Source organism: Mytilus californianus, unplaced genomic scaffold (assembly GCF_021869535.1).
Source record: "Mytilus californianus isolate M0D057914Y unplaced genomic scaffold, xbMytCali1.0.p SCAF_24, whole genome shotgun sequence".
Classification (NCBI taxonomy): Eukaryota; Metazoa; Mollusca; class Bivalvia; order Mytilida; family Mytilidae; genus Mytilus; species Mytilus californianus.
Window position 1 is genome coordinate 185,374 of NW_026262673.1, and position 144,179 is coordinate 329,552.

The following is a 144,179-nucleotide window of genomic DNA, read 5'->3' on the forward strand; positions in this document are numbered from 1 at the left end:
AGACAAAGTTACCGATTCAAGGTCACATCTGATACAATTACCTTTCAAAAGAGACTGATTAAAGGTAACATCTAGTACAATTATCTATTAAAAAAGGTCGAAACTATTGTAAAATGATCAATACAGAAAGCAACCAATTTTAAGTAACATGTAATATAATTATCTTTAAAAAGTAGTAGAATATATATTCTAAAATAAAGTAAAATTATCAATGCAAAAAGTGACCGATTTTAGGTTATATCTTATATGATGATCTAAAAAAGTGACCGATTTAATGTCACACCCAACACAATAAACTGAAAAAGGAGGTCGAATTGAAAAAAAAAGATAGTTACAATGAATATAAGAGGAAGTGGCCGATTTTAAATAAACACAGAATTAAATTATGAATAAAAGAATTACCGATTAAAGGTAAAATCTTATTCAATTGTCACTAGAAAAGCAGTGGCTGAATATAGGGTAAACTACAGGAAAATTATCAATAAGACAGTTTCTTATGAAAATATTTAACAATACAAATAATTATATAAAAAAACTGAGTAATTTGAATATACATTTAATACAATTATCTTTTATAAGGTGACCGATTTAAGGTTTCGCCTCATACAAATATTCATATAAAAATCAAATTCAATGTAAAATTATTGAAATATCAATAGAAAAGTAGCTGATTAAAGGTTATAATTATACAATTTTCAATCTAAAAGTGACTGAATTTACGGTAAAATAAATGTTAAATTATCACAAAAGAAAGTTACCGATTTAAGGTTACATCTGTCACAATTATCTATAAAATATAACCGAAATAATGGTAAAATTTAGTGAACGTATCACTAAAGAAAGTGACAGATTTAAGGTAAATTATAGTAAATGTATAAAAAGCGTTGATTTAAGCTTACGTTTAAATGCAATTATTAAACAGCGGCCAAATTAAGGTTATGTCTCAATACGATTATCTACTTAACACAATGGCCAAATTAATGGTTAGAGTTTTAAAAATATTAAAAAAGAAAGTGACCGATTGAGGTTTTTTTTATGAAACTATTATAAAAAGTGACCGATTGAAGTAACGTTAAATAAAATCATCATTAACAAAATCTATTAAGGGTACAAAATTTTAAAATTATCAGTTTAACACAATAACATAATAAAAGAGGGTAAGTTTAGGGTAACAGATAGTTACAATGAACACAGAAGTGGCGGATTTGAAATAACACACTTATACATTATGAATATAAGAGTGGCCGGATAATTTCAAAATTAAAATCGTCGAGTTTGTCATAGATTCTGGTACTGAGATTTTTATCTGGTAAATGTTTATCAGAATTACAAAAAGTCAAAAAAGACAATGTATGTACTAGTTGTATCAGCATTTCCGGTATATTTCAGACTAGTCACAATCGTATTACATGAATATACCACCTTTACCGCCAAAGACATCCGAGGGTCATATGACCAAGACCCAGTGTAAATTAAATGCAACTGTTTAAGGTGATTTTTTAATATAAAAATGCAAGAAGATGAGGTATGACTGCTCAGAAACAACGTGTATCCACCAAAGTTTGAATAAAGTGGGTGTAAGCAATTATAAGCGACCGTAAGACCGTCACCAATGAGAAAAACCCAATATTGTAAAGTCGACTTTAAAAAGCCCCTACTTGAAAAAATTAAATAATATTTTGTCTGTTTGATTTCATGTTAAATTTGAAACATCGATAAATCATTATTTTACCCGTTTGATAAATATTTTTTGTTAGCAGAGACAACTGGCACTTTTTGTTGCTCCCTTCTTTCTTTTTCAATGTTGACATTCAATTTTATTTATTTATCTATTTTCTTAATTGTAATAAAAACGTACATTATTGCAAGTCCTAAATGTACATTAAAATGACAGTACAAAGGTTGAGAAGGAATGATGTTTTTATTATTTTGATGTTGAAAACATTATGAACAGAATTATCTCATCTGAAAAATTGAACGATGACATTTGTGCCAATCAGTCCATTAAACGGAGAAATTTCTGAAGTTTGTCATTCCCATCACCGCTATTCAGTGTAATACAGTCACTTACCATAGGTTCCATAATTTACAGGATTGAAAACTTTATAATATTTTCAGCAGACAGAAAGATACTAATTGGAAAGATTCACAGCTTTTGTTTTGATAGTGGAAAGAATGTTGTTGTAAATGTGAAACTATATCTGAGGGGATTAAAAGTTAGAAATCATTATTCTTATCCTTTCATAACATCGAAAAAAGATCAGATTTTTCTGACAGATGTTATAGATACTGTTGCAAAAGAACACATAATTAAAAAGATAATCTGTCCATCAGAAATCAGTGGGATGAATTTTTTATCTAGACATGAACAACAAAACTTTAGACTCGATCAGTGATGCAATTCCTTGGTGCGAAGATTATTTCTTCCAAAAAGATGTACCAAAACCTGATATTCCAAAAGGTAAAGTTATATACAATTTGTATGTGCCGCTGTCAATGCAGAGGGAATTAGGTGTTGACATTTATACCTATTATATATAAACAAGAGTGCACACGCTGAAATATCTCGCCTTCCTTACTAACCATTGATAATATGTTGATAGTCCTAAATTAAAAACTTTACCACAACTATCACATAAACTTAGCATGCTTCAAGAAAATGAGGTCAAGGTCATATAAACCAAACAAAAAATACATGTACACCTTACAATCATTCAATACACTAAATATAGTTGTTATTGTAACTCTTATTCAATGTTATGACTTTCGGCCTCATTTATTCTTCTCATTCCACTTTAATTAATAATGATTTTACGAAATGGAAAGACAACATTATACAATAATCCTTTAAGGATATTCACTTGCTCTAAAAACCTGATTCCAAATATTAATTCAACCGCCGTCAATCGAAATTCCCCATCTCAATTAAGCACTTTTTTATAATTGTGTCAAAGGTGGCAATGCTGCTGCAGCCAGATTATTCAATACAAATGCACGTGGATATCCAGAAATTTTTCCGTGCAATGCCAGAAATGACAAACCTGATCTAGATTATCTTCTGACAATACTGGAAGGTCAACAGTGAACGGGAGAGCTTTTTCCTCTTCCTGTGACATTACATGAAAAACCCAAAGCCTCATTTATCTGGTTACATGAACAAAGCCAAAGTGTGGTATACAATATGTAGGACAAACAGGACGGGAGTTTTTTAAACGAACACAGGAACATCTATACCGCTTCCGAAAACCTAAGAAATTCAAAAGTATAATTTATCAACATTTAGGTAAACACAAACACAATATTAAATTTATTAGATTTCAACCGCTCGAAACGATCAAGAAACAACAAGGGCAATCGCATAAACAATTTGAAGTTTCCCGTAAAATTATCAAACTGTCTTGGATTAAACGAATTCAAACAGCTTATCCCCTGGGTCTAAATGACAATATACTTGGACAAGGGAACATATCTACAACTTCTATTGATATCATAAATATTAGGGATAAAAGACAACGAAATAATAGGTTTCATGGCAAACGTATCAATCGAAATCAACGAATGAAACATCGTATAAATTATACACTTGGTAATCTCCTATCTATATTTAAAAACAATGGTAGGCATCAATGATTATGTAAACTGGGTCAAATACCAATTAGTAAATTACATGATATTTTCAAGGAGTGTGACACCATCTCTTTCTTCAGCCCGCTGTATGAATATTCGCGTATAATTACAGCTTTTTGCCACCATAGGCTGTTCCCGCGTATCCACAAACCTGAAGATCATAAACGTCATTTTCTAAAAAATAAATATATTAGCAGAGGTATTGATTTTATCATCTTATCTAGTATATTTAATGACTCTACCGTTCAAAACTTCATACCTCCCTATTTTGATAACACAGAACCACCTATTATTTCATACACATACAGAAAACCCAGCAGAAGTTTAATTTTTAATTATACGCCGGTAACATCAGACGTCAATGTAGAAGATAATACTCCTTTAACTTAAAACTGTGAATCGTCGAAGTTTAGATATGTTCCCTATGGCCATGTTATTACGGGGGACCTCAATATCGTCCAGGACAGAGAGGTTAAAAACGTTTTGAAAAAAGGACCAAAATATCGTCCTCCATCTAAAATAGATTGGAAACAGTGTCGTCAGGTCACCAAAGATGCTCTTTCCTCGTTTTGTAAAAATGGGTGTAAACGGGAAAAATCTGATAAAAAATCTCTTGATTCTTATTTGAATAAATGTATGAATGTGGTAGATAATAGAATATCACATTTTGAAAATAATTTAGAAGTAAATAATAGTACATAATACGCCTATTTCCAGAATAAGAAATAAACTTCAAAAACTTTCAAAGCGGTTTGTGTTTGTACCGGCCGACAAAGCAGCCAACAATGTGGTTGTGGTATGCCGTAAATACTACGCGGACGTTCTTTAGAATGAAATTTTAAATTCATCTACATTCATTTCCATGCGCCCCACAGAGAGTCATATAGTTAACAAAAATATCATAACCACATCACAGCTTAAGGCTTCTTCTGAACATTTGAAGGTCCCTACTATGTATTGGTTACCTATCCTACTAAAAAAACCAGTAAAATATCGTTTCATCTCGGCCTCTAGTAAGTGTTCTACAACTAATCTTTCAGTGCTTTTAACAAGTTCCTTAACTACTATCAAAGAGCTTATCATAAACCATTGTAATAAAATAATAGTATATGAAAATAGTGGAATTAACTATTTTTGGAGTGTAAAAAATTCTTTGGATGTTTTAGATAAATTACGTGCTTTTGATGGTCCTTTTAATTCTGTTGACAGTTTTGACTTTTCTACTCTTTACACTACTCTTCTACGCAATCTTATCAAACAAAAATTTTACTATTTAATTAAATGGTCGTTTGGTAAATCTGAATGCAAAAATATTTGCTGCAACTCATTTAAAGCCTTCTTCTCTAATGAGAAAGGTAAATATGCTAGATATACTTACTGGAGGTGTGATGAGATGATTGAAGATGTTAATTTTCTCCTTGATATTATTTATGTACGTTTCGGCACCAAAGTGTATCGACAGGTTGAAGGTATTCCTTTGGGCACTAATTGCGCCCCTTTAATAGCAGACTTGTTTTTGTACTGTTTTGAATCACAATGTATGACCAAACTCAGAAAAGACCCGTCTAAATTGTATTTATTGATAAATTCAACAACACTTACCATTATCTTGATGATATTTTTTCGTTAAATAATCAAGAATTTTCTCAATATACTGCCGAAATTTACACAAAGAAACTTACTTTTAATAAATCAAATTTAAACGGTAACAACTGTCCTTTCCTAGATTTAGATATTTCGGTTTTACACGGAAAACTCCACACTAATATTTACGACAAAACGGACGATTTTTCGTTTCCTATTGTTAATTTTCCCTTTTTGGATGGTGATGTTCCTTTGGCACCATCTTACGGTGTTTATATTTCACAACTCGTTCGCTATGCCCATGTCTGTTGTGACGTTTTTTATTTTAACGAACGTAATCTATGTATTACTGGTAAATTATTAAGCAAGGGATTTCGTTACCAGAAATTACTTAAAACCTTTACTAAATTCTTCCACAGATATAAAGATTTGGTTTTGAAGTTTTGTTGTACCTGTAGAAAACTTATTTCAAACGGGATTGCACATCCTCATTTTTACGGCAATATTGTTTATCGTGCCCGTAAATCAAATTTAGAAACGATCCTGGTAAACTTATCGATCCTTTTGATAAACTTATTCTAAAATGTTACCAATTCAACACTGTAATTAGATTATTAAATATTGTTTTTATTGGTACTGATATCGATTTTGTTATCAGTAAATTAAAAGCAAACTAAATATTACTGTTATATACATATACACATTCATGGATCTTCAATCTGTCGATTCCTGTATCTTGGCATTGCACAAGGTCAAGTTTTTCTCTGACTGTTTATGACGTCTTTACACTAAATCCATTGGATGTTGGATGTGTACGGATTGATAATTTAGTCTTAGATGCATGATTTTTTTATTAGTTGTTAGTGGCTTTGAACTAGCTGTCAGTAACTGCGAGTACTCTCAGATCTGTACTTAGTGTCTTTTTGTTGTTTGGATGTACAAATATCCGGCCACGTCCACTTGTATTTGTAGTATTTGTATTTTTATCCATCTGATGAATTAAGCCTCTTTCAACTGATTTTTATAGTTCGTTCTTATGTTGTACTGTTATACCACTGTCCCAGCTTAGGGGGAGGGTTGGGATCCCGCTAACATGTTTAACCCCGCCACATTCTGTATGTGCCTGCCCCAAGTCAGGAGCCTGTAATTCAGTGGTTGTCGTTTGTTTATGTTTGACATATTTGTTTTTCGTTCATTTTTTGTACATAATTTAGGCCGTTAGTTTTCTGGTTTGAATTGTTTTACATTGTCATTTCGGGGCCTTTTATAGCTGATTGTGCGGTATGGGCTTTGCTCATTGTTGAAGGCCGTACGGTGACCTATAGTTGTTAATTTCTGTGTCATTTGGTCTCTTCTGGAGAGTTGTCTTATTGGCAATCATACCACATCTTCTTTTTTATATTTATTGCTTATAGTTTCTAAGAAACAGACTTAACCAAGAAAACTAAACATTGACCAATGAACCATGAAAATTAAGTCAAGGTCAGATGAACCATTTCATGCAGACATGTACAGCTTACAATCCTTCCATAGAACAAATACAGTTGACCTAATGCTTATACTTTTAAGAAAACATAAAAACTTAACACTGAGAAATGAACCGTGAAAATGACGTCAAGGTCAAATAAAACCTGCGAGACTGACATGTACATCATAAAATATTTATATATAGTATTAGAAAAAGAGAGCAAAACTCAAAAACTTAACTCTTAACACTGAACCATAAAAATGTGGCCGATTTAAGGAAACATCTAACAAAATTATCCAAAAAAGTGACCGATTTAGGGTTAAATCTAATTCAATTATCTTTAAGATGTTGTCGAATTTATTGTAAATTATAACAAAAAATAACAATAAAGAAGTTAACAAATTAAGGTTACATCTTTACTATTATCTATAAATATTCGAATTTATTGTGAAATGTAGTAAAATATCAATACAGAAAGCGGCCGATTTAAGGTAACTTCTAATAAAATTATAAGAAAAGTGACCGATATAATACAATTATTTGATACAAGTAGTTGAATTAATTGTAAATTATTACAAAAATTAACAAACAAGTGAACAAACAAGAGTTGCATCTAATACAATTATCTATAAATAAATGTTCGAATTTAAAGTAGAATGTAGTAAAATTATCAATACAAAAGTGGCCAATTAAAGGTCACGTGTAAGGAAATTTTCCAGAAAAAGTTACCAATTTAAGGTTACATATAATACAATTTTTTTATACAAGTAGTCAAATTTATTGTAAATTATAACAAAAATAACAATAAAGAAGTGCACAATTTCAGGTTACATCGTATACCAATATCTATAATTTAATGTTCGAATTTAATGTAGAATGTAATAAAATTATCAATACAAAAAGTGGCCGATTAAGGGTCACGCGTAAGGAAATTTTCCGGAAAAAGTGACCAATTTAAGGTTCCATGTAATACAATTATCTTTTACAAGTGGTTGAAATTATTGTAAAATATGTCAAAATAAACAATTAAGAAGTGAACAATTTAAGGTTACATCTTATACTTTTATCTACAAAAAAATTGTTCGAATTTATTGTAAAATATAGTAAAAATTATCAAAAAAGAAAGTAACCGATTTAAGGTGACATCTTATAAAATTATCTAAAAATGTGACAGATTTAAAGTTACATCTAATACAATTATCAAGAAAATATGACCGATTTAAAGTTACAAAAATCAATTATCTTATACAGGTGGTGGAATTTATTGTAAATTATAATGAAATTAATAATTAAGAAGTGAACAATCTATGGTTACATCTAACACTATTATCTATAAAAAAAATTTCAAATTTATTGTAAATTATAACAAAAAATAACAATTAAGAAGTGAACAATTTAAGGTTACATCGTATACTATTATCTATAAATAAATGTTCGAATTTAATGTAAATTGTACTAAACTTATCAATACAGAAAATGAACGATTTAAGGTAACAATTAATAAAACTGTCAAAAAAGTGACCGATTAAAGGTTACATCTAATACAGTTATCTTTTACAAGTTGTGAAATTTATTGTAAATTATATTGAAATAGACAATCAAGAGGTAAACAATTTAGGGCTACATCTATTACTATTATCTATAAATATATGTTCGAATTTTATGTGAAATGTAGTAAAAATATCAATACACAGAAATTGGCCCATTTAAGGTAACATCTAATAAAATTATCGAAAAAAGTGACCGATTTAAGGTGAAATCTAATTCAATTATCTTTTAGAAGAAGTCGAATTTATTGTAAATTATAACAAAAAAAAATAACAATTAAGAAGATAACAAATTAAGGTTACATCTATACTATTATCTATAAATATTTGAATTTATTGTGAAATGTAGAAAAATGTCAATACAGAAAGCGGCCGATTTAAGGTAACTTCTAATAAAATTATCAAAAAAGTGACAGATATAATACAATTATTTGATACAAGTAGTTGAATTAATTGTAAATTATTACAAAAATTAACAATTATGTGAACAATCTAGAGTTACATCTAATACAATTATCTATAAATAAATGTTCGAATTTAATGTAGAATGTAGTAAAATTATCAATACAGAAAGTGGCCAATTAAGGGTCACGTGTAAGGTTTTTTTTCTAGAAAAAGTGACCAATTTAAGGTTACATCTAATACAACTATCTTATACCAGTAGTGGAATTAATTGTAGGTTATAACAAAAAATAACAATTAAGAAGTGAATAATTCAAGGTTACATCGTATACTATTATCTATAAATTAATGTTCGAATCTAATGTAAATTGTACTAAACTTATCAATACAGAAAGTGGCCGATTTTAGGTAACATTTAATAAAACTGTCAAAAATGTGACCGATTAAAGGTTACATATAATACAATTATCTTATACCAGTAGTGGAATTTATTGTAAATTATTACAAAAAGTAAAAAAATTAAAAAGTGAACAGTTTAAGGTTACATCGTATACTATTATCCATAAATAAATGTTCGAATCTAATGTGAATTGTACTACACTTATCAATGCAGAAAGTGGCCGATTTAAGGTAACATTTAAGAAAACTGTCAAACATGTGACCGATTAAAGGTTACATCTAATACAATTATCTTTTAAAAGGTGTGAAATCTATTGTAAATTATATTGAAATTAACAATAAAGCAGTGAACAATTTAAGGTTACATCTTTTACTTTTATCTACAAAAAATTGTTCGAATTTATTGTAAAATATAGTAAAATTATCAAAAAAGAAAGTAACCGATTTAAGGTGACATCTTATAAAATTATCTAGAAATGTGACCGATTTAAAGTTACATCTAATACAATTATCAAGAAAATATGACCGATTTAAAGTTACAAAAATCAATTATCTTATACAGGTGGTGGAATTTATTGTAAATTATAATGAAATTAATAATTAAGAAGTGAACAATCTATGGTTACATCTAACACTATTATCTATAAAAAAAAATCGAATTTAATGTAAATTGTACTAAACTTATCAATACAGAAAGTGGTCGATTTAAGGTAACATCTAATAAAACTATCAAAAAAGTGACCGATTAAAGGTTACATCTAATACAATTATCTTATACCAGGAGTGGAATTTATTGTAAATTATAACAAAAAATAACAATTAAGAAGTGAACAATTTAAGGTTACATCGTATACTATTTTCTATAAATAAATGTTCGGATTTAATGTAAATTGTACTAAACTTATCAATACAGAAAGTGGCTGATTTAAGGTAACATCTAATAAAACTGTTAAAAAAGTGACCGATAAAAGGTTACATCTAATACATATATCTTTTACAAGTTGTGAAATTTATTGTTAATTATATTGAAATTAACAATCAAGAAGTAAACAATTTAGGGCTACATCTTATACTATTAAACCCCAAGGGTGACTGGGGTATAGAAGTATGGTCACCATTGGTCTTCCTCCGACCGGCAGTAAAACCCTTGCTAAAGTGGGGCGTCCGTTTGGCTGTGCGGGATGTACAAGTACGCAGCCACTTCCGGTCAGAATGGGGACGTTAAATCCGATGCCTCGTGTTAAGAGAGTGCCACGCTCTTTGCACGTTAAGAACCCTTGCAACAACTCTTTGAGGGGTCCGTAGGTGACCTGTTGCAAGGCTAAATTTCTGCCCCTATCCAATATTCCCTCAGTTCCCGTGGTAGTCTAAATTTCTCCGACCTTAATCCCGGAAGCCCCTATTATAGAACCTACCTATTGTATTTATTGTTAATTTGTTCTCGTCCTGAATATGCATGAAATATTTGCCACTGGACGTTAAGCAACCAACAATCAATCAATCTTATACTATTATCTATAAATATATGTTCGACTTTTATGTGAAATGTAGTAAGACTATCAATACAGAAAATGGCCGATTTAAGGTAACGTTTAATAAAACTGTCAAAAATGTGACCGATTAAAGGTTACATATGATACAATTATCTTATACCAGTAGTGGAATTTATTGTAAATTATAACAAAAAGTAAAAAAAGTAAAAAGTGAGCAATTTAAGGTTACATCTTATACTTTTATCTACAAAAAATTCTTCGAATTTATTGTAAAATATAGTAAAATTATCAAAAAAGAAAGTAACCGATTTCAGGTGACATCTTATAAAATTATCTAGAAATGTGACAGATTTAAAGTTACACCTAATACAATTATCAAGAAAATATGACCAATTTAAAGTTATAAAAATCAATTATCTTATACAGGTGGTGGAATTTATTGTAAATTATAATGAAATTAATAATTAAGAAGTGAACAATCTATAGTTACATCTTACACTATTATCTATAAAAAAAATTTCAAATTTATTGTAAATTATAACAAAAAATAACAGTTAAGAAGTGAACAATTTAAGGTTACATCGTATACTATTATCTATAAATAAATGTGCGAATTTAATGTAAATTGTACTTAACTTATCAATACAGAAAGTGACCGATTAAAGGTTACATCTAATACAATTATCTTATACCAGTAGTAAAATTTATTGTAAATTATAACAAAAAATAACAATTAAGAAGTGAACAATTTAAGGTTACATCGTATACTATTATCTATAAATAAATGTTTGAATTTTATGTAAATTGTACTAAACTTATCAATACAGAAAGCGGCCGATTTAGGGTTACATATTATACAATTATTTTATACAAGTAGTCAAATTTATTGTAAATTATAACAAAAATAACAATAAAGAAGTGAACAATTTCAGGTTACATCGTATACCAATATCTATAATTAAATGTTCGAATTTAATGTAGAATGTAGTAAAATTATCAATACAAAAAGTGGCCGATTAAGGGTCACGCGTAAGGAAATTTTCCGGAAAAATTGACCAATTTAAGGTTACATCTAATACAATAATCTTTTACAAGTGGTTGAAATTATTGTAAAATATGTCAAAATAAACAATTAAGAAGTGAACAATTTAAGGTTACATCTTATACTTTTATCTACAAAAAATTGTTCGAATTTATTGTAAAATATAGTAAAATTATCAAAAAAGAAAATAACCGATTTAAGGTGACATCTTATGAAATTATCTAGAAATATTACAGATTTAAAGTTTCATCTAATACAATTATCAAGAAATTATGACCGATTTAAAGTTACAAAAATCAATTATCTTATACAGGTGGTGGAATTTATTGTAAATTATTATGAAACTAATAATTAAGAAGTGAACAATCTATGGTTACATCTAACACTATTATCTATAAAAAAAAATTCGAATTTAATGTAAATTGTACTAAACTTATCAATACAGAAAGTGGCTGATTTAAGGTAACAACCTAATAAAACTGTTAAAAAAGTGACCGATGAAAGGTTACATCTAATACATATATCTTTTACAAGTTGTGAAATTTATTGTAAATTATATTGAAATTAACAATCAAGAAGTAAACAATTTAGGGCTACATCTTATACTATTAAACCCCAAGGGTGACTGGGGTATAGAAGTATGGTCACCATTGGTCTTCCTCCGACCGGCAGTAAAACCCTTGCTAAAGTGGGGCGTCCTTTTGGCTGTGCGGGATGTACAAGTACGCAGCCACGTCCGGTCAGAATGGGGACGTTAAATCCGATGCCTCGTGTTGAGAGAGTGCCACGCTCTTTGCACGTTAAGAACCCTTGCAACAACTCTTTGAGGGGTCCGTAGGTGACCTGTTGCAAGGCTAAATTTCTGCCCCTATCCAATATTCCCTCAGTTCCCGTGGTAGTCTAAATTTCTCCGACCTTAATCCCGGAAGCCCATATTATAGAACCTACCTATTGTATTTATTGTTAATTTGTTCTCGTCCTGAATATGCATGAAATATTTGCCACTGGACGTTAAGCAACCAACAATCAATTAATCTTATACTATTATCTATAAATATATGTTCGAATTTTATGTGAAATGTAGTAAGACTATCAATACAGAAAATGGCCGATTTAAGGTAACATTTAATAAAACTGTCAAAAATGTGACCGATTAAAGGTTACATATGATACAATTATCTTATACCAGTAGTGGAATTTATTGTAAATCATAACAAAAAGTAAAAAAAGTAAAAAGTGAGCAATTTATGGTTACATCGTATACTATTATCCATAAATAAATGTTCGAATCTAATGTAAATTGTACTAAACTTATCAATGCAGAAAGTGGCCGAATTAAGGTAACATTTAAGAAAACTGTCAAACATGTGACCGATTAAAGGTTATATCTAATACAATTATCTTTTAAAATTTGTGAAATCTATTGTAAATCATATTGAAATTAACAATAAAGCAGTGAACAATTTAAGGTTACATCTTATACTTTTATCTACAAAAAAATGTTCGAATTTATTGTAAAATATAGTAAAATTATCAAAAAAGAAAGTAAATGATTTAAGGTGACATCTTATAAAATTATCTAGAAATGTGACCGATTTAAAGTTACATCTAATACAATTATCAAGAAAATATGACCGATTTAAAGGTTCAAAAATCAATTATCTTATACAGGTGTTGGAATATATTGTAAATTATAATGAAATTAATAATTAAGAAGTGAACAATCTATGGTTACATCTAACACTATTATCTCTAACAAAAAAAAATCGAATTTAATGTAAATTGTACTTAACTTATCAATACAGAAAGTGGCCGTTTTAAGGTAACATCTAATAAAATTATAAAAAAGTGGCCGATTTAAGGTTACATAATATACAATTATTTTATACAAGTTGTCAAATTTATTGTAAATTATAACAAAAATAACAATAAAGAAGTGAACAATTTCAGGTTATATCGTATACCAATATCTATAATTAAATGTTCTAATTTAATGTAGAATGTAGTAAAATTATCAATACAAAAAGTGGCCGATTAAGGGTCACGCGTAAGGAAATTTTCCGGAAAAAGTGACCAATTTAAGGTTACATGTAATACAATTATCTTTTACAAGTGGTTGAAATTATTGTAAAATATGTCAAAATAAACAATTAAGAAGTGAACAATTTAAGGTTACATCTTATACTTTTATCTACAAAAAATTGTTCGAATTTATTGTAAAATATAGTAAAATTATCAAAAAAGAAAGTAACCGATTTAAGGTGACATCTTCTAAAATTATCTAGAAATGTGACAGATTTAAAGTTACACCTAATACAATTATCAAGAAAATATGACCGATTTAAAGTTACAAAAATCAATTATCTTATACAGGTGGTAGAATTTATTGTAAATTATAATGAAATTAATAATTAAGAAGTGAACAATCTATAGTTACATCTAACACTATTATCTATAAAAAAAATTTCGAATTTAATGTAAATTGTACTAAAATTATCAATACAGAAAGTGGTTGATTTAAGGCAACATCTAATAAAACTATCAAAAAAGTGACCGATTAAAGGTTACATCTAATACAATTATCTTATACCAGTAGTGGAATTTATTGTAAATTATAACAAAAAATAACAATTAAGAAGTGAACAATTTAAGGTTACATCGTATTCTATTTTTTATAAATAAATGTTCGGATTTAATGTAAATTGTACTAAACTTATCAATACAGAAAGTGGCTGATTTAAGGTAACATCTAATAAAATTGTTAAAAAAGTTACCGATAAAGGGTTACATCTAATACATATATCTTTTACAAGTTGTGAAATTTATTGTAAATTATATTGAAATTAACAATCAAGAAGTAAACAATTTAGGGCTACATCTTATACTATTATCTATAAATATATGTTCGAATTTTATGTGAAATGTAGTAAGACTATCAATACAGAAAATGGCTGATTTGAGGTAACATCTAATAAAATTATTAAAAGGTGGCCGATTTAAGGTTACATCTTATACAATTATCTTATACAAGTAGTCAAATTTATTGTAAATTATAACAAAAATAACAATAAAGAAGTGAACAATTTCAGGTGACATCGTATACCAATATCTATAATTAAATATTCTAATTTATTGTGAAATGTAGTACAATATCAATACAGAAAGCGGCCGATTTAAGGAAACTTCATAAAAATTATCAAAAAAGTAACTGATGTAATACAATTATTTGATACAAGTAGTTGAATTAATTGTAAATTATTACACAAATTGACAATTAAGTGAACAATCTAGAGTTACATCTAATACAATTATCTATAAATAAATGTTCGAATTTAATGAAGGATGTAGTAAAATTATCAATATAAAAAGTGGCCGATTAAGGGTCACGTGTATTGAAATTTTCAAGAAAAAGTGACCAATTTAAAGTTCCATCTAATACAATTATCTTTTACAAGTGGTTGAATTTATTGTAAAATATATCAAAATAAACAATTAAGAAGGTTACATCTTATACTTTTATCAACAAAAAATTGTTCGAATTTATTGTAAAATATAGAAAAATTATCAAAAAAGAAAGTAACGGATTTAAGGTGACATCTTATAAAATTATCTAGAAATGTGACCGATTTAAGGTTACATCTAATACAATTATCAAGAAATTATGACCGATTTAAAGTTAAAAAAAAAAATTATCTTTTACAGGTGTTGGAATTTATTGTAAATTATAATGAAATTAATAATTTAGAAGTGAACAATCTATTGTTACATCTAACACTATTATCTATAAAAAAAGGTTCGAATTTTATGTAAATTGTAATAAACTTATCAATACAGAAAGTGACCGATTTCAGGTAACCACTTATACATCTATCAAAAAAGTGACCGATTAAAGGTTACATCTAATACAATTATCTTATACCAGTAGTAAAATTTATTGTAAATTATAACAAAAAATAACAATTAAGAAGTGAACAATTTAAGGTTACATCGTATACTATTATCTATAAATAAATGTTCGAATTTAATGTAGGATGTAGTAAAATTATCAATACAAAAAGTGGCCAATTAAGGGTCACGTGTAAGGAAATTTCCGAAAAAAGTGACCAATCTAAGGTTACATCTAATACAATTATCTTATACCAGTAGTGGAATTTATTGTAAATTATAACAAAAAATAACAATTAAGAAGTGAACAATTTAAGGTTACATCGTATACTATTATCTATAAATAAATGTTCGAATTTTATGTAAGTTGTACTAAACTAATCAATACAGAAAGTGGCCGATTTAATGTAACATTTAATAAAACTGTCAAAAAAAGTGACCGATTAGATGTTACATCTAATACAATTATCTTTTACAAGTGGTGAAATTTATTGTAAATTATATTGAAATTATCAATCAAGAAGTAAACAATTTAGGGCTACATCTATAACTATTATCTATAAATATATGTTCGAGTTTTATGTGAAATGTAGTAAAAATATCAATACACAGAAATTGGCCCATTTAAGGTAACATCTAATAAAATTATTCAAAAAAGTGACCGATTTAAGGTTAAATTTAATTCAATTATCAATTAGAAGTAGTCGAATTTATTGGAAATTATAACAAAAAATAACAGGTAAGAAGTTAACAAATTAAGGTTACATCTATACTTTTATCTATAAATATTCGAATTTAGTGTGAAATGTAGTAAAATATCAATACAGAAAGCGGCCGATTTAAGGTAACTTCTAATAAAATTAACCAAAAAAGTGACCGATTTAAGGTTACATCGTATACTATTATCTATAAATAAATGTTCGAATTTAAATTGTACTAAACTGATCAATACAGAAAGTGGCCGATTAAAGGTTACATCTTATACAATTATCTATTACAGGTGGTTGAATTTTATTGTAAAATATATCAAAATAAACAATTAAGGAGTGAACAATTTAAGATTACATCTTATACTTTTATCTACAAAAAATTGTTCGAATTTATTGTAAAATATAGTAAAATTATCAAAAAAGAAAGTAACGGATTTAAGGTGACATCTTATAAAATTATATAGAAATGTGACCGATTTAAAGTTACATCTAATACAATTATCAAGAAAATATGACCGATTTAAAGTTACAAAAATCAATTAACTTATAAAGGTGGTGGAATTTATTGTAAATTATAATAAAATTAATAATTAAGAAGTGAACAATCTATGGTTACATTTAAAACTATTATCTATAAAAAAATTTCGAATTTAATGTAAATTGTACTAAACTTATCATTACAGAAAGTGGCCGATTTAAGGTAAAATCTAATAAAACTATCAAAAAAGTGACCGATTAAAGGTTACATCTAATACAATTATCTATAAATAAATGTTCGAATTTAATGTAGGATGTAGTAAAATTATATACAAAAAGGGGCCGATTAAGGGTCACGTGTAAGGAAATTTTCCAGAAAAAGTGACCAATTTAAGGTGACATCTAATACAATTATTTTATACCAGTAGTGGAATTTATTGTAAATTATAACAAAAAATAACAGTTAAGAAGTTAACAAATTAAGGTTACATCTATACTTTTATCTATAAATATTCGAATTTAGTGTGAAATGTAGTAAAATATCAATACAGAAAGCGGCCGATTTAAGGTAACTTCTAATAAAATTAACCAAAAAAGTGACCGATTTAAGGTTACATCGTATACTATTATCTATAAATAAATGTTCGAATTTAAATTGTACTAAACTGATCAATACAGAAAGTGGCCGATTAAAGGTTACATCTTATACAATTATCTATTACAGGTGGTTGAATTTTATTGTAAAATATATCAAAATAAACAATTAAGGAGTGAACAATTTAAGGTTACATCTTATACTTTTATCTACAAAAAATTGTTCGAATTTATTGTAAAATATAGTAAAATTATCAAAAAAGAAAGTAACGGATTTAAGGTGACATCTTATAAAATTATATAGAAATGTGACCGATTTAAAGTTACATCTAATACAATTATCAAGAAAATATGACCGATTTAAAGTTACAAAAATCAATTAACTTATAAAGGTGGTGGAATTTATTGTAAATTATAATAAAATTAATAATTAAGAAGTGAACAATCTATGGTTACATTTAAAACTATTATCTATAAAAAAATTTCGAATTTAATGTAAATTGTACTAAACTTATCATTACAGAAAGTGGCCGATTTAAGGTAAAATCTAATAAAACTATCAAAAAAGTGACCGATTAAAGGTTACATCTAATACAATTATCTATAAATAAATGTTCGAATTTAATGTAGGATGTAGTAAAATTATATACAAAAAGGGGCCGATTAAGGGTCACGTGTAAGGAAATTTTCCAGAAAAAGTGACCAATTTAAGGTGACATCTAATACAATTATTTTATACCAGTAGTGGAATTTATTGTAAATTATAACAAAAAAAAACAATTAAGAAGTGAACAATTTAAGGTTACATCGTATACTATTATCTATAAATAAATGTTCAAATTTAATGTAAATTGTACTAAACTTATCAATACAGAAAGGGGCCGATTTAAAGTAACATTTAATAAAACTGTCAAAAAAGTGACCGATTAAAGGTTACATCTAATACAATTATCTTTCACAAGTTGTGAAATTTATTGTAAATTTTAATTGAAATCGACAATCAAGAGGTAAACAATTTAGGGCTACATCTATTACTATTATTTATAAATATATGTTCGAATTTTATGTGAAATGTATTAAAAATATCATTACACAGAAATTGGCCGATTTAAGGTAACATCTAATAAAATTATCCAAAAAAGTGACCGATTTAAGTTTAAATTTAATTCAATTATCAATTAGAAGTAGTCGAATTTATTGTAAATTAAAACAAAATATTAACAATTAAGAAATTAACAAATTAAGGTTACATCTATACTATTATCTATAAATATTCGAATTTATTGTGAAATGTAGTAAAATATCAATACAGAAAGCGGCCGATTTAAGGTAACTTCTAATAAAATTATTAAAAAAGAAACCGATGTAATACAGTTATTTGATACAAGTAGTTGAATTAATTGTAAAACATTACAAAAATTAAAAATTAAGTGAACAATCTAGAGCCACATCTAATACAATTATCTATAAATAAATGTTCGAATTTAATGTAGGATGTAGTAAAATTATATACAAAAAGGGGCCGATTAAGTGTCACGTGTAAGAAAATTTTCCAGAAAAATTGACCAATTTAAGGTTACATCTAATACAATTATTAAGAAAATATGACCGATTTTAAGTTACAAAAATCAATTAACTTATACAGGTGGTGGAATTTATTGTAAATTATAATGAAATTAATAATTAAAAAGTGAACAATCTATGGTTACATTTGACACTATTATCTATAAATACATGTTTGAATCTAATGTAAATTGTACTAAACTTATCGATACAGAAAGTGGCCGATTTAAGGTTACATCTAATAGAACTATCAAAAAAGTGACCGATTAAAGGTTACATCTAATACAATTATCTATAAATAAATGTTCGAATTTAATGTAGGATGTAGTAAAATTATATACAAAAAGGGGCCGATTAAGGGTCACGTGTAAGGAAATTTTCCAGAAAAAGTGACCAATTTAAGGTTACATCTAATACAATTATTTTATACCAGTAGTGGAATTTATTGTAAATTATAACAAAAAATAACAATTAAGAAGTGAACAATTTAAGGTTACATCGTAAACTATTATCTATAAATAAATGTTCGAATTTAATGTAGAATGAAGTAAAATTATCAATACAGAAAGTGGTCAATTAAGGGTCACGTGTAAGGAAATTTTCCAGAAAAAATGACCAATTTAAGGTTACATCTAATACAATTATCTTATTCCAGTAGTGGAATTTATTGTAAATTATAACAAAAAATAACAATTAAGAAGTAAAAATTTAAGGTTACATCGTATACTATTATCTATAAATAAATGTTCAAATTTAATGTAAATTGTACTAAACTTATCAATACAGAAAGTGGCCGATTTAATGTAACATTTAATAAAACTGTGAAAAAAGTGACCGATTAAAGGTTACATCTAATACAATTATCTTTTACAAGTTGTGAAATTTAATGTTAATTATATTGAAATCGACAATCAAAGGGTAAACAATTTAGGGCTACATCTATTACTATTATTTATAAATATATGTTCGAATTTTATGTGAATTGTAGTAAAAATATGATTACACAGAAATTGGCCGATTTAAGGTAACATCGAATAAAAATATCCAAAAAAGTGACCGATTTAAGTTTAAATCTAATCCAATTATCTTTTAGAAGTAGTCGAATTTATTGTAAATTATAACAAAAAAATTACAATTAAGAAGTTAACAAATTAAGGTTACATCTATACTATTATCTATCAATATTCGAATTTATTGTGAAATGTAGTAAAATATCAATACAGAAAGCGGCCGATTTAAGGTAACTTCTAATAAAATTATTAAAAAAGCAACCGATGTAATACAGTTATTTGATACAAGTAGTTAAATTAATTGTAAATTATTACAAAAATTAACAATTAAGTGAACAATCTAGAGTCAATTTAATACAATTATCTATAAATAAATGTTCGAATTTAATGTAGGATGTAGTAAAATTATATACAAAAAGGGGCCGATTAAGTGTCACGTGTAAGGAAATTTTCCAGAAAAAGTGACCAATTTAAGGTTACATCTAATACAATTATTTTATACCAGTAGTGGACTTTATTGTAAATTAAAACAAAATATAACAATTAAGAAGTGAACAATTTAAGGTTACATCGTATACTATTATCTATAAATAAATGTTCGAATTTTATGTAAATTGTACTAAACTTATCAATACAGAAAGTGGCCGATTTAAGGTAACATCTATTAAAACTATCAAAAAAGTGACCGATTAAAGGTTACATCTAATACAATTATCTATAAATAAATGTTCGAATTTAATGTAGAATGAAGTAAAGTTATCAATACAGAAAGTGGCCAATTAAGGGTCACGTGTAAGGAAAGTTTCTAGAAAAAATGACCAATTTAAGGTTACATCTTATACAATTATTTTATACCAGTAGTGGAATTTATTGTAAATTATAACAAAAAATAACAATTAAGAAGTGAACAATTTAAGGTTACATCGTATACTATTATCTATAAATAAATGTTCGAATTTTATGTAAAATGTACTAAACTTATCAATACAGAAAGTGGCCGATTTAAGGTATCATTTAATAAAACTGTCAAAAAAGTGACCGAATAAATGTTACATCTAATACAATTATCTTTTAGAAGTTGTGAAATTTATTGTAAATTATATTGAAATTAACAATCAAGAAGTAAACAATTTAGGGCTACATCTATTACCATTATCTATAAATATATGTTCCAATTTTATGTGAAATGTATTAAAAATATCAGTACACATAAATTGGCCGATTTACGGTAACATCCAATAAATTATCAAAAAAAGTGACCGATTTAAGGTTAAATTTAATTCAATTATCAATTAGAAATAGTCGAATTTATTGTAAATTATAACAAAAAATAACAATTGAGAAGTTAACCAATTAAGGTTACATCTATATTATTATCTATAAATATTCGAATCTAGTGTGAAATGTAGTAAAATATCAATAAAGAAAACGGCCGATTTCATGTAACTTCTAATAAAATTATCCAAAAAAGTGACCGATTTAAGGTTACATCGTATACTATGATCTATAAATAATGTTCGAATTTAATGTAAATTGTACTAAAGTTATCAATACAGAAAGTGGCCGATTTAAGGTAACATATAAAAAACTGTCAAAAAAGTGACCGATTAAAGGTTACATCTAATACAATTATCTTTTAGAAGTTGTGAAATTTATTGTAAATTATATTGAAATTAACAATCAAGAAGTAAACAATTTAGGGCTACATCTATTATTATTTTCTATAAATATATGTTCGAATTTTATGTGAAATGTATTAAAAATATCAATACACAGAAATTGGCCGATTTAAGGCAACATCTAATAAAATTATCCAAAAAAGTGACCGATTCAAGTTTAAATTTAATTCAATTATCAATTAGAAATAGTCGAATCTATTGTAAATTAAAACAAAATATTAACAATTAAGAAGTTAACAAATTAAGGTTACATCTATACTATTATCTATAAATATTCGAATTTATTATGAAATGTAGTAAAATATCAATACAGAAAGCGGCCGATTTAAGGTAACTTCTAATAAAATTATCAAAAAAGTAACTGATGTTATACAATTATTTGATACAAGTAGTTGAATTAATTGTAAATTATTACAAAAATTAACAATTAAATGAACAATTTAGAGTTACATTTAATACAATTATCTATAAATAAATGTTCGAATTTAATGTAGGATATAGTAAAAATATCAATACAAAAAGTGGCCAATTAAGGGTCACGTGTAAGGAAATTTACCAGAAAAAGTGACCAATTTAAGGTTACATCTAAAAAATTATCTTATACCAGCAATGGAATTAATTGTAAATTATAACAAAAAATAACAATTAAGAAGTGAATAATTCAAGGTTACATCGTATATTATTATCTATAAATAAATGTTCGAATTTAATGTAAATTGTACTAAAGTTATCAATACAGAAAGTGGCCGATTTAAGGTAACATATAAAAAACTGTCAAAAAAGTGACCGATTAAAGGTTACATCTAATACAATTATCTTTTAGAAGTTGTGAAATTTATTGTAAATTATATTGAAATTAACAATCAAGAAGTAAACAATTTAGGGCTGCATCTATTATTATTTTCTATAAATATATGTTCGAATTTTATGTGAAATGTATTAAAAATATCAATACACAGAAATTGGCCGATTTAAGGCAACATCTAATAAAATTCTCCAAAAAAGTGACCGATTTAAGTTTAAATTTAATTCAATTATCAATAAGAAATAGTCGAATCTATTGTAAATTAAAACAAAATATTAACAATTAAGAAGTTAACAAATTAAGGTTACATCTATACTATTATCTATAAATATTCGAATTTATTATGAAATGTAGTAAAATATCAATACAGAAAGCGGCCGATTTAAGGTAACTTCTAATAAAATTATCAAAAAAGTAACCGATGTTATACAATTATTTGATACAAGTAGTTCAATTAATTGTAAATTATTACAAAAATTAACAATTAAGTGAACAATTTAGAGTTACATTTAATACAATTATCTATAAATAAATGTTCGAATTTAATATAGGATATAGTAAAAATATCAATACAAAAAGTGGCCAATTAAGGGTCACGTGTAAGGAAATTTACCAGAAAAAGTGACCAATTTAAGGTGACATCTAATAAAATTATCTTATACCAGCAATGGAATTAATTGTAAATTATGACAAAAAATAACAATTAAGAAGTGAATAATTCAAGGTTACATCGTATATTATTATCTATAAATAAATGTTCAATTTAATGTAAATTGTACTAAACTTATCAATACAGAAAGTGGCCGATTTAAGGTAACATCTAATAAAACTGTCAAAAAGTGACTGATTAAAGGTCACATCTAATACAATTATCTTTTCAAGTTGTGAAATTTATTGTAAATTATATTGAAATTAACAATCAAGAAGTAAACACTTTAGGGCTACATCTATTACTATTATCTTTAGATATATGTTCGAATTTTATGTGAAATGTATTAAAACTATCAATACAGAAAGTGGCTGATTTAAGGTAACATCTAATAAATTATCCAAAAAAAGTGACCGATTTAAGGTTAAATCTAATACAATTATCTTTTACAAGTAGTCGAATTTATTGTAAATTATAACAAAAAATTAAGAATTAAGAAGTTAACAAATTAAGGTTACATGTATACTATTATATATAAATATTCGAATTTATTGTGAAATGTAGTACAATATCAATACAGAAAGCGGCCGATTAAAGGTAACATCTAAAACAATTATCAAAAAAGTAACCGATTTAATCCAATTATTTGATACAAGTAGTTGAATTAATTGTAAATTATTACAAAAATTAACAATTAAGTGAAAAATTTAGGGTTACATCTAATACAATTATCTATAAATAAATGTTCGAATTTAATGTAAATTGTAGTAAACTTATCAATACAGAAAGTGGCCGATTAAGGGTGACGTGTAAGACAATTTTCCAGAAATAAGTGACCGATTTAAGGTTACATCTAATACAATTATCTTTTACAAGTGGTCGAATTTTCAAGGCCTAAAAACTTTTCCAACTGCACAGGTTTGTCTGTACTCAGAGTAAATTTCGAGACGTAAACACAGCCACTGTTGCCTATTTGTTATGATGAACCGTAATTGCTTAAATAAGTGATTCTGACAGGTGGTCCAAGGACACAGTTATCGTCCTTTGGTTTTCGTTGTCTACACATATAGTCCCTAGTGTGAACAGTGTATAACTTGCATTTTTTTTGATACACTTTCCCAATTTATTTCTTGATATTTTATGCATGAAATATTAAGTAAGGGGATGAAATTACATGTTAAAAAAATTTGGGTGCTGAATCTTTATGTTAAGTAGTGATTTGGTCCAGTTAAAAAAGGTCAAAAATTAGAATGTCTGAAGCTGTCAAACTGAATTTTAGCCCCCCTTAACACAGAATTGTCAATATTTTGAGTTAGAGCTGGTAGAAGTTTCTATAATTTTGATATTATTTGTATCAATAGTAGTACACTACACTGTAAAAATCTTTTTGAGATAGAGCAGGTGCGATTTTTTTAATTTGAATTTATTGTCTAAAAGAAATGCACTACGAAATAACTGTGTTCTCGGGCCTAAGAGATGAATTCCGTAAATGTAGATTCTGTACTTTGGCAACTTTCCTGAATGGTTTGCTGGTTTCAATTTGTCAAACTCAATAAAAGTAAAGGATTTACATCTTTGTTTGACAGAAATTCTGTTAAAATGTCCCATTTTGGCATTATACGGCTAAAATAGGCATTTTAAAGCAGTTTCCATTTTATGCCTAAGAGCCATGCTGACTTTCTATCTGACAGCTTTTTATGTTCCTGATATTTGTGTTTCTATGCTTAAATCAAATTTAATTAACCATTTGTGAACTCGGAATCTAGAGAAAAGTAGATTATCACAGAAAAAATGTGCAGAATATTTGTATTTATGTCCCTGGTTAAACGGCCTGTTTGATGTATGTGAAATGTGAAGAGCTTTGTACATAAAATCTGTAGTCCATCACAAATATTTCACTAAATCTGTAAAAAAAAACACTTTACAATGATCAGTACACCCTATTCATTTCATATGCTATCATAATTTTCTTCTTTAGGATAGTAAGTGGTTCAAATATATGCCAAATGAGACTAAAACTACATGCAAGTTTTCCATTGAAAAGTGAAAAACTGGTCATCAGACCATACTGTCTGCAAAAAAAAGTTGAATTCAAGAGTCCTTTTGCAATTAGACTTCTTGTATCATGACATCTTAGCATAGAAATGAGCAAAAAGTAACAAATTTCAATTTCTTATAGCCTCTGTGTGCATTTTTATATGTAAATATGGGCTACGGCCTAAATCGACTCTAAATAATTCTCAGTCTTACATGGCCTAAGACCATTTTATACTCATGTGGTATGCTTTTTGTAACTTTTCTTTACATTTAAAGTACATTTAATATATATGGAAGAATAATGTATGGTTAAAAAACTTCAAAAACTTCAAATTGGTTGAAAAAAAATGCATGTTTATGTAAGGCTTCCCTTAATTCAAAAATCTCTATTTTCAGGCACAGGCTCATATAAATTTGACTTTTGAATAACTGTAATAAATCTGATAAATCAAATGAGTGTTCCGTTGCTTTTAATACTTATTATATTAAATTCAAGAGTATTTTAAAAGCAAATTTTTGCAATATTTAAATTTTTTAGGCCAAAATCTTGACAGTTGAAAATATTTGATTTAAACGTCAAAAATAAACCACCAAATTTCAATATTAAAATGGCCCTAGTTTCTATAATATATATCCTATGGCCATGAAACTTGGCCAACTATCTTATTATTGCCTAAGCTTAGGTCATGCAAAGTTTTATTAAAATTGGTCAAGTCTTTCTATCCTATTAGGTCCAAGGACACAGTTATCGTCCTTTGGTTTTCGTTGTCTACAAATATAGTCCCTAGTGTGAACAGTGTATAACTTGCATTTTTTTTTGATACACTTTCCCAATTTATTTCTTGATATTTTATGCATGAAAAATTAAGTAAGGGGATGAAATTACATGTTAAAAAAATTTGGGTGCTGAATCTTTATGTTAAGTAGTGATTTGGTCCAGTTAAAAAAGGTCAAAAATTAGAATGTCTGAAGCTGTCAAACTGAATTTTAGCCCCCCTTAACACAGAATTGTCAATATTTTGAGTTAGAGCTGGTAGAAGTTTCTATAATTTTGATATTATTTGTATCAATAGTAGTACACTACACTGTAAAAATCTTTTTGAGATAGAGCAGGTGCGATTTTTTTAATCTGAATTTATTGTCTAAAAGAAATGCACTACGAAATAACTGTGTTCTCGGGCCAGGTCGAAATCAGCTATGCACCCTTCCCCCTCAGAATCAAATGGTTATGCTCTTATACGTGTATCTAGTTTGAAATTATATCGTAATCTTCTATCATTTTCTGTGGCAAGTAATTATTAGATCTATCATTTTTCAAAATAAAACTTCCGACTTCTGTCGCCCTGTTGCTAATGCTTCCGACATATCTCTTGTTACGATTCGCGTGATTGGTCGAAAAACAGGAAAATTGCAAAATTGCATTGATATGAAATTTCAGCCTCCGAAAGCCCAAAGATGATTGGTTCTTACAAAGAAATTGCAAAGTGCGCCAAATTCGAAGAGAAGATGTCGCAGAAGAAATGTTCGCTTTAATTCAATGGTCTGATCTTTATACAAGCATCATCAATTTGGCCAACGTGCGTAGTCCGAAAAAAGAAAAAAGTACGAGGAAGGGGAATACATCGAGACAAAGTTCAAAGGAAAGATGTACAGGGCGGTGGTCTCATTTTTTTTACAGAAGCAATTCTCGCAATTTTGCTGACCGTAAGCTTATTTTTCCATCAAAATTGACACGGATTAGCTCATTAGAAAGACCATCGTGTCTTCTTTCCATAGCAAGTTTTCTTTCTTATTTATTGGTTTCCAATTTTTCACACAAGATGTCCAAAAATCGGGTGGCGAGATTTACTCCTTGACCAGTAAATGTTTTAAGGGGATGGGGTCACATTCTCCCCTAACTGTACTTAATTTATTACGTAAGGCATAAGCTGCAAAATTGTAGCCTTTATGGTTTTTGTCTCCCCTGCGACGAAAAGTCACAGAAGGCGAGACAAATGGATCGCTTATCTGGCGGCAGCGTCGTGCACAATTGAAAGAGTGTTTGCCCATATTAATTTTTAGCTGAATTTCACCGAAGTGAAATCGGCTTAGAGTATGGTGAAGGGCAGGCGGGAAAAATCTTGTGTAGCCAACTCCTCCTACACTAATAGTTTTTGACGCAGAGCTTTAAACTTTATAGGATGTTTATATATTTATTGAAGATGTGCATCTCCTATTTTGGAAGCGTTTCGACAATTTTTTACGGATAGTTAACTTAAATTGAACATTACGAAATTCTGCTTTTTCTGTCTTTGACCCATTTTTCAATAACTAATGTGTCCATGTCCATACTCAGGCTAGACTTTACTGTGTCGACTTTTGTTATTGTACGGTTGCCATATCACAAAAATAACCAAAAAACATAAAGGCAACCATTTCACAGCTACATGTAGCAAGGCATGGCCCATTGACCAGTCAGAGATTAATTCTTACAGCAGCTACTGTATGTTTTTTTTCAAGGGGAATAGTGTAAAAAAAATCCAAAGTTAGTTGTTATTCGGTAAATATGATATCCTGAGTTGAATGGCGACATTGAACATTATTTACAGACGGCCATTTTCAAAATAGCCACCAATTTGAGAACCTTGTTGTACCTACCTTTAGTTAGGGGACGACCATTATATTCTGAGGGGTCTGGCAGTTTTGTTTGGGACAGAATATTTATGTGCGAATCAGAAAATTTATTTTCAAATGCTATACGGCTAGATTATCTTCATTATACTCAGTGTACAGTAGAATCTGGAGGCCAGAATATTTATTTTCAAAATATTCGAGGCCAAGATATTTATTTTAATACAAAAACTGCCAGCTCCTCTCAGAATCAAATGGTCCTTCCCTTATACCTTCAGTTTAAGTTTTTCTCACCATAACAAACAGTAGTTGATACTTGTATCTGTAGTCCTTTAAAGTTTTCCAAGGCTTTAGGCTAGTGGCTGCCAGTATGGCAAGCACTAGTTTCAGTACAACTTTGTTATTCATCGTGGTATATATGATGGGCTAGTTTCCGATACCTTGATAATACAGCATTTTGTTACATATGTCACCTTTTAAATTGATTTTTGTCCCACGCCACTGTCGCCACAACACAGAAGTCTTAGAAGAAGAAATAGAAATACCAGTGTATGTCCGTCACACTCAACATTTTGGACACAACTCATCAGAGACCCCTCAACGGATTTGTTGTAGGATTGTCAGTCACCATATGCGCAGCAATCTTTTATTTTGTTCACATGTACTTAAGGATTGATCGTAATTTTTGCGGTTACGCAAAGTGTGTGCAACGTGATTTATGTTATTTCGAATGAACCAAACAAATAATTTCGATCAATTCTTATAAATTAATTCAATTTTAATTAATAATTAAGAAATCATTAAAAAACGTTTGAAAGCTCTTAAAGATAGATTGTAATAGTTTTAAAAGAACGACTCTCCAGGCCTCTTTAGAGTGACGTGACGTGATCACAGCCGAAGTTGGGTTTATTGAAAACGAACGTCATGTTTTAACCAATCAAATACAGGAAATTATCACAATTAATCTATTTGCTTATATTTTTTATTATCACTGAAAGAAGAATTTATTTTCAGATGATAAAAAGAAACTCAAAGGTCTGTCCCTTCAGTTAACCTTCAAAAAGCGTAAATCTTGTAAGTTTTTCAGCTGTACATGTCTACAGAGTATATACTTGTACACATTATACATAGACCATAGTTATTACAGACATATATTAAAGAATGAAAAATGGGGGAGCTCTGCATATACTTGTACATTTGTTTTGTAAAATAAAATAACTCTTGGCATGCTAATCACGAACATTGTTGCACCGATATCCAGAGTCCATGCTATGGATAGGGTCTAATGGCAATTGTATATCAAAAACAAAAATTGTAATATGTTATTGTGTCGTTGTTGTCCGTGGAAAGTTGGTTTCCGTGTTGTTTCAATGTTTGGTAATTATGAAATTCTGATCGACAATGTGTAAAGTAGTCTATACAGTTTAGACGACTTCTCCTGTCACACGACATTGCTCCTCAGCTAAATTAAATACCAATGTTGTGTTATATAAAAAAATTGCTATTTTCTATAAACTTTGAAGTTATTAATACCCTATTAACTGCTTTTGGGCCGTTTATGCTTTACAAAGAAGGCAAAACATAAATTGCATCAGAATCAATTAATTTGATATGTACAGCCTAAGGAAGTAAATTATTTAATACAAACAAAACAAAACATAGCCGCTTTATATTTGACACTAATAGGTGCATATATTTTCAGATGATCAAAGTAACTCAGATGTAACCAGCTCAACAAAAGAAGCTAAACAATATTCCTGCAATTTATATACTGCTTATTATAGACAGCAACTATGAACTCGGAGTACACTGGGTGAGAGAGTGACACACAGTTCGCTCTCTGTGATAAAATTTAAAAATCAAAGTTATTCTATTTAATACTTTAGAATGCCAATATCCTTTCAGTGAAATTTATGTGAACCAACTTAAACAATAGAAGAAACTGACATACCGATCCAGACACAGTATCCCCCTCCCCAGTCCCTACTCCTGAGGTGCAGGGCATTACAGTTTTCAATAACGAGACTAAAACATCTTTTGAAGTTTAATCGGTTTTTGGCTTCCTATAATAATAAATTGAGTTTTCCACAGTAAAACCTTCATGTACATGTGCAATTTACCAGTTTCACATTATTAGTTATTTTATATTTCAGAGGATGATGCAATGACTCAAAGAGAAATGAGGATGGAGATATTGAGGAGTCCAAGTCAAGAAAATGAGTAAGTTCATTAAAATCTATTCACATCAAAACAGATAAAAAAAAAAGATTAAAGCATGGATTAGAATTTTTAGAATGGGACATTTTCTATTAACTACAGAATTTCAATGGGCCATTCTTTTGTAAATATTTCTGATTTTTATGGGACATTTTCAAGTATGAATGTGACAAATGGCGCATGGCCCCCTCTTATGCTATATATATTGTTAAAGTATACTTTTAAATCCAAATCTAACACTGGTCTCAATATTCGATCATGCTGATGAAGCCTGTAAAATACTCAAACAAATTCTGTCAGTCTTTAATTGTTCAATGTCTGCTGTAAATCCAGTATCACCATTCAAATTCCCAGCCATAGGTCTGCGCCCAAATTTTGTAAAGTTGAGACCCAATGGGCCTGATCAAAAGTAACACACTAGTGCCATAATTAAAAAAAAACATCATTGTTTCCCCTAACCACTACCCAGATTTTTGCCTTTGGGTAGGTAGGTAGGCGATTGTTTTTTTTTATATTTTTGAAATTGTATTTTTATATTCCAAGTTACAACAAGCAAGTACTTATAAACATGTAATAAAAAATAGGTTTGTTTCCCCTAACCCCTACCGACTCAGTTGACAAATAAACATGCATTGAAGCTTCATTACTTTTTATCACATGAATTGTAATTCATTAATTATGTTAGTGTGGCACTTCGTTAGAACATTTACAGATGTTAGACAGATATGATTTTAAGTTTACAGTGACATCACTTCATAAACCAAATGTAAAATGAGTATTCAGGTTTTCAAAAGTAGTTTCTTGCATCAATGCATGAAGGGGAAGCTTCCTTCATTTTCACCAGAATTCTCTACCTCATGATTTTACCACAATAGAAGTGTGGCATTCATCACTCAATGAAGAAACGTATATATGTAAATGAATGATATCTAATAATTTTTCTACACCCCCCCCCCCCCCCCCCCCCAAGATAAATATAATCATATGCTTTACACTATTTGATTTCTTCGATCAATTAATGACACATCCATGGCTTCAAAGACATATAAAATATATTTGTTTCTATATATATAAAGATACAAATAGTACAATGGCCATCAATGAAAATCCGTATCTACATGTTTAATTCGGCAATCTAATCATCTAGTCATAACTTAACAATATGAATTATTGTTACTTTTTCAAAATCATTATTTCAAGATATACCAAAGATGGATCTGCAATAGATAATTTTAACAAAAGCGATTTGATTTTGATTTTTGGTGTTTTAACGCCACTTTTAAGCACCGCTTTTGGGCTATTTCGTGGCGGCCAGTTTTTAATTGGTGGAGGAAGCCGGAGTGCCCGGAGAAAATCAACGACCTTCGATAGGAAAACTGACAATCCTAGTCAATTAAGATTCGAGTCGAGTAATGGCACGAGCGGGGTTCGAACTCACAACCTCAGTGTTAACTGGCTAGTGATTACAGTAGTAACTACTTAGACCACTCGGCCACCGAGGCCCCTTAACAAAAACGAGAAAGAGGATATCAATCAGACAAACTTTATTGCAGATTACAATAGAAAGGTAACCGCACAAGCTCATTAAAACACAACACACTCTCGTTATTTCTTTTTATAATTTATTCATAATTCATTCATAATTCATTCATTCTTGATTATAATTCATCATAAATCATTACAGGAATTAGAAATGCAAGTTAAATGCTCAAACTAAATTGGGCATCATTCCCTGAAATCCTTCTAGTCTCCACTTTTTATCACATTGTCTAAGATGCTGATTTGCATATTATGAGTGGTACACCTTATCTTCTTTAGAGGGCCTATCTCCATTCGGCATATTTTTCACTTTCATTTCTTTCATCAAGGAAAATATTTCAATGGCAACATGGTTAGAATTAGTTTTCAGACCCATGTGACAGGCTAGATTTCTATGTTTATTTCCTTTTGAACCTTGAATTGGTTAACGTTGTGTTTAAAAGTGTGCCTGACATTTTAAAATTATATAATTTTTAAAAAGTTTTTACTTTAGCTGGAATATAACGTTGCAAATTAGATTGATATTACGCTTAATGCCAGTCTTCCGTAGGGAAACTTCCACAAAATTCAGAAATTAAAAAAAAAATCAACAGTAAGCTGAACTATGTCCTCGTCCATCGCTCATTTTTTGCTGTTAACTTTATGTTGGTAGCAAATGTATCATTAGTAAGAAATATACGGAGCCTACAGTCAAAATTTAAGAAAGCTTTGAACTGTATTTCCTTATAAAAAAGCGACAAAAATTTCATTCATGTGTAAGAATAATTTTATTCATAAGTGAGAACGTACCACATGAAAAAGAAAACATGCCGACATGAAGCCAGCTGCCAAGTTTCAGGAAGCTTTCATTTGCAGATCCTGAAAAATGCGGATACTATTTTATGAGAAAGAAATGTGTTAGACAGATTACATTGACGGGACGGACGAAAGTAAACCCTCCTTCAGATGCAGTATAAGGTGTCATCTAGATGTGCTTCTATAATTCCCCAAAATTTTTAGACTTGACCAAATCCTGGGTTAGACACAATTGCTTCTATAATGACAGATTTAAACATTTTAAATTCTTTTAAGTTCAATGGCAGCGTCACTTCGAAAGTACAAGTTGATACACTAGGGTTGCGTTTTTCCTCTGTAAATCCTAGAATAAACCTGGCATCAAAACCCCCTGATGGCACTTTACTACATCCTGTTACAAATTTGAGAACATCTTCTATCGTCACCTTCCCATCAGTATAGCAGTTTTTGCCATCTGTAATTAAGATAATAATACAATAATCATAAAAAAAAGTGTTTGCATTAACACTATTTTGCAAAGAAAGTGCAACGAAAAGCAGTATCTAAATGAAAACCTGATTTATATAATTAATTGTAATTTACACATGTGAGTCATATATATGGTTCACTTTAATCTAGATCTCATGATGAGTTTTAAGATCTAAATGATTCCATTGGAGAGGTTTTATCATTTAAATCACTGTTTACAACCACTTTATTAATGACTAAAAACAGGAAAGAACCATTTCTTTTGATTTAATATTTTCTTACATTGCTTAACATGTGAACATTCTAAACTCTGAAGAGTTCAATATGAAATGAGATAATTTATTTGTTAACACAGTCTGGCTTAGTGGAGATGACAGCGTCTGGCATGGCAGATTTTTTATGTCTTTTTGTGTGTTTGTTGAAATTGCTTTTATTAGATGTTGAATAACAACATGTCTCACAGCTATATTGCGTTTTAAAGCATTCTTCAACTGGTGTCACGTCAAATGATACGTCCAAATCTGTATCTGACATCTGAAAAGGCAAAAGTAAAATTCATTCTCAACTTATATCATTTTTTTTATCAAATGAGTCATTTCGTTAAGAAACACCACTTATGCATATAAAACAAAAAGATATGATATGCTTGCCAATGAGAAAACTTTTCAACACAGACCATATGAAATACAGTTAACAACTTTAACTTTCACTGTAAGGCCTGTATCAAAGAGCAAAATCCATACCACATGAGTAAGCTATAAAAGTGACAAATGAAAAAAATTTCAAAAGACAAAACAAACAGCCTGATTTTTGTACAAAGCAATAAACGAAAACAAAGATGATGTTGCTGCTCACAAGGAAATCCCCTTTGCAAATTTTACGGACGCCGTCATGAGTTGGTTGACCGTTATGGAATATACGTTTCACAGATGATATATCCCCAAGGGTGACTGGGGAAAAGAAATATGGTCACCATTGGTCTTCCTCCGACCGGCGGTAAAACCCTCGCTGAAGTGGGGCGTCCGTTTGGCTGTGCGGGATGTACAAGTTCGCAGTCACGTCCGGTCAGAATGGGGACGTTAAATCCGATGCCTCGTGTAAAGAGAGTGCCACGTTCTTTGCATGTTAAGAACCCTTGCAACAACTCTTTGAGGGGTCCGTAGGTGGCCTGTTGTAAGGCTAAATTTCTGTCCTTATCCAATTTTCCCTCATTTCCCGTGGCAGTCCAAATTTCCCCGACCTTCATCCCGGACGGCCTCTATTACAGGACCTACCTATTGTATTTATTGTTAACTTGTTCTCGTCCTGAATACGCATGAAATATTTGCCACTGGACGTTAAGCAACCAACAATCAATCAATCAATCACAGATGATATCGGATATGTTCCTTATGTCGTAACTACAATCCCGTTCGATTTTCACGAATGTGACCTACCGAATTAGACTATTTACTGGGTTTGTAATAACACGAGCAACACGACGGGTGCCACATGTGGAGCAGGATCTTCCTCCCCTTTCGCAGCACCTGAGATCACCCCCAGTTTCTGGGTGGGTTCGTGTTGCTTAGTCCTTAGTTGTCAATGTTGTGTATTGTGTTCTATTATTTTTTTTTATTAACATCAAAAGTAAAATGTCAAAATATCCGAACTCCAAGGAAATTCAAAACGATAAGTCCCTTATTAAATGGAAAAGTTAAAAGCTATAACACATAAAACCAAGGGAAAACAATACCGGACTTGGTACAGGAATTTCCTTATGTAGATAAAGGTCGATTACACATGGTTTTATAGCTATCTTGCTTGTATGACAGTCGCATACACTTCCATTATATTCAAAACAATGTGTGAACAAAACAAACCGACATTTTTTTTTCTTAAATTAGGCCGTTAGTTTTCACTTTTGAATTGTTTCCCATTCATTTCGGGGCCTTTTTGAGCTGACTGTGCGGTATGGGCTTTGCTCATTGTTGAAGGCCGTACGGTGACCTATAGTTGGTTATTTCTGTGTCATTTGTTTTTGATGTGGTTCGTGTTGCTTAGTCTTTAGTTTTCTATGTTATGTCTTGTGTTCTATTTTTGTCTGTTTGTATTTTATTTTAGCTATGGCATTGTCAGTTTATCTTTGATCTATGAGTTTGACTGTCCCTCTGGTATTTGTCGCCCCTCTTATATAGTAAACGACAACCATCCATCGAATTACAGACTCGTGGCTTGTTTATTGGCGCCAACTTCTTCCCTTAACCTTAGACCGTAGAATTACAGTATACAACACACAAACAAACTATAAAAATCAGTAAAAAAGGGTTTAACTCATCAGGTCTGAGACTACTCGTAGTTAATAAAGGTTACTTTGAAGCAAATAACAACTAACTAAAAATCATGTATCTATTAAATTGCGTGTCTCTGTTTCCAGTTTATCATCCATCCATGTACATTGAATTTGCAAAACTGTATCTGTTAACGTATTAAGCGTACATGCATTCGATATGCAAGAACGATAATGGACCACTGACTTTAAAAATGTACATAAAACAAAAACAAGAACATGAAGCAAGAGTGTACACTGAATGGCATTGTCTTCTTTACTGATTGGGTTTGAATTCATGTTGAAAGTCTTAAAGATACTGGTTAAGGTTTAATTACAAGTACTTGTATCACTTACACTTAACATCACCACTGATCCGTGCATGTAAGCATGTAAAATAGGCCAAGATCAGATGAAAACCGACGGACAGATATGTTCACCTTACAATCATTCCATACACCAAAAATAGTTGACTTATTGCATGTAGTATTCTAGAAACAGTTGAAAACCTCGAAAAATTAAAATTGTCCGATGAACCATGAAAAAGAGGTCACGGTAAGATGAAATTTGCAACACCTACATTTACATCTTGATATCATTCCATACAACACATTGTTGAACTGCTGCTGAAAGTATCTTTGAAACAGACTAAACACGGAAATAAAACATTGACCAATGAACCATGAAAACAAGGTCACGGTCAGATGAAAGTTGCCTGAAAGATATGTAAATATTACAATCTTTCCTTACAACAAAGATAGCTGACCGATTGCTTATAATTCTGAAAAACATTTGTAGGTGTATATTGTATATGGTTTTCGTTTATTGTTTTGGTATAAATCATGTTGTTAGTTTTCTCCTTTGGAATGAGACATTGACATTGACACCACCTATCATGGTTATTAATAGATGGTGTAGCGAATTAAGCGTCAAAAAGAAAAACTGTTTTGCCCTTGAGGTAATTACAAGTGTTTCATTTTGAAACATCTGTTTGCCCTTATTATTGAGTGACTCAGGGATTTTTACTTTAGATTTATTTGGGCTTATTCATTTTGCATATTGATGTATATACACTTTTGAATCCGGTGATTCCCCTTGTTGAGGACGTCTTGGGTCAATTTTTCTTTTATTATAAGTCGTTTTGTTCTTGTTAATAAATTTTTTTTATTTTTTATTCTTTTTTCTTTACTTTTAATTTATTAGGGTTTTTTTAAGCTGTTCATGGTCAATAGAATGTGTCTTCCTGTTTTGAGTGTTGCTAACATCTTCTTTTTTTCCTCTTCGCTTTGGTCTCTACCATCTTGCGTCTGTCCTTCTTTAATCATGTCTTTGGCCGATGTTACCCTCTTCAACCCTTTAATTTGATTTTTTAGAATCTGGCGGTCAACCAAATAAATAGTAATCGTGCATTAAAACAAAATGTTGTTGTTAAAATAATCCGGATATGAGGTCCTTGAGTGTCATGTAATATGAATATGGACATTATTTTTACTATTCCGTAAACGTCTATGCCACATCTTTTTTTTTTATTTATTTTTTCGTTGGAGTACTGTTTCATCGACATTTATGACACATCTTTTTATTATTTGTGTCTCTGCAGTTCTGTTTCCTCGACGTATACATCTTTGGTTTTAGATATATAAGTCGTAAGGATACTGGCTCATTCACAAATATGCCAGCTCTGTTCTTTATTATGGATGTCGTACTGTACTGTATTCTTGTCGGATATTCCTCATCTTGTTTACTATTTGTGTAGTTGAAGTACTGTGTCATTGATGTATAAGGTGTTTTAATACTGCAGTTTTGTTCTCCAGAAACAGTCCGCTCTTCTCCAACGTTAGTAAAATCCATTGGATATATGTTATAGTCAGTTCTAATTAGATCCACCGTTAATAAAAAGCACAACTTGAATTGAAAATTATAACCTGTGCGCCAAATCGCACTGATATTCCAACAATTATCCTCATTACGAATATATCAAACTTTGTGTGCGGCTATCCCACCTCTTCCACTATATGTAGCGTGTCGTTTTGTATGGATTCTTGTTCGTCAATGTGTTTTATTAGGTAGTGTCAGTTACGTAAAATTCATGTTAAAATGGAACAAAGAAAACAAAGCACAACACAAAGTCTTGAATAATTCACAGTGGATTATTATGAATAGAAAATCAGTTAAACATAATAAAAGTAGTATAATACTTTCCCAGACGACAGTTGCATGATTACATTTGTCGTTCGGTTACTGTCTCGGTGCTATATGATACACCTTATATTTTATTCATATAAGTGCTCTTGATAAAAAAAGATCAAGCTTAATCAACCCATCTATATTTCAAATAATAGATGAAATGATAGTCTCATGTTTCCTATGTAATAACATTTTGCTGATAATGAAGAAAACTGAACGTTAAATTAGTAGCAACCTTCGAAAAAACATTTAAAGAACTTATCTCGTTCCATGTTGAACTGGTTTTTGATTTAGAGTTTTAAACATATTGTTGCATATTATACAAGTTAAAGCGGATCTCACAGCTTCAAAAGAGGGACGAAAGATATCAGAGGGACAGTCAAACTCATAGATCGAAAACAAACTGACAACGCCATGGCCAAAAATAAAAAGACAAACAGACAAACTTTGCCTGTCGGCACACCATATCTTTTGCTGGATTGGACTTGAGTGAAAAGTCCACTGATTGCGCTACCAATGTCTTCTAACTGTTTTGTTTTCTCTAATATCGATAAGACGTTGTCATCAGTTTCCACTTACTTCTCGGATAAACCGTCAACACTACTGGCAGTTATTGTCTTTCTATAAAAGTAATCATTTCATGTTTGATGTTTTACAGTATGAATATTGTGTTTATGCAGTTTCTAGATTATTGGCAATACAAACATATGAATTACTGTTGATGTACAGTCATCAGTGATGAGATTTTTAGTAAGTGTGACAGATGAATCAAGTAAATGTTCCTCTGTTTGTTTTCGTTTATTGATTGTATAGTCAATACGATATCCGACATTAAGATAATGAATCTATTTGGATCTCTACTGGGACAACCACTTTAAAACTTCCAGACAGGTACGACTGTATATCAGAAAATATGCTTCACTGTATACCTTTGAGTTTTTTTTTTTTTTTTTGTCATTAAAGGTATCCCCCCGGTGGATCGATATCCTTGCCGTGGTCGGGGGACTTGCGTGTCTCAGTGACCCCAAGAGCTATGCCAGTTGGAGCTTCGTCTCCTGGTAGGGTTACCAATGCTGGACAGGTCGAAGGGTAGAGACCAGACTAAAGTGATCCGAACATCGTACGAGTTGCCCGATGTTTTGAATAAAATAGGCTCTCCAACCCGTTGGCCGTGGGTTGCTACCCGTGTCGGTGGTTGACGAGATCCTTACGGATGAGGGCTGTAGCCAGACTCCTTACGGTCAGAAAATACCCGGACGGACAAGACTATAGTTCAATAAGCTGCTTTGGCTCCAATATCATCTAAACGGGAGGTCGGATGGACCCGGTTCGATCAATCGGCTGGTCATGTCGAGCCCTTCAGTTAATCCTCAACAATAAGCTTTCTTGTAACAATTTTCATGATATACACATGTGTTTTAAATAAAGCTATTTATATTTCGGATAACTGAAGAAGGCGATGGCTCATGGGTCAATCAAGTGGTACGCTTTCTATTTCGCTTGATGGATACGCTCTGCTTGAGTATACCATTCTTGGAACATCTGGTGCTTTCCGCAGTGGATCTTGGGTGCTAATTTTGGGGACCAGCTACGTTATACATGTTATACTTGGAGCTCGTTTTCAGCATTAGCACTTGACCCCGGCTCGCCACGGAAACACAGCATCGCCCTTGTAGGCACTCCGAGGTGGGTGGATGACAAGAATGGTGAATCTTTCTCATTTCCTATGGCACAACAAAACCAACTCTCTAAATCAGCTTTAATACATAAAAAAAGAAAATGTGATGATTCAGTGCCCTGTCAGGAAGATGACAGTTGGCCCAGATTTATTGTAATAAAAGGAACAGATGAAAAACCAATTTCCAAAATATCTCCCTTTGTGATTCACAAACAAATTCAAAGCGTTGCTGGTACTGTAAAAAAAGTTTCAAAAATGAGATCAGGCAATTTGTTGGTTGAATGTTCCAACAAAAGTCAATCAACAAATTTGCTTACACTGACAACAATTACAAACTTTCCTGTTTCTGCCTCTCCTCACAACAGTTTGAACAGCTGTAAGGGGATCATTCGAGACAGAAGTCAATACCTTGGTGACCTTACCGTGGAAGAAATCTGTGAGGAACTTTCAAGCCAAGGTGTAACTGATGTTGTTAGATTTCAAATAAAAAAGAATGGAAATATAATCAAATTAAATACATATCTTTTGACATTTAGAACTCCAACTCCTCCTCCATCTATTACTTTAGGTTGCTTCGGAATCAGAGTTGACAGGTTTATCCCTAACCCAATTCGATGCTTCACTTGTCAAAAGTTTGGTCATGGAAGCAAACAATGTCGTGGTACGCAGAGATGCTTCAAGTGTTCTGACGAAGGACACGAGGGAACAACCTGTAGCTCTGAATCTTCTAAATGCGTAAACTGTGGTGAATCCCATTTTTCATCATCTAGGGACTGCCCTGTTTACCTTAAAGAAAAAAATATTATCAAAATTAAAACAGAAAGAAACATCAGTTACCCAGAAGCTAAACAGATAGCTTCTGTTTCGAATGATCTCCTTGTTTCGAACAGACCATCGTACGCCAGCAAAGTTGTCCGCTCATTCAGTCACGAGCATACACAAACTCGCATGACCTGGCCAATTGATGCTGAGACATTTACAATGCTGCCTGTTGAAACAGAACCTAACGATAAAATATTAATTCCAAGAAAACCAACACCTTCTAAAACCAGTACTCAGTCAACTCAATCTTCCTTACAGAGCTCAATGTCATCATCTAAAAAAAATGAAAAAAAGAAATCAAATAAAAAAGATGCATTTAAATCAGACAGTTGGGGCGGTGAATCTGTCTGGGATCTTCCCAGTGACATTGATGATTCTTCCATCTCCAATAGTCCTCCTTCATCTGCATCTAATAAAACTAGTTTATCTTCTGCATCTAGTACAAAGTCTTCTAAAGCCCCGTCTCCTCTTCGTTCTCCAGAACAGAAGGATGTCCTAAAGAAGCCAGCAAATACATCCTCTCAGAAGTCTTCTGATTCGAGGTCGCGGGGTAGGGGTCGAGGCGGAGTAAAACCAGCTGCGCATGGTCCTGGAGATCGACGACTCTCCTCACACAACAGATTTTCAACACTTAACGACGAATCAGAAATGGAAATCGAAAGTGTTCCGCCACCCGAAAGATTACAATCTCAGGGTGAGCGAAATAAGAATGCTGGCAAACTCGATAGCATTCGCCCGTCTATTAACAAAACATGACTAATATCATCCAATGGAATAGCCGAGGTCTTAAAATAAATCTTCTCGAGTTAACGCTTCTAGTTCAGTCTTTTTTACCTACTGCATTTTGTCTTCAAGAAACTCATTTAAAAGAAAGTGACAATGTATCTTTAAAAGGATACAACATGTATAGCACATTTTCTAAGGTAGATGAACGTGCTGCAGGCGGATCATCCATTTTTGTGAAGGACAACATCATTCATAGCACAGTCCAACTCACCACGGATCTGCAGGCAGTTGCAATTCGTTTATCATTAGATAAAACAATTACATTATGTTCTATATATATTCCACCCAATTCAATTATCGATAAAGCTAAACTCAAAAACCTCACTGATCAATTACCCTCACCATTTATACTTATGGGCGACTTCAATGCACACAACCCCTTGTGGGGAAGCAAGTCTCATAATATCAAAGGTAAGATCATTGAGGACTTTGTCTCTCAAGAAGGATTATGCATTTTTAATGATGGATCTAATACTTATCTTCATCCTGGAAACGGGTCTTATTCTGCTATTGATATCACTATTTGCGATCCCTCTCTTCTTCTGGATTATTCATGGCGTGTTCATGATGATCTATGTGGAAGTGATCACTTTCCAATAGTACTTGAACATCTTTTTACTTCTGCCCAACAGAGAGTACCACGTTGGAAACTTTACAAGGCGGACTGGTCCTTGTTTGAGAATCTCTGTCAAGCGGAACTTCAGTCAAAGATGTTTGAGACTGTACAAGATCCAATTTTAACTTTTAATACAGTTTTAACGTCAATTGCTGACAGAACTATTCCTAAGACCTCGGCAAATCCGAAACATCCCAGCAAACCATGGTTTGATGATGCTTGTGATCAAGCAATAGGTGACCGTAAAAAATCTGAAAGACGGTTCAATCAACAACCAACGACGGAAAACTTGAGTAATTTCCGTGTTTTTCGCGCTAAGGCACGGCGGACTTGCAGGCAAGCACGACGAACGTCTTGGAAGAAATTTGTCTCGGAGATAACATCTCGCACTCCGATGACAAAAGTATGGAACATGATACAAAAGATAAAAGGTAAAAATTCTAAAGCCACAGTTAAACATTTAAAAAATGGCAATGATTTATTAACATCTGAAAAGGATATTGCCAACAAGCTTGGTGAAACTTCTGCGAAATCTTCTTCTTCTAACAACTACAGGGAAGATTTTAAAAAAGTTAAAAAACAAATAGAAAAAATTAAATTAAACTTTAAATCAAAAAATGGTGAAAATTATAATAAACTCTTTTCTCTTGAAGAACTTAAAACATCTCTGTCAAAAGCCCATGATACAGCTTGTGGGCCTGATAATATTCACTACCAACTGTTAAAACACTTGCCAAAAGCCCATGATACAGCTTGTGGGCCTGATAATATTCACTACCAACTGTTAAAACACTTGCCAGATTCCTCGCGGGAAGCTCTTTTGCAGCTTATGAATAACATCTGGGAATCTGGTGATTTACCATCAATCTGGAAGCTTGCAACCGTCGTGCCTATTCCAAAACCAAGTAAAGATCACACGGATCCTGTTAATTATCGGCCAATTGCTCTTACCAGTTGTGTCTGTAAAACACTAGAACGGATGGTCAATGATCTCCTTGTTTGGTTCCTGGAATCCAATGGGCTTTTAGCCAATATCCAGTGTGGATTCCGCCAAGGTCGTAGTACTCTTGACCATCTTGTTCGATTCGAATCATTTGTCCGTAATGGTTTTGCGAAAAATGAACATGTAGTGTCGGTCTTTTTCGATCTAGAAAAAGCCTATGATACTACATGGAAGTATGGTATTTTAAAAGATCTGTTTGATATGGGGTTGAAAGGCAATATGCCAAATTTTATTTCGAATTTTCTATCTAACAGACAATTTAATGTTAGAGTAAATTCAACCATGTCTGATCTGTATGATCAAGAGATGGGTGTCCCTCAGGGCAGTATTTTATCTGTTACATTATTTAGTCTTAAAATCAACAGCCTTGTTGAAGTTTTAAAAAGTAATATTGAAGGCTCATTGTATGTTGATGACTTTTTAATATGTTATAGAGGCAAAAATATGAATAACATAGAAAGACAATTACAGTTATGTCTTGGAAGAATTGAAAATTGGGCCTCGGAAAATGGGTTTAAATTTTCCACTTCAAAAACGGTCGGGATGCATTTTTGTAACAAAAGGCAATTGCATCTTGATCCAGAACTCACTTTGTACGGCAACCCAATTAAAATGGTTGATGAAACCAAATTTCTTGGGTTAATTTTCGATAAAAAGTTAACCTTTCTACCCCATATCAAAATGTTAAAATCGAAATGTTTAAAAGCATTAGATATTTTAAAAGTTGTCGGCAGCACCGACTGGGGTGCTGATCGCAACATTTTACTTAATTTATATATATCTCTAGTTAGATCTAAACTAGATTATGGCTCTATAGTGTATGGCTCTGCAAGGAAGTCCTACATACAGATTCTCGATGCTGTGCATCATCAGGGTTTGCGTCTCTGTCTTGGCGCATTTAAAACCTCACCAGTTGAGAGTCTGTATGTAGAGGCTGATGAGCACTCACTCTCTAACAGACGTTTGAAGCTTGGACTTCAATATGCTGTCAAACTAAAAGCCTACAGCTGTGTTTTTAATCCAATTTATGAAGATATTTTTGCAAAACATGAAAATAAAATTCCTCCGTTAGGTATACGTTTAAAATCACATTTAGCTTCTTTTGATTTAAAATCTGTTGCTCAGGTTGAAACTTGCAAATGTCCTCCATGGGAACTTCCCAAACCAAAAATGATATTTGATCTCCGTGAACACAATAAAAATAAAACAAATCCTCTTTTAATTCAGCAACACTATGCTGAAATCAAAGCCAATTATTCAGATTTTTCAACTGTCTATACTGATGGATCAAAAGATGGTGACAGAGTTGCATCTGCTGCTGTCTTCAGGGACAGAGCTGCAACTCTCCGTTTGCCATCTGATGCATCGATCTTTACTGCTGAAGCAGAAGCAATAATTTTGGCTTTGAAATTTATTGCTTCTTCAGATAAATCCAAATTTATTATATGTTCAGATTCACTTTCATGCTTACAAGCTATACAAAATACTAAAATTAAAAACCCAACAATTCTCAAAATTTTATATGTAATGAGGAATTTAAAAATTCTTCTTAAAGAAATATTATTTCTATGGGTGCCGAGTCATGTTGGAATCCTTGGAAACACAGCTGTAGACCTTGAGGCAAAGAATGCCCTGCGTGACCCTTTATCTAACTGTGATATACCATATACCGATTTTAAATCTAATATTAGAGAATATGTTTTTAATATATTGAAAAATGAATGGAGTAAAAAAGATGGTAATAAATTACATGAAATTAAACCTAATTTATGTAAACCTTTCAATAATTTTATGTGCAGAAAAGATCAGTGTGTTATTTCTAGATGTCGTATTGGTCATACTAGAATAACACACGAATATCTTTTAAAAAATGAAGTAGAACCACAATGTATACCTTGTAACTGCAAGTATACTATTAAACATGTTTTAATCAATTGTATTGACTTTGCTGATATTCGGAAGAAGCATTTCAATGTCAATAATATGTATGATTTATTTAATAATATTCCATTTACAAATATTGTGTCATTCTTAAAAGAAATTGGAATATATTATAATATATAAAAATGTTGTTATATTTAAAACGATTTTAATTTTTATCACGTTATCTTAGTGTTGATTTTTATTTGTAAATAATCAATTTGCTTTAGTCTAGAATTTTAGTTTATTGAAAGACCTTTTGTCTGATTTTAAAAATATACCTTAAATTGTTATAATATTCGAATTAGCTCTCGCCGCGATATAGCCTTTCTGTGCTAATGCGGCGTAAAGCAAACAACAATCAATCAATCAATCATTAAAGGTATTAACCGTATAATCTGGATGGCTGCGTTTAGCCAACAGTTGAGAAGATTGTTGTTTGATCCCGTTGCATTTAACTGTGTAATAAAATTGTTGAATAGGGCTCTGCAAATGTTTCTGTTCAAGATTGATTAGGACTTTGTTCTGCACATATACAGGGTTTTAGGAGGACTGAAGTACTTAGGCATAGATGTCTTTCTTTCCTGTCTGTTCCAATGTTCTTTTTCAGGATCAGGATATCTGCAGGTTTTATTCCTTTTCCGATTAGATGGTACATGTTTTTTGATACCGGCTCTAAATTCATTTAGTCTACCTTTCAAAGTCTTATTCTGCTTTCTTACAAAGAAACCTGGTCTTTGGTCTTTTCTCTTTTTGCAGAGTACCAAAATACCTGTCCATAAAGGCAGCAAATGCATGTAATTATTCAAAATAAATTCATATGCTCGGGGATTGTGATAGGAATTCCCTGTAATCCCATTATCATACAACGCAAAATGTCTTTGATTCGCCTTTTGGTAGAATAGTGATGTGTTCCTCATCGGTCTTTCGTCTGTTACATGATACATCCCGCACAGCTAAACGGACGCCCCCACTTTGCCAAGGGTTTAACTGCTGGTCGAAAGAAGACCTATAGTGACCATATTTCTATTCCCCAGTCACCCTTGGGGAAACTACCACTTTTACATAAAAAATGGACGCACAAAGAAGGAAAAGAAAGCAGACGGCAAATAAAAAAGAAATTAATAAAAGGAGGGTTTCTTTAAAGAAAAAAAAAACAATAAGCGCTGTTAAAGATAATGTTCCTCAGATTCCCCAACATATTTAAATATCTGATTCAGATAGAAAGTTTTCCTTGACTTAAAAACTACTGGCTTAGGTAGGAATTGTGACATAACTCAGATTGCAGCTAAAGTAGATGAGAATGTATTTCAGAAGTATGTAATTCCAAGTGTTGATATAAAATTAAGTCAAGCAGGGTTACTAGCATTACCTATAGTCACAGATCCAACATTATGTATTCAGGGAGAAAAAATGGAACCTATTTCTAAACAGAAAGCACTGTTAAGACCATTTTAGAATTTTCATCTGTTTTAGAAGAACCTATTTTAATACGTCACAATATTTATAATTTTGATATATTCTTTTTAATTTAGGAAATTTATACACAACGTATTGCAAACTAATAAAGGGGCTTGTTGATACTTATTTTCGACTTGTGATTTTGAATGTCCCTTTGGTATCCTTCATCTCTGTTTTATCAGACAGTGATGTATTTGACTATGTTCACGAAACACTCTATCATTTTCCACTGCATTAATAGTGTTGATCTTTATCGGCGCTCGTGCTTACCTGGTAGATACTTCAGTGAGAAGTTACATTTTTGTAACCGCAATAACATCCTTGTAGTCGTGGCAGAGCACACCCTAGAGATTTTCTCACGATCATCTCCATTTCTAAGTTCTTTTAATAGTTTTACATAAAATGATCAATTTGTTATTTCAACTTTGCTATAGAAATATTTTTTATTTGTGGAATGGATGAACAAACTTTATCAAAGCGTCATAATGGTGAGAAAAGATGGAAATGTCCTGTGAAAGATTGCAAAATTATCTTGTCAAGGAAGCAGACTTCTTTAAAAACCCACCTGAAATTATCAAGTATTATAATCCAAATAAAAACAATAGTAGTAAATTTTTGGCTAAAAATAAGAACGGTTTGACATGATAATTTCAAGCATGTCTTATTGATAAAGGAACATCAGGGCATGATTACTTGCATGTCTGTTCTTTTCCTTTTTGGTCATCTGGTTTCAAAAGTCATTAAGGACCCTGTATAACTAATGCAATGTGAGCAAAACCTCTTTTGAAGTCAATAAGATAATTTATAATTGCAGACAAAAGTCACATCATTTGTCCAATATCATTAGTCAACGCAGGGCAAATTTAAAAAGATAATCTACCCATTGAACCCAACGAATTCATGTAAGAGGCTGTCGCTATGCAACTTGAGTTGAATACAAATGGTATGAGGAACATAAAAAAGCCAAATAAACAAGAAAGGTATTTATTATTTATTCCTTAATGTTTTCTTTCCTGTCAGTCAGCAAAGATGGCCACACCATGGCAAAAAATAAACGAACGATAACATTTATATTTTCTTTATTATTTGAATACCAATGAGACAGGACGTGTTTTATATTTTGTAGCTATTGCCCTCTAATGAAATTTCCCCCATTTTTTGCCTATTTATTTAAAAAATCAGCAATAGATAGATACAAACTATAAATAGCACAAATGATCAGCAAGACAAAGATCTATAAATAAGCCATATGGCTGAAATATTCAGTCGACTCGTTGTTGGAGTTATTGCCCTTTATATACATTTGATATGCATTGATTGCCTATTTAAACATTCAATTTTTAAAAGGATGTTATTGCTGCTGAAAATAACTCTTTTTAAGCTCACCTGGACTAGATTTTTTCAATTGTGGCTGCGTTTTGCTGTCATGAAAACTATAGGAGCTAGTAAAAGTAGGTTAAATGCAAATATGATTAGTATGATAAGATCTATGGTCTCATAAAATGTGACGACGTATTTATTTACATTTGTAGCCCCTGAAATGTTGATTTTTACTGTTCATTTGCAGTGTCTGCTATATTCTAAAATACTAGAGGAGCTAGGTTAAACATGTAAAGTGCAAACATGTAGATCTAAGGTGTGAAGTCATGCACCGTTGAATTGACAGCTCTCGGAAGAAAAAGTTATAAATTCGAATTTAACAATTTTTACTTTGTGTATATTATTAATTAAAAAATTGTGTTACCATATTCCTTAACATTTATACCATATATTATTACACCAGGGTTTTCGATATCATAAACTAGTCAAAACATTTACTAAATTTTATCATCGGTATAAGGACATCATTCGTAAATATAACTCAACATGCAGACATCTTATACGTTCGGGTATTTCACATCTGATCTTTTATGGTAATATTCTTTACAAAGCACAAAAATGTCAGTATTCACCTCAAAAGCTAACAAAACCTTTAAACAGACTTATTAAGAAGGGATATAGTTACGATACTGTTGTCAGGTCATTAAAGATTGCATATTTTGGCTTTAATATTGATTCACTTATAGGGTCTTTGCATCGGAATTAAACATATTTATTCTAAAACCAGTTGTTGGCATGACACGGGTTATGTTCTTCTCATATATTTTATGATGGTATAATACTAAACCCCTAACAGGAGGGATTGTGCCTAATATTCATATGATGAAGACATAATCTTTCAATCAGTTTAATTGAGGTCTGGAGCTGGCATGTCAGTAACTGCTAGTAGTCTGTTGTTATTTATGTATTATTGTCATTTTGTTTATTTTCTTTTGTTTCCTATTCTGACATCGGACTCGGACTTCTCTTAAACTGAGTTTTACTGTGCGTACTGTTGTGCGTTTGTTTTTTCTACATTGGCTAGAGGTATAGGAGGAGGGTTGAGATCTCAAAATACATGTTTAACCCCGCCGCATTTTTGCGCCTTTTCCTGGCCTTCGTTAGTCTTGAATCATTTTTAATTTTAGTTTCTTGTGTATAATTTGGAGTTTAGTATGACGTCCATTATCACTGAACTAGTATATATATTTGTTTAGGGACCAGCGGAAGGACGCCTCTGGGTGCGGGAGTTTCTCGCTGCATTGAAGACCCATTGGTGGCCTTCGGCTGTTGTCTGCTCTATGGTCGGGTTGTTGTCTCTTTGACACATTACCCATTTCCATTCTCAATTTCATATAATACACTTTACCTTTAAGTTAATTTCTCTACAGCACCAATACCCCCAAGGGTGACTGGAGAAAAGAAGTATGGTCACCATTGGTCTTCCTCCGACCGGCAGCAAAACCCTTGCCATAGTGGGGCGTCCGATTGGCTGTGCGGGATATACAAAGGAGTAGGGCCACGAAGGGTTAAAAACAGCCGTCTCAGAAGTTGACGAAATTACTGCAGAAGGATCACTAACTAGTGTAGTTCATAAAACGATAACCATTAGACTTGTAGCTGTGTTTGTATGATTTTCCGGGGCGTCAGAAAAGACCAAGGTACAATGGTATTTTAGCCATTTGCGCGTAACCTTAAAATTGTTTTCTTTAACGTTCTAGTAACTTTATAATCATTTTACAACAAGAAATTTGTTACAAAACATTTCTTGAATCTCGTCCATATATCTTGTTTTTATTAACTATATTAACAGAAACTTACTAATATCAAGGTTTAAGCTGCACATAAGCGCTCCAATTAAATTTTGTATAAGTGGCCCGAATACTCGTTTTCTGTATTGATATTCACGAAATAGAAATTGCAGAGACTATGTAAACAAACACAATGCATAGACTAAATTAAAAGTCATAAAGGATTTTAAAACATAAGCAATGAATGTCTTCTATTGGGCAGAAGGAATTTAGATTGAAAGCTGTAAAATATCTTGGCGAGCGAAGTACAGGCGTAAAAAAGTATGAGGATAGTTGATCACACCACATTATCTTATTTGTATATAGAAAGAAAACCGTGATTCACTTAAACACAGAAAAGTTTATTTTCTAATAAAGAAGTAAAAGATGACAACACAGATAAAGATGAAAATTGTGTATAGACAGTATATAGCATTACATGTACTTCAATATTCATAGAACACATTATAATTGTACAAAAGTCATCAGACACCAGAACCACACGTGCACTCATAAACATCATTCTCATTCCGGAGGATTACATGCTTACTCTCAAAGCAACATTCAGAATTAAACACTTGAATAAACATTAGTTTCATATAATACTGCCATTCATACGTCACTGACCACATTACATAGTACTGCTATTTCAAATTGTACCTAAAGCGCATGAAATATGTAGTCATCTGTAAATATTGAAATATAATTCTTTTTCAAATGGTTCAATGGATCCTTTTTATATTTTCCCAGAACTTTTAACTAGACAAAGTCATAGTTTAAAGTCCCCAAGGGGGACTGGGGAATAGAAGTATGGTCACCATTGGTCTTCCACCGACCGGCAGTAAAACCCTTGCTAAAGTGGGGCGTCCGTTTGGCTGTGCGGGATGTACAAATTTGCAGCCACGTCCGGTCAGAATGGGGACGTTAAATCCGATGCCTCGTGTAAAGAGAGTGCCACGCTCTTTGCACGTTAAGAACCCTTGCAACAACTCTTTGAGGGGTCCGTAGGTGACCTGTTGCAAGGCTATATTTCTGTCCCTATCCAATATACCCTCATTTCCCGTGGCAGTCTAAATTTCTCCGACCTTAATCCCGGACGCCCCTATTACAGAACCTACCTATTGTAGTTATTGTTAATTTGTTCTCGTCCTGAATATGCATGAAATATTTGCCACTGGACGTTAAGCAACCAACAATCAATCAATCATAGTTTAAAGGCAGTAAATTGAAAATATGCTACTTTGCCAACTCTCGGAAGGCGGAAGCCAGCATGCCAGTAAAATTGATTGATTGTAGGTTGCTTAACGTCCAGTGGCAAATAATTGAAATGAAGGAAATTTTATTAAATTTTTATGTTGACACCCATATCCATCTGCTGGATGTAGAATTTTACGGAAAAAAACTACGGCTCTAATTTAAACTGTCATTTCTTTTTTGCAGAGCACAAACCGGGCTAATGATTACAAAATAACGTGGAAATGAAATTTAAAATAATTTGCAAATTCATAATTTTCATTTCCACCAATTTGTCTTGTTTTCTAATAAAAACAGTTATGAGGACGTATATATCCGTGTTTAAAACCCTAGCCAGATCGGCGGTTAACGAAGCTTCGCTAAAACAAAGACTTGTTATTCAATTTTTTTCTTTTTGTTTGTTATAAATAAGAAAATAATAAATTATAGAACTTATTCTATTTTTAGCAATTGTACAAGTTCTTGGTATAGTTATTTCGTCACAGAATCTATCGTACCTCGGAAATGGCGGCGTTAGCAAAAGTTGAATTTTCGATGTGGCCACAGGCCTCGACCACGCTAAATATTGTTGCAAACTGAGTCAAAGTGTCAAACAATCAAAATAAGAGTAAAATTACTTTGGTTGAGGCCTGTGGCCAATGCGAAATTTAACCAGGAAATGTGAAATTCTTAAAGAATTTGGACATTTTGAGCGTTCCGGTTTGATTCTGGGTATTACGTCACATTAATGACGTCACAAAAATATGATTTTATACAATAATAACAAATAACGATATACGTAGATATGTTTAAGCTATAAAGGAACCACCTTATTTCTCTCTTTTCTTTTTTTTTGTAACCTCACAGGGCCAATATCGGCACTTCGTGGCCATACTCCTTTGCAGCCACGCTCGGTCAGAGTAGGGACGTTCTATCCGATGCCTCGTGTAAAGAGAGTGCCACGCTCTTCGCACGGTAAGAACCCTTGCAACAACTCTTTGAGGGTCCGTAGGTGAACAGTGGCAGGGCTTAATTTTCGTCCCTATCCAATAAACCCTTATTTCCCGTGGCAGTCTTAATTTTTCCAACCTTAAGGGTTGAGATCTCACAAAACATGTTTAACCCCGCCGCATTTTTTGCGCCTGTCCCAAGTCAGGAGCCTCTGGCCTTTGTTAGTCTTGTATGTTTTTTTAATTTTAGTTCCTTTATATGTTTTGGGTTTAGTGTGACGTCCATTTTCACTGAACCAGTACACAATTTTATTTAGGGGCCAGCTGAGGACCACCTCCGGGTGCGAGATTTTCTCGCTGCGTTGAAGATCCATTGGTGGCCTTCGGCTGTTATCTACTCTTTGGTCGGGTTGTTGTCTCTTTGACATTTTCCCCATTTCCATTCTCAGTTTTATTAATCCCGTTATTTATTACAGAACCTACCTATTGTATTGTTAACGTGTCCTCGTCCTGAATATGCATGAGATATTTGCCACTGGACGTTAAGCAACCAACAATCAATCAATACTGCACAAATGTCTGTCACTATTATCACTACCACTTTATTACCCATATATGTCAACACATTAATGAGTATGAAAGGCATATCATACTTCATGGTGTTGTAAGTGCTATCCATCAGTACTATTTCTTGGCTATGCTTATTCAGAAGTCTGCTCTGGAATTTTGTCTCAAGGACAAATAGGAACATTTGAAAAAATGTGTTACAATCTTACGGTGTTTCTGACTTAGAGAAAATGCTACTATGGTCATATGACAAATTTGACCTTCCTACGAACAGCTAGATCTTCTGTACATTCTGCAAGATTCCCCACAATAACAGTTCAGGTCAGGAACCAGTAACCCCTAAGCTCTCACCCATTTGTAAACGGTCTCATTATTAGACAAAAAGAGATATCTGAAAGTCCATATATTTACAACCTCTTTAAATCCTATGTTTTCAACATTTGTCTTCTTATTATCAAAACTTCCCTCCCCATATTTTCGGTACGTACTGTCCCTGTTGCCTTATTCATACATGTATTTTGAATGAAATACTTTCCATACTTGACAGTGGCTCACTTAATTTTTTTAAGTTTTCAAGGAACATCACTTTTGATTAAAGTAAAGTTTCCCAGACTAATCCAAACTTGAACTGTCTGTTGATATAATATGTCAATCACGCGGGTAGGTTAAGGAACTTTGAAACGTAAAGTTTTGAACACGTTTCTGAGTGTTACATATATATAAATGATGTTCCAAATTTATTCTCAGGAAATGATTGTCAACCGCAAACTTTAGAAAGTTCTGTTATTGGAAGTTTAATGTTTGCAAATGATTTATTAATAATGTCAGAATCAAAAGAAAGTCGTCAAGAAAGCTTAGATAAATTTTCTTCTTGCTGTGATAAATGGCAACTCACTGTTAATTGTAAAAAGACTAAGACTATGGTTATTGATCATCATCATTAAATAACGCAAAATATATAATTTAATTACAAGCACACTGTTTTAGAATCAATAAATGAATTTAGGTTCTTAGGCAACTTGCTCTCACAAAATGGAAACTTATTTTCATATGCTGAAGCACTTTCGAAAAAAGCTTAAAGTTATGTACTCTATCAAAAGCTATACAAGTGGTCTGAACGAATTACCTGCAAATTTATCTGTTCATTTATTTGATTCTTTAGTTCGTCCTATTCTTATATATAGTTGTGAAATTTGGTATATGGATGTGTACAAATTTTACTATAATGCAATTGCTAGAGCCAGAAAAAATAATTCTCCTTTGAATAAATTCAGTTATATAGATAAGAGTCCTCCTGAAAAATTCACAATAAGTTTTGTAAATTTACACTTGGAGTAAAGAAATGTGCTAGTAATGTTGCCTCTAGATCTGAATTAGGAAGATTCCCTCTTTATTGTTTCATTGCCCATAGTCACTTTTGTATGAAGACCGAATTTTGAGTGAAAATCATCTGATTTACTTAGAGAGTGTTACTCTCTTTCAAAGTCACTTCATGATGAAAGTATATACTCATGGTACTCATATGTAAATCATATTAGGTCCGACAATAATATTAGCAAACCCAAAGATGAAACTAAAAACAAAAACAGAGACTGTAAGAATTTCAGTAAAAAATACTATAAAAATGAATTTCAGCAAAGATATAAAGAAATATATGACAATAAGATATCATCTCTCGACCAAAATAGCAAACTTCTTTTGTTTAAGCAAATTAAAACTGAATATTAACAATAATTTTATTTGAAATACCCGCTAATGCGGCGTAAAGCAACCCACAATCAATCAATCAATTTGAAATACCCTAATATTGATGCAAGAAAAACTTATATGCAAATTTAGAATTAGTGATCATTCCCTGGCTTTTGAAACTGGAAGATATAAAATTATTCCACGCCCTCAAAGACTTTGTAATAAGTGCAAAGTTCTGGATGATGAATCCCATTTCTTTTTATTATGTAAAATAAATGATGAATTAAGACATGTCTTTTTTAACGATTTAAAAACTCAATATAAAGATTTTTCTGATAATAAACTGAAATATATCCTAAATGCAACCACTAGTCAGCTAGTGAAATCGTTAGGCTCCTTTATTAAACATTCTACGGAACTGAGGACAGGGGCACTTGAGGTCATTTGTTGTGTTATGTGTTTAATATTTTGTTTTGTTTTATTTTATTTTCATGTAAATGTCATCATTATATTGTTGTTATTACATGTAATTGTTATGCCTTTGACCCTTTTATGGGTGTAATTTGTGCTTAATAAAGAATTATAATATTCCTTCTTAAGGACCACGGTACAATTTTAGATATCAAAAACTTTTAACTTTAAAAACTAACTTGCAAGAAGTCATTCATTTAACAAGTGCTCTCATATTGTTATGATTTAAAATAAGGTACATGTATTCCTTTAGGGACCAGACACAGTTTTTTTTTTTTACGGAGTTGAGTCTGAAACCAGATAAAGTTAAATGCAGTCATTTCGAATGCCGTCTTTAATGAACATTCAGAACTAAGTCCACATAAAGTGATTTTGCATTAGAAAGTATTTTTTTTCTTTTCAACTCCATGGATGAAACAGAATGTCTTAACCCCTCAGCAATGGTCCTTAGGTGGTCCTCTTTCAGATCCGTATTACATAACCTGATCCATCATCCGAGCTGGCTACCACTGTTAAAACATTGCTAATTAAAAGGCACACAGATTGGGTGTCAAAGTATGGGTTCCTGATGAATCAGTCATTGGATATTCACACCAGTAGGAAATTTACAAGAGCAAATCAAATTCACCTCGTCATCCTGATGTGTCTGCCTTCCCCAACTGTTTGTAAACTGCTGTCTGCTGTACATGCTCTTACTGAATGCGACACAACTTCGTCTCTGAAAACAGCCTACAAGACTTTGAAGGACACGCACGACTATTTCAGTGGTTTGCAGAGCTTTGGGAGTACTGACGAAGATGAAACTTTTGTGTGTGCAAGACAGTTATTTTCAAAGCTTTATGATCAGGAAAATCTCTTTAAATCATTCCATCATCATATAAATAAAATGCGCGTCAAGCTTGCCACCAATAAAGATGTAAATCTAGTCAGGTTACCTCCCTGTGAAGCGGCACTGAAACAGCATGTTTTACGTGCTTCTATTCCAACTACAGTTCAGACCGCATCACACATTGCTAAACCCCTTATTCCGTCACCTTTAGAATACGGTTGGCGAGAGGCAAATCATTCATTACACCCCGTGTATTTTTAAGGACATATGTCAGCAGAATTCTTGCAGGATCTTGTGTGTTCATGTTAGAAAAAATCTCCATGTGAAAAGTCGTGTGTTTGTCTTACATGCACGGAGCTTTGCTCCTATTCCTATTAAGGGTCCGAATTATGCAGAAATTCCCGATCATGTTCCTTGACAGATGAGCAAGAAGAAACTCCTGGCAGAGTTCTGTTGCGTGGATTTCTTCGATTGTATTGTCTAAATTAATTGTAACCGTTTGCGAGGTATTTGGTGGTTTTCGTTTTGATGAATTGCATGCATGAGCTTGTGCCAAATACGCGTTCAGGGTAGTAGGCATGAAGTAAAAACAATATTTATCGTTTATTGCTTAGGATGAATGTCACCAGGCAAGGTAACTACTGTAACTTTAACTGAATTGATCGATAATTGCTTTACGCCGCATCAGCACAAAAAGGCTATATCGCGGCGAGCTTTAACTGAATATGTGTTGATCTAGTATAATAGAACAAGTGTTTGAAAAACGCAAATTTTCAGAAAAAAATCGAGGCCTTAATTCTTTGTTTTACATTCTTGAGATATCTCATTGTTAATTGATTTGAAAATATGTCTGTATCTAAAATTTAACATAAGTTGCTTCATATATCTGTAAATTTTAAAAATATAGAAGGAAAAAAATGAAAACAGTATTTGATCTTTGATCTTATTTTATGCAAAACTGTTACCACATTTTTTTTTGACGACATCGATATTTCAAAAGTACTTATGTTAACGAATCCAATGATATATAATATAGCCATATAGTATGTTTGCCAATTAAATCTAAAAAATATTGTGTCAGGTCACCGTACTGTATGTCTCATGATGTTAAAAAACACTACAATAATTTAATGCAATACCTTGTTTACAAGGAATCTTAGATGACACATATTTGAAACACTTGGCCTATTTAAGTCAAGATTTACATTTATTGTTGGGAGAATGATTTGAAGAAAGCGGAATCCTGTTTGGATACTTTTATGAGCAATTCGCTGACCTTTATGGTAAAGGAAGCACTGGTCTAAATGTGCACAACATAGGAGCTCACATGGTGTTTTATGTTCAACTGTGGGGACCACTCTGGTCATGGAGCTGTTTTCCTTTCGAAGATTTAAACTATGTAATATTGCGTTCAGTGCACGGCAAAGGTGATGTAACCAAACAGTGTTTACGTCTACGGGAGATTGAACTGAAGTTGAATAAGATAGATCTCAAGTTGTATTCAGGAATCACAACTACGGGAACATCTTTGCAAATCAAAAACGCAAGCTAAATTGTGGTCATGTGGTAAATCTTTTGGGAATGTTTTTGTAGCTGGTCGTTTGACATCATCCTCAGATCTTCCAGAAGATGCTAAGGAATTAATTCCTGAATCCACTGATGCTCAATCAATGGAAAATGTCAAAATTGGACTGCGAATTAAATTTTAGGTTAGAGAAATTTTACTCTCAAGAATATAAGAGAGTGAAAAAACGCATTTGTAATGTAGTCCGAACTGAAAATGGAGAATTCAGGAAGATACTTTATTTTGTTGTTGATGTAGAATGTATTGTTGATAAACTTTTCTTGATGCAGATTGAAGGAAGGTCTTATATTTTTATGAAACAAAGCAGGACCAGCTCCTAGATGAAAGAGACTAAGATTGTATGTAATCGAAAAGCTCTTTTAATTTTTTAGCATCCACATCTGATTCATGCCACCTCTAGAATAGGTAGTTTCACAAATAGTCGCGCGCCGTGAAAAAATTACTTAAAATAGTCGAAAATCGGGCACTTACCACAGCGGTTTCAAAAAATCCTGTGGAGAACATTATATCAAGACAAACTTCAAATTTTTTACACACCCGCTTCATTATTTTCTTCATTCAATTCCACATTTTACTGGAGGGAGTGCAGTGTGATATGATTGAAATGCAAATGTACGAGTTTTGGAAGCAGTAAATCGACCTGTTACTGAAACTGAAACTCGACGATAGCCAAAACCAATGCCTACACGAGACGTACTAACTTGGTGTCTGTGTAATAATTGCAGGGAAATGCCAAGTGAAGTGGGAAAACAATGCTGCCCTATACTACATGTAAGTAACATTCCTTGTTTGAGTAGGCTGGGTTGTTGTCTTATCTTATATACTAATATCTTCTAATACCTTCATGTTTAACTAGAGACTTGCTTAGAATTCTCATTGTATTCAGATAACTATATGGCGGCGTCCTCTAAGTGTGTCTTTTTTAATCCTGCTAGTGATTTCTCTTATTTAAAAGATTGATTGATTGTTCGTTGCGTAATGTCCAGTGGCAAACATTTCATGCATGTTTCGAACGAGAACAAATTCACAATAAATACAATAGGTAGGTCTGGTAATAGAATTCAACTGGTTTGTAGGGCGGCGAAATTTGGACTGCATTGCAACAGGACACCTACGGACCCCTCAAAAGAGTTGTTGCAAGGATTATTAACGTACAGAGAGCGTGACACTTTCTCTACACAAGTCATCGGATTAAATGTCCCCATTCTGACCGGACGTGGCTGCGTATTAGATACATCCCGTACAGCCAAACGGACGCGTCCACTATGGCAAGGGTTTTACTGCCGGTCGGAGGAAGACCTATAGTGACCATATGTCTATTCCCCAGTCACCCTTGGGGATGAAACACTACTGAATAATAGGTCAATGGTGTTATATTTAAATGTGTTCTAACGATTCAAATGTTGACTTTAATATATAGCGACAATTTGCAACAGGCAAACCTATCTCTGTGTTAACAGTTTGTTTTATTTTGCTGAGCAATAGGTTTTGATAAGTGTTGTACACATGTTAGGTGTTGAATTTGAATGGACAACAACAAGAGTGGCTTACAAACCATCTTGGACATTCGATGGAAATCCATAAAATTCATTATAGACAACCTTCGAGAGTGATTGAAAGAGAGGACATGGCAAAATTAATGGTAATGCAGGAGTTAAATATTACAGCAAAGTATTCCGGGAGAAAACTTGACGATATTCAAAATGGAAGGTCCCTGAACAAATGGCAAAATCAAAAGCTGAAACACATCAAACGAATGGATAACAACTGTCATATTCCTGACTTGGTACAGGCATTTTCTGATGTAGAATTGTGGATTGAACCTGGTTTTATAGCTAACTAAACCTCTCAATTGTATTACAGTCGCTTTAAATTCCATTAGTATATTGAGGAACAATGAATGAACAAAACAAACAGACATAATATGTGCAAATGTAAAATATGGGGGTACAGCAGTCGGCATTGTGTTATAATCTTAATCACTATAAATGTTAAAACAAACAAATATGTCAAAAAAGAAATACAAAAAGGCATATTGACAGGGCACATGAGCAAAAATGAAAGATTGATTGTTGGTTGCTTAACGTCCAGTGGCAAACATTTCATGCATGTTTCGAACGAGAACAAATTTACAATAAATACAATAGGTAGGTCTGGTAAAAGAATTCAACTGGTTTGTAGGGCGGAGAAATTTGGACTGCATTGCAACAGGACACCTACGGACCCCTCAAAAGAGTTGTTGCAAGGGTTATTAACGTACAGAGAGCGTGACACTTTCTCTACACAAGTCATCGGATTTCATGTCCCCATTCTGACCGGACGTGGCTGCGTATTAGATACATCCCGCACAGCCAAACGGACGCGTCCACTTTGGCAAGGGTTTTACTGCCGGTCGGAGGAAGACCTATAGTGACCATATGTCTATTCCCCAGTCACCCTTGGGGATGAAACACTACTGAATAATAGGTCAATGGTGTTATATTTAAATTTGTTCTAACGATTCAAATGTTGACTTTAATATATAGCGATAATTTGCAACAGGCAAACCTATCTCTGTGTTAACAAGTTTATTTTATTTTGCTGAGCAATAGGTTTTGATAAGTGTTGTACACATGCTAGGTGTTGAATTTGAATGGACAACAACACGAGTGGCTTACAAACCATCTTGGACATTCGATGGAAATCCATAAAATTCATTATAGACAACCTTCGAGAGTGATTGAAAGAGAGGACATGGCAAAATTAATGGTAATGCAGGAGTTAAATATTACAGCAAAGTATTCTGGGAGAAAACTTGACGATATTCAAAACGGAAGGTCCCTGAACAAATGGCAAAATCAAAAGCTGAAACGCATCAAACGAAGGAATAACAACTGTCATATTCCTGACTTGGTACAGGCATTTTCTGATGTAGAAAATAGTGGATTGAACCTGGTTTTATAGCTAGCTGAACCTCTCAATTATATGACAGTCGCTTTAAATTCCATTAGTACATTGAGGAACAATGAATGAACAAAACAAACAGACATAACATGTGCAAATGTAAAATATGGGGGTACAGCAGTCGACATTGTGTTATAATCTTTAATCACTATAAATGTTTAAAACAAACAAATATGTCAACAAAGATATACAAAAAGGCATATTGACAGGGCACATGAGCAAAAATGAAAGACAAGAATGCAAAAATGAAAGACAAGAATACAAAAATGAAAGACAAGAATACAAAAATTACCATAGCACAAGAACACAATGACAGGATGTATGTATAAGTAGCGAGCCATGTAAAATGGATATTACAAAAAATAAACTAAACAGTAAAAGTGATAATTTACAAAGACAAATAAAAAACACGTAATTAATTAATTAAAAATATTGTAGATACTTGGCGGTAGTATATTTCAGACCATGCCTCCAAAAAGAAAAGCATCATTTAGTGACAGGCGCTTTTAACAAAATGAAGAATGCTGGCCAAAGGAGGAAAATACACACAGCTAGCCCGTATAGGCCTTCCAAGCCACCCAATACCCTCGCGACTATGTCTCCAGATGACATGGAGGATCTGACCAACACAGAAAGAGTCGGATGGAAAAGAAAATAGATGACATTTTAAATAAAATGACTTCCAAAAGAAATACTGGCAATTCCCGTGTTTAGGAGGCTGAAATTCAGCAGCATGTTGACTCCCTAAACAGAAACATTCTAGGCAATGATTGATTGATTGATTGTTGGTTGCTTAACGTCCAGTGGCAAATATTTCATGCATATTTAGGACGAGAACAAGTTAACAATAAATACAATAGGTAGGTTCTGTAATAGGGGCTTCCGGGATTAAGGTCGGAGAAATTTAGACTGCCACGGGAATTAAGGGTATATTGGATAGGGACAGAAATTTAGCCTTGCAACAGGTCACCTACGGACCCCTCAAAGAGTTGTTGCAAGGGTTCTTAACGTGCATAGAGCGTGGCACTCTCTATACACGAGGCATCGGATTTAACGTCCCCATTCTGACCGGACGTGGCTGCAAATTTGTACATCCCGCACAGCCAAACGGACGCCCCACTTTAGCAAGGGTTCTACTGCCGGTCGGAGGAAGACCAATGGTGACCATACTTCTTTTCCCCAGTCACCCTTGGGGGGTTCTAGGCAATGAAGATCAAAATCATGAAGCTGTCAGCCCAGATTTTCTGGCTGTACAACCAACAGTTTAGAAAGAAATTTTTGGAGGGAAATCAGCATTTGCTAAATATGATTAACAAAATGCTTCAAGAAGCTTAAATCTTTATCTGCAAAACTGCTCCTCTGATATTCTTGATAATTAAAAAAAACAATAGATTTTTGCAGCAATTTGTAAAAAATGTTTGTATTCATGACGTGTTAAGACTTGACAGGTTCGCATCTTAATATTATCGAGGTTAAAAAAAATCCCAAATATAAAAAAGAAGATGTGGTATGATTGCCAATAAGCACATTAATGGATTGAAAAAGGAAACCAACAAGAGCAGAAACATCGCCTAAAACTGAAGAAACACCACTGAATTTTTCACAAATAAACCTTTGATCGCGATGCTTTTCTCAAGAAGTTCAGTCAAAAGAACCCGGGTCTATTGTCATCTGGTCACGATTAGCTTTATTACTATTGTGCATTGTCTTAATGTTTATTTGGCATTTTGATATAACAGCTTTAACTTTTCTTACAGGCAAGTGTTGAAACTTGTGATAGAGGGAATAAGAAACACAAATATCAATACATCAATGCATGGGGAAGTGATAAAGGCATTATGGAATTTGTTTGAACGTCTTTTACCAAAAGGGTATGTTATAAATTATCGAGAACATGGTTAACAAGGAGATACAGATATTGCATAATAATTTTAACACCATAAGAGATTGTCATTTCTCGCACATCTGTAGTAGATTTAAAATCGATGGTCATACACTATTTGGCTTGTCAAACAGTTTTCCCCTCTCTACGTAGGTCCGAAGTACAAGCTACGCCATATACAGTTAACCCTGCACAAAAGTTTGAGAAAACATATAAGCAAGGTCAACAACTACATAATTTTCCGTATCAGGTAACTATTTCAATTAATGTATGTAAACTTGCAGAAAATTTATTATCTCATCCTGACAAAAAAATGTAAATTATTTATGCAATGGCTTAGAGAAAGGTTTTGATACTTTGGTAGCAACAACAGATTTACCTCAGATAATGTAGGAATTGTTTATGTGCTACAACACAACCAGAAGTGGTTTCTGAGTTGATAGAAGATTATAAAGGTTTCTTGTATGGGCCTTTTAAGGACCCTCCGTTTGAAAAATATAGGGTTACCGTAAGCCCAATTGGCATTGCAAAAGGGAAATACCCTTCTTTATGTATTAAAGGAATATTTCTGGGACTACTACATATCATACCATTGAGATTAGCCAAGCATATTTTAAAATATGTCCTCAAGAAAATTAGGAGTGACACTATCGAAAGACTCGTACCATTTGGGAGATAGCCTTGGAAATGACTAACATGACTTCTTCAAACACTTTAAAAGAAGACGAGGGAAAGATTGGCACGTTATGGTTTCTCATTACTGTTTAACTGACCAGATCACTGTAGGCCTCACGCCATGAAACAAGATGAAAACGGTGTAAAAGAAAAAACAACTATTTAAGAACAGCCATATGTAACAAAATAGAAACAGGACATCAACTGTTATTAGGTTATCAACTGCACATTACATAATACAAGATTTCCACAAAATCCTGCTCTTACGCAAATGGGAAGATAGGAAGCACCAATATTGAATAATGAACAATATTAGTCAGATTAATACAGTCGTCTTGCATATAACGTTAGTCCAAATAATTATGAATTCTTGAAATGCTATTTTAATATTTTTTCTGTGACGCCTCCCTACGACGTCATAACGCTGAAGGCATTTTTTCCGTCGTAGGAAAGCGCCTTTCAAGACGTCATAATTATTTGGACTAATGTAACGTATTTCGAAAAATTGTCCTTTTTCAGGTCGAGATTCTTGTACAACATATCAACTGAGCAGGGAAATATTGATGCAACCCCTGTAAGTGCAATATTTTCAGCAGAAAGATGTTAAAATGCTGTGAATAAAAACGACAACATGATACTTAAGGCAGTATCTGGAATTATATAAAATGATTGCCAACAGCAATACAAATTATATTGAGATAGTAATATTGACTTTTGTTCATCTTTGAGCTTTCTTCAATAAAATATTTCGTATTTCGTATTCATATCAGGGTTGAATATATCAAATACAATCACTGACCAAAAAAAAAAGACAAACGACGCCGCGTCACACAGGTAAATGTAAAATAAATTTGTCGTTTACAGATGTTTTTTTGGACATAGACCGGCACACACAGATTGTAGCAGGGTTAAACTAGATTGAAGGCGCAAACCCTCGTTAACCTGGGAGAGGGTTTACTTCAATAAAACAAAAGCTGGATGACATGTAACTACAACACAGACCAGACGTGGCACGGTACTTATACATCCCCTTATATTACATTATGTCATCGTCTATATCATTTGATGTGTTCCATTTGTTCGTACATTGTAAGCAGCTATAAAGTGCAAAATTTACAAGGCAACGTTGATATTCTTTCCTACTCCTTAGAGGACAAAAAATGAATTTGACAAAGTATATCTAATACATCTTTTTAATGATACTTTTACACTGGGGATATACTATAATATATCTTACCGCATGTGTTTTAACCACTGAACTGATACCAGCTTGTTCTACTAGACATTTTGTTACCTGTAGATGTCAATCCTCAGCAGCCAGTTGTTAAGCGGTTCTTCCAACTTTCTATACTAATACATGTAAATTTATGGACAATGGCTTGTTTTAACATCAAAAAAGAGGGGCAAAGGATACCAAAGTGACATTCAAACCCAGAAGTCGAAAATAAACTGGCCAAGCCATTGCTAAAAGAGAAAAAGACACACAACAGTACACAAATAACATAGAAAACCAAAGACTGAGCAACACGAACCCCATAAAAAACTTGGGGTGAACTCAGGTAGTCTGGAAGGGTATGCATCTTCTGCTCCGCATGTTGCACGCGTCGTGTTGTTCATGTAAGTGCAAAACCAGTGATATGTCTAATCCGGTAGGTCACATTCGGAGGAAAAGGGACGAGATAGTAAAACAAAGTACATGCTCCCCTAAATCAAAAGTGATTGGAGAAATAAATCGAAGTGCCTTTTTTTTTTGTCTGTTCTTCCTTTATATATCTCCTAATGTTGATACAGAATGATTTCTTTCTCGCCAATTTTATTTTATTTACATTATATCTGACCATTAATGATGAATGGTTAACGTTCTTTTAAACCTTAGGAGGGGAGATCACAAATAAGATTAAACCCCAGGACACCTCTCTTGTCAACTTTAGTTATACCTATGCTTATTGAATCACAATATAAGTCTTTTCTCTTTTAAGACAAGTTTTTTTTTCTGACAGGTGAAGCTTTATATTTAAATTTGACTGTTTGTATGTATTTTTACGATACACAGAAAATGTGTTTTATACCATTTAGATAGGTACAAGAAGCATCTCAGTTTTGCCAGCAACTTTTATCTTCTTTCAGCTGAAGTGCAATTTGAAACAGTGCACAGAAGATACATTCAATGACATAAGCCTTTTAGCCCAGCATGTGATATTGGTTATTAATCATGGGACTCTGTGCCGGTGGAAAGATTGTGTATTCATTTGTGCAGAAGAACAATTGGAATCTCACGTGTTACAACATCTATACTTGGTGGAAATTTGCTGCACCCACATAAACCACAAATTACACAGAACATATATTTTGAAACAACATTAATTTTATCTAAAAGTTCAATTATTTTTGTTCATTAATATAAAAATAAGATGTGGTATGATGCAAATTTCTGTCCCTATCAAACATCGTATTGGCAGGATAATTTGTCATTAGTGAATAAATTATTAAACTAATTCAATTCAATTCAATTCAAATATTTATTGTCATATAAACTCTTATAACAATAAGTTTGTGACAAATTATATAAACATACACAAAATACATTTCACAAACAAAACCATAGGAAAACATAAAACATAAAAAGTACAAAAAGCAAAACAATCTATCTATATCTATTTATATAAATAAATCAAGAGTCCTCTGTCCTCAGTTCCAATGCCTGTTTAAAAAAGGACCCTAAGTTTTCTACTTTTGAGGTTGATCGGCAAAGAAGATATTTAATTTTTCATTTTCTTGCCAGGACATATAATCTGGCATACGTTTAACTACATTTCCTGTAAAGTTATCTCTTAGTTTAGATTTTTTTCTACAATATAAAAGAAAATAAGCTACATGATCCAATGTATTACAGACTGTGTATATTCTTTTTTCTCTAGGTATTTTTAAATGTCTTCCTTTTTCTATCATTAAATTGTGGTCGCTAATTCTAATTTTTGTTATATTACTTCTCTTTTCAAAAGACTTATAGTTTAAGTAATTTTCCATTTCTAAAATTTGCTTCAAACTTAAATAAATATAATTTACTTTTTTCGTCTACTTTTTTCAAATTTTGGTTCAAATATATTTTTGTAGAAATTTAAAAATTGGTGTTTTAAGGGTTTTATTAACAACTTTGAGTAATTTTTTCTTGTGTTTCCCTCAATAATGGATACTTCCATGTTTACCTCTTTCAAAATATTTTTAACATATGTAAACCAGGTATAGCAACCTGATTAATCCAGACTTTTAGAAAGTAAAAAGGATTCATATAATAATGGATTAATTTCAGAATTTAGAAATCTTGATAAGTAAGGTATACTCTGAGTTTTTATATGCATCTCTAGTGGGTATCTCCCTAGCTCTGTTCTCACAGCTATGTTTGATGAACATAACATCAGCTGATAGACCGCCTTTGTCTTGCGGACTGTTCCATATGCAGCAGTGTTATAATTATCAAACAAATCTTGGAACATTTTATGGGAAGAAGAAAAAATGGCGACAAACACATGGTATCCCTGCCCAACAATACTAGCCCCCACTATACATGTCCTACAGCATATGCACCCAACTGGCCTTGTAGTCTACTAGTTTTCCCTGTAAATACATTTGTATAGCATAGTATATTTATCCTATCTGGGAATCTGTCAATGCCCATAACTTTTTACCCCATTCAGTTAGTTTGGCTAGCATATACTGTAAAAATTTGATCCTCCCTTTGAAGGGGACCATACATTCGTCTATTGAGACCCTCCAAAATCAAAGAAAGAAATTCATCTGAACAAAGATTGGAAATAAAGTTTTTATCACGAATCCATTTTATTGAATAATATTTAGAATCCAAAACAGGCACACTAGTTCCTTGTTGAATAAATTCACCAATGTAAAGTGAAATAGTAGTTGATGCAGCTGGTGAATACTGTAAACCGTACGAAACTCATTAGTATTACTGGAATTAGAAGATTCTACATCAATCACACTAGCTAACTTTGGCATAATGTTCAAACTGTTTCCATGGAGGCTATTAATAAAAAAAAGAAAGAAATTAAACTAGATTTACCATTGCAAGCAAATGCGGATGTCACCCTTCCGTCCGGGACTACTGCCACACGTAGGAGCCTCTCAAATTACTTATGATAATTCCGTTAAATAATACTACTTATTCACTTTATTGACCCCCCAATGGTGACTGGGGCATAGAAGTATGGTCACCATTGGTCTTCCTCCGACCGGCAGTAAAACCCGTACTAAAATGGGGCGTCCGTTTGGCTGTGCGGGATGTACAAATTTGCAGCCACGTCCGGTCAGAATGGGGACGTTAAATCCGATGCCTCGTGTAAAGAAAGTGCCACGTTCTTTGCACGTTAAGAACCCTTGCAACAACTCTTTGAGGGGTCCGTAGGTGACCTGTTACAAGGCTAAATTTCTGTCCCTATCCAATATACCCTCATTTCCCGTGGCAGTCTAAATTTCTCCGACCTTAATCCCTTAATCTATTACAGAACCTACCTATTGTATTTATTGTGAACTTGTTCTCGTCCTGAATATGCATGAAATATTTGCCACTGGACGTTAAGCAACCAACAATCAATCAATCCAATATACCCTCATTTCCCGTGGCAGTCTAAATTTCTCCGACCTTAATCCCTTAATCTATTACAGAACCTACCTATTGTATTTATTGTGAATTTGTTCTCGTCTTGAATATGCATGAAATATTTGCCACTGGACGTTAAGCAATCAATCAAGCAATCACTTTAAGAAATTGGACTTATATTTAAGGGACAGTTTGTCGCCTGATGATAAAGCTGGCGACAGTATGGTAATTAACACGTGGTTGTCCGTTAACATTCTGCGACTTAATTCTAAGTTAATACAATTATTTATTTATTGAATTATAACTTACCTAATGAAAATGATCAAACTAGCCATCGACAATCACTTGTCTGCCAAAAAAAAAAAGACAAAAATGTGCACGTTTATACATGAAAATTCCCTTCTGAAGAAATACCAGACAGGTGCTCGACTCATTCATACTGCAAGCATATTTACGACCCCGAGAATATTTTGATTGGTCGTTTAATAAAAGTAGGTGGGGCCTAATCCGCGACAACAAAAAAACGGCTAAATTTTAAAAACTTTACGTAAATCTTTTAATATGATGTTAAATGACAGTCACTATGATATAAGTGCATCATATTTAAATACTTTTATAAACAATTGGGCATCTAAATAAGTGCTACTAACAAATGTAGCCTTGCGACGCCGATAATTCATTTGATGACGTCATGAATAATAATGAGGAAAATAGAGTTATCTTCGCTTGGTAAAAACTCCGGGAAAAAAATGCAAAAACTCCCTTGACGTACCCGCGTAGCAGTTTTACAAACACTAATTTTGATTATTGAGAAGCTTAATATTTCCTGTAAAATAGAAAGTGATTAAAACTTTTAATTAATTTTACAGAGTTAACTTTTTTGACGTGGTATTTTTTGTGAATTGTACTTGTTAATGTTTACTGCGATTTCTTACGTATTCTCATTCTGTTATTATTGTTTCCAGGTTTCATCTTATCAAAATCTTCAAACACTGATTTGAGCACAGGAATACAAATCTTGGTAACAGGCCTGAGTCAATTTTGTCCTCTTGCAAAATTTTCATAGCCTTTTTGGACTGTGGTAATCCTCCCACAATGTTCTCTTCAAATCAAAGCTTGTACTTGAAGCTGAAAAAATGTTTAAGATTATATGTACATTTTTTGCAGGCGTATTGAGTAAATAGTGTGTGCATTTTAATTTGACAAAGTGAAACGATGTTTGTATTTAAAAAAGGATTGTTATACTAATAAAACTATATGCCATGTTATAGTTGCATCTCACATGTTAATGATTTTTTTTTAAATAGAAATGTTAGGTTTTATTAAACATTGAATTTATTGGCTTGATGGGTTACAAAGATTTTTTTTCGATATTATCAGAATTTGTAATTTTTTTTTTTAATATTCACCAGTTTCATGCTTCCAACGAGAACCATTGTACATTTGCAACAAAACAATGTCTTCTTTTGTTATTTGCCTGACTTTGCAATATATTCCTAACTGTTGGAATAAAATGTCCCCCTCGACCAAGAACCAAACTTGTTTGCCGTAATTTTCCTGTAGTATTCTACTTAATTTCTCGATAGTGCATTCTTGCACTGTGAAACTTCTTTTATCCTTGAAGTACATTACAATATCATTAAATACACTAATTATTTTTTTTACTTCAAAAATGTCAAAACAAGAGTGTGTTTAACTCTGATCCATTGCAAGTTCTGCTTTGGTAAGAGTCTTCCATTATACTTAAACGAACACATGTTTTTGTCGTATTTGATGTCAGCTTTCATTTGCTGTAGATGATATCTATTAAACAACAGCAGTGCTACATATTCATTTCCATTTCTTCCTATTCTATCGACCTCCTGAATCAAGTATATGACGGAAGAAGGTGCACCATACAAAATACATGAATAAAAACTACAAATGTCAATTCCCATTCCCAATGCAGATGTAGCCACACTCAAAAAATAATTTACTTAAAATTACTAAAAATAAAAACAATTATTACTTATTTAAAGTAATATTTTAGTAAAAAAGTTTGTTACACCAGTGATCACATTAAGTAACAAATAATTCTAAGTAATTTAAAGTAAATCATAATTACTTATAGCGATTACTTGTGTTATCAATTACTGAGTAAAAGTAAGTGAATCAATCAGTAAAAGCATTACTAAGTAATTGAATCTTTAAGTAAGATTTTTACTAATAAAACATGGTAATTCATTTACTAAGTAAATATTTCTGTGGTAAAAATTACAAACAGTTTGTTTACTTAGTAAAATTAATTGTCACACTAGTGATCATGATAAGTAAATTATAGTAATTTTAAGTAATTTGTTTACTTATTTTAAGTAAACAGTTTAGTAATTGAAAGTAATTATTTTAGTAATTTTAAGTAATCAGTTAATAATAAGTAATTCTAAGTAATAAATTTACTTTTCTTTTACTTAGAAATATCATTACTAAGAACTGAAATTAGGTAATTTATTTTATTACTGAATCTTTTACTTAGTATTATCAAGTAATTAATTGATTGAGATTACTTATCTTTGAGATTACTTATCTTCATCAATGTTTATCAGTAGTATAAATAACTTACTAATTCAATTGCTAAAATATAAATATGAAAAAGGACACAATAAATATACATGTATATGTAATACATGAAGTAAGACACTTTTTGAAAATTGAAACAATTTACAACTATAACACAAACATATTTCCCCCCCAAGGGTGACTGGGGAATAGAAGTATGGTCACCATTGGTCTTCCTCCGACCGGCAGTAAAACCCGTGCTAAAGTGGGGCGTCCGTTTGGCTGTGCGGGATGTACAAATTTGCAGCCACGTCCGGTCAGAATGGGGACGTTAAATCCGATGCCTCGTGTAAAGAGAGTGCCACGCTCTTTGCACGTTAAGAACCCTTGCAACAACTCATTGAGGGGTCCGTAGGTGACCTGTTGCAAGGCTAAATTTCTGTCCCTATCCAATATACCCTCATTTCCCGTGGCAGTCTAAATTTCTCCGACCTTAATCCCTTAATCTTTTACAGAACCTACCTGTTGTATTTATTGTGAACTTGTTCTCGTCCTGAATATGCATGAAATATTTGCCACTGGACGTTAAGCAACCAACAATCAATCAATCAATCAAACATATTTCCAATCTTTTTATTTACGCTACTACTTTTTACAAGTTTCAAACTGTTTTTAATAAAACACTCAAGTATTCACTTTTCTACAATAAATGGACTCATTCAAAATGATGACATGCAGATTAATATAATACAAAAACATTATAATTGAGAAGGATTTTACTTTAAAGGACATATTTATCAACTTATTTCTGCCTATATATGTTGTATTTACCATGTGCATGGATGAACTAGTCTGTATTTTATTAAACTATATTTCATATTTATAAATTAACAGTGAATACAAATTTAGTTTACAATTCTATGCCCATCTGTAGATAGTCATCAACTTATTTATATCTTTTATAGCCTGTCATTATAGCAATGAATGCTATCCAGGAATAACATCAAAAAATAATTTCATGGAAACCTGTCACTTGTGAAATCTAAATGACAAAACCACAAAAATGTAAAATATGTGTACATATATATATAAATTTCAAAATTTCAGTTTCAATCAAATTTCAAAGTCAATAAGTATGCATGCATGTATAATTTGACTGTGATAATACATGATCAATACAAGTTAGAATATACACCTAAAGATACCATTCAAAAAGTACATGGTCCCATTGAAATTTACCATGCTATACATTTGTATATTATAAACAAGCACAAGACTCATATCTTATGACAATATTTTTTTCAACAAGAAAAATCAAAACAACAGTATATGTTAAAGGATTTGCACATGTTACTATACTATCACCTACATGCATGCAAACATGACATATATACTTTTTACTTATTTTCCCAAGAAAGAACTGCAGCATGGACATTTCTATGCAAAATATTTGAAGGAGGAAGACTAATTGATGTGAACTGAATTTGTTAAAAAAACAAACCAAAATGTGTTCTATAAAATAAACTTTATGGAACTGAAATAAAGGCATAAATACATGAAATATGAAGCACAAATCATCTGTTTATTTTTTATCTCTCGCTTACAAAAATATACCTCTTTTCTTTTCTTTAAAACAAAGAGACTTGCTCTCACAATATTATTTTTGAGAAGAAAAAAAAAATCTCTCATCGCTCCTCTTTATCAAGAGTAGGTGTCTGAAAAACAAAGAATGTATTTGGTATAGCCCTTGAAAATACTCTTTGTATCTTGTACATAAAACCCTTGCCTAATCAAATTGCAACTCAATGCAACATTTAAAAATGTTCATAATACGAAGTCAACACAAAAAGTTGCAGCCTAACATTATACAAAAACAAGAATGTTTCCAAAGTATCCACAGATGCCACATCAGCACTATCAATTTCTATGTTCAGTGGACCGTGAAAATGTGGTAAAACTCTAATTTGCCATTAAAATTAGAAAGATCATATCATATATAGGGAACAGGTGTACTAAGTTTTATAAGTTGATTGGACTTCAACTTTATCAAAAACTACCTCAACTAAAACTTTAACCTGAAGCGGGACAGCTATAACAGTCAGACACATAGACCAGAAAACATAATGCCCATAAATGGGCATAAACAAAAATAACAAATGGTATTTGCAACTTATAAAATATAAATTCAATATCAAATAAAACCATTCTAATACAGGTAAAACTATGATTAAATTTTACATATGTTTATAACATACAGAATAAAATCTGATTGTAAATGCTATCTATTTAAATTTACTTTGATATAAGGTTATATGGTGGTTTGCAGCCTAAAAGGAGGTCATTTTGATATATAAAATTGGGTCTTGTCTAAAATAAGTACAAATGCAGATGCATTTTTACAAGCCAATGCCAAAAGTACATTGTATTATTAATTGTTACTTTTGCATGCCCAGCACTTTTTAAAATCTGGATATTTTTTTATAGTATGTTATAAATAAAAATAATAATTTGGGTCAAATCTATTTACATGAATTTAACAGCTCATGTATAGTAGTAATAAAAAATATATATTTTTACATGCTTCAAGCAGAAAAGAAAATGAAAAATTGAATTATGTTGCATGAAAGTAAGTTATTTGGATAATCAACATTTACAGACCTGCTTAATTGTTTATTTAAGAATTATATTTTCAAGATCACAAATGCAACTGATTATTTGGAGATTTTAATTTTAATAACGCAAAAGACAGTGTGTTACTATTTCTGTATCTTTTAAATATTATGAACAAATTAATAAATCTGTTATCCCAAAATATGAAAAATTGTGTGGTACACCCACAAATAAAACAAGTCAGTCTCATAGTTAAACATCAATGTTCATTTCATGCAAATAAATCAACTTCTTTCAAAACGAAGTTTTCGAAAATTTCCTTTGCCTTGTTAAATACACCTTTGTCTTTGCTGTGAACTTCATCCAGAAGGACTTGTCCTTGTATGTACAGCAGAGCCGCGCTGCAATTTGAAGGGTATGGCAACATTGCCATGTAACATATACCCATCAATGCCAGCACTGCATTAACTGCTGATGAGGCCTTTTTAATTATAGACTGTTTAATCATAACGGTTATGATTTCTTGGTCTCCATGTCGTTGGTACATTATCCATGGTGATGTGGAGTTCTTATGCTTAGCAGCTATTTCTTGCCACATCTCGTCTTTCTGGAAAAGAAAGTGTAAATTATTCTTCAGTCATCTTTCGTAAGAACTTAATGATAATTTGGTACAGAAATTCTTATCAGTTTATAAATATCAATGAAGTTGAGTTAAAGTCTTAAAGGATTGTATGTATACTTTTTTAAATCACCTCGCACTTTCATGACTGGACTCTAGTACCCTACAACAGATTGGTATATCTTCTGACCAGTTCAATGTACAGTTTGGTTTGATACAACAAATTGCAATTAGGTCAAATTTTTTTTAATAAACTGCATTACCTGGAGAGCAACACTTACAACCAAGTCACAGTAACATAAAATATTCAAACTATCTAATTAAGACATGCAGGTTCAAAAATAATAATAACATTGCAAAGTGTTTTGTATTGTTATCATTGAATCATAATATAATCATAAGGTTTGATGTTCTTTGGTCATTCAAATGAAATGTTTGCTAACAAATATGAATTGTGTAACTAGATGCCTTTAAGAGAGTGTGCCCTTCAAGTTCTGCAAAATACACTCACTCTAGCAGGAAATAAAAACAAAACAATGAACAAATAAAAAATACAAATTCTGTGCAAACCTTAACAATGTGTACTAATTGTGGTACTGGCACAGTTTTCCCCTTTTCTCTCTTGTCGAGAATCAACGGCAGTTGGGCCATTGCCACAAGTATTTGCTGGTCTATTCAAACAAACAAAAAACGAGTATAAACATCATACATGTGATTTTTTTTATCAGTAACGTTTGTGTGAGTCGGCTCCCAACCTCCAGATCTTTTTTTGTGTAATTGAAGTGAAACCAGAAATACATATGTATTTTTATTTTGCTTAAGCATTTAAATGCAATGACTTTCCATAGCATAAAAATTATCATGACTATTCACCTGACAAACACAAGGGTGCATGCACACACAAGCATGTGGTGCTTTAAAACTGAAGCACACTGAAAAAATTGAAGATATTTGTGTCAAAATATGAATTGATATGTAATTTTGGGCAGTTCTAAAAACTGAAAATTAACCAAAAGCTATGCATTTTTTCACTTAAATGATGTGAAGGTTCTTATTCATGCATGTCTTAGCTCTATATCTATTGTGATGAATAACCTAATCTACAAAATACATAATAAAAGTCTTAAATTAGAAGTTCTAATTAAAAATTGTTTAAAAAAAAGAAGTACAAAATGGTTCTAAATTGAACCCATCTTTTATTATTTAATAAAGATATATAATACCTTCTGATTTCAGTGCTGATCTAGGAACAGTGTTGAGGTTTTTTTGAATACACCAAGTCCAATATCTCTGTAGACATTCCCCCCAAGGGTGACTGGGGAATAGAAGTATGGTCACCATTGGTCTTCCTCCGACCGGCAGTAAAACCCGTGTTAAAGTGGGGCGTCCGTTTGGCTGTGCGGGATGTACAAATTTGCAGCCACGTCCGGTCAGAATGGGGACGTTAAATCCGATGCCTCGTGTAAAGAGAGTGCCACGCTCTTTGCACGTTAAGAACCCTTGCAGCAACTCTTTGAGGGGTCCGTAGGTGACCTGTTGCAAGGCTAAAGTTCTGTCCCTATCCAATATACCCTCATTTCCCGTGGCAGTCTAAATTTCTCCGACCATAATCCCTTAATCTATTACAGAACCTACCTATTGTATTTATTGTGAACTTGTTCTCGTCCTGAATATGCATGAAATATTTGCCACTGGACGTTAAGCAACTAACAATCAATCAATCAATCTGTAGACATTCTTTTCAAATTTTTTTCAAAGAGTTTATGAGAAATTATATTTTCCTCCAAATTGATGGTTGCAAGAAGGTTGGTGATGAGCTACAAAGAAATTAAATAACAAAATAATGTAATTTATATCGTTTAAATACAGGAACACATGCAACATTATTTAAATAAAACAAGGTACAATCAGAACTGACCTTTGGTACTTCTTGTACAAGTCATTTTCATTTAATTGAAGAAGTAAATAATATATTTATCTCAGTAAATTTGTCTCATAAAGTTTGAATAACCTCCCCTTAATCTGCTCCTAAAAATTACTTGTAAAAGTATATATATTTTTTTTACAATCCTTAAAATTCTCAAGTTTTTGAATGTAAACAAATGCCTAAGACAATTTTTCACTATAGTTAGCTCATAATTTTTATTTCAGCTTTATGTTTCATCTCATTAATTCAACAAAAAAACTCATTGTGCAAAGATCTTAAGTAATTTAATTGTATAAGGAAGGTGTAAATGGTTTAACATTAAATTGTTTGACCACTGTGTTTTATAATTTAATTATCATATTAAAGCAATCCTATAATAGATGTATGGTGTATTATATATGTGTATTCTGATATTACTCGAGTTGTAATAATTTGTAGTGCTATTTCAAATTGAAATTATAGATAGACATACAGAAAACTTACTATGTCAGTACTCTTAAATACTGGATATGTCCCTATCATATCCTCTACTCTACTATGCTTTGGTAAAGTTGTGGCATAAGAGCATCTATATTCTACTCTCAATCTAAGAAGTTGCTCAACTTTTTCACTGTTGTTTTTGGTGAACATCTCCTGAGTTCTTTGTCAAGAGACTTGGCACTTCTATCTTCTGTAATATCAAAATTGCAATGAAATATCAGAGTTCGCGAAAACGTTTTTTGATCCGTTGGTTATATTTGTTATCTCCACCGAAGGGTTCAATCGCCCATTGTTTGGGCTACATGAGCAAATTTAGCAGGCCACGTGTAGATCGCCACTTTGGTTTCAGTTTGTTTATAATAAGAAACCAGTACCGGAAAATTAGCAGTTGGTACATCTGATGACCGATGGAAACACGTACTGGAATTAGTTGCAGTAAAACTAATTACCGATAAAAAGGCACTGCAACAGCCATTTTTACATCGGTCATCAGGACTGGCACTAGCTTCCTAAATACTGGTCCGAGCCTCATTTTGACCAACAGGACCAACCATTTTCGCGAACTCTGAAATATTTTGAAAAGAGAGTATATATTTTTCTTAAATCAACTTGTATATGTCATGAGTTCTCTGGTAGAGTTTTATCATCGGCAATCATACCATATATTCTTATATTTATATAACAGCATGAATAAATGCAAAAATAAATATGGTCAGATGGTTGAGACTGCAGATGTTGTTGGCTAGTTTATATCAGTATCATGTTGTGAAAAAACATTAGACTGCAAAGTTCTATGCAAGGTCAAACATTGATACTTTAGTTCTTACCTATATACTCCTGTTCTAGAACCTTTTCAATTTTCCCCCCTCTTGTCCCATCATCAAGCTCTATTTCCGATTCTTCCGGTATTTTATCAGGTTTTCTTAAGAGCTCCCTATTTTCAGCTCTTGTTTTTACACCTTTCTTCGACGTATCTGTTGTTTTCAAGACTCTTGCCTCTGTAATTATTTTCTCAGTCATGTCAGTACTATCTGCTCCTGTGGGAATAATGATGGCATCATTGTGCACACTTTCTGCCACTTCCAGTGGTACTTCAGCTGTTTCTTGTATCTACCTCTTCTTTCGTCGTTTCTGTCAGTTTTAAAGGCAAACCTTTTTCTTTTGTCAACCCTTGATCCTTTTGATGTACATGTTCTTAAATTAAAAATATAAATATTTTAAAAAAACTGTTATCATAATGATATGTCTAGCCTTTTTGTAATTCTGAGTATGCAAATGTTGAAATTAAAATATCATGCAATACTTTAAAATGTGACATAAGTTATGCAAATATTCAATTTGAATAGTCAATGAACAATGACTGACAGTACATGGCTAAACAATCTCCATGTAAATGAGATGTGCTGATGCCAATACAACTGCATACCAAATACCATTGACGTAGAAGTTGTTATCTTTAAACAAACCTAAACACAAACATATAGTAACTATGTAAAAGTTTCAAAGTCAATGACCCAGGAAGAGGAAGTGGGGCTTATTATAAACTCCATGGAAACCATACTTGTAAATGCCAATGAATATGCATACTAAATATAATTGACTTAGCATTAACAGTTCATCTTAAACTGATTTAATTACAAACATATGTTTGTAAACTTAATAAACCATTACTGCATGAGGGAGGCATACTGATAACAAATATATATACCATTATTTTCATTATTTTTTCTTTTCCTTCCCCTGTTGGTCCATGCAGGAGTGATGTTGTACATCCTCCTCTACAAGAATTTTTTAACAGCACGCTGAAAAATAATGTGAAATTCTTTTAAAATGCCAAAAAAGTAAAATTTATATTTGAGTTAACATCTGTAATAAGAATGGTTCAATGTATTCTTCACAAAGTGAACAAAAAGATACAATTTTACAAATGTATGGAAGATTGGCTTAATATACTTAAAGGAATCTACAAATCACTAGGTTACAATCATGATATCAAACTTTAACCAACAAATAACCAATTAAATTCTATTTGGATCTACACTTGGCCAAAAAATGTCTAAAATTAAGAAAAGCTGTTTCAGCGTCACATTTATGACATTTTGACATTTAAATGGTTTTTATTCAGCAACATCTTCGCTAGCCAAGGGTTACGATCCACTCCCGTTCTCTCCACCTTTGGCAGATTAAGCCAACATTTGTGATAACAATGTTGCGCCATCTATCGGGAGATTAAAGTCAGGCCCATTCCGAATACATTATTCTTGACCAATGGTAGCACTTGAACTCTTCAATTTGGAGGTAAAAACACGATAGCGTCTAGATTCTACACACTTGGTAAAGCCGGAAACGAAAATATATGTCAACATTTATGCATATGTGCATGAAACATACACAGGAACTTCTATTAGTTGATTAAAAACATTCAAATTGTCACTAAATATAGTCGTATGTTTAGGGATGTAAAGACTTGTTGCACAATAAACATGTGGCAATTGTTTACACTTTCTACATTTACACGTGATCATAGGCACGCAACCAATAAAAATCCTGACCTTGTGTCTCCGAAATTTTATCTCAATCCGCCAAGGGTGGAGAGAACGGGAGTGGATCGTAACCCTTGGATAGCGAAGATGATTCAGCAACTGCAGATTGCTGAATTCTAAATTTTAAGTACATGTACATGTTTTATGCATATCATTGTACTTAAGTTTTTTCTTTGACTGTTAATTAATTAAAACATTCAACTTTATTGGAGTGTGGATATTTCTGATTTGATGTGGGCACTTGTCTAAATTGGTTAACTTAACTAACTGTTAATTTTACTAGAAGAAAGTTCTTGGTTCTGAATTTGCAAATGATTCCTCAATAAAGAATGTAACAGTTAACTTTTTTGAAATGTAACAAAAATGGCATTTATGTAATTTAGTTTGCTGATGAATTTCCACATCCCTGTAAATATATCAGTATTAACAGGAAACCAGTCTGTCATTTGAACATGCAATGCTAATTAAATTTAACATTAATTGTTTGTTTCCCCATACGAAAGATAAATTAAATATTTTAGAAGAAATCATAAGATAATTAAACCATTATAATCAATAAATTGCCTACATTAGTCTTCACCTTTTTTTTTCATCTGTTAAAAAATAAATTTACCCAATACTGGGGAGTTTAACTAACCCGGTAGAGTTTGAGGAAACCAACAATCTTTTTTACTTGGCCTAAAGTTCTGTTAATTAAAAAAAAACATGCCTATTTTTGTTAGTGTTAAATTTATAGTTTAGAAAAACAAATTAAATGACAAAGTTATCAACAGTATGTGCCATGGATGCAGACAAAGTTAAGACAATATGTGAATATAGAAAATGTCAACATATATCAATCCTGAATCATTAATGCCCTGTTAAACATTGTTGTATGTATGGATTAAGTGAAATTGGCCATGTTACTAATATGATGTACATGTAATGTACATGTACTTCAGTTTCAGAAGACTTAGAGAGTCACCTCACAATACATGCACTACATCTTTAAAAATAAAAATAACTATTCAAATTATGAAATAAATATAAGCTATCAAATCATGAAACTGTTAAATCATTATATAATTATATTTCATGTCTGAGACTTCTGTTAAACAATGGACAAGCATCAAATGATCTTATATTTAGCTATGATGTATTTAGAATTTTGTTGTTAATATACAAAGTTGCACACCCAAGTTAAAAATACATAATCCATTCTTTGCTCACAAGGACCTGACAACACTACACACGACTTTCTGTTTAATTTAAAGATCTTTGGATATTGTCGTATACGTAATGTCTCTGAAATTGGAGGATGCAATTTTATTGGCTGATATGAAAAATATCATAACAGAAATGAGAACCAAGTGTTTTCAGAGCTTGTAGGTGAAAGCATGGAACCAGGATCTGTATTTCAAAATAAATGTTCAGTTCACAGCTGAAATAAAGAAGGTAGGATGTTTCATCTAATAGGTCAGAACAGTTTTCCTTAAAATCCTCCTATTTAGACATGCTTTCATCTTTTGCGATTAACACCTTAATATAAAGCCAGTTCATTGCCTGTTTGAAAAATATTTACATTAACCATTTAAAAAAACCAAGTGTGACCCCCCATATTATATAGAACATAGCCTTAGTAGCTATGCACAAACTATTCTAAATATGTTATTACATGCTTACATGCACATGATGCAGCTGTATTGGTTCTTACAGAACCCAATCCATAAAATTACATAATTGTTCCCTGCTGGTTTTGTCGAGTCATCCCGTAGGATACTATACTGTGATGCTAGTGATCTTGCCAAATGAATGGTGTCTAGTTCATTTGGTCTATCGCCACACAAGCTTATAAGTGAATCCATACACAGGCGAATCATTTTTACTCGGGCTGTATCCATCTCTTTCTCTGTGTGCTCAGTAGGGTTGGCTAGAATACCACACAGAGGAATATTAACAGTATGGACATCTTCATCCGAGGTCCTCAAAGTGGAATTACATTTGGTCAACACTCTGAGTAGTGGTGAATTTCTGCTACTACTTGTGCTGGCAGGTGATTCAGCGTTTCTACAAGCAGGTGGTGTTACACAGGTAACAGTTTCTATAGTCTTTATCTTTTTCGGTGGTGGTGTGCTAAAATTGGCATCTTCTACTTCTATGTTTTGCTGTTTTTTCTGCTAAAAAATGAGATAATCAACAAAATTATGGTAAGCAAATTAACTAGAGGCTCTCAAGAGACCGTGTCGCTCACCTGTATTTACTGATGCTTTGGAAATCATGTAAAATAAGGTTAAAATCATAATTAATAGTATTAGATATTAGATATTATAATGATATCTAAGATAATAACAAAAAACTGCAAAATGTTTGTAAAATTACTAACTCAGGGGCAGCAACCCAACAACGGGTTGTCGGATTCGTCTGAAAATTTCAGGGCAGATAAATGTAAATCTGATGAACATTTTTGCCACCTGTCAGATTTGCTCTAAATGCTTTAGTTTCAGAGATATAAACCCAAAACTGCATTTTACCCCTATGTTCTATTTTTAACCAAGTCGGCCATGATGGTTGGAAGGCGGGGTCATCGGACATATTTTTTAAACTAGATACCCTAATAATGATTATGGCCAAGTATGGTTAAATTTGTCTCAGTAGTTTCAGAGAAGAAGATTTTTGTAAAAGATTACAAAAATTTACAAAAAATTGTTAAAATTGACTATTAAGGGCAATAACTCCTAAAGGGGTCGACTGACAATTTTGGTCAACTTATTTGTAGATCTTACTTTGCTGAACATTATTGCTGTTTACAGTTTATCTCTATCTATAATAATATTCAAGATAATAACCAAAAAAACTGCAAAATTTCCATAAAATTACCAATTCAGGGGCTGCAACTCAACAACAGGTTGTCAGATTTGTCTGAAAATTTCAGGGCAGATAGATCTTGACCTGATAATCAGTTTTACCTTAAGTCAGATTTACTCTAAATGGTTTGGTTTCAGAGCTATAAGCCAAAATCTACATTTTACCCCTATGTTCTATTTTTAGCCATGGCAGCCATCTTGGTTGGTTGGCGGGGTCATCGGACACATTTTATAAACTAGATACCCTAATGATGATTGTGGCCAAGTTTGGTTAAATTTGGCCCTGTGGTTTCAGAGGAGAAGATTTTTGTAAAAAGCTAACGACGACGACGCCGACGACGAACGACGGACGCCAAGTGATGAGAAAAGCTCACTTGGCCCTTCGGGCCAGGTGAGCTAAAAATGTATCTATCAAATGTACGATTAAAACTGTTTCAATATAGATGCAAAGATAATAATCGTATTATTTATTTCTTCTTGAACATGCATGAAATACATGTATTTGTCACTTGACATAAAGCAAGCAACATTCAATCGATTGATCGTGTCTTGAATATGCATGAAGTACATTTTTTGCCACTTGACATTAAGTAAGCAACAATCCCTTGGTTTAGAAAAATGCAGATATGGTTTCCATACATGTGGGCCAGTGAAATAAAATACATTTTTTTAACCCCTTTTGTTAGTTTTGGCCATAACATTTTCCCCCTTTCTGATAAAATTTAAAACTAAAAACAAAGTAATCGACTACTGTCATTCCAATTCTATTTCACAAAATAACAATCTTTTTAAAAGACTCTATTAAATAAATAATATATATAATTATCAGAACTGTAAAAGCAGAGGAAAATGAAGGATCCATGTCCTTCTTTTCCAGATAAAAGCCATAGACCATTTGGTGGGAAAGGACTTTCTCTAGATTTTCCATATAGTCAACATTGGCACCTTCAACTTTTGTCTTTTAACAACAATGAAAAAATACAATTTTCAAATATGGCTTTTAAAACAATATGTAATAAAATTCTGAATAGAAAAGTAGGGGTAAGTGGACAAAATTTTCAATGGCACTACATCGATGGATAAAAAAAAAGTATTCTGAATACCCCGACAAAAAGTCAAAATCACAACTAATTCGTGTCTTAAATAAAATTGTTTATTTGCTGTCTGCCCTCCTGGGGCCCTAATTTGGTGAATAAAAATATTCTATTCTGTACTTTTGTTGAAAAAAAAGCTTGATATAAGGGAATAGTGTCTGGAACACATAATGGCCCTCTGCTTTAGTAGGAAATTAAACTGTATTCAGTACATGGAATATAATATAAAAAAATTAAACACCCATCAACAAGAAATAATATAATACATATACCTGTTCTGTAATTTGAAGATCTCTGATCTTTTTCTTATCATGAATTCTGGAAACAAGTCTTTTAAATCCCTGTCTGTAAGGGACATGAAGATATGTCCATTAATTTTGTTTTCTGAAAGGAAATCATTTATATATGTATATGAAGCTAATAAAATTGGTGTCAAATGCAAGGCATACATTTTTTATGTGCTGTTCCTCGGTTTATTATTTGAAAACATCATATTAACACTAAATACTGTAGATAGGTTCTATTATCATTATCCGGAATTAAGGATTGGGTATACATTTTTACGGTTACTAACAGAATTAACACTAGTTGGATTTAAATATAAAACAAGAATGTGTCCATAGTACAGGAATGCCCCACTGGCATTATCGTTTCGAATTCTATGTTCAATGGACCGTGAAATTGGGGTCAAAAATCTATTCTGACAAAAAGTAGAACAAGAGTGCACACGCTGAAATGTCTCGCCTTCTTTACTAATCATTGATATTATGTTGATAGTCCTAAATATAAAGCTTTATTACAATTTATTACAACTGTCACATAAACTTAACATTAACCAAGTAAACTAAACATTGACCAATGAACCATGAAAATGAGGTCAAGGTCAGATGAACCATGCTAGGCAGGCATGTACAGCTAACAATTCTTCCATACAACAAATATAGTTGACCTATTGCTTATAGTTTAAGAAAAACAGACGAAAACACAAAAACTTAACACTGAGCAATGAACCATGAAAATGAGGTCAAGGTCAGATGACACCTGCCAGTTGGACATGTACACCTTACAGTCCTTCCATACACCGAATATACTAGACCTATTGCTTATAGTATCTGAGATATGGACTTGACCACGAAAACTTAACCTTGTTCACTGATCCATGAAATGAGGTCGAGTTCAAGTGAAAACTGTCTGACGGGCATGAGGACCTTGCAAGGTACGCACATACCAAATATAGTTATCCTATTACTTATAATAAGAGAGAATTTAACATTACAAAAAATCTGAACTTTTTTTTCAAGTAGTCACTGAACCATGAAAATGAGGTCAAGGATATTGGACATGTGACTGACGGAAACTTCGTAACATGAGGCATCCATATACAAAGTATGAAGCATCCAGGTCTTCCATCTTCTAAAATATAAAGCTTTTAAGAAGTTAGCTAACGCCGCCGCCGCCGGATCGCTATCCCTATGTCGAGCTTTCTGCGACAAAAGTCGCAGGCTCGACAAAAACCATATCATAGGGAACATGTGTACTACATTTTTAAGTTTCAAGTTAATCAGACTTTAACTTCATCAAAAATGGGACATGTTTCTGAATGTTACATTTATATATGATTCATTTTTATTAACAGTCAATTAAAATAAAAATTCTAGTCAGTCAATTTATGCAGTATAATATTAAAATAAATGAGGGTATATTGGATATGGACAGACATTTTGACTTGCAACAGGCCAACTATGGACCCTTCAAAGAGTTGTAACAAGGGTTCTTAACGTGCAGAGAGCGTGGCACATTCTTTACACGGGGCATCGGATTTAACGTGCCAATTCTGACCGGACGTAGCTGCAAACTTTTACCTCCCGTACAGCCAAACGGACGCTCCACTTTGGCAAGCGATTTACTGCCGGTCGGAAGAAGACCATGTGACAATACTTCTATTCCCCAGTCACCCTTTGGTTTTTTTTTTCGTTTTAGACGAGTCAAATCCACTTTGTTGTTACATGTACATGTATGTTTTTACTATTTGCAGTAGTTCGAACAGAGGAACCAGCGTCTCATGAGCAAAGGGGGTAAAAGCATTAAAAGTCCCAATTCCCAGAACACTTAAAAGTAAAAATGGAAAAAGCACTGTGGTTTGAAAATTCTTACGGTTTGCACCCAACGGCTGCCAAACTATAAAATTCCAACAATTCTTTACCATTCTAACCATGGAACTACATCTGAAATTAAAGACATTTACCAGAGCACATTGAAACCAAATTATTACGGAGTGAAACATCTGCTTTTGATGTCAATAGAAGCCGCTCATGTAATTCCAGATGAACTCCACCTTTTCATGAGAATATTTGACGTTCTAATGAGGAATTTTATCGACGACATAATTTAAAAAGATGATGGAAGTGAACTGAGAGGGGAGAACCTTGGCTCCCTTGTTAAAAACACACGGGACTGTGGTGTAAATTTTAGTTTGTGGTTGAGTCAAGTCCACGATTTTGCTATTGATGCAATGAAAATACAGAACCATCTTAAACTAACTGTTAATTCCGGAAGATCCAAAAGAAATTACTGCAAAACAGACGACAAGATTTTGGGTAAATGGAAAACAAGATATTCAAGTTCGCAACAGGATGCAAATTCTACAAGAAATCAAGGGCAAACATAATTTACAATAAACAAACTTTCCAGACTTGCACAACATGACTGACGGTTGAATAAATACTAGAGTTCGAAAGCGCGAAAAGCTGATTGAAATGTCGAAGAATGTTCTTTCAAGTGATTGTTCATACGCCATGTTACTAGGCCATGGATTGAGTTGATAGACCCACCATACATATAGTTGTCATTATTTTGAACGATTTCATTAAGTACTTATCATGTTATATATTTTATCATTTATCGACAACGTGTCTGTCTATGTCCAATGAAATTTTCGTCGGATTTAGTTGGGTGTCATAAGGGAACAGTAGATCACAGATTCACTTGTTTGTTATGTTTGCAAAGACCTGCAACACAGCAATTGACTCATGTATCCCTGTAATTATTTGCAAAATGGTAATATATTTCATAATTTGGGTGGTTTTGACTCAGGCAAAATATGATAATGCATGAATGATTGAAATGAAGTTCATTAAAGTTAAGCAAAAAGGGAAATCACATTTTTCATTCATTTTTATGAACATGACTGGTATATACATTATAACCTATATTTCTTGTAAGTCATGTACATGTATGGTATGTATTAATTCATGATGTTGTAATGATATTCTATAGATTTCAAACTTTTGTATTTATTTTTCAGTGCTTTGATCATGTTCATCAAGAAAGTGAATATGCATATGGATACCAATTGAGAGAACGTCATATCGAGAAATTTGATTTCATTAATTTACAGGAAAAAGGTGGCTACAGTTACTATAATAGAGTATTAACGAAACAAGTCCTCATTGACTGGTTGACAAAACAATGTAGGATTGTGTGAAATCATCTGAAGACTCAATTACAATGCTATTTATATCCAGTAATGAGTTAACTCACAGTTCTAGTTTTAGTTTATCCTTTTTGCAGGAGTTGTTGAACTTTGACCATATTTCTTGCATCAATGACATCTTATTGTACGTAATTTATTCATCTACATTTAAATAGTTACTTTCCTTGCTTACAGCACACTCTTGATATTTCTCTGACTATGAAAATATGAAGATTTGTTCAACAATGAAATTCATATTTGAAATATGACTCTAGTGTGAAGACATCTTCATGTCTCCAATGGACAAATGAAATGAATGTTTTATTCCACTGCTATAATTTTTTCGGGGAAAGAATTCAAATCCATTTATCAAAACGTTACAGAAACAGTAATTAACAGTGCATAAAATTGAAAGAGCAGAATATGAGTTTTTATTTATATACGAACGTATCAAACATTGCTGCAAAAATTTGTCTCCAATGGTAAAAGAACAAATCGATATCATCGATGTCTTCTCCAGTTTGTGTTTATGTGTATACCAAATAACCAATGTTTGAACTGCATCTTTCCTCTAATATGTTTCGGCAAAAGTTAACTTTTGGTAACTGAGATAAATACTTTCAATCATTGGAATGTAGGTTTGATGTAGGTGAAAGTGAACTCTAATGTTAATTTTTTAGTACACATGGATATTGAATGTACTCAAACTTAACCTAAAAAGAAGTAAAATTTAAAACGGAAAGTCCCTTATCAAATGGCAAAATGTAAAGCTCAACCACAACAAACAAATGGACAACAACTGTCATATTTCTGACTTGGAACAGGCTTTTTCTTAAGTTTAAAATTTTAAAGTGATTTTATAGCTAGCTTAACCTCTCACTTGTATGACAGTTGAATACAATTCCATTATATTGACAACGGTGTGTGAACTAAACAAACATGTCAAAAAATAGGGGTACAGCATTTAACATTGAGTTATTATCTTAATCACTATAAAAAAAAAAAATATGCAAACAAACATTTACCACGGCACAATAACACAATGACGGGATGTATGCAAAGCCTCGTCATATGTAACAAAGAAACACAAAAAAGCATATAGACAAAGCATATTAGCAGAAATGAAAGTTAAGAATACAAAAATTATTATATAATGGGATGTATAAGTACAGAGCCATGTCATATGTAACAAAGAAACACAAAACGGCATATAGACAAAGAATATTAGCAAAAATAAGAGACAAGAATACTAAAATTATCATAGAGCAATAACACAATGACGGGATGTATAAGTACAGAACATTTTAGACCAAGCAAATAAACGTTGAACATATTAAATGGTAAATCAAGTCCGTTAAGATAACAGTTACGTTCTAATATATCTTCCATGAAGGACAGTACCATTCGCTATTATAAACGTAAAGCAGATGAATCTGTAGATTCTTTACTGAATATTATTGCTCCAGGGCAATCAAAAGAGGTGAAAAAAAACTTGTGATGTCAGAACCAAAAAAGCCTCCCGACAGATGATGAGCTCTCTAATAACATTTTTACATTGTGTGAAGAAACAGCAGACCAATAAACTTCAAACGCAAATTCTTTTATTTGTTTCAAAAAATGACAAAAGGTGAAATTATGCAGCGTCTACATCTCTTATGTATCTCAAAACCGACTATAAACTTCATATTCAACAATCAGATACGTGTGCAAACTGGAGTTTAATTGACCCCAAGGATGAACTTTTTCAAAAAACTTGTGATCACATTCATTGCTTGTTATAATGGTGATATTTTGATTGGAAATTTTGTGAGTTTAATCCTTGGTGTTCATAATTGGTATAGAAAGAGAAATTTGATTGACAGTGAATCGTTTGTTAACAAGTTCATTTATCTGTAATTCTTTATTAATGGATTCACCAATTTATAGATTGATTATTTTTTAAATGGTCACATCTAACAGATAGAATGCTTTTACAAAGGCAAGCCGAAGCAAACATTAATTATACATATTTCTTAAAATAGATTTTGAAGAAAAAAACAGAGGTTTCTTTTATCTTATTAAATGGTTCTATAAAATACCATGAAAAAAAAATAATCTGGAGTTAAATTATGTTATTTTAAAATTATGTTTTATATTACAAGTTTTTCAGAGACTGAAATAGGTCCACTGAAGTCCAGCAGAAATTCAGGGTTTTGTTGCCGATTTGGCGCAAGACAAAAGGAAATTTTGTATTTTAGTCAAATGTAATATGTTGAATAATTCCAGGCAGTGCTTCACAGGCAACGATACAAATTGAAGCTTCGGATTGATTGATTGATTGTTGGTTCCTTAACGTCCAGTGGCAAAAATTTCATGCATATTCAGAACGAGAACAAATTAACAATAAATACAATAGGTTGGTTCTGTAATAGAGGCGTCCGGGATTAAGGTCAGAGAAATTTGGACTGCCACGGGAAATGAGGGTATATTGGATAGGGACAGAAATTTAGCCTTGCAACAGGTCACCTACGGACCCCTCAAAGAGTTGTTGCAAGGGTTCTTAGCGTGCAAAGAGCGCGGCACTCTCTTTACACGAGGCATCGGATTTAACGTCCCCATTCTGACCGGACGTGACTGCAAATTTGTACATCCCGCACAGCCAAACGGACGCCCCACTTTGGCAAGGGATGCTCGTTTTTCAGAGGAGGTAAAAGTTGACCTTAAAGGTGTGTTTTATGAGAGCAAAATTATGGCAACAAAGCCAACCCGGTTGATGTTTCTAGGAACATGAGTTTGCCATGAGATATGAGAATTTTAGTCAAATCGGTGACCATGAATTTGACAGCTAGTGTCCCTTTAAGGTTATATATATAATACTTGACATTATTAAAGGAACTTTTTATTTTCAAGACTAAATAACCTCATTAAGCCTCAATAATACTATAATATGCACAATAGTGTATGCAACATCTTGTCAATATTCAAACTCATTGAATGATGATAGAATTGCATGTTTTTATTATGATATGAAAATGAAAGGCAAAGACAATGATCATGATGATAGCTCAAATGTTAAATACTAGTACTCAGTTCGACAGTAGTTAGTCCAATAAATTTGGTTCTAGCTTTGACGAATGCGACAACAGTGATGGCTTTTTGGTAATTTATGAAAGTGAATTTTCACATAGGAAGTCAACTTGAGAACGTAAGAAGGACATAACCAAGAACGCCAACCATAGTAATTATAGAACTTCACTCAACAACATATCACAAAGTTTATATAAATTATGAAGGGACTGTTTTACCTCAAGATATAGAACCTCCGTATTCTACTTGTTTTCCAAAATCAGCTTTGAACACTCTACATTTATTTATGAAAATTTTTTATGGTTTAAACATAGGAAAATACCAAAGAGAGTGCTGACTTTACGAAAGAAATTTAAAACTGACGGTAAGATGTTTGATATGTGTAACACCCTTTGGTGTATTTCTAGGATGGATTTATGAAAATCATAATTTGTTGACGATTGTAAAAAAAACATGGCCACAAATTAAGGGACGATTCTTGATTCTTACTGGTCGAAATTTCAATTTTTTGTCCCCAGTAACAACATTTAAATATCTTTTCAAACTTAACAAGAAGGATAATGTTAATGATAATGAAACCATATGGCTAGTATTGGAAAAACCTTATATGAATAAATCGTTTGTTTTACAGCCGTTTTACAAAGCCATCGTAAGTTAAGATGATCGTAAATAATACGTAAATCCTGGCTTAACTTACTACAGCTATCTCGATCGTAGTTTTCCCGCGAATACGAATTAAACCATATTTAAGAAGGCTGCAGCGTTTTTTATTCTCGATCAAGGTGTAATCTCCTTAAAATTTTCAGGTGGCTAAATTGAGTGCAGTGACTGTTAATACTGCTACTTATTAAATCAATTTACTGTATTATTTCAGATGGATCCCGAAACATTTTTAGCGATGTCAAATGAAGAGTTACATACGTATATACCAGCATATGGGGAAGTTTATGCTGCCAGGAGATACTTTAAAGATCGTATGCACAGCAACAGAAGTGAAAAACTTCGGGGCAATACAAACGAAAAAAAGGCAGTCAGAACAATTGATTAAAAAAGGCTGGTTTGATTATGAATATGCTGACAATGCTTATAACCAAGTGAAAAGCCCAAATGGGGGACGATCCAGAGATGTACATGTTCCAACATCTTGGCTTTCAAATGATATTATGGAACATGAAAAGAAATTTTGTTTTTTTAGAATTGGGAAGTCCAATAGGGTTAACAGAGTTTGATTTTGAAATACAAAATTTCTATCTGTATCTATTTGGAGTCTGTTTGGAGAATTAATTCGTCTTTAATTTTGGCGTCACGAATGCAGTTTGCTTTGTTATTGCATGCATTAAATATGACAAATTATTAAGTAGTTGCACTGCCAAGATATTATGATGCATGTGAAAATGCCTGATTATGTAAAAATGTTAATCAATCAGGCGTTTCATGTTCTGGTTATGATTGCAAAGGGAAAGGGGACTGGATGATTGAAATCGAATTTACATGTGAAAATTTAATCGTTGTAATACTGTGTGAATGCACAAAAAAGCTTATCTTAGTTTACACAGATATGACATTTCTTATGTGTTCATTAGAACATCAACGTAAGAACTACGCTGATCTTAATTATAGAATTTTTGATAAAATTTAATTTGAATCGTTATTTTTTTTAGGATTGATCCTACGTGGACTGACCAATTACTCGTTGTTCAATGCTTGGTAGATAGTGTTTAATCGGACATTTTTCATTGCACAAAAATACTCTTCCTTCTCTGATTCGATAATATTTTCCTCTGAAGTATATAATTGAATTGGGCTTTTCGATATAAATTATATAAGGCAAGAAATTAACGAAACACAAAAGAATGCTAATAAAGCTGAAAAATGTAATTTTCACTCTGGATTATAAATGAGTGATGTTTTTAAACATGACTGCAAATGTTTCTGAAAGATTAGTACTGTTATGATTTGCTACTTCTTTAAAATGACACTTTAATTTAAGCTTTGAAAAAAGTGTGAACAAAATCAACATTATACATTGACACATTAAAGAGGTAATATCTGCACTTTGCAGTTACAATTTAATCAGAACGATATATGAATAAACTTACTATTCGTTCCAGTCCCTTCTGTAGATTTTACATTTGACCCTATAATATAAAGAAATGGAATGCTTTGTCAGAGTTTGAGTAGAATTCAAAAATATGTCAACTGGTTTATGAATTACAAAGCATATGTTATATTTTGCTCATATGAAAATCAAATAAAAAATATCACACTTATTACATCTTTAGTTTTAATGGAAAAACATCAAGACTCAAGCAATATATAGTTTTAAACTAAAAAACAGTAAAAATTTACTTTTCGAACGAACACAAAAATAATTTTTAGAAGGTCATAATAGTCCACTTTGCTCATAGTTCTTCCTTTTTGTGACCAAATTAGTACGTAATCAGATAGGTGAGCGAGGCATGGCAAACTTTAAATTAATGCAGGTATTCGTATACTCAGCATTTAAATAATAAAAAAATATTTAACCTATATATGTATATATTCAATAAAATAAAGTGCCTTCCAACTCGCCTCCCCCAAGGGTGACTGGGGAATAGAAGTATGGTCACCATTGGTCTTCCTCCGACCGGCAGTAAAACCCTTGTTAGAGTGGGGCGTCCGTTTCGCTGTGCAGGATGTACAAATTTGTAGCCACGTCCGGTCAGAATGGGGACGTTAAATCCGATGCCTCGTGTAAAGAGAGTGTCACGCTCTTTGCACGTTAAGAACCCTTGCAACAACTCTTTGAGGGGTCCGTAGGTGACCTGTTGCAAGGCTAAATTTCTGTCCCTATCCAATATACCCCCATTTCCCGTGGAAGTCTAAATTTCTCCGACCTTAATCCTGGACGCCTCTATTACAGAACCTACCTATTGCATTTATTGTTAATTTGTTCTCGTCCTAAATTTGCATGAAATATTTGCGACTGGACGTTAAGCAACCAACAATCAATCAATCAATCAATCAATCCAACTCGCCTCCTATTCTCCCATTTTTTTTTCTCTTTTTGGAATAGCCTAAATTTACTTTGTTTATTGATTGATTGTTGGTTGCTTAACGTCCAGTGGCAAATATTTCATGCATGTTAGTTTCACAAATAAGATAAAATAGTACCGAAGGGACACACATTTTCATGTCTTAATGTATGTGAGCTTCTCATCATTGCTGTATCTATGTCAAGTAAATTACCGAAGATTAAACAAAGAAATGTTTTTCTTCAATGGGTCCCCAATGTGACGTCCTTAGAAAAGAGTAAAATAACAAAAACTACAAAACTCCGAAGAAAATTAAAAAACTGACGGTCTTTAATTAATTGGCATAATCAAAAGCTCAATTACATCAAACGATTGGATAACAACTGTCATATTCCTGACTTTGAACAGACATTAGGGCATGACGTCCTATCTCAGATCACGTCACAGTTGGGCAGCTGACGTCACAGACGTACAGCTGTCGTATGTTCTGGCACGAGAAATGCAACCATATAAACCTACCGGCAGCAAGAGGGCTTAAATTTTAAGCATTAACAAACACCATTTTTCTGTTTGTTAAAACCGTCATTTCAGAACGGTCTTATAAGTTTGACATACAAATTCTTTCCAATTTCCACGTTATTTCGGGAAATCAGTTTCTTTTCAAGCTCATCCAGTTTCATCATCTGTGACAAATTAATTGTACGTTGTCCCCGAACTGTTTCATATTCATAATTATAACGCTGTTCGATAGTCATAAATCGATTAAGCGAAAACATATCTGGGTTGCAAACTAAAACCGAGTGAAACACATCATCTATTTTTGGCCACAGCCTTCTTTTTCTCACTGAAGATTCTGAAGCCAACGTTACTTCACGGTTTGGTGAAATACACAATGAACATTGACATCTTCACCTGCAGGTGTACATCAGTTGTCATCTATTATCATCTGCATCGGCTTCAAAGTAGTTAAGCAATACTTGTCTGCGACACAATGAAGTATTTTTTTACATAACTTTTCATATTTTCATTTAGGTTTACAGAGCTTAAATCTTTGTTGTTGTAGAAAAGAGTTGCTGTTGAGGACTCGCCATCTCTTCTGTGTCTTCCTATTTCCTGATCAAATCTGTAAGTAAAATATCAGTTTTTCAAACATAACACAATTAACACATAGCGGAGGTTGATGGAGTAGAACGAGGCATCGCCAAGTTTGTCGATGTCTATGACCATCCGAATGCCCTTCTCTATCCATCGTATGTAGTGAAAATCGAGAATTGTTTGAACCACACAGAAAAACAAAAATAAAGCCGAATATGCGTATCAGATCAGTTTTTGAAATACGTTTAATACAAAGATTAAAACAATATATTTCATTTGCAGAAGATTGTTTCAATTCTTGCTGAAGAAATGATGCTAAAGTCGGATTAAATATATCTTACAAATTTTCCTCTCTTATTAAGATAATCTTGTGTGTCCAAATACAATGCAAATAATAAACAATTAGTAAACAAATTGAAATAACATCATCATAGTTAAACATAACGCCATAAAGACCGGCGGCACAGACGGCAAAATTTTGCGTCGTTAACGTCAAATAGTTATATAGAAATATATGCTTTTACAAGGGCTTACATTATATTATAATAGTGGCAGCTAAGTGACAATGTATACACTTTTAATGATAATATAAATGTTTCTTTTTCCAAATTTTCAAAATAAGAATATATTTAATTCTTCCCATGAGTGTTTTAGTATGACGGACAGACCTATACCAATCTCCCATATCCACAGCTGTGTCAAGGTTATTATGCAATTTTAAAGAAATGCACTAAGTAAGTTGACAGCTATTTTTCTTATCACAATGATTGATTGATTGTTGGTTGCTTAAATTGAACATTGATTGATTGATTGTTGGTGTTTTAACGCCACTTTTAAGCGCCACCTTTGGGCTATTTCGTGGCGGCCAGTTTTTATTGGTGGAGGAAGCCGGAGTGCCCGGAGAAAACCACCGACCTTCGATAGGAAAACTGACAATCCTAGTCAATTAAGATTGGAGTCGAGTGCACCCACACGAGCGGGGTTCGAACTCACAACCTCAGTGTTGACTGGCTAGTGATTACAGTAGTAGAACTACTTAGACCACTTGACCACCGAGGACCCCATTGAACATTGATTTGTTCTCCTGCAAATGTCACAGCAGTTATATGAACTTTTATTCTCATTTACATTGGCCTCAAATCAGTTAAAGCAATTATGGTCTGCGGCAGATTGAAGTATTTTCTACATAACTTTTCGTATTTTCATTTAGATTTGCAGAGCATAAATCATTATTTTTTTTAAAAGAGAGGTGCTTTTGAGGGCTCACCATTTCTTCCACATCTTCCTATTTTCTGAACAAAAACTGTAAGTAAAAATCAGTTTATCAAATATTTTACAAATAGCGTAAAGTAGAGAGGGTGATAGAGTAGATAGTTAACCCCAAAAAAAACATGGTGAAACGAGGCAAAGTCAAGGTCGTCGATGTCTTGTCGTAAGGTAATGGTCTACCTTTTATCACCCTCTCAGCTATGTTTTACTTTCTTTATAACCCCCAAGGGTGACTAGGGAATAGAAGTATGGTCACCATTGGTCTTCTTCCGACCGGCAGTAAAACCCTTGCTAAAGTGGGGCGTCCGTTTGGCTGTGCGGGATGTACAAATTTGAAGCCACGTCCTGTCAGAATGGGGACGTTAAATCCGATGCCTCGTGTAAAGAGAGTGCCACGCTCTTTGCACGCTAAGAACCCTTGCAACAACTCTTTGAGGGGTCCGTAGGTGACCTGTTGCAAGGTTAAATTTCTGTCCCTTTCCAATATACCCCCATTTCCCGTGGCAGTCTAAATTTTTCCGACCTTAATCCCGGACGCCCCTATTACAGAACCTACCTATTGTATTTATTGTTAATTTGTTCTCGTTCTGAATATGCATGAAATATTTGCCACTGGACGTTTAGCAACCAACAATCAATCAATCAACACTTTCTTTATATTATACTGTCTATACAATTTTAGTTCAAAGTAATAAACAATAACGTCATGTACATAACAATCATCCATATTTAATAAAAAAAATCACAATTGATCAAGCTTTTCAGTGAAGAGTATTGATTGATTGATGGTTGCTCAAAATCCAGTGGTGTGAAGGGTAATAGAGTATTAGCCTTGTGAACGAGAATATTATCACCCTCGTATTAACCAATCAAAACCTAGCATTTTGACGTGAAGTATAATAAAATTGACCCATCCTCCTCCGACGTAAAAGCAATTTATATGTCTCACTTTCCGAGACCTACGTCGCAGGCTAAACTAAAAAATACCCAACCTCTTTACTCTTGCACTGGACTATATTGTCTGCTATATTCAACAAACAAGTCTTCAGGGAGCAATTTTTGAAGACCTGACAGAGTAACTTATGTGTGTGCAAATTAGATTTCTCATTTGTGCAGTTTGATCGTTCATATGTGCCCGAACATAATGTTCATATCAGCAATTCAAACCTCAGATGATCTAAGTTTATCATCTAGATTAGTTTTATGATAGTTTTGTAAGTAGAGAAAAGTTCTCCTTTTAAAACTAACATAGATCATTGCTCACATGAGCTTTTTCAAACTGACATACGCAGTCTCGAACTTCCTGTAAGTTAAGATTTATAGCATTATGCAATTTAGGGACAAATGAAGAAAAAAATCATTAAGCCAATATTTGTGTGTTATTTAAACTCTAACATTGTTTTAAGAGTGGCTTTTACACAGGTTAAATATGATCTTTGTTAGTTATCATTTCTATTTCGTTCATGTTACAGATGTCAAATATATTACAATTTTCCTTTATGTAAATATATATGTGCTTTAAATAAGTACTATATATGTAGATAAATCCTAATTTTCAGTCATTATTTCTGTAATTTCACAAGGGAAAAAATAAAACGAAAATCAAACCTCGATGATAAAGACTTATACATACCATGATGTGTTAATTGACAGAATTGCATTTATTTTAACTCAACTAGTCAGGATCTTCATTTAAATTTAGAAATTCATCCTGATTCCTATATTTAGCTGCTGTTATCTAAAAATCTACCGCTTTATATAAATATTACCTTCCATCTGGAATTTTTGTTTTCAACCATCAGAATGATTCAGCGAAAACATGATCATCTAACAATATTTCAGTGGACTGAGTATTTGTCAACTGGACGCTTAGCTTAAAACGTGCACCACACTATATTTCATTACAAAACTAATAACCAATTCATCTACATACTGTACTTAAATGAAATGACTGCACCTGAATATAAAAGCCAAGAATAGGTATTATAGTATTTAAGGATTGTTTGAAATTAAAATTCGACCATTGCTCTAAACAAGCATCGCGTTTTAATCTTAAAATTACCGACTAACATTGATCATGTTGATATTCCTGTATGATTCCATATCATGTTAATTATTATTATCTAATACAAATTTAATATTTCAGAAAAACTGGTACTGACTCCAAATGAAGAATATGGGATAAATGAGGATTTCCAGGACTATTATTCTAAAGCCTGAAGGTAGACATGATCGCAAAGAACGGGAAGATTATTAATGCCGTAAGTAATGTGAATGGACAAATTGTGACCTGATCTCTCAAAAACCTTTGCTACTTTGTTACTCAGATTAACTAATGAACTATTAATCTCGCCTGTGTATGTTGTAAACTATTTCTAGCGTACTTCTGTGAATGTTTCATTGATTGAGAGATTACTACAGCTATAGAGTACAGTGAGAAAATTCTTTTGGTCTTGGTGTTTGTCTACATTCGTGAATATAATTCGTATTTTCGGGATGAATGACTAAGCCTTAACAATATTGAAGAAATATGTAGCCAAGGTAGATTATCATTTCAAAATTTTAAAAAGTTTTCAAATTTTTAGATTTTTGGAATTTTGATCAAAATTTTCAAAATTTCAAAATTCCAAATTTTTAAAAATTTATGAAATTTTGATCAAATAATTAAATTTTTTAAATTCTAAATATCATTTTTAAATTTGATACTTTAGATATTTGATCAAACTTTAAAAGTACTAAACTTAACGTGCAGTTTTTATTATTTCGCTTTTTTAAAGTTTGATTTTTTAATTTTTGACTAAGATATCAAAAATAGAAAACGGGCGACAAGAGGGGTAGCTGTAAAGTGCGAAACGGAATAAAAGCGGAACGGAACGAAACAAAACGAAATGAACAGTTACTGTTTCTTAAAAGTTAATGCATAAAATAAAACCAGCGACAGACAGTTGTAAGCAGTGAAAAATTGGATAACAAAATAAATATTTCTCAAAAGAGAATTAATTTTAAAACAAGAAATACGGCTGTGATTATGATCATTTTTAATTAAGAATAAAAAGCACGAAATATATCAAATCATTTTTAATTCCAAAATGAATAATTTAAAGAAGAATTCGGGTTTTTTAAACAAATTGGACATAACATGAGATAACATTATCATAGAGAGAGTGCCATGCTCTGTGCACGATGGATTTTGCTATTTTTAACGTTCATTTTGGCCATACACCAATGTTGCTCTCGAAAAACCAGAATATAAAACGCTGAATTTTAAGTAAAGCATTCAGCTACGGAACGCTGAAAACTGAATATTTGAAAGTCAAGTAAATATAAGAACCGAAATAATTGAAGACGTGTATGGCCAAAGGAAAGTTAAAAATATCAAAATCAATCTAAGGGCTACTTAGCCCGAGAGTCGAAACATAAGTGTCTTTGTAATTTGTATATAAACGACCTATTTTAAATAATTGATTGTTGGTTAAAAGTGGCAAATATTTCATGCATGTTCAGGACAATTACAAATTAGCAATAACTACAATAGGTAGGTCCTGTATGAGTCCGTGCAGGATGAAGATCGGCACATTTAGATGCCACTGGAAAATTAGGGTATAAGGGATATGGACAGAAATGTTGCCTTGTAACAAACCAACGAGTTACTGCAGGGGTTCTTAATGCGAAGAGAGCGAGAGCTTGGCACTCTTTCTACACGCCTCATTCTGACTAGACTTCGCTGCTTACTTGTACTTTGTTCAAAGCTGATTGTCGTGTGATAACTTAAAAATGCACAAATAACAAATACGGAACTATCCCTTAATACAAAAAAAATCCCGTTTCCTTTTAATCGCTATTTAAAAACCGGGCGGATTTAGGACCCTTAATGGAGCTACATATATGTCAAATGCATATACTTTTTACAAGCATCAGTCCAAACGTTGTCCAAGGGGGGACCATTAAACTTTAAAAGGGGGGGGGGGGGGGAGTATTTTTGTCGGAGTCAAACTTTATTTCTTTTTTCAACGCTATCAATCAAATTATTTTGTTCGAAATTTAACACTATAAAGTATTGGTTCAGAATATTTTTTTTATCCTCTGCTTGAACTGAATATTTTTTTCATCAAATTGGGGATCAGAATATTTTTTTAGGAAAAAAAACCATACCCCACCCCCCTCTTTGAAGTTAAATGGTTATTCCCTGACTAAGCCCCAACCTTTTCAAATTCATTGATCCGCACCTGAAAAATGTACCATTATTGAAGCCCCTCGTGGAAGTATCCATTTCAAATTTAGTGTCACCTTAGTGACAATATTTATATTTCCGATTCCCAAATAGATAACCATTTATCGTTGATATGAACTTTAAAAGATTTATTTCAAATCACGATTTCAAAATGCCGACACCTTCAAATGGGTAGATTGGCGCTTAATATACAGCGGCAACTATTACATAAATATGCAGGCTGAAAATAATGTTTATGGTATACGTTTATATGGTATGAATGTATTCAGCTTGTACAAAGCCAGAACGATTAGTTGGATGTTAACGTTTACTTTATTTCGTCTTTTTAACTGTATTTGATTCGAGCGTCACTGATGAGTCTTTTGTAGAGGAAACGCGCGTCTGGCGCAAATACAAAATTTACATCCTGGTATCTGTAATAAGATTATTTAGATACCTTATAACAGTATCCTGGCTCCAAGCTATTAATATTTGATCTCACTCTTAAATTTAGCGTGTATAGCGGGTAACAGTGTAAAAAAGATATCAACAACCTCCCACATTCGAGGCTAGCACAACGTTCATTGCGTCACCATGAATTCAGTATTCCTACCGTACCAATACTTAGAACTGAAATCAATGATACAAGGCAATATAGGATCGTCATGCAATCGATAAATATTGCATGCGTCCGAAGCGCTTTTCTGGATCTAGGTTCATCTCGAACGCCCAAAAGCCAAATATTTGAAGGCCAACAATTTATAACAACCGAAATAGTAGATAAAAGGTTAAAGATGATCGTTCAAAATGTACATTCAATGATTTCATCAACCGACATGATTGCAGATAATAAGACGTCGTACAAAGTTTCCCATCGAAACAGGAAGATGGAGAAATGTACCGCGAAATGAGAGAATTTGCCCACTTTGTAAATCTGGTCTTGGGGATATATACCACTATATATGTAAATGTACCAATTGTGAAGTTAAGGATTTAAGGGGGAAGTTCATACCTCCATATTATTTAAAATATCCAAATGCAAAAAAAGTACTAGGCATGCTTAAATATTGTAATAGTAATGTGCTGTCTAAGCTGTCAATTTTTATTCAAAAGGTAGAAAAGATGCTTGTCTAATTCAAAACTGTAATAAACAAAGACTTATTTCTGAAGATGTTTAATTCAACAATGTATACTGTTCGTATTATGAACTATGTTGTAATTAATATTGTGTATAATATGCTCCTGTTACGCAGTCTTCTGCGGCTGAGTTTTCTTTAATAAACTATGAAACTATGAAACTAAAGCAAAACAAAAACAAAATGAAATCAAATTTTGAAGAATACACGTGTATTGAGCCATTTTATTGCTAAAAGTTCTATAGAAAATATATACATACTCAACCCTACCATACTATTTGTCCAACTGCGAGTTGGTCAGTTTTCACTGTTACTCCTAAATGATTGGCACTGGAAAACCAAATAGTTCTGAATTATTTATCTGAAACGCTAGGCTTATGTTATAGAGATTATGTCAAACGTAAATCAACTTGTTTGGTGCAGGTTTAAATATGTTTAACCTTATTTTTTTTTTCAATAGATGCAAAACCTTAGGATACTGTTATCTCATGTTATGTCCAATTTGTTTGAAATTATTTATTTTGCAATTAATGATTTGATGTATTTCGTGCTTTATTTCCTAACTTAAGAATGATCATTATCACAGCCGTGTTTCTTGTTTTAGAATTAATTCTCCGCTTTTGAGAAATATTTATTTTGTTATCCAATTTTTCACCGCTTACAACTGTCTCCCGCTGGTTTTATTTTATACATTAACTTTTAAGTAACAGTAACTGTTCATTTCATTTTGGTTCGTTTCTTTTCAAATTTAAAAACGATATTTAGAATTTTAAGAATTATTTGGTTAAAAATTTCTAAATTTCAAAAATTTTCAAATTTAAAATTTTAAAACTTTGATCAAAATTCCAAAAATCTAAAATTTGAAAACTTTTTAAAATTTTGAATTGATAAGTGCTACACGGAACTGAAACGGTACATTTTGAGACCACAATAAATACAATGTTTAGGCCTGTAATAGGGTCGACCGAGAAATATGGACTGCCACTGGATAAATAAACTCATCATAGATACCAGGATTGAAATTTTATATTTGCGCCAGACGCGCGTTTCGACAAAAGACTCATCAGAAAGAATAGGTTTAAAAGGAACAGGAACGTAGCTTAGCTATGTACTCCTCAAGGACTTGGTGCAAGAGTTCCTATCGTAAAGACAGCGTGCCAACCACAAACATTCGGACCTAATTGTTAACATGTCTATACCCCAGAGATTTTAAAAAGTTCCAGTACGTGCAGAGGGCGTGGCAGTCTCCTTTACTGATGCATCGTATTAAAAGTCCTCAATATGACCGGACGTTGCTGCGTACTTGAACAGCCCACACATACTTTTTACAAAAAAAAAACTCAGAAGTATGAACGAATTGCTTCTAAATCAACTTACCCACAAAAAGAATTGTTACGAGGGTTCTGAACGCGCACAGGGCGTGGCAGTCTCTCAGGATGATGCATCGTATTTAACGTCCTCACTCATCATGTGGAGATCAAATTAATGTTAACAGTTGTTAAACAACCTGTAGTCATAGACTAAAAAATGATTTTACAAGAATCATGTACATCCCATATCATTTTTGTCCTTTCAAATTTCTTAGATATGTATTTTTTCAATCATTTATAACAAAAAAATTGAAGTAATATGCATTTTGTCCTTAAAACTGAGAAAAATCACAAATTTTCAAAATTGACGGCATGGTAAATTTGACACAAAAAAAGCAACAAAATATGATAAAACTTTCTTATATTAACACCTACCTATAGTTTTTTAAAGTTAAATTTATTCAGATTGGTTCACTTCATCTTTCTTGAAAGTATGAAAAAAAGTTTAATTGTGGAACTGTAATTGTTTTCATGATAATAGCCCAAAAATAGTTAAAAATTGATCAAAAATGGGAAAATCATCAAAATTGGGTATTTTCAAAGGGCCGTAGCAAAACAAGAAGTGCACCACCATATGATTTTTTCTTCACCAATTATTTTTTTACAGTCTTATAAACCCAAAAATCAGGTTAAGAAAAAAAGTTTAATTCTAGAAATTTTTGGCTCCTCAGAGGTGTACATCCTTAAGGGGTCAACTGACCAAATCAACTGACCATTTTGGTCATGTTGACTTATTTGTAGATCTTGCTTTGTTGAACATTAATGCTGTTAAAAGTTTATCTCTATCTATAATAATATTCAAGACAAGAGGCTCTCAAGAGCCTGAATCGCTCACCTTGATTTTTTGGCATTTATCTTTCGTTTAAGGGTTTAAGTGTCCAATTTCTTCATAATTTGTTTTTTTTGGTTTAATGTATATTAATAGGTGTTTGAAAATGCAGTTTTTTGTCATACTTTCTTTGGCTTCTGAAATATAAGCCAAAAACTGCATTTTACCCCTATGTTCTATTTTTAGCCATGGCGGCCATGTTTTTTGACGAAACAGAAAATAAAACACAAACTTTATTCTAGACACCCTAAGGATCATTCAGCTTAAGTTAAGTTGGAATTGGTTCAGTGGTTTCAGAAAAGAAGATTTTTTAAAGTTAGAAAACATGATAAACAAATGTAAAATTGTCCTTAAAGGGCAATAACTCTTTAAGGGGTCAATTGACAATTTTGGTCATATAAACTTATTTGTAGATCTTACTTTGCTGAACATATTTGCTGTTTACAGTGTATCTTTATCATTAATACTATTCAAGATAATAACCAAAAACTGCAAAATTTCCTTAAAATTACCAATTTAGTGGCAGCAACCCAACAATGGGTTATTAGATTCATCTGAAAATTTCAGGGCTGATAGAACATTACCTTATGAAAACTTTAACCACTGTCAGATTTGCTCTAACTGCTTTGGTTTTTGAGATATAAGCCAAAAACTGCATTTTACCCCTATGTTCTATTTTTAGCCATGGCGGCCATGTTTTTTTTACGAAACAGAAAATAAAACACAAACTTTATTCTAGATACCTTAAGGATCATTCAGCTTAAGTTTGGTTGGAATTGGTTCAGTAGTTTCAGAAGAGAAGATGTTTGAAATAGTTGGATGGACGACGACAACGGACGACGATGGACGCCAAGTGATGGCCTTCGAAACGGTGAGCTAATAATAACCAAAAAAAGGCAAAATTTCCATAAAATTACCAATTCAGGGGCAGCAACCTAACAACGGGTTGTCTGATTCATCTGAAAATTTCAGGGCAGATAGATCTTGACCTGATAAACAATTTAATCTATGTCAGATTTGCTCTAAAAACTTTGGTTTTAGAGATAAAAGCCAAAATCTACATTTTACCCCTATGTTCTATTTTTAGCCATGGCAGCCATCTTGGTTGGTTGGCTGGGTGACCTGACACATTTTTTAACTAGATACCCCAATGATGATTGTGGCCAAGTTTGGTAAAATTTGGTCCAGTAAGTTTCAGAGGAGAAGATTTTTGTAAAAGTTAACGACGACGGACGACAGACGAAGGACGCCAAGTGATGAGAAAAGCTCACTTGGCCCTGTGGGCCAGGTGAGCTAAAAAATTATAATGCTGAAATAAGCATTCTGACTGAATAAACTATCCCCCAACAACTGTGCCTCTTGATTTCTTAATTTTAGATGACAATTGTATTTCAAATAGTAAATCTAACTAAAATGCACAAATAGTATAAAGCATTCTATATACATGATATAGAAAAACGTACAATGTATGTTGGGAAAAATGTCCCGACATTGTTTGGTAACCATGGTATTTTCACCCCCACTAATAATATTATAGATATGGATTTTCTTTATGGACCATAACTCTGGACTAAATCATCAGACCGGAATACCATTCAAACTTGATCTATAAAAATTTATAACAAACATTAAATCAATATCTTCAAGAACGAAGAAAAAAGTGTGGAAAAATGATTTGCCTGATGGATAGACAGACAGACAGACGGAGTGCAAACCTAAAGTCCCCATCAACTTCATCAGTAGGGGACTTAATTAAAGCAAATTACAAAATCAAGATTCTTTATTCAAAGCAAATTTATTATAAAGTTATAATTAACATAAGAGTAAGCAATTTTTCTTCTTAACATTTATTTAAGGTACAAAAATGTAGCAGGATAAGCAGTAAACCTTCACCCCCAATCCCAACTTTGGGAACACTGATAATTTTTATTTATAAATACTTACATATCTGTTTCTAGCTGCAGCACATGTCTGAATTCTAATTTCTTGTGTACTTCATTTTACTCCTTTAGCCTTTCCAGTCCTGGGGCAATTTGCCAAATGTTTCATTTCTTGTGAATCCTAGTAGAAATGAAATATTAAAATAACAGTTGTGTGTTCCCTTCTATCATGTCTATAATTCCTTTAATTATTCCAATTAATTAGAAAAATCAATTATCATTTATAATGAATTTATCTGTTCAACTGTTGCAAATATTTTCCAATCATGTTCATTGATGTTTTTTCAGCTAGGAAACTTACAATGACTTAAGTATGTTTGAATTTTAAACAACTATTTTTAAGAAAAATTCTTTATTTAAGTATATATAACATACTTCCAAAAATCATATCAGCAGCATATGATATCATGTTTAATGTTACATGCAATATTCACGATTAACCACAAGCTGTCAACTTTTTTGGACATGTTGGAGTGGAACATGTAAAATATTCTATGCATTAACCTTATATGTTGCAGCACTGTAAAAAAGGGGGGAGCTAAAATTGCTGGGTTTTAGTTTGTAATTTTCTTAAAAAAATAAACACATTTTAATTTTATTTATATATCTATTCTAGGGCATGCATGGCATGTAATATGCCTTAAGATTTTAAATTTTAATGCATATGTCATGCCTAGAATATCATTTTTCCAGATTGACAGATTAGCTTGTACTGATCATGCTGAAAGTAAATTTTGAGATGAAAACAGCAATTTTTGTTAAAGGGTCCACAAGAGGAACTATAAATCATTGTTAATATCACAAATAAACCAATTTCAAGCCTGCAGACGCAACCCAACTTGAACACACTTCCTCATTGTTGAAGGCCTTACAGTGACCTATACTTTCTAATTTCTGTGCCATTTGGTCTCTTGAGAAGAGTTGTCTCATTGGCAATTATTAATTTAATTTTTAAAAGATACATTTGATTGAGAAAAGAATGCTTTCAGTGTTATCGTGGAAATGCATACGTTCGTTTGTATCTTTAGTCAAAATCTAAGAAAGATCGTAAATGGGTCATTACACGATTTTTACCATTTGACTTATTTATAGATCTTAACTTGCTGATAATTTGTTCCGTTTAGGCTTCCTCTTTGTATTATAATTTTCAACATAATGAACAATAAACGAAACAAAATTATAATATCAATAGTGGTTTCTGAGAATTAACACATAGAATAAGTTCTCTGACGATTTCTGATATTTCACTTATTTGTAGATTTTGTCTTGTTGATCATTTTTGTTATATGAAGATTCTACCCGTATGCCATGTATGCTGTGTTTTTCAAGATAATGAGGAAATAAATGTTAATGGTTTACATTTGTTTATGTATAGCACCTATTCTTATAAGGATCGTCTGACAATTTCGATATGTTGATTTTGTCAATCAAACAATTTTGTTCTGACAGTTTTTGAAATATAACTGATTTAATGAATCATGGTTATTCGTGTTTACATTTTATTTTACAGATGCAACCATAAATATGTCACCACTAGACAAGAACAGATGTGCAAAGTGCAGCATGGTGGTCATGAAAGTATTTCCAATGATAATGCAAGAGTTAATGGCACAAACCGGAACTCTAGCAAAAACCCTCTACAATGCTATTAATTATGCTCCTTTCAGAAGAAAACTAAACAAATTTGAGCTTGATATGGTAGATACATTAATGACCGATGAATATACCAAAATTGATGTAAGTCTATCTTACAAAATTATTGTTAATTTTTTCCAGATTTCTATACCGCCACCGTCTAGACAATGGGGGACCAATCCGATTATCACAGAAATAGGAATAGGTGAAGACATTGAACGCACAAGGCGGGAACGGAATAGCTTTGTTCATAGAGTGAACGCTAACATATCGGAACCTCTGTTTGACAATTTTTTCGTTACCTTTTTCGAAGTTGGAAAACGAATAGATGCTTACCTGAATAAACCCCCAAACAATGGATATGCACATACTATCGAGCAATACAAGACTTGTGTACTTGATCCTGAAACTGAGAAGAAACTACTCGATGCTCGAGCAGATATTGAACAATTGGAAGGTATGTTTGTTTTATTTAGCTTTTAGAACAAGCGAATGAATTTGTGTGCTCCCACAAGTGTGTTGACCTAATCAACATATGTGTTTCAGAGCATGACAATCTAAGTTAAGCGAAAAAAGTAAAATAACAAAAATACAGAACTCCGACGAATATTCAAATCGGAAAGTCCCTAACCCAATGACAATCAAAATCAAAAGCTCAAACTCTTCAAAGGAGTTGATAACTGTCATATTCCTGACTTGGTACAGGCATTTTCTCATCTTGTAAGCACTTAAAATAGTGTATTCATATAAAACATTTCCAACCTTCAAAGCTTCGTCACTTGTATGATACAAAAAAAAAAGGAAAGAATCAAAATATAAAAAAAGTGATTTAAATGACGACAAATATTATTATCAAATTTATGTGACAATTTAAGGTTTAATTAGTCTCTTAGATTTTGGTTTCTAAACCTTTTTATTAAATTACTAAAAGTTGTCTTATAAAATATTTTTTTAGAAGTCAATTCGAATAATATCTAAGTGAAAAAATAATGATGGCGATACAATAAGGTTGTATTGATTTAATGAACATAATCATATTTGCATTTTGTAGAAAAGTACAGATTTAATATTGGAAATCCAGAAAAAGAAATTCATATTTTTGCAGGAAAATCGACAAATGCAGCAATTGAAAAAAATAGAGCAGAAGAAGGTGAAATTAAACATGATGTTTTATTGCTCTTAATCCAATTATATATTTAATTCATCTCATTCTTCATACATTGCAAAAGATAGTTTTTAAAATCGCGTATACGCAAGTAATCATTCAATTATTGAGTTCGAAAACAAGAACTTTATTATCATTTCTTCTCAGAACTCTATTTTATATTATTCTAACAAGAGTGCACACGCTGAAATGTCTCGCCTTCTTTACTAATCATTGATATTATGTTGATAGTCATAAATATAAAGCTTTATTACAACTGTCACATAAACTTAACATTAACCAAGTAAACTAAACATTGACCAATGAACCATGAAAATGAGGTCAAGGTCAGATGAACCATGCTAGGCAGGCATGTACAGCTAACAATTCTTCGATACAACAAATATAGTTGACCTATTGCTTATAGTTTAAGAAAAACAGACGAAAACACAAAAACTTATCACTGAGCAATGAACCTTGAAAATGAGGTCAAGGTCAAATAAAACCTGCGTAACTGACATATAGATCATAAAATATTTCCATACACCAAATATAGTTGAACTATTGCATATAGTATTAGAAAAAAAGACCAAAACTCAAAAACTTAACTTTGACCACTGAACCATGAAAATGAGGTCAAGGTAAGATGACACCTGCCAGCTAGACATGTACACCTTACAATCATTCCATACACCAAATATAGCTGACCTATTGCATGCAGTATTAGAAAGAAAGACCAAAACTCAAAAACTTAACTTTGACCACTGAACCATGAAAATGAGGTCAAGGTCAGATGACACCTGCCAGCTAGACATGTACACCTTACAATCATTCCATACACCAAATATAGTAGACCTATTGCATACAGTATAAGAAAAACAGACCAAAACACAAAAACTTAACTATAACCACTGAACCATGAAAATGAGGTCAAGGTCAGATGACACCTGCCAGTTGGACATGTACACTTTACAGTCCTTCCATACACCGAATATACTAGACCTATTGCTTATAGTATCTGAGATATGGACTTGACCACGAAAACTTAACCTTGTTCACTGATCCATGAAATGAGGTCGAGGTCAAGTGAAAACTGTCTGACGGGCATGAGGACCTTGCAAGGTACGCACATACCAAATATAGTTATCCTATTACTTATAATAAGAGAGAATTTAACATTACAAAAAATCTGAACTTTTTTTTCAAGTAGTCACTGAACCATGAAAATGAGGTCAAGGACATTGGACATGTGACTGACGGAAACTTCGTAATATGAGGCATCCATATACAAAGTATGAAGCATCCAGGTCTTCCATCTTCTAAAATATAAAGCTTTTAAGAAGTTAGCTAACGCCGCCGCCGCCGCCGTAGCCACCGCTAACGCCGCCGCCGCCGGATCGCTATCCCTATGTCGAGCTTTCTGCGACAAAAGTCGCAGGCTCGACAAAAACCGTTTATCACGAAATATTTCATATACTTCGTCTTTCTTATGTACTTTACAAAGTGTCATACTAATTACTGCTTTAGGTATGCTATTAAATTGCTGAATTTGCTTTAACATAACTTAGTTTTATGTTTCGATAGCATGCTGCAGGTCTAGAGCGACGAATACTAGTTGCATTTACTTAATAGTATTTCTTTTCACTTCCTTTCATATGTTTTGTACGTGCTACTGCTGTAGAAAACTTTGTCTTGTTTATATCAAACAATATCGAAATAAGGAAGATTGGAGGTTTAAATAAAAATCGATAGGATGTTTTTATTATTTTACAAAAGGTTGTTTATATCATGTCTTTTGCAAAAATAGAGTAAAAAGTATAGATCTACTGATTTTTATCAAGCTATGGATTGTGCAAAAAAGTCAGATTTGGTATAGGTTATACATGAAACAACCCAACTTTGAGTCATCAAAAAAAAAACTATAGGATATAACTTAAAGATAAAATATGAGATGATGGCTCTTATTACTTCTGAAAAAAAAACTACAATTGAGGTCAAAGGACTCATCTTGCTTCAAAGCAAAATATAAATAATTTCGAACACATTCTTTAATACATTTTACTTCATGAGTTATTTCCCCTTATATGGCAAAGTTTGAAAATAAAATAATCACAAAATATATTCTGTGTTTGTAAAATCAGTCGTTAGAATAAGATACAACACATTGTTTTCTTCATTTAGATGAAAAGAATTGCAAATGAATACATTCAACTCTCAAAATTTACACATTTTATTAAAGATCTAGAGGAGAGCTACACAAAATTGAAAATAATCGTTCATGAAGTAGACGACAGTGAAGAAGTAGTCACACTTATAAACTCACTAAAAGAAGACCTCAACAGTGAGAACATCAATTTCAAAGGAGCTCAGAAAGGCAGTATCATACTGTTCATTGATGTTAAAAACAGAGTAGTTTTAGATGACGGCCTGTTCCAGAGTGAAGTCAGCACCTTCATCCAAAACCCTTTCAAATTTTGTAATTTGAAATGCTATTTCAATATACAAACATATGCAGTTATTGCAAGTGCAGCAGGTAAATAAGCGTTATTAATGTGTGCTATTATATACAAACAATTAACTTGTTTACAATAGATAAATCTGTTTATGAATAAATTCTGCTGATTTTCAACAACAAGGCAGATAGTCATACGACGTTCAGCGCAATTGTTTTGTTATGACAAGTTTATTTTAGTACCCGTATTTTGATTTTTCTGTGTTGAATTTGAGAAATCGATTAAATGTAAAAAAAATACTGTCACATCAATTGTTCTTTCGACCACCCCCCTTTTTTCACAATAAATATTCAATTAAGAAGTATTAAGCAAAGACAACTATTTTCATATTGTTTAGTCGTGTGATTTATCTTAGCTTTATAGGAATTTCATTTTAAAAGATAAATTCACGGTTTTTAAGTAGATTTCATTATACTTTGGTTTCTGACCTGTCGACCTATATTAAACTTGTAGCAAGAACACCATATGTTGCCTTGCATGATATCAGGAAATTTTTATTCTTTAACTTTTATGGGAATCATGTTCTGTAGTTCCATATATATCAGCCTGTATCACTTATTTCATCGCATTTTTCTCATCAACTATAAATCACAGCTGCAGTGCGACGCAGTTCCAGACATCGATTGGTCTAGCTTGTTTATATTTGTAATGCAGCCACATCCGATTGCCAATAATTTGACATTAAAATAATCATTGTTAAAGGAAACTTTTCCTCAAAGTTTCTTTGGCTTCTATGAAAGGGAAGGATTTATATTTGGTCCTAACCCTGATCCTGTTTAGCTGTAACATGTGAGCATTTTTAGATCTGCAGTGTGTGTGGTACCTGTTTGACCATTGTTTGAAATTTAACTACTTATTGTACAAGGAAAAATCTTCGTCAGTTACCTTGGCTTGTATGAAAGGGAAACATTTTATATTTGGTCCACAGCCTGGTTAGGTATTAGATACACCATGAGGGCGTTAGCCTGAGTAGGTATATCTAATTTACACCCCAAGATATAATTTTTATGTGAAGTGATAGATTTCTATATTTGTGGAGGGGGGTCTTTCAGCAATTTAACCTTATTATATGGGAAAGCATGATAAATGCAGGGTATCAAATTACATTTAACGACATTCTGGTGTAAGTAGAGTTGTAACATGTAAGCAATTATTAAATCTGTACTGCAGCCACTTCCTGTTAGCCGATGTGAAATTTTACTACTGAAAGTTTTCTTTGATTAGTCATGTTAGTATACAGGGGAATGATTTTAATTGAGTCCAGAGCTTGATATGTTGAGTTATTTCATGTGAGCAAATTTTAGATCTGCAGTGATCCACTTTCTGTTTGTCAATAGTTTGAAATTTAGCCACTCATTGTACAAGGAAAATTTTTAGACAAACTTTTGATTTCTATTGAAGGTATTGTTTTAGATTTGCTTGAGCAAAAATATACAGTGACGCAGGTCCAGACCAATATTGGTCTTGAATGCTGGATACTATCCATGCATGTCTGTGTCCACACTTGTTTTTCTAGAAGTTACATGTACATGTATGTCCATTTCAAGTTAAAATCTTTGACCATGGTATGTTACTGCAACAGTTTGTCAGTGCAACTTCTCTGAAACCACACTACAAAAAATTATGAAACTTGATAGATATTGAGGACATACTAGAATAAAGAATGCAAACCCGAAATATGTCAAAGAGACAACAAGTCTACCAAAATGTACAATATTTGTTTTTGGGTCATTTATTTGTACATTAATTAGGCCGTTACTTATCTCGTTTGAATTGGTTTACATTTGTCATTTCGGGGCCTTTTATAGATAACTATGTGGTATGGGCTTTGCTCATTGTTGAAGGCCGTAGGGGGACCTATAGTTGTCAATTTCTGTGTCCCTTGGTCTCTTGTGAAGAATTGTCTCATTGGCAATTACACCACATCTTATTTTTTTATAAAACAACTCAAAGCCACCAATGGGTCTAGTTATGTAAATGTGCATATCAAAAAGAATTTTAATTGTTGACTTTTGTATGAGTTATGAGTCTTTAAACTTAGGAATATTGTGAGATTATGTTTACGTAATGACAATGTGGGGGCGTGGGGTATTTGAGTGTGCTTTCAAAGACAAATATTCTTACATTACTCTATAAATGTGGATGTTCTGTTAACGTTGGTCTTCAAATATCAGGAAACCTCGAATACATTTCTTTTAACGTGATTAAAGAATATATAAATATTTACATTGTAATTGTATCAATATACCAGAGACATGTATAAATGTGTCTCTGAATTTTAATACATACTGTCACCATGCTCACTGCCATGAACAATACATCTAAAATATTGTACATGTAATTTAGAAAAATATATTTTTTTAATTACATGTTTATCATGTTATAGCATAAATCTTTGTGTTTTGAAAGCTAAATTACACTAATAGTTAGTTAAAACCTTTAAAGTTTATTCTAGATTTCTTGTGTAATTTATCATATGTGAAAAAAAAACATGATATGGCATAAATGTAAAGTGAATAACATCCCCTTTGCACAGTTAACTGACAAAAAATATACATCAAGAAGTCACAATGGATGTTTGCTCAATTTTGATGGCCAGACTTTAAGTATATATGAGATTGTGCTATTTTTTTTATTTAATTTTCACATAATATAAATGAATGAATATTGTTGATTATTTCAGGAAAAAACTAGTACGTTGTAATTTGGATGGAATGGTAATAGATGTTTACGTAGTCCAAGAACTGCATGCCTTAAATTCATCTGGTAAGTAAAGTTTATACATAGTATAAAGAATGAAAATGAGGAATGTGTCAAAGAGACAACCCAACCAAAAAAAAAAAAAGCCCAAGGATACCAATTGGTCCAACGCAGCGGATAATCCAGCATACGGAAGGGGGCTTCAACTGTACCCTAAACAATAATGCATGTATATACTAGTTCAGCAAAATGGACACAACTCTACAATCTGAAACATACAGATGAACCAAAATTTAAAAACATACAAGACTAAAAGGGCTATGCAATAATCTCAGAATAATCTCAGAATGCCAGATACTATCCACGACGGTCTGTGTCCTTTCTTCATGTTAAATTTGTCTTAACAGTAGCCAATGCCCCTGTAGTTAGATTATCTTCTTGTGATAATTTTGTAAATTGTTAGGTGTTTTTAAAAGTATTTTAAACATGATTAAAGTATTTTTAGAATATTAGTTTTCTTAATCATGTTTATTGTAGATCTAGGTATAAAACAGGCGGCCCAACAACAACTGGTGGTAATGGTAAGGGAAGAAATGAGTAAGTCTAACTACAATCTAATCTTGCTCAGATACAATTAAATACTGATTTTTGAAACTAGTTAGACCCTGTATGTATGTATACATACAAATGTTAATTCCAGGCATAATTAACAGATAATTGTGGTCAGAATCAGTCCATGAAATGATTCTTATTAGCAGCTACCTTGTTTTTATTTTTAAATGTTGACATTGTGTTTGTTTTTATGAATAACAAAACTTGCTTAGCTCCTGCTTAACAAGGGTCAAATAGAAGTTTGCATGAATACGTAGGCAAATGAGTTTGAATTATTCGCTTGCAAGTAAATAGTTAACGATATATTGTAGCTTATTCTGATAAAACTGTACCAAACTGGCTGCTAAAAGCTGATTATTATTTCAATGTTCTACTTTTATTCATGTTTGAGACAAAAAAATCATATTTTATTTTTTGTGAACTTAACAGCTAATTTAAACTTAACCACAATCTTTATCCAAAATTGTGTGTGCATCTGTTCCAATTTGTTCGCAACGTATCATGTTTAGTTGATGCATTCATCGTACTTGTATATGCATTAAATGCTTTGGATTTGCATGCCTTTCTACCCATGAACTTGTGCAATTATGTTGACCTACTATTAAAGTAACTTTTTACACTACTTAGATTTGTTATGTTATTTTAGAAGAACATATTACAAAGTACACCAATTTAAAAAAAATGATGGTTATATTACTATTATGCTATGTTCTGAATTATAATTGATAATAACAGAAAAACCATGACTGAGTGTGACCAGTGCCACACATGGTACACTGGTGGACATTTATGTTTAAATGATCCTGATGCAGGTATAAATAAAAAAATATATCTTTACATAATACTTATGAAAAACAACAGATTTGGGGTATCAACTATAGCTAGCCCTAAATGGCCCTGACAAAATAAGGATGCATACAGTACAGAATAGAATTTACAAAAGAAAAAAAAAAAAATTTATAAGGATCTTTATCTTGTCTGTTTATTTTTTATCAACATTTTTATTAATAAAGAAATAAGAAGATGTGGTATAATTGCCAATGAGAAAACTCTCCATACAAGCTTGAATGTTTCAGAATGGCAAATCAAATACTTTATATCGGATAGCAATCATACTTGTATATATATATGTTCACACATAATGAGAGGAGGATCCCAATTTGAGGTCAATGTTAGAAATAGACCAAAATTTGTGCAAAAATATATATCAAAGTCCATGTCAAGCTAGTAAAACAATATAACTATCTAAATTCATAGCAAAAATGAATGTTCAAATTAACAGAAAAAATATGCCTTCAGATTACTTTAAGCTTTTCTTATCGCTTGACTGTAGGGTACTTGGGTGCTTACTGAAGCTGTTCTTTTTATACCCCCACTCTATAGAGTTTGGGGCTATATTGCAATCACCTTTCGTCCGTTAGTTCGTCTGTCCGCATTCGTCCATCAAATATTTCTGTCAAAAACTACTCCAATATGAATGCACAGAATGACTTCATACCTGGCAAGCAGCTTGATAGTGATGAGTTGTAACGTGTGAGCACTTTTTGAATTTTTCCGTTTTGCAAATACTTTGAACAAATTTCAATATGTGAAATGAACTTCAAAATTTTTCCTCAAACACTTCTCCAATATGAATGCACAGAATGACTTAATACTAGGCCAGCAGCTTAACAGTGATGAGTTGTAATGTGTGAGCACTTTTCGATTTTATGTGTTCATGTTTCCCGATACTTTGAAAATTTTTCAATATGTTATGTTCAGCTGTTTTTCTGACTAAGTTACAAATGGGGGTATGCTTAGCACGACATCCCGTGTAACTTCTTGTTCAGCTTATTAACTGTCAATTATTGTTACATGTTTTAAGAACTCTTAAATATTTTTGCCTGTAGCAATGTGTTCAGATATGTTAGTTGTCAAAATAGGCATTAGCTGAATGTGTGTCGTACCATTTATTTGTATTATATGTTTATGAATGTGAACTCTTAAATTTTTTATTTTTATTTTTTTATATTAAGTTCCAGGAGTGTCTGCTGCTGATGGCACAATTGCACCGCCTTCTGAGGACAAATTACCAGGTAATATTGAGTTAGTTAATTCATTTGTAGGTCAGTAGGTATCACAGTGACACTGACTGTATAATAGGTCTTCCAGGACTTGGTTTGTACTGTTGCCACTTGTAACTATTGGATACATAAAGCTAAAACCAGTGTGCAAATAATAATGCTGTTAGAATTAGTTCAAAACCTTATCTGTAGTTTTCATCAATTTTTAGTAAATATGACAGCCTTTACTCAAATTAAAGTAAAAGGATATTATAATAGAATTAAAAGAAATACCTCAGGTTTCCACTGCCGAAAAAACATATGCCCCGAAAATTTAAAAAAAAAATAAAAATAAAGCACAAGATCAAATTGAACCAACATCAGTATTTTTGATTTAAAAGTACATTTCAAACACCTCTATAGATAATGAATTTCATGCTTCTACAATAAAATTCATTTTATGATGTCTTGTCAAGTAAAGCTCGAATCAAAATTAAGCTTGTCACTAGTGTTTCTATAATTAACAAAAAGTTAGGAGGGGTTATTTGGGTTGACAATAATATACATGTATATATCTGAACTCAAAGAAGATAAGGGGTCTATGACATTCTAGATATATAGCAATGTAGCCTCTTTAATTCAATTTTATAAATTGTTTTTCAGAAATTTCTGACACATGCACCTGGTCAAAATCAGCCACCAAATTGGTGATATCTATGTATAAAAATTATGAAAATAAAGTAGAAAAAGGTTTAATGAGAAAAAAAGAATTATGGGCCGTTATGTCATTGGAAATGTCAAAACATGGGTATATGGCATTGGAAATGTCAAAACATGGGTATAAGTTCTCAGCAGAGCAAGTAAATTGTAGATGGAAACCTTACTTCGAGCTTATAAAGCTATTAAAGACAATAATAAAAAGAGTGGTGCAGGGAAAAAAAGTTATGAATACGAGGAACAGATGGATGAAATTTTGGGAAAGATCCTGCTGTCACACCTATTGTGACAGCAAGTAGCACAAGTTCTGGTAACAAAAGAAAAATAGATGATAGTGCTGATCAAAGTCTTCAAAAATCTGAAACAAAATGTCCTAAATGTTCACCAACATCTGAAATGGTCAGTCTTTTAAAACAATATACCGAAAATCAAGAAAATATATACAATGCCGATCTTAATAGAAGAGAGCAATAATTTAGGGAAAGGATGGCAACCATGAAGGATCTGGTAAATGTCCATTAGACATTTAAAGAGTAGTGAACATGACTTCAAAATAGTATGGTGAACATTATGATCTTCAGAATGGAAAAAGAAATGGACAAAAAAAAAACAAACGAACATGGCTTGCTAGGAATCCAGTAACAGTTGCAAGACACATTGACTTTATTTTTAGAAAACTTTGGGGAAGTGTAATTTTATCTGGACTTCATCCTGTAGGCCAAATACTAAATTATGACATCCGCAAAGATATGCAAAGCAGAGGAACAGCTAATTTCCATTCAGCTGTGCATGTTAAAGATGCACCTATTGTTGACAAGAACCCTGATGATAATGTCATATTGTTTATTGATAAACCCCAAGGGTGACTGGGGAATAGAAGTATGGTCACCATTGGTCTTCCTCCGACCGGCAGTAAAACCCTTGCTAAAGTGGGGCGTCCGTTTGGTTGTGCGGGATGTACAAATTTGCAGCCACGTCCGGTCAGAATGGGGACGTTAAATCCGATGCCTCGTGTAAAGAGAGTGCCACCCTCTTTGCACGTTAAGCACACTTGCAACAACTCTTTGAGGGGTCCGTAGGTGGCCTGTTGCAAGGCTAAATTTCTGACCCTATCCAATATCCCCTCCTTTTCCCGTGGCAGTCTAAATTTCTCCGACCTTCATCGGCCTCTATTACAGAACCTACCTATTGTATTTATTGTTAATTTGTTCTCGTCCTGATTATGCATAAAATATTTGCCTCTGGACGTTAAGCAACCAACAATCAATCATCTTTTATTGATAAGCACATATCAAGTGTAGTACCTCAGGCTGAAGAGGATGACATCTTAAGAAATCTTGTTTTATCACAAGTACATCATCACACAAAAACTTGCAAAAAGAAAAAAAGGACTGGAATGCCGTTTCCATTTTCCAAAACCTCCATCCAGTTTTTCTTTGGTGTCTCGTGTTCCAAGTGATAAGAATTCAAAACGAACAATTCAACTTTCAAAGGGAGTTATTCTTCAAGTTATGAATACCCTTCAAGAGATGGGAATCGACCACACTCTTCCAGAAATACTGACGCAGTCAAATGTCACAGAACAGGAATACAATAATGCGTTGAAGATTTCTTTGAAGAAAACAAATACTATTCTTCATCAGACACATTTGTAAATCCTTATAATCCAGTTATTTTGAAATGTATCAGAGCCAACATGGACATTCAATATATTACAGACGTTTGGGCTTGTGTATCTACATAACTTAGTACATGTGTAAGCCAGAAAAAAAGCCATGTCTGATTTAATGCGTAATGCTTGCAAGGAACCTGCAACTGTTAAAGACAAACTCAAATCAATTGGAAATGTCTTTTTGAAGTCAAGAGAGGTGTCACAACATGTAGCTATTGCAAGATTAGTAAGAATGCCTTTAAAGATGTATCAAAATGAAAATGTTTACAGAGAGAAAAGTAGACTACTGTTTTAGTACAGATGTATTATAAGTGTTTAAATGTTAGTGTTTTCTTTTTGCAATAAAGGTAACAGTAATATGAAAAAAGCCTAAGGGCAAGGTGTTGACTTGAATCATTGTTCCAATTCACTTCAGTATCTTGTCTCTGAGCATTACCATTATAAGTAAATAGTTATATTTTATTCTTATGTTTATAAATTACCTTGCATGATTGGTTCCTCTGTTCTGGAGGTCATCCAATATGTCTCCTGGAAAAAATGGAAGCAGATCAAATTTTTTCACTTTAAAAATAACACAAACAATCATGATATAAAAAGTATGAACATGTTTACTACTTAGTTCAGTGTTGAAGGACATTACCAAATATGTTTCTTTTTTATAATTACTGATGCCTACCCTTGTGTTTCAGTGGACATATGTTGTGACTAGTGTTAGTGTATTGTTGTGACATCAAGAATGCAGAACTTTGAATAAAAAGGGGATACTATTAGAATAATTAATGGTATTAATTAAATGGTGTACATGGTTTTTTCATCAGTCAATTCTTCAACTTTTACATCCATAAATATTATAGTATTTGAAGTAGGATTTATATATAAAGAAAGTTGCAGTCACATTTTTGTAAAGTTTTTAAGGATTTTGATCATGACACTTGTATAACTTGCTTACCGTTATATTTCTTTGGTGGTATTGCTTTTTCTTTGCTGATGTTTGCAACGGATTTGACTGTTGCTGAAAAATAAAGCAGATTTTATTTTAAAAAAAATCTACTTTCAATAGAAAAGATGTTCTTTTTTTGGCAAAATATTACTAGTAATGACCCACTTAATTAGCATGTTTCTCAGAGGTTTCCAACTTTAAAACTGATAATTTTCCTTGAGTATAGGGTAAAATTTCCAAAACTGATTTTGTTAAGTTTTCCACACTTGTTTGCCTCTCAGTCCTGTATCTGTTTAAAGTATTTGGTTAAGGTAAATGATTAAGTTTTAGCCATATTAGCTTGAAGCTTTATAGTACATATGTTCATTAGGATGTGATCTTTCTAAATTATATGTCAAATTACAGTATTCATATCTCATGGTTTTCTGAACATGGGAAATGATGAAATGATGGTGTGATCAGGGCATCGGTGTACTGTGAACACACTTCCTTGTTATTTTTAATTTTTGACAATTGTGTAGCAAAAGTTTTTGTGCATTTATGTAACAATTTTTACATAGCCTAAAATTTACTGTCAAATTTACTTAATAAATAATTGGTTTTTAAAGCACTCTATATTTTATTTTAGAATTATACACACCTGATCTGGTCTGTGTGTCGAGGAAAACAACTTTTCCATTCTCCTTAGTTTTAAGTCTAAGTATTGGTACAATGAGTTTCTGTAATTTGACTAAAGAAATACAGCTTTTCCAGATGCTATTTACATTAGTGATTTCTTTTTTCAGTGAAGTTGAACGGTAATTTGACAGTGGGGGACCCTCCAATCTGAAGTTTGGTTAATCAATGCTGTCATGAAATACAACATTTTCACCGTCATAATGCCACCAGATTTGATCACCAGGGAGAATGAAATCTGCGATTCTTGCTAAATGAGCTTGCACAACTGATGATTTTCCAGATAACAGTTTCTTTGTAAAGATGGTATTTTTCCTGTGTGGTAGACGCTTAGCTTGGCGACTGATGGTTGAGTCCTGCTTTGCAAATGAGTCACTTCTGTCATCACTATTCTGTTGAGCATTATATCGAATGATTGTATTATCTATAATCCAACCTGGTTTCCTATTTGTTGTAGTTTCAGCAATTCTCCGTAAGCTTCCAAATGATCTTTCTTCTTGTTCACATAAAATTGATTTCGTATTTGCAATCCTGTAGACTTCTGGTAGATGAACAACTAAACTGTGGAAATGGCAACCATACAGTTTTCTGGTGGTTATTTTCACTGGTGTTCCTAAAACAGATTTTGTTAATACACCAAATAAAAAAGTAAGGTTATACAACCGTAGTATCTGCCGTGGTGATCTTCTCTCTTCTGAGCTGTATGCAATGTTGATAATTTCAACTAGTATTTGAATCAAGTCAACTGTATCTTCAGAGATTTTATCATGCTGTTGTTCATTTAATACATATTGTGCTAGTTGTAAAAATGCCTGTCGTCAGAACCCTTGATTTGATTTTTATCACCAATGATTTTTGAACAAACATTTTCTAATTCAGCTTTTGTTTCTTTGTTTTCAACATGGTGGGGTAGTTCAGTTATGATGTTTTGTACAATGTTACATATATCATGCAATGGTTCACAAGGCATAACTTCATAGCTTTCAATATTCATTTCCTTTGATGTTTTATCTGGGTGTGTCATAAGTAGCAGGAGGTCTACATATCCCATGGAGTACTGATGTTAGCTCTTCCTGTAATCTAGACTTTAAATTTAAATGAGAAGTATCAACACCATTTTTCTTCAAGCTCATCAATCAATTCTTCCTTTTTCAGTTTATGAAATGGATTTATTATTCCGACCTTAATTTTAATCCAGGAGGAACCTTCAACAACAAGTTTTCTTCTATCCTCAAGATCTGAGGGTATCATTTGGTAGCAGCACTCCAAATTCATATGGCATTTACTTTCTACACCACAAATACAGCTGAAGTTTCCCCCTCTCTGATGACCAGCCTCAAATTGCCTGGCTGGTCCATCACCACTGAAGAGTCTGAGATTGAAATTAAGATCAAAGTCTCCATACATTATTTTGTTTGTCAATTGTTTTAGGTATTCAATCCTTGCTTCAGTGTGACTTATCTGATCAATATCTTTGCTGGTTGAAATATGAAAGAGTGTACATTATTTCTTGTATTTTCAAAAGGTTTTTAAAGAATGACTTTATATTTTTTTCTGTCTATGAAGAAATAACATAAAAAATGTAGTGCACACTAAATAACCCTCGTAGCAGGTTATTTACAAGTGTGCACCACATTTTTGAGGTTGTTTAGAAAAGACAGAAAAAATGTTAGTCATCACTTATAATTTAATTCTAAATTGCATTTGTAAGGGGTCAATCACAAAATTATGTCTATGAGCTGATAGACAAAAACCTCTCAGTCAATCAAAAGATGTGTTACATCCAAAATTAATATTATTAGATTTTGTAATTTGTAATAAGAAGTATATCACTTTATTTGTATTGATGACTATGTAAGGTGTATCGATTAACTTTAATGCATTGTATGTAACTGTGTTTTTGAAGCTGTAAATATCATGAAGGGTCAATTTTAAAACTTATCTGCTATCACAAATGAATAAATTGAAATATTCATAGGTGTCGCATTCATGCAAATGCTGATGTTTACATGTTATTTGCATTTCATTCAGAATATCGTATGTAGAGGTTAATAAATTAGAAAAAGAAACCCCTACATAACACAAAGCTTTTTCTGCACAAAGTTTTGTTTTATATAAATAATTTTTTTGTCTTAATGATCTGTAATTTTAAGAATTGAAAGCGTTTTTTTTTTTATATTCATTAGAAATGAAAAATGAAAATTAAAAAGCTGTCTGTACCCCAACCCCCTAAAAATATGAGAAAATTGCTTTCTTTGTATACTTTTTCTGTATTTGAAAAATGTTATGCTTATTGTGATATCAGGGTTGCCTTTTAATAGTCGTATAGACACATATCTTATATACATTTGGCAGATATTAGAAAATAGGTATATTTTGTTTGGACAATATCAGAGTGGTATTGCCACATTTTTAACTTAAAGGTTCTCTCAATATTTGTTAACGTAAGTCTCATATCTTGACAGCTGACATTTGTTTCTTCCTCTAGAAATTGTAAACTTTGTCTTATTTTGTCCTCCGTCAAAGTGTCATAGAACTCATCATTATGTACTAACAAAATTCCTGATTTCTGAAGACGGGATAATTCACTTGAGATGATTTTTTGTAAGTTAACCCAATGATTCGACTGTAAACAATTATTTTATTTTCCGTCAGAGTTCCCTCTTTACTAATAGAACTTGAAATAACGGTCTTTGGGGCAATTTGATTTCCAAGATAGATTGTACCATCGGAAACTTTTTGTTTAATATTGATTGATTGATTGATGGTTGATTAACGTCCAGTGGCAAATAGTTCATGCATGTTCAGGACGAGAACAAGTTAACAATAAATACAATAGGTAGGTCCTGTAATAGAGGCCGTCCGGGATGAAGGTCGGGGAAATTTGGACTGCCACGGAAAAATGAAGGTATATTGGATAAAGACAGAAATTTAGCCTTGCAACAGGCCACCTACGGACCCCTCAAAGAGTTGCTGCAAGGCTTCTTTACGTGCAAAGAACGTGGCACTCTCTTTACACGAGGCATCGGATTTAACGTCCCCATTCTGACCGGACATGACTGCGAACTTGTACATTCCGCACAGCCAAACGGACGCCCCACTTTAGCGAGGGTTTTACCGCCGGTAGGAGGTAGACCAATAGTGACCATATTTCTATTCCCCAGTCACCCTTCTTTAATTTTTTTTTGATGATCTTGGTGTTGGAATAGATAACTTGTTCATTATCTTTTTTCTTTGGTCGTCTTACCTTCTTTAAAATATCCTTGCCTGAAACTGCTTTATGTTTATTAAAAGACATAATATCTATGCCATTTGCTTTAGCAAACATAAATAATACTTGGCCAGCATTTTGGGGCTTGTTTCCTGTAATCTTGTTTGTGACGTCATATTTTTTCGCAAGTCTTGTCCAATTTACAATGCCTTTTTCCATTAAAGACTTAATCTATAAAGGAACTCTTCTTTGTTAAAATCTAATTGGAAATGTTCCCATGATGTTTCTTATGTACAACTTGACCCTTTTGTTCTTTTTCTCTAATCTTATTTTAGTTTCTTCCTAAGCATTTGCCTTGCTCTCGTACAGATGCATTCTCTCTCTATCATGCTGTTTATATGCTAGGAAATTCTCAACGTCTCTGTTATTGACACTTATAGCTTCAATAATTTTGACCCCCAAGGGTGACTGGGGAATAGAAGTATGGTCACCATTGGTCTTCCTCCAACCGGCAGTAAAACCCTTGCTAAAGTGGGGCGTCCGTTTGGCTGTGCGGGATGTACAAATTTGCAGCCACGTCCGGTCAGAATGGGGACGTTAAATCCGATGCCTTGTGTAAAGAGAGTGCCACGCTCTTTGCACGTTAAGAACCCTTGCAACAACTCTTTGAGTGGTCCGTAGGTGACCTGTTGCAAGGCTAAATTTCTGTCCCAATCCAATATACCCTCATTTCCCGTGGCAGTCTTAATTTCTCCGACCTTAATCCCGGACGCCCTTATTACAGAACCTACCTATTGTATTTATTGTTAATTTGTTCTCGTCCTGAATATGCATGAAATATATGCCACTGGACGTTAAGTAACCAACAATCAATCAATAATTTTGATTTTGTTTTTCTTCAGTAAAGTTAGTTCCTTTTTAGCTTTATCAGCTGATTTTTCAATAGGTGACAAATGTAATGCTTCTGCAGCAGATTTTTCAAAAGATTTTTGGAACTGGTTTTCAAACAATGGATTTAAAACATTAATCAAAGCTTGTGTTGTCTTTTTACCTTTTGTTGCTGTGCTGGTTGGTAATATAGATGAAACATTTTCAACTATCTGCTCGCTTAAATTCAAGATTTGAATGGATGTCTCTGAGACAGATTTATGAATTTTAGAAATATCTATATGAATTGTATTACAAGGCATACAGTTTACTAGTTTGTGCTGTTTCCGTTGTTTCAGAAACCTTTTACCACTCAATTAAATTATAATGGTTAATAAATGTCTCCCTTTCTCCACCTTGATTTCTATTTTCATAATATTTAGCGTTTGTTACATACTCCTGAATCCTTGCTGTTTTTTGACAATATAATTTGAAATTAAGGCACTAAGGATACGAAGAAGTTGCAAGATTGATTGATTGATTGATTGATTGATTGTTGGTTGTTTGCTCAACGTCCAGTGGCAAATATTTCATGCATATTCAGGACGAGAACAAATTAACAATAATTACAATAGGTAGGTTCTGTAATAGAGGCGTCCGGGATTAAGGTCGGGGAAATTTAGACTGCCACGGAAAATAAGGGTATATTGGGTAGAGAGAGAAATTTAGCCTTGCAACAGGTCACCTACGGACCCCTCAAAGAGTTGTTGCAAGGGTTCTGAACGTGCAAAGAGCGTGGCACTCTCTTTACACGAGACGTCGGATTTAACGTCCCCATTCTGACCGGACGTGGCTGCATATTTATACATCCCGCACAGCCAAACGGACGCCCCACTTTAGCAAGGGTTTTACTGCCGGTCGGAGGAAAACCAATGGTGACCATACTTCTATTCCCCAGTCACCTTTGGGGGGGAGGGGGGAATTTGCAAGATAACAGAAGACTTTGAAATCCACACACAAAGAATGCGTGAAAAATTTCTAGAAAAAACTATCCAGACAATACCATTTAACAAGCTATATCCAAGACAAAAGCTATAAATAGAAGTGAATTATTAAAGGAAGAACAGACCAAAATACAGAACCAAACCATTCCCTTTGTTACAAACTATAACGGCAAAACCAAAAACAAATAAAAAATCTTAACCAATCGGAAATATATTTTAAACAGATTACTATTATTTTTCATAACAATTGTCCTGATGGCGCCTGCCTTGCCAAACATGTAGACCTTAGATAATAAAACTGCAGACCATTTGAAGTGTTGTTGTCAATTTTGAGTATAATTTGAAATTGTTGATTTGCATAGATGGATATTTATGCATAAAAAGGGAATAGTTTTCATGCCGCTGTTTCAGTGATAAAGATTGATTATATACAGGGGTCAAATTATTTGTGCTCTGATCTGCTATGTGGGTTATTGAAATAGTTGATAGATGTGGAATCTTTTGTTGACCTTGAAATTATCACTTAAAAAATACTTCTCAAATAGAAAAATATTTCTTAATATAACTGTAATTATGGCTATTTCTTCATGTTGTATTCAATGATGTTGTCTTATAAACTAGATTGAAAATCATTCTTGTTTACTCATTCTTCTTCTCAGGAAAGGAAGTGGTATGCAGTACAGATCAGTAATGCAGAAAAGGAAAGTTAATAAATGAAAGAAATATATTTAGGGTGGCGAGTTATACATAATTTTTTTTTTAATCATGAAAAAAGTCGAGTGAGATTTTCAAAGTGAAAAATGATTTTATAAAGAAATATTTCAGGAAATAAATAACCATAAAAAAAAGATTTTCACTACATAACTGATGAATTTCCATTAAAAAAACATGGAAAAATTACATTTTTAATTGTAAGGTTTTTTTTTTACACTAATATTACCATAGAATCAATCCATGGGATCCTTCAATGGACAAAAACATGGACAGTGATGTACCTTAAGAGCTAATGCCTAGTTTCCTTCTTGTTTGGAAATTTGACAAAAAAGTGATCGTTTTTAATAAGGTAAGTTAAACTAGTGTCTGCTGTGAACAGTATGCTGAGATGTGCAAAATACTTTCGATTAACAAAAGAACTGCTCCTTACCCCCTTTTTTTATTTTCTATTCATATGTGTGCTAGTAATTAACAATGAACAACAATTATTCATGTTTTCATTTCATATACATTTTTTAAACACTGATAAGTGAGAAGAATGTACTAATTGCGCCAGGAATACTTTATTATCCATTATTTCCCTTTGCTTTTTCTCCTTGATCATTCGTAAACAATGACGACCTTGTCGGAAATGTTATCTAGTTTTGTATTTTCAATCTGTACAACCTTTTATCGGAATTTTCTAGACTTGTATATATAATCAATCTTTTCAGAATTATTTGAACAATTGCGACACATCTGGCGCTTGGTTGTCACATTTCGTCATAGTACACTAGCATCCTTAAAAGTGGGAGTATTTGTAAAATTTCCACCACCGTCCGATAAAAATACGTTTTAACATTCATTCACGCTGTCAGTACTGTTATCGCCAGCAATTTCCTGAAATGATATAAAGGGAAGAGTTGATACATCCAAAATTTACTGTATAAACATGATGATAAAAGGTTGTGCAAATCATATAAAGGTGCAGAGATGTATATATATCAAATAAGTCACGTGGCAACCATGGGGAAATTCCCATGAAAGTGAAAGTAGAAAAAAATGAAATCTTACAATCTATTTAATTTAATAATCACCCGTATATGATCGCCTCCAATGTTGAAATATACGATTTCCAGCAATATTTAGAAGAAATATCGATTTGACAGAATTTTTACGGAATTACAATTGGGACCTGCCTTAAACCACCTGCGTTTATACAATAAAAAGAAAATTATTTATCTTGCATGTTGTGTACCAGTAGGCAAAAACCTGCAATAAATTACCTATAAGATAAAATAATTAAAAATATCCAGAAAATTTAGATTTAATGCACATATTGTGAAAATATTTATTTATGTGTACCAGATCAAAAACAAGAACATGAGCTCAGTTTATCAAGCTTTCTTCTTTTGTTGTTGCAACAAATAAAACATGATATTTTAACATTCTACTGTATATCCGGCATTTATAACTGAAATCTTCATGTTTAATTTTTGTTTAATTCTCCTGAAATCGATTAAAAAGTGAACATTGCAAAAGCACAGAATGAAAAGTTTAGTAAAAAAATGGATTTGTCTATACCTGTTTAATAGCATCTCTCAAAAGAAAGAAATTGCATACCTATCCATAGCTACTTATGGGATAAGGGGTAGTAGTTGTCCCCTTTATCACTTCTACCCCTTCAGCACAAGGACAGGCACACACGAAGTCATTGATGCCCTTTTCATGGTTTATCACCAGCTCTTTCATTAGGTATCCTGCAGCAAACGTTATTGCTGCAGGACCTATAATTTTTTTTTTAAATTAAAATCTTAATGACTTATGTCAATGTTACGGAGACAACACAACTGCAAATATGTCAAATAATTCATATTTAGTAATGAGAAACAATTGTCCAACTAACTTACACTTTATAACATATATAGACTCCTAGCTTTTGTTGTCCTTTCAACTGACCTTTAATGTAAACATATGTCATTACTTTATTCCATGACCACAGTGACTTCAACTCCATCTTCGCAAAATTTGTATTTTTTATACCACAAATTGGACCATTTGTGTGCTGCTAAACATTTTTATGTAGAACATATAGAAATGTAGAAATCCTAGAGAGTCTACTTCCTGTGTAATTACTTCATTTTTAAATCAATACACATGTGCTATGTTGTAGATCTGATACCATACTTTTCTTTGACATTACTATTTAAAAAAAATTTAAAGTCAATATGTTTTTGGCCTCCTCAATTAACAGGTCTGGAACTGTCCTGGTTTGGCCTCTGTTGGTTAGGGCCTTCTTGATATTTTCCATTTAAACTTTATGATACTACAACAAGCCACAATTCACAATTACTTTTATGGAGTTTAAAAGTTCTGTTAGGCTTATTTAATAAGTTGCCATTTTATTTTGCCCAAAATAGTTCGCAAGCAAATGATGATAAACTTTAAAAAAGAGGCAAACTTTACAGGTTTATACAAATAATGTTATTTTGTTTTCAAATCCTTACTGATTACTTCAGCTGAAATGATGGAGAAATTTATCTAACAAAAATAAAGTAATTTAAAAAAAGACAAACCTGCTATACATAATGGTCTAAGTGGGATTTTGCAAAAATATATACAGCATTTTTTGCAAAATCTGGAAATAAGTTCGGAAGGTGAAAAACACTCAGTCCACCTTCTCCTTGCACCAAAATATCCGGTCCATCATATGTCCTTAAATTTTAGAAGACACAAAAATGTGAGCAGTAGTAAGACGAGTGCATGAGACATGTATATCAATGTAAATTCTTCTTTGAAAACATGTTCCGGAAATTAACTAGTAATTTTTACAGACAAGTATAATTTGGCTAACCTAATTGTTACTAATATTTGAACACATAAATAAAGAAGTGTGTACTATCAAACTAAAAATTGTATTGTTGCAATTCTTTTGAAAAAATATAAAACATAATGTTTTGTCATCTATTTATTTAATCAGAAGTTTGTTTTCTCTTTAAGTGGTATTCACCGTCAATTTTTTTTTACGATACGAGCATATTTTATCAAATGCGTTAATATGGATTAGCTAGGTATAACAGAAAGCTGATAATATATTTTTATGTTGTAAACCTCGGAACAGGCTTTGTTTGAAAAAATCATAGTTTTTATGCTTCTGTTGGTGTATTTTTCACCATTAAATACCTCAATGCTCTCTTCCAAGGTGTGAACTGTATATCACAACTGAACAGGTTGCATCTTTCCAAAACACTCAAATCTGTTTCAAAGTGATGTTTGATGATATTCACAATTATATCTGTATCATCTCTCTAAAGAAACACATGTTATGTTTTATTCAATATTTCATTATAATCTCATTATGTTGATGTTTATAAGATGAATGCATTGTCATACAAACAACTGCCTAACACATTTTACAAATATATGTTGTGTCATATCATTTTTTTCTCGTGGGGAAAGGGTTTGATTTTTAAAAAAAATCATACTCCTGAGATGTTCAGAGGACAAAAAGTTTATATACTCCATAAACCTTTTAAAAAAATTCCCTTATTAGATAACATACTGGTGCCCTTTTAAAAAAAAAATAGAAATGAATTATATCATAATAGGTAAAAATGCACTCTTATTAGGACAAGGACTATAACAGACATCATAAACATGCTTTATATTTTAAAGATCACATATACAAGTTGTTATGTTTGGTGGACATATTTGTCTACATGCTGTCCACAGTGCTTAAATATATCCAACCTTGTCAATTGCTTGAGCCAATGGTGAGATCTGTTGTTCTGCTGTCTACAAAAGATATATCTCAATACTTATTGTTTATAATGTAAAAAGAAACAATCCTTTAAGCTAGATTTGTTTATGTTATCTTTTTTCAATTGTTCATCGGTAAAATATAATTTTCATCAGCAGTTTTATTTCTGTACATTTGTATTGAATAATCATGGCTGATTGTCCATATCCAAAGTCAGTAATGAAATCAATCAGCATGTGCTTAAGTCATGTTTTTTTTCAATCAACACCAACTGGATCATCAAGGAATTAAAAATCAATCTGATGTGTAATCTTAACGGTTGTCTAATGTTTTAAACTTACCTTCTATACTTAAAATTAAAGCAAATAGATAGTTGAATCTGTAATTGTAAAATAATTAAAGGTTTTGTTCCTTTAATTTCCTTAACAAAATCTTACATTACTCTGTACTTTTGATGATGTTTCTATCTCTGCAGTTTCTATTTCTTCATTTTCAATCTACATAATTCATATAAAAATAGTATCACATAGGTCATATTCGTGAAAAGGGAAGGGAATTGTAGTTATGACATAAGGAACATATCCGATATCATATGTGAAACGGTTATTCCATTTAATTTGATTTGATTTTTGGTGATTTAACGCCACTTTTAAGCACCGCTTTTGGGCTATTTCGTGGCGGCCAGTTTTTATTGGTGGAGGAAGCCGGAGTGCCCGGAGAAAACCACCGACCTTCGATAGGAAAACTGACAATCCTAGTCAATTAAGATTGGAGTCCAGTGCACCCGCACGAGCGGGGTTCGAACTCACAACCTCAGTGTTGACTGGCTAGTGATTACAGTAGTAACTACTTAGACCACTCGGCCACCGAGGCCCCCCGGTTATTCCATAACGGTCAACAGAATCGTGATGGCGTCCGTAAAATTTACGAAGGGATGATTTCAACTTCACCATTTGGAACTCTTGGTTTAAAAGCTTCCTTGTGAGCAACAACTCTCTATCAACGAAATCATGACAGCACATACAAGCCCTGGATTATCGTATCAATTGGGAGATATATATACTCCGTATGCAGGCTGGCGCTGCTGGAATGTTGCTACATAGAAATGGAAAGTTCACCATTGGGAAGCTGAAATCATCTCTTTTGTCGTAAAGTTTTGTTTTCAACCGACCATCATTGTCAATTTCTAGATGTAACTCAAGATATGAGGCCGACTTAACTGTATCTGTTGTATCCTTTATCTCTAGTTCAATGGGATAGATGCTTTCAACATAGTCACCAAATTATGAATTATTAAGTGTGAGGACATAATCTATATAGCGGAAAGTAAAGTTAAGAATATGACTAACTTATCTTTTTTGTTAAGAAGTTCCTGTATGAAGTCAGCCTCATAATAATAAAGAAACAAGTCGACAATGCGGCAAGAAGAGGGGCACACTTAGTTCCCATTGGAATGCCGACAGTCTGTTGAAGAACACGTCCTCCAAACGTAACATATATGTTGTCAATCAAGAAATCAAGCATCTTAATAATGTCAGTTTCAGAGAATTTTTTATTGGAATCGGAGTGATTCTTTACAAAGTAAGATGCATCCCTCCCTAAGGCAAGATACTTGTATCTACGTTTACCATTCTTTTTTAGAAAACAAAGCAATACCAACTCTTTGTTCTCACAATTCTAATATTAGATTAGCATATTTTAATGGCATTATTATAGAAGATAATTCATTTGCTAATCTCACTGACAATGACAAAGTTATATATATACTTAACCTATTAACACCAACACAAGTGAATAAACTAGGATTCTTTATTAAAAAGTCAATACAACTGAGGACAGGGGAACCTTGAATATTTACTTGAACATGTATATACAGTTGGGTGCAGACCAAGCATTACATGTAAACGGGCCGAAAAAGTTAACGCGGCGCTCACTCGAGTGCACTTCATGTAATCGCCGCGTTAACTCCGAAATTTCAGTAGACATAAAAAGTAAACGGGCGTTTACTTTCGCGTTTACCTCCGCGTTAACGCAAAAACGGCGCGTCTTCTAATTTTGTAAAGAGTAAACGGGCGTTTACTTCCGCGTTAACGTGAAAAAAATGCGCGTCTTCTATATTTGTCAAAAGTAAACGCGCGTTAACGCAGATTGTCATCATATCCTGGATACACTGACCTAAAATATCAAATGATAATGTACATCAAAATTAAATGACCAACTGGTCATTTTCGATTGACATATTGACGATTACAGTTAATTAATAATGTTATCAAAGACTACAAAATGTTGTTGGCATCAATTTAGAGTGCCAGCATGTCCTCTTTTTATTCAAAATATTGAATCGTAAATAAATTTCAGTAGTTTTCATACCTCAGACTGGCTCTTATAACAAAATTATTTGTCCACATCAACCAAAACTGACCATATTAGCACTTTATTATGTAAATCTTATAGTCGCATATAGTAAATCAGTAATATTTTCAGTAATGATGGATTGTATAATACAAATTATAGCCATATTAGAACATAATAACTACTAAAAAAAAATCTGCCTCAATTTAGAGTACCAGCGCGTCCACTTTTTATTCAAAATATTGAATCGTTACAAATTTCAGTAGTTTTCATAACAGTCGAGGCAAATAGGAAATTGCATAATATTATGAAATATCCTAATTAGACACATTATTATGAAATTCAATAATATTAGTTATTCGAATAATTTTGTTGCTATATTATGAGATTTCGTAATTCATAAAATTATGGAAATCCATAATATAAGAAGAAATTTTGATTTTCAATTAATTTTTTCGTTCGTTTTTTGGACCCCTTGACTATTTTTGGGAAATTCTTCGGAGAAAAAAGTTATTTCTGAGTGGCGTTTATATCAGGGCGTTAGGAACAACTGTCAGATTTTCTACGAAACGCCTAAAATTCTCCCGAATCCCCGCTATATGAATTATTTCGAATATTTGACAATGGGAGGTAATCCATATCGACTAAATGGGCAAATTGCGGTTATTGCTCTTTGATAATTATATTTTTATCTTATGTTGATGATGTGAATTTTTAAAATGTCTTTATTACTTTGCAGTGATTTACATCTGTTTACATCTGTTTACTTTAATTACTTTTATTCATCTTAAATCATATAGTTAGGCCACACCAATTGAATTCCTTGTTCGACAGACCAGTCCCCATAATATTTTTGTCTAAACAATTTTTTTTTTTTTTTAATATTCCCGCTTCCAGCATCTGGAAATGTAACTGGGTGTATTTCCCGCGCCTGTTTTTTTGTAAACATTTAAGAAATGACTTTAATATGTTTTCTGTCTATTAGAAATAACATAAAAAATGTGGTGCACACTGAATAGCCCGCGTTCGCATGACAAAATTATGTCTATGAGCTGATAGGCAAAACACTTTCAGCCAATCAGAAGTCGTGTTACATCCAAAATTAAATTATTACTAAATTAATTAGCGATCGTCAGAGCGTTTTAATCGACATCAAATCGCGATCCTTTAAACTGTCTCGAGCATAAACACATATTTCTTATCAAAGTCACGACGAAGAAACACACAACCAACATACATGTATAACACAAAAAACTAAAAAGTATACACATTAACGAACACAATAAATCCCTAAAACCTTGGGTGAACTCAGGTGTTTTCGGGAAGGATAAACAACTCCTGCTTCTTGCAAGACACCTGCCTTGTTTCTAATTATAAGTCAGGTCTTGTGAATGAGGAAAGACATCTATGAAAGTTCAATGAAAATCATTTAAGACAGTTAAAATAATTATTGAATTATTCAGTTCGATATCTGATGTTCTTAGAAAGTAACAGTAATACAAGAAGCCATAAATATGATGCAATTAAAAGTGGGCATTACATGTTGGTGAACAGAAAAATCAGCAGTTGATATATTAAAGAAATGCCAAAGTTCAAGTTGTAAATCAAATTTCATACCATCTTGATCAATATTGTATGAACCCATGATTTTATTTTTCAAAAAAAAAAATATAATTGGTCGCCTTTACTTTTGAAGCTTCTCTTCAAAAATTTGTAATTTTTTTTTTTTTTAATTTTCAAATCGCTCGCTCGCACTAATTTCTGGAGTGGAAAAATCCGTAGAACAAGAAATTAAATTGTTGTGGCCTTAAAGACGTTAAAAATTAAACGTAGTTGTTAAGACTGTTGTCATTTTGAACAATAAAACATTGATAAAATAATAAATACATTTGGTGATAATGGTGTAATTTTTCCAAATAAAATAACGACAATTAACAAATGAATTTAACAGTTAAAAGTATATTTTGTTATCAATTTTGTATATGCAGATATTTACTTTATTTATTGCGTGTATAAGACACTCTGATAACAACAAAATAACGATAAAAATGGTTTCAAGTTAAATTATAAATGACATTGCCTTTTCCCTATTTTGATGGGGTAATACATAACCTTTTGTTAAATGAATCATTGGTTAAACTAGGATTCACACATTTTGAGGAGATTCAAACCAGTTTTCAATCAACAAATAAAGTTGTAGACATTTTTCTTGTACATGGAAGAATCCTAAAATATAGCTTTGATTTATCGATAAACTCCAGATTTAGCATTATGTCTTTTTTTTAAACTGAGCCCTATCCGTGATCAAATGATTTCCTAAATAGTATGCAGTTGTCAAATTAATGGTCATAATGGAACGTTAAGAATTAAGACACATACAAAATGCAGGGTATTCGTAAACGAATAATTATCTTCTGAACGTACACTATCTAAATAAAAATCTAATCAGATTAAGTAGACACACTTCTGTATAATATCATTCCAAGTGATAAGTTTATCCGACCAGCCTACAGTTATAACATCACAGTTGTTTGAATTATTACAAAGAGATGTCTCAATTTGCCTGTGATCTTGATTTAAAGGGGAATAAGTTAATATTTTTATCGTTATGAAAGTGTTCATTATACAAAATATAAATATTTAACTTAACAAATGACAAGAAGGGATACTGTGCAACGATTAAACAAATTAACACCGTATAAAATCGATATATTAAATTATTTCATATATAATGTAAAATGTATTCAGAAAAAAGTTAATCTCTTAATGAAATTTATTTTAAAATTGTTACTGATAATCTTATTTTCACAAAGTCTTAAGATTGTTAACCACAGTGTGTTTACGCACACCGGTCTATTCACTTGCATCAAACTTTTAAAAAGTTTTAATGTCCTTATGAATGTTATAAATTGAAACTAATTCTGATCTGGTCTCCAAGATTATTTTTTTACGAAAGCATTATCATGATTAATCATTTAAAACTGATTTTAACAATAATCAAAACACTAGAGGTTTTCTTGATTTGTACGATTTATTCATATCAATTATTTATTACTTATATCCAACAAACAGGCATGATGAAACATCATTGATCCTGTATGTGTTCCAACAATGTTACAAAAGAGTGTGCGTTCAATAAGCATGATAAGTGATAAAACCTTTGAAGGACAAAATTAATGTACCTGTCGGATATTTTTATTATAGAACTAGTTGTCGTTTTGATGCATCGTTCTTTCATCACATTTAAATAAAGAAGTTATTCAAAACATCTTCGTTAAACCTGGTTTTACAGCTAGCTTAACCCCCCCACTTGTATGGCAGTCGCATACAATTCCATTATATTGACAACGATGTGTGAACAAAACAAACAGACACAATAGGTAAAAATGTCAAAAATTGGGGAACAGCAGTCAACATTGTGTAATAATCTTAATCACTATAAAAACAAACCAATATATAATAAAGAAATACAAAAAGGCATATAGACAAAGCAAATAAGCAAAAATGAAAGACAAGAATACTAAAATTGACCATAACACAATGACGGGATGTATAAGTACAGAGCCACGTCATATGTAACAAAGAAACACAAAAAGACATATAGACAAAAAAACATAAGCAAAAACATGAAAAAGGAAAGACAAGAATACAAAAATTTACCATAGCACAAAACACAATAACAGAACGTTCCATCTCTTTTGAAATTCGTCTGCGATATCCCTCAAATCATTTGGGTCAGTTGGTTATGAAATCACCTCATCTTTATATTCTTCAACTATTGCTCGGCAAACCTCGGGTAAAAATTTGCTTACAGTATTCCGAGCAACTCTTAAGTCATACTGCTAGGTAGAATACTTTTCACCAGTAGCTTATTGTCTTAATGTGATGGTAAATTTGAAACCAGGCGACAAGGCTCTTCTATATAGAGTATCTGTCTTCTTGATTCTTGGTTAAACTTTTTCAAATATAATGCATCGAACATCTCTGGTGGCATTCTCAGAAAATTAAAGACGGAAGGTTCATCCTCGAATCGTAACTCGTTCATCAACTGACCATAATGACCACACTGGAGCCTCCTTTCGGAGGAAAACTAAGATCAACCCCAACAGGCCTAAAAGTCTAAAGTTTCTTTTTATTCTTCTTATTCGCTTTCTCAATAACATTATCATGGCCAGGTCGTTAAGATTGTGTTTCTGTGTTAATGATTGTAGAAGAATAACTACATTTACATGGTCTTGTATTTTCATGGTTCAAATGAAGTTGATGTTTCAAACAAAACCTGGAGAGCTTTTTTTATATTTTATCTGACAATGACAATGAGCATGACTAGACCTCGAAATGGTCGTGGTATGAACGTATAGTCAGGTCGTAAGAAGAGCGTGATGAGGACGGCATGGGCGTGCTAGAATCGTACTATGGTCTTGAACAGGGTGATATAAACGTGGTAAAGTCGTAATAGAAGCGTTGTTCGGTCGTGGGGAGAATGTGATTGTCGTAGTAAGGTCGTAGTAACGTCGCTGTGAGATCGTAGCTCAGTCTCTCCGACTAGAATCGCGCTTTTGCTACGATGGTACAGCAACCTGTACGATCTTACCACGACCTTACTGCGCTCTCACTACGCTTCTACAACGACCTGATTTCTCCACGACCGCACCACGATTGGGTTGAACATGTTCAAAGTTGTTCCACGCTCATCACGATTATGAAAACCTTACCACGACCGTCGACATTTGAATTTATTTTTCAGAGATCGAAGTACGATCTGGTCTAGTGTGACGGGGGTTTATCATATTTTACTATATATATATATATATAAGTGATAACAAATATTTGCCACTGGACGTTTGTTTAATTTCAATCACTTGTATAGTCAGAATAATGTTTAGGGTAATTATGAACTCCCTACAAGAGACCCAATGACCAAGAAGTTAACAACTATACGTCACCGTTGGCCTTCAATAATGAGCCCAAACCGTTTAGTAAGCTACAAAAGGCCCCCAGATGACAAATGTGAAACAATTCTAACGAGAAAGAAAACGGTCCGATTCATGTACAAAACAAGGACCAAAAAATACATATTATTACAACTACAAACGACTACCACTGAAATACATGCTCTGAGTATACTGCATGAGACGGGGTTAAACTAGTTTTCTGGAGCCAAACCTTCCTCCTAACCTGAAACAGTGATGAAACAATACAGCATAATAACAAACTATAATAAATGTTCCCGAAAAAGGGCGTAAATCATTAGATATGAAATTTAGTTGATAAGGGCTTTGATCGTTAGATCATTACAAAACAGAAAAAAAAAAAAACATCTTCACAAAACACAGACCGGACGTGGCAGGATATTTATATATACCTACAACAACAAGAAAGTCACTAAGAACAGATATGAGAGGACTCGCAGTTACAGTAAAGGTGTCATTAACAGCAATCACACGACACCGAATAACGAAAAATGTATGACGAGATTAATGCATGAGTGTCTACATTATACTAATGTTTATTATTAATAACTCAAAAATCCAAATGAACAAAAACATGATTGACAATGTGACAACTATCCACCAAAGTTTAAATCAAGTGGATGAAAGCAATTATAGGTAACCGTAGGCAGGGTTTATATCCCTCCTTTTTCTCTAATATCAAAAACAGAGTTTCTATTGTTCCGGCTAAAAATCTATGAAAATGCACTGATATGCCTGGACTGGGAATAGGATAACAGGGTTGGTGTAACCCCTCTTCCTTTTTTATTCTGTTTTTCTTTGAATTAAAAATAATGAATGTTTTTTTCTCTGTTAGATATTATCGTAAACACAATTTTACTTTTGAGACAGGGTTACTTGTGCCTACCATTTTCTCTTATTTCCTACATGTATGTGTTAAAAATCACAGAAATTTTAAATGAAAAATCGTTCAAAATCATTTCACGACCTGATTTGAACCAAACTTCAAGGAAACGATAAATTCAGGAACCTCTTTGGGAATCAGATATTTCCATTGAAGCCATAAGTTAGTGGCCTGATTCGTAACCTTGCAGGAAACGGACTCATAGACCAACAAAAAGGAGAGTGGTTTTTGCCCCCCCTCCTTAATTCTTTTAGAATAAAACAAATCTGGATAAGCTGTATACTTTGCTGTAAATTAATTTGCATTTTGATTACAGTTGTTTTCCTCCAATACTAATAGTGACTTTAATTCAAAAATGTATTTGCTGTATATCAATATCTAGATGTTTGTATGCTTCTTTTGATCTCATTTGAAAAACAGTTTATTTTGACGGAATCGGTGTGTTTCATGGATTAACCAGTAGAGTATGGCCGGAATAACAGCATATAAGCAAAGTAAAGCTATCCATCCGTATGGCCAGAAGAATAGACATTTTTGCTATTTTCCGGCTAACCGGAAGAAAAGCCACTGCCTAACAAAAAAGACACTAAGTATAGATCTGAGAGTACTCGCAGTTACTGACAGCTAGTTGAAAGCCAATGACAACTTATACTAAAGCATGTAAACATCCTAAGATTATAATATCAGTACATATCCAACATGCAATGGATTTAGTAAAAGCCGTCATTAAAGTCAGAGAAAAACCGTGTGCCATGCAAAAAAATAGGTATCGACAGAAAATTTTAGTGATAGCATTGGAAACATATAGATAACTCGAATGTCCTAGATTTTATTGTTTACAAAAGGTCTTAAACAGCCTGAAAAAATACAAACAAACGTCGTGCTGAGTTACTTTAGTCGAGCGCATCCGAGAATGTGTACTTAAATTGGTCCATTTTTTGTTCTTGTTACCAACTAATATTTTTATTTAAAAACTTGTTTCAGAGAAATTATTTCTTGCAAAAGCCATGCAAACAAATGTATCAAATCGAAAGAAAAGTAAAATAAAAAGGAAATCAGAAAAAACAAATACACAGCTGATACGAACCAACACATTCGTTAAAATAAAAGAATTCGGGTTTGTAAAGTAGGAGTGACACACAAAAAGTAGGAGTGACACACAACAGATTTCTTCCCTAAATTGTTAAAAAAATTTAATTTGTAGTTACCCCTGGGGAAGGACGAGTGAAATGAATTGAGTGCTAGGGGTGATCCGCTGGAATCAGACTCTTTCCGATGCTATATATATAATACATGATATGGGTGCACAGTTCAGGGGTAATATACCACAAGGTCAGATGCGGATCTGTAAAAAGGGGGAGGAACCCCGACGAGACGACGTTCGGAGATAAACTCAGAAAAACAGTAAACAGTCTGTATAATTATAAATGTAGCTAAAAAGGATGAGCTGGGGCATCCTGCCCCTCCCCTCTCCAATAATCCGCCTTTGAAGGTTAATATTAACACAAAAGTATTAAAAACTAGAAATCAAGTTTTCACATGTATAAAGATACATGTCAGAAATCGTTAATTGATCAGATATTTGTAAAATTGCATTACCAACTCAAATTATATTTAAGTATTATATATTGATATGGCATTATATCAGAAGCGGATTCATGCGGGGACGTAGCGGGCGTGCATCTCCCCACCTAAAATTTGCAAAGCATGGGTTGTCTTCAGCTTAATAAAAGACATTTCGATAATTATAACTTAAGAAAATGTTCGCATCGCTCCGCTCGGCGAAAGTTTAAGTTTGTGCCCCCCTCCCCCTCACCTAAAATCCTGGATCCACCAGTCTTATCTGCCTTTTGTAAAATAAACCACATGCGAATACATTCTAAATATTAGAAAAAATATGATACGGCTGCGAAAGCCTCGAGGGGAGGGGGGGGGGGACACTTCAATATTTTTTTGGTAGGGGTGAGCAGCTGAGACATCAAGTACCCCACCCTTTTCATATATTTTGTTTGTCAAAAATATATACCTTGTCATATATCAATTAAAAAAAAACCAAACCTATAGATATATTTGGATATTTTTCATCTTCTGGTACATTAGTATAGAGATTTTTTTTTGGTCCCGCTCATCATCAAGTTTATGTTAAGAAGCAACGCAATTGTACACACCTTGCTTTTCAGTTTCCTCTATTTGACCCTTTTATATCTTTCATTTTGTAGAAATTTCAATTTCAATAGACAATAAAATTTGTTTGGTAAGATAAATGTGGTAACACTCCCAGAAAGTTACACTTTCACAGGGTTTTATATTATATAATGAAAAACTGATAAAAAGTTACATTGCTCTTGACACTATGGAATTTCTTTTAATAATTGTTATCATGTTTCATTCATACAAACCTTTGAATGTTAATTAGGTGCACATGTCAAAATGGTCGGATTTATAGCATCTAGCTATATTATAACTACCATCAGTGGAAATACCACATTGGAATAAATAGAGATTAGTGGATTGACAAATAACTGATGCATTTACGACTCTGATTTTACCGCACCGAAATTAAATACTGACAACTGATTAGTTTCAAATACGTATGATATAATCAAGCAACCTATTGATATATTTAATCTGATTTTCTCACCCTTTTCATATATCATGGAGCATGAAATAGTGACCTATTCCAGCGGCTCATCCCTAACACTCATTACATAGTAAGTGCTCCCCCCCCCCCCCCTCCCCACCCTAATCCTCTTTAAAACTTTAAACACAGTGTCATTCCTAGTAAAATCTTACAATCCCCAAAGTACAAACGAATTAAATAAACAACACAAAATTACTAGAAGACACGTTTTTTTTAATATATTATTCAGTTAATTTTACACATATTTAATTTTTTTCTCTCGAAAATCAATCAGCTAAAAATTCATTTTTCAAGAAGAAGAAGAGATAATAAAATAAAGGTAACGTAGTTGGTGTCTCTTGCTCATGACTATTTGTTTATGAACAAAATAAGTGTGTATGTTATATACTTTTTTACGATTCACATATCTAAGGCGGTTGTAAATTCTTAATGAAAATAAACCGAAATATTAAAGTTTGTAATAAAACACCTGTGACTTGTAAAAACTTTCTAACTACAAAGAAAGCATATGCCAAGTCAATCTTGGAAGCAGAATTTCTAGCAGAATCAATAGCAAACATCGGTCGAAACGTCATAGCTGGGTAATGAATATTCATATTTTAGTAGATTAACAAAACATGCAGCCATAGAAAGACAATAAAAACCGATACAATCTACAATATACATGTTGTATAAGAGATACAATATAGGATACCCGCGTTCATATCCGTGGATATGGATATTTTAACAGGTGTTAATTTCTGTGCCATTTGGTCTCTTGTGGAGAGTTGTCTCATTGGCAATCATACCACATCTTCTTTTTAATTTAAGCCGGGGATAAATGCTTATATTGTTGTTTCAAATTTTGAACAGAGTGTGATCAACCTTTGAGTTGGAAAATGAGTTCCAGTTCCAGTTCGAATTTAAGTTGAGTTCAAGTTCGTATTCGAGTTTGGGTTCGAGTTTAAAGTTTAAGTTATACTTTGAGTTCGAGAAAAGGTCCGAGTAATAGTGAGAAATCGAGTTACAAGACGAAGTAGAGTTCGAGTTAAAAATATTGTCAGACAGTAACGAGATATATAGGTTTTGTTGAAACATGACTAGAATGAATACTAGTATATAAAAAGATGAAGTTGAATAACAAACAGAGAAATCGTCAATATTAACATGATTATGAAAAGAAAAGAAAAGAAAAATGATTCTAGAGGAAACGGGAAATACATACATATTAAACTTAATCGTTAGTCACTAAATAAGTCTAATTTATAGTGTGTTGGTGGTGGTGTTTGGGTCTTGTTTCTCTATTTTTAACTTCTTTGCCGAAATTCTCTATTCTGAATACATTACCACACCAGCATTCTCTTTTGTTTTGAACTATTTTCCTTTATACTGTTTAAAATTTTCGCCTTTTACTTTATTCTCTATTGTTTGCCCTGATATTCTGTAAACCCTATCCAGACTCTTTGATATGTATTCACGTAAGCGTTATTTTATTTTTAGTTGGACTTGAGACTTGAAAACAATGTAATGATTGCAGAAGAAAATGTTGTTTTTTTCTTCGTCGTAATAATTATTAAACAACGTCAAATAGTACAGTAGCGACATTTGGTAACGAAAATAAATCTAGTATTAAAAACAAAATTAATATTATGCTAATTTTGAAAGAGTTTCCATGAATATCAAAATTAGAAATGCAAGTAGGCTACAATTGCAATTACAGTTTCATATAAACGCCTCGTTTTGACGAAGGAAATGACTTGTTATAGTTTTTTCCAGATTTTATATAGCTTGACATATGATATAGACTAGATTACATTCACTTCATTTTAACTTTGATGGATAGTTGTCTCATTGACAATCATACCATATCTCCTTATTCTTTTATAGGACTCTTATTGAAGACCATTTCCTAAAGATACTTGATAGGTTTTTTGTTTGCTTTTTGTCGTTGGATTGACTTCTTTTTTCATATAATTCATGTTTTGCAAATCTTCTTGTATTCATACCCTGAATTCTTCAGATTTAAGACTTCAAAGATCAATGTTTGCCACTTTGTGATTGATTGATAGATTTGTATTGGATAAGGCCACATTCAGCACTATTGACTATATCTTGGTGGCCGGGTTGTTGTCTCCAATATTGTATTAATGGAATAAACACATGTTATTTACTCTGTAACGCCGACATAATCTCATGCGAAAAAAAAAAAACCTTTCTATTGAGGGGCTTCCGTTGATTGTTCGGGATATATAAAAGAGGGACAAAAGATACCAGAGGGACAGTCAAACTCATAGATCGAAAACAAACTGACAATGCGCAGCAAGGAAAACAGTCAGAATAAGTTAAATCAGATGTCTTGTACAGAATGCACTTGCATGTACTCGATCGTAGTTATTACTCTTTGACTGATCGGTGATGGGCCGGCCGGTGGCGAACCCCTCACTGGTTGGGGACGAAACACGGAAGCAACAGATTTTACCTCATGAACCTGTTGAATCCTAAAAGTTCACCGGACAACAGTTACCGATAAATCAATAAATGAATGATATATACTCAAATCAGAACGGATGCTTACAACTTTCAAGTGTTTACTAGAACCAAGCCTAATTACCAACTGTGAACTGTGAATCGTGGAAATGCATGCATTTTGAATGTTCTAAAACAACTTTAAATTTACATTGTATTAATCTTCAATTGTTTAAACCTATATACATAATTCTAATAGTATGGCAAATTATATAACCGAATATGAAAAAAGCACAAATCTACAACGATTGTATCTAATATGTTACTTATACTATCCTAACGTTGACTGATTGATGACTGACCGATGACTGATCGCTAATTCTGTTTTACTAAGTACTAAAGGTTGCCACGGTTATAAGCGTATAGACCATTTTCAACAACTCATGTAGGTGGCTATTGCAGAGCAGCAGGTCCATTCCTGTAAAACTCTTATGTATACTCTTTTTAAATAGCAGTTTTTTTGTTCCCCGAAACGCCTGATTTTCTCTAGACAAACTGTATTAAGGGAGTAAACACATGTTATTAACTCTGTAATACCGAAACTCGGTCAACTCCGCTATACAAAATAGAAAGTTACTATTCTTCCGGTCAGCCGGAAAAATAGACAAAGCATAGAATAAAACAGACTAAATAAAAAAAATGACGTAGATATGATTTTATCATTTCTCTTTTATATAAAAACAGAAAATGTCAGCAGATTTGATAATTTCGTGTAGAATTCAATTTTGTTTGAAATGTTGCTTATGAAATACGTTCCCACCGTACTAAGTTCAATGTATATTTCTCAAATAGCTGTATACTCCGTTGGAACACGCCGTTTAAGGGGTAAAAAGTTTTATTATACTAAATACTAGAAAAAAACCGCGTCTTGAGAACTAATTGAAATGTCCAGTTAGTAGCTTCTATCTCTGTGCTACACAGGTGCTCCTAGAACGAAGGAAATAACTCAGGGAAGAAGACGACAACCAAAACACTGATGATTAAAACATTTCTCAGTGGTGTTAGTTCGTAGTATTTTTTATCTTCGAAAGGTGTGAGTCAAGTCTGTCTCTGTGTGATACGGGTGCTCAAAGAACGGAGGAAATAACTGAGAGAAGACCATGATTTAAAACATGTCTTCAGTGATGCGAGTGTGTTGTATTTTTTTTTTTCGAGTGGTGCGAGTTTTGTCTCTCTGACATGGGTCCTCCGAGAAAGGAGGAATGTACGCACAGAAGAAGAAAACAATTTAATGAATAAAAACACATTTCTTCCGAGTTTAAGTGGTGCGAGTTTGTGATGCAACTTGTAATAATTATTAAGAGTGTTTGAGTATAGCGAGTTGGCCGTTGGTCGAGTTGTCATAAATTTAAAACAAATTGAATACAGAAACATTTCCGCCTGCTTACAATACGTAGACGGTAAGGAACCAGCTACGGAACTTTATTTGGGGTTGAATTAATTAAGCTACGCTAATTAGATAATAATCTATATCGTCATATAAACAAATCAAAAGAAATTACTATATGAAGTTATAAAGTACATTACACACACTAACTATTTATTGTTATATAATACTTCAGACGATCGCCGGCTCGGAGACAAACCGGCTAAAAACATTTGTTAACAAATGTAATAGTTTACATGCAGATAATTATCATATTCCCCATTTCCATTCTCAATTTTATCAGGAACAGACCGAAACTTAATCACTAGACCAATGTGTTGTAGAAGCTGTTCATTTTAAGGGCATATAAGTAAATAAACATTAAAATGAGGGGACAACAAAGCTAACAATGCACTATTTATTTTGATTCAAGAGCTACACGATCTTCCAAAGGTAATTATTTTTCTATGTGAAACAAGTGTTACACGAGCTTCCGAATGTAATACGTACATGTTTGCTTTATTTATCATTATGCATGTTATACTTCGGTATTCAGATATGTAAATATTCGGGGAAATCGTATGCTCTAATAAAATAATCAAAAAGGAAAGAAACCCCGGAAAGATTCTCAGAGGAAAGATTAGTTTCGTTGCCAAATTGTTTAAGGTCTGTTTGAAGAAGATTTTGATAATTCATGTACATGATAAGAGTGCACATCAGAATTCAGATGAAATTTGGGAAAAGGTTAATATTTACATTATATTCCTGGTATACGGAAATGACCCTATATATATGTAGGACTCTGAACCGCGATGGTACTCCGAACTGCGATGGTCACGCTGAAGTGCGATGGTTTGACGCTGAAGTACGTTTTTGATCACGCTGAAGTGCGATGGTGGCATTGTGACGCTATCTTGTTGATAGCTACGCCGAAGTGCGATGGTGGTTACGCTGAGGTGCGATGGATTACCCAACCTTTATTGTTAATGTGTCCCATGTCGACGAAAAGGTAAATTTGTTTGCTAGAAGCAGCGTTTCATGTTTATTAAGTAAATTATCGAGAACAGTAACCTGTTTAATTAAAAACAGTCATAACTAGATTTGTAATTGCGAGCAATAATAGATGGCACCCTTCTCCCCATTGCCACGGTAACGGCAGCCATTTTGAAAATTCGAAAGTCAAAGAGCGCATCTACACATGCCAATAACATTGTTGTAAAGTTTTATTAAGGATGGAGCATTTTGAAAGTTTAGACATTTTTGTTGTTTCCATGGTAACGGCAGTCATCTTGATTATGACATACCCCGATTGCAAATCTGCACATGCTGGTTAACATTATGGTATAGTTCCATGACAATTGGTTCATACAATTCCGAGATATAAGCTGGACAAAAAAGTGGAAGAAAAATAATAAGAAAAATAAGAAAAAAGAAAAGTAGAATAAAAATATGTCACCCCGACTCCGTTAAGGGTGCCATTATAAATATTTCCAGTCATAATTGTAAAGTTGTAGTTCGCTTTTGGCAAAAATAAGCCAACGTTCATACAGTCATTCAAGACGCTACATACAAGATTATTTTCCATTAAAACCAGTGTTAATTTCAAGGACTGATATTGTGATAGCTGTTTAAGATGCAATTAAATAAGGGCCTTATATTAGTTTATTACCGTCGGTGTTTTTTTCTGCAACTGAAGAAAATATGGAATGTTTTTGCATATTCAACATGAATACAACTTGTATTTTTTTAATACTACCGAAAAAGGGATATAATTAGTAGACAGGGAAAATGTAAATATGATTCTTTTTCGAAATCTATAGAAGTTTTGTTTTTTTAAGTACGATGGAGCTTGGAATTCTCCAACTACATATGGGTCCGCAGAGGTACTCTCCGTATTATGATATTACGGTTAACGTGAAAATCATGAGAGCTCAGAGTTGATGTTACTTTCAGTAATCTCAGATGAGAGGAACAAAGTAAAGATAAGCTGTTAACGCAGAATAATGTCCTAATGCAGCAAATTTAAAGAAAACAATCTATCATTTAGTATGGAACTGTAAAAGAGAGGCGAAAGGTACCAGAGGGACATTAAAACTCATGAGTCGAAAATAAACTGACAACGCCATGGCTAAAAAAGAAAAGGACAAACAGACAAACAATGATACACAAAACACAACATAGAAAACTAAAGACTGAGCAACACGAACCCCACCAAAAACTTGGGGTGACCTCAGGTGTTCCAGAAGGGCAAGCAGATCCTACTCCACATGTGGCACCCATCGTGTTGCTCATGTTAGTACAAACCCGGTAATAAGTCTAATTCGGTAGGTCAAATTCGGGAAAAGGGGACAGGATTGTAGTTACGACATTAGGAACATATCCGTTATCATCTGTGAAACGGATATTCCAAGTAATGGCTTATATAGACCACTCGGCGGAGACCATCGCACTTCAGAGTGACCATCGGACTTCAGCGTCCCCATCGCACCTCCGAGTCCTACATATATATAAAATTTATGAAAAAGGGAGCGAGATTTACTGTTTATTTTCATCTGTCAGTACTCATGCTTATTTTTTTCCGAAAATTTATTTTCAATTTTATATACACTATAATAAAGTAAGGAGATGTAGTATGATTGCCAATGGGACATCTAAGTTCAAAACAATTTCCGGAAAACAAATATGACAGAAAAGAACCAACAACAACCACTGAAATACAGGCACATAAAGAATATGGCGGGGTTAAACATGTTTGAAGGCGCCAACACTCTCTTTACCTGGTATAGTGGTGTGACGGAACAAAGCAGGAACAAACTAATTATGCAAAATAATAAACGAAAAACACATATTAGAAACAGCAAAAAATGACATTCGACGATTTATAGGCTTCTGATTTGGGACAGGCACATATAAGGTGTTGCGGGGTTAAACATGTTGGAAGGCTTGCACTTAAATATCAGTCCTGTTGACTATAGTTTCTTGCATTGTGTTTTGTATAATATTCTCATCCCGCCTTGTGTAAGATTATTTATTTACAGTTCTTACCAGGCCGGCAGGATATTCTTTCTACCCCCACCCCAAATAAAATTAGTTGGATACACACTTCGGAGGTATGAATGGGTGGGGAAAACTATAAAATATATGGTAAAGTTTCCTTAAGTGTGATATGAAATGCCCTGTAATTTTCTTGGTGTTAAGGCTGTTTTTTTATTCACAAATTTCCTTTCTTTTGACACTTTTGTATTCCACTTTTCCA